This window comes from Canis lupus, chromosome 15 (genome assembly GCF_011100685.1).
Source record: "Canis lupus familiaris isolate Mischka breed German Shepherd chromosome 15, alternate assembly UU_Cfam_GSD_1.0, whole genome shotgun sequence".
Lineage (NCBI taxonomy): Eukaryota > Metazoa > Chordata > Mammalia > Carnivora > Canidae > Canis > Canis lupus.
In genome coordinates, this window is record NC_049236.1 from 61,388,417 (window position 1) to 61,532,595 (window position 144,179).

The 144,179-nt window shown below is 41.4% G+C and overlaps 3 protein-coding genes, 2 long non-coding RNA genes and 1 pseudogene across 7 annotated transcripts; 3 read left to right on the forward strand and 3 right to left on the reverse strand.

Moving 5' to 3' along the window:
- The first annotated feature begins 41,377 nt into the window (after positions 1-41,377).
- APELA (apelin receptor early endogenous ligand) lies at positions 41,378-63,287 on the forward strand. 2 transcript variants are annotated; one of them, XM_038559146.1, is made up of 3 exons: positions 41,378-41,529; positions 42,861-42,950; positions 62,961-63,287. In XM_038559146.1, exons 1-2 carry the CDS (start codon positions 41,454-41,456, stop codon positions 42,947-42,949), a joined length of 165 nt encoding a protein of 54 aa, XP_038415074.1. In that variant the 5' UTR covers positions 41,378-41,453; the 3' UTR covers position 42,950; positions 62,961-63,287. The 2 variants fall into 2 exon arrangements, with proteins under 2 accessions (XP_038415074.1, XP_038415075.1); XM_038559147.1 differs by lacking the exon at positions 62,961-63,287 and adding an exon at positions 44,568-45,563.
- A 1,662-nt stretch (positions 63,288-64,949) lies between these two features.
- LOC102152129 lies at positions 64,950-70,296 on the reverse strand. Its single transcript, XR_005370960.1, has 3 exons — positions 70,177-70,296; positions 69,564-69,783; positions 64,950-65,194 (listed from the first exon to the last, which is right to left on the reverse strand). It is a non-coding gene; the product is annotated as an uncharacterized LOC102152129 (long non-coding RNA).
- A 517-nt stretch (positions 70,297-70,813) lies between these two features.
- On the forward strand, positions 70,814-77,699 carry TRIM60 (tripartite motif containing 60). The gene is given in 10 exon segments (XM_038559144.1): positions 70,814-71,096; positions 72,989-73,191; positions 73,877-73,913; positions 75,620-76,031; positions 76,034-76,274; positions 76,276-76,632; positions 76,634-76,773; positions 76,776-77,068; positions 77,071-77,282; positions 77,284-77,699. Coding segments are annotated over 7 exon segments (1,377 nt in total). The 5' UTR covers positions 70,814-71,096; positions 72,989-73,191; positions 73,877-73,913; positions 75,620-75,982; the 3' UTR covers positions 77,369-77,699.
- Positions 77,700-89,424: 11,725 nt separating this feature from the next.
- Positions 89,425-90,443, reverse strand: LOC100686881 (annotated as a pseudogene).
- Positions 90,444-92,134: 1,691 nt separating this feature from the next.
- Positions 92,135-100,784, reverse strand: TRIM61 (tripartite motif containing 61). Its single transcript, XM_038559145.1, is given in 3 exon segments — positions 92,135-93,446; positions 93,448-96,387; positions 100,714-100,784. Coding segments are annotated over 2 exon segments (501 nt in total). The 5' UTR covers positions 93,534-96,387; positions 100,714-100,784; the 3' UTR covers positions 92,135-93,031.
- Positions 100,785-100,880: 96 nt separating this feature from the next.
- LOC111090129 lies at positions 100,881-109,897 on the forward strand. Of its 2 annotated transcripts, none has more exons than XR_005370963.1 (3): positions 100,881-101,007; positions 101,075-101,230; positions 109,838-109,897. It is a non-coding gene; the product is annotated as an uncharacterized LOC111090129 (long non-coding RNA). The 2 variants fall into 2 exon arrangements; XR_005370964.1 differs by lacking the exon at positions 109,838-109,897 and adding an exon at positions 101,399-103,244.
- Positions 109,898-144,179: the final 34,282 nt, after the last annotated feature.

The following is a 144,179-nucleotide window of genomic DNA, read 5'->3' on the forward strand; positions in this document are numbered from 1 at the left end:
ATACAGAGTATCTTATATTGCCTCACTGAAGAGTCACAACACCTTGATAAGGTAGATATATTATTACTATGACTTTATTTTTTTTAAAGATTTTATTTTTAAGTAATCTGTACAACCAAAGTGGGGCTCAAACTCATAACCCCGAGATCAAGAGTCACATGCTCCACCAACTCAGCCCACCGGGTGCCCCAATCATCACTTTAGGAACAAAGAAACAGCATCAGCTAGTGAGTGGCAGAGTCAGAATTTAGGACAATCAGACTTCAAAGCCCAAGCTCTTAGTAGTCTTCTCCCTGAATACAATCACAACAAAAAATCTGTAATATTTCACCAATTGTTTCCACAGGTGTGTGCAAAAGAGATTACAAATTTATGTTCTAAGTCAACATTTCTGTAATAAAAAAAACCATTTCTGTAATATTAGAACATTTATCGCATCTGTTATCTATTTTATAATCAGAAAAAAAAGTAAACCTTTGGGGCAACTGGCTGTTTCAGTAAGTAGAGCATACTACTCTCAATATCAGGGTTGTGAGTTCAAACCCCATGTTAGGTGTAGGGATTACTTAAAAAATAAAACTTAAGAGGCACCTGGGTGACTCAGTCCACTGAGCATCCAACTCTTGGTTTTGGCTCTGGTCATAATCAGGTCCTGGGATCAAGCTCCCTGTCGGGCTCCACACTCAGAGAGAAGTCTGCCAGAGATTCCCTTCCTCTCCCTCTCCCTCTACTTCTTTTCACTTGTTCTTTCTCACTCTCTAAAAGAAATTAATTAAAAAATAATAAATAAAACAATTTTTTAAAGTGAACTTTTAAAATTCAACTACATTTTTGCCTCTTGCCAAATTAAAAAAAAAACAAGACATTTACTTGCTAGTGAAAATAATGGGATTAAAAAACAGTACTTGGATCAACTACTAATAAACATTTTTGTAGCACACACAGACATACATATATGACAGCAACAAATATTCAGTACTGTTAAAGACAAAACAACAGGCCCAAAATGGAGTTACTTATTTTAAAACCCACACCACCAAGCTGAGACTTAATTATAGTTCCAACTCTCCCAGGAATGGACTCTTAAGCCAATCAGAAACTGTCTGATTAGTATGAGCTAGATAATTTGCCCAATAGACTCCTGCAATCCCCTATCAGGAAAGTAACCTTGCAATAACCAATCCACCTTTTTGCTTAGTATAATTTACATATTCCCACTCCTTTCTGTCTATAAAAATCTCTTGCTTTATATAACTCTTTGCAGTTCCTTTCTATCTGCTTGATTAGATGCTGCCCAACTTGTGAATAAAGCCAACAAGATCTTTAAAATTTACTTAGTTGAGGGGCAGCCCAGGTGGCTCAGCGGTTGAGCGCCACCTTTGGTCCAGGGTGTGATCCTGGAGACCTGGAATCAAGTCCCACGTCGGGCTCCCTGCATGGAGCCTGCTTCTCCCTCTGCCTGTGTCTCTGCCTCCCTCTCTCTGTGTCTCTCATGAATAAATAAATATAATCTTTTAAAAAAATAAAATAATATAAAATAAAATTTACTTAGTTGAATTTTCATTTTTAATACTATAGTTGTGAAAGAGTTCATATCAATTGGACAAGCCTTGTTTTCTGGTTTTGACGTTCCATATGAAAAGTTACAGGAGTAAAGGAGGGCCCCTCAGAATGGCAAGGGACAAAACATTCAAATTATGTCTTATAAAGATTCACTGGAGAAACTAGAGAAGCTAGGCTGAAGAAGACAAGGCTCAAGGAGAAACAAAGTTTTCCTCCAAATATTGAAATATATTTTTCATAAAACATAATTTTAAAAGAGGAACTGGATTTATTCTAGAATGCCACAAAATTCAGAACTAGAAGCAACGGCTAGATATTTTAGAAAGATCTAGTTCATTATGTTCTTAGAAAATAATTTTAGTAGAAACAAAATTTTTACTCCACAAAGTAAGTGAAGTATAGATCATTATTGACTTTGACATGAGCAGTTGGTGGGATGATGAGTCTGAAAGGCTGTTTAGAATATGTTCATATATCTATAATCAGCTTTGAAATAATCTGGCGAAAGCCAGAAGATGGGCGTATGGGCATTAATGTCATCATTTTCTTTATGTTTGTGTTTAATTTTATTCATAATAAAGGTAAATAAAGAGAGAAAAGGTAAGTTCAAGAGAAAATAAGAGGAGAGAGATTAGGGACAAATCATTTAAGAAAATACAGGCTGTTCTTTCAAAAAGTTTGTTTTAAAAGGAGAGAAATAAGGGGGATCCCTGGGTGGCTCAGTGGTTTAATGCCTGCCTTCAGCCCAGGGTGTGATCCTGGGGTCCTGGGATCGAGTCCCACGTCGGGCTCCCTGCATGGAGCCTGCTTCTCCCTCTGCCTGTGTCTCTGCCTCTCTCTCTCTTTTTCTCTCTCTCTCATGAATAAATAAATAAAATATTTTTTTTAAAAAGGAGAGAAATAAGATGGTAGCTGGAGGGTGTCTAAGATCCAGAGAGAATTTCTTTTAAGATGAAAGAAGATGCAATTGACTCTTGAACGATACGGGGTTGGAGTGCCAATCTTGCTGCCCTCCAGTCAAAAATCCACTTACAACCTTTTTTTTTTTTTAAAAGAAAACTCTACGCCTAATATGAGGCTCCAACTCACAGTCCCAAAATCAAGAGTTGCATACTGTACAGACTTAACCAATCAGGTGCGCCCCCACATATAACTTTTGACTCCCCAAAAACTTAAGTACTAGTAGCCTACTGTTGACAAAAAGCCTTACTGATAACGTAAACAGTTGACACATATTTTGTATGTCATATGTATTATATACTGTATCTTCACAATAATGTAAGCTACAGGAAAGAAAATGTTATTAAGAAAACATAAGAAAGAGAAAGTACATTTATAAACCGTACTGTGTTTATCAAACAAAAAATCTGTGTGTAAGTGGACTCACACGGTTCCCACCCGCATTGTTCAGGGGTGAACTGCACAGCATTTGTAAATGATTCAGGAAAGGACGGGGGAATAGTAACGCAGAAGGGATTTGGGGCCAGTTGCTATAAGGATGAGTTTAAGTGGTTTAGGGAGGGAGATTTATTTTGCACAAGTAGGTTGACAGGCAATAAGAGGAAGAAAGGCTAAGATGTCAGGGACTTTAATGCCTCTATGGAAACTGAATTTTACTTAGCTGATTATTGGGAACCTTCAAAGGATTTTTAAACAGGGAAGAGGCATGTTAGACTTGTACTTTAGGTAACAACCCTGTATCCAGGACGGGATTGAACTTAGAATGTGAATTGACCCCTTCTTTTCAATAGCCAGTACTTCATATAGATCACTAAAACCTGAAATGCTCCAGTGAATCCTTGTGGATGGCATTTTACACCTTTTTGGAAATCATCTGAGTGTCAACATATAAAGTTAGCCTCACAAAAGAATATCAACATTTACTCTGTGACTACCAAATGACCAATTTTAGCAAGTGCATTTTTTTCTTTGTAATTTCATATAGGAAAAATGGTATTTCATCAACTGTTTTAAGTTACATTTCTTTAACTTCTTATGAGGTAATGATTTCCATATGTGCCTTCACTGTGTGTATTTTTTTCATTCCATTGTTAGTAAACTTTATTGCAGTTAAAGATGCAGTTGTTGTACAGGTATTTTCATAATCCAAGAAGTCTCAAGTAAAACAAGAAATTGTTTGTATTATCAGCCCAGAATTTTCTTCTTAAAGAACCCTAAGCTTTTAAATTGCTATAAAATATTTAGTTTTAACTATTTAAACATAGAGTATAAGGAGCTGGACACACAATAATTAACCATAAAAGAACACATCCTCCCTTGCAAACAAATAGTCAGATCCTATGGGGAACTGGTCCTCCTTGTGCCATTACAAATGACCTCAATACAGACCTTCCGTTGATACAATTTTGATGCCTGCCAGATGTCAACATCATTTGTAAGCTTTAATTTCTTGAGGAAAGAAATACACAGACATTAACCACAGTGTTGAACAAGAAGAGAACGTAGGATAAAACCTGAGTCTATTTTGGCTTATTTGCAATTTAGGGGTAATGTTTTGGTACAATCCTTAAAGATACTGAAATAACTAGTTCCTATTAAATAGCTGTCTCAGTGTCTTACACATGTGGGGAATGGGAAGGACGTATAGTATGATGTTTGCTGCTGTAATGAAGGATAAGCAAACTTTTTCTATAAAAGGCCAGATAGCAAATATTTGAAGCGTTGCAGGCCATCCAGTTTCTGGTGCAGCTATCTGATTCTGTGATGCAGTGACAGTGCAGCCTTGGGGGCGCCTGGGTGGCTCAGGAGATTAAATGTCTCACTCTTGATTTCGGCTCAGGTCATGGTCCCAGGGTGGTGAGATTGAGCCCCACATTGGGCTCCATGATCAGCAGGGAGTATGCTTGAGATTCTCTCTCTGCCTCTTCCCTCCTCTCTGCTCCTGCACTCTCTCTCTCTCTCAAATAAATAAATGAATCTTTAAAAAAAAAAAAAAAAAAAAAGGAATGTAGCCTTAGGCCTTACTTAAACAAAAAAGCATGGTGGTGTTCTAATAAAACCATGTAAATGGACACTAAAATGTGAACATCATATCATTTTCACATATCACAAAACAGTATTCTTCTGTTGATTTTTTTTCAATTATTTTAAAATGTGAAAACCATTCTTTACTCATGGACTGTACAAAAAACAGGCATGTGGCCAGATTTGGCCCATGATAGGCAGTTTGCCTGCTTCTGCTGTAACAGATTGTTTCTTTTTGAAATGAGTAAGAATTTCTGAAGAATTCTGAAGAATTAGAAGAATCAGCCTTTCTAATTCCCCAAATGAATATATTGGTATAAATACTACATAAGTGACAAACTGCAAAGAGCAGATAATCATGTGTATGAAAGTTGAAGGTATTATCAAATTCAGTCATGCAAACAATTCACAATTCATAAGAATCCATTTATTTTTCTTAAAGAAGCTCATTGACACATTCAAATGCTTGTCTTTAATGACATTAATATATCTACTTGGCAGCAAGATTGATGGTAAAGGACAAAATCCTGGGAAGAGAGTTTAGAGTTATGATATGTACTAGCTGTGTGATTTAGAGCCAATCACTTACACTTTCATGATTTCCATCTGTAAAATAAGGCCACTAGACTAGATCATACCTAAGCTTTCTTCCAGCTATGAGTTTTTAATCAAGTACATTGAGTTACAGTATGAAGCATTTAATCTAGCTTATATTCTTGGAATTTATGAGCCCTGAATAGATAGAACATTTCTAAATCATTTTTGTCTTAGTTCACTATTGACTAAGTCCAGGATCTAGACAAGTACCTGAAACATAGTAGGAACTTAATAAATGTGTTGAACAAATAAGAAAAATATAATTCTCCCTTTATAAGACCATGTATAAAAAGTTAAAATAAGGTAATATATTGATTTAGCAAGTGTTTTCTTGTAATTTTTTTTAAGTAAACTCTATACCCTACATGGAGCTTGAACTAACAAACCAGAGATTAGGAATCACATGCTATACCCACTGAGCCAGCCAGGCATCCCGTTTAGTGAATACTTTTTAAACAACTATGTGTCAGGTATTGATACCAGGAGCAATAAGATGACATACCTGTTCAGGAAACATCAGGGAAGAGTGGGGTTGAGGCACAAGGTATGATGATTAAATTTATTTATACAATTATGACTTCCATGGTCTTTTCATAGTTATAATATAAGCACTTAGCAAAAAGTGAAATCAGAAATAAGAGACCATTTCTATTCCTCTGATCCTTGTCTTTAAAAATGAATAAATATCACTTGTCATCATTTGCTCTTTCCTTAGCAGAGTCTGTCTCTTTACAGACACATGTACATAGACAAACACAAACACTCAGATCTTTCAGTTCATGACCCTTTTTTTGTCACTGCTGAAAAATGTTGATTCACTCATCAATAAATAAGGATTATTACATAAATGAATATTCTAGGAATTGAAAAAGGCATAAGAGACAAATACAGAAAAATGTTAGTTCTAGGGGCATCTGGATGGCTCAGTCCATAGAGTATGTGAGTCTTGATCTCAGGTAGCGACTTCAAGCCACATGTTTGGCAAAGAGCTTACTTTAAAAAAAAAAAAAAAAAAGTGTTAGCTCCAGATTAGGAAGACCATCGTTATGGACATCAAGAGAGTAACCTGGCCCAAGAGGAGCAATGGTGCTGGAGGGTAGGGAAAGCAGAATATGCTGAACGTGGGTGAATAGGTATAATAGAAATTCTCTTCTGATTGCTGCTATTTTTATCAGTGAAAAAGTGAATAAGCAGAGTCAAAACAGAATGATTAGGAGGAAGAGAAAAAGGTGTTACAGTTTGAGGGGAAAGAAATAGTGAAATAATCACCTAGGACTTTTTTTTTTCCCTCAAATACCAAGTGAAATCATTTTTTTTTTAATTATGTTTTCACACATGTTTTACTTGACACTTAAAATTTTTCATTAGGAATTTTAAAAGTTGCCAAGGATGTAATGTCTGGTACATTGTAAGTATAGACATTTTATTTTATTATATTTTTAAGACTTTATTTATTTATTCATGAGAGACACAGAGAGGGGGGCGTGCAGAGACATAGGCAGAAGGAGAAGCAGGCTCCCTGCAGGGAGCCCAGTGTGGGACTCGATCTCAGGATCCCGGGACCATGCCCCAAGCAGAAAACAGATGCTCAACCGCTTAGCCATCCAGCTGTCCCAAGTATAGACATTTTAAATAAAACTTTTATATTGCTTTTTTTTAAATGTAGATACTGGAATCAAAGTATAATTTACAAAAATTAAAAACATTATTTGGGGATCCTTGGGTGGTTTAGCAGTTTAGCTAGCACCTGCCTTTGGCCCAGGGCGTGATCCCAGGCATCCGGGATCAAGTCCCATGTCAGGCTCCCTGCATGGAGCCTGCTTCTCCCTCTGCCTGTGTCTCTGCCTCTCTCTCTCTCTCTCTCTCTCTCTCTGTGTCTCTCATGAATAAATAAATAAAATCTTTAAAAAATAAAAAATAAGAAAAACATTATTCATAGAAATATGAAGTAAGCATACATAGATTTATTTAGGTCATTGATGAGGGAACCAGCCGGATGGTAAACAGGTTCAAAAACTTATAGAAAAGGGTGTTCATAGTCCCTGAAAAAAGTATAATGAAATAAGATTGCCAAATTAGATATAAAATTAGTTAATGTGCTATAGGGCAGTAAAAATGTAAATTTTAAGCTGTCTTTTCTATAGAAATCATCCATATCTCTACTAAACAAAATTCATTTGCAATTTTATTGAATAAAAATCTTTGCTTTGAGATGCTTAGCTGGCTCAGTTGGTAGAGCATGCATCTCTTGATTTTGGGGTCATAAGTTCAAACCCTATAATGGGCCTAGAACTTATGTTAAAATATATATATATATATTTGCTTTGCTATTAATTTTCTACTACTTAGCACCTACCCTTAAAGAATTATAAAATATTCTGATCAATAGTATATAGTGAGTCAAAAAAGGTACACATCTTGGGGTGCCTGGATTGCTCAGCTAGGATTCCAAGTCTTGATCTTGGCTCAGGTCATGATTTCAAGATCACAAGATGGGGCCTTGTGTTGAGCCTTAGGTCAGGCTCCACACTCAGCAGGGAATCTGCTTCTCTCTCTCCCTCCCCCTCTCTCTTTTTCTGCTCTTCGTCCACTCATTCTCTCTCTGTCTCTCCCTCTCTCTCTCTTTCAAATAAATAAATAAAATCTTGAAAAAAAGGTACACATTTTTAGAAAACTAGGTATTTCATATTTGAGCCTGTTAGACAATACTCCTATTAATATGACATTGAAAAGTCATATGATCATCCTTTTGCATATTTTTGTGTCTCAGATTCTATTTCTTATGAGAATAGCATAATAATCTGATATCCAGAATCATTTATTTTTTTAAGAAAGATTTTATTTATTCATGAGAGACAGTGAGAGAGGCAGAGACATAGGCTGAAGAACAAGCAGGCTCCCTGCAGTGAACCTGATGTGGGACTCAATCCCAGGACCCGGAGATCATAACCTGAGCCAAAGGCAGACACTCAACCACTGAGCCACCCAGGTGTCCCCAGAATCATTCATTTTATTTTATTTCATTTTATTTACTTATTTTTGGTGGGCAGCAAAGTTTATTGAGCAACAGTAAAGTTTATTGAAAGATAGAATACAAAAACTCTCCAAGAGGGAGAGAATGAAAGAGGGTTGCTCCAGAATCATTCATTTTAAAGAATACAAAATATTACCCCTCTTTGGGCTCTATGGCGTGGAGCCTATTTTTTAAAATAAATAAATAAATAAATAAATAAATAAATAAATAAATAAATAAATAAATAAATAAATAAAATAAAAATAAAGTACATATGATTCTTCTTTAACAGAATATTTACATTTTTCATTTTTCCTCCTTGAAATACTACTTTTATTTACCTTTTCATATAATTATTCTAATTTAATATACATTTAAATTCAATAGCCATTTTTTTTCTTTTTTTTAAGTAGGCTCCATATCCAATGTGGAGCCCAGTGTAGGGCTTGAACACATGATCCTGAGATCAAGACCTGAACTGAGATCAAGAGTTGGATGCTTAACCAACTGAGTCACCCAGATCCCCCCCGCAGCCATTCTTTTTTTAAATTTATTTTTTTAAGTAATCTCTACACCCAACATGGGACTCAAATTCAAGACCCTGTGGGGAGCCTGCTTCTTCCTACGCCTGTGTCTCTGCCTCTCTCTCTCTCTCTCTGCATCTCTCATGAATAAATTAAAAATCTTTTAAAAAAAAACTACTTTTTTCTTATTATACAGTTCATAAATGTCAAAAAATTATCATTCTGTATTTAGCTTATTAACCATTATTACCAACTAAAGATTCTGATCACCAGTTGCAACATATGGAGGAGTATTTTTCATCACACCAAGCAATTCTCCAATACCAGTTGGGTGTTCTACAGCTCAACTCAATTCTGAAGCTATCTACCCAGAGAGAGCTTCAGATTCCACAAGTTAAGGGCTCAGTCTCATAAGACTGTACCCCATCCTTCACACACCAGTTGCAAGCACAGGTTTTTCACCTACCAACCGTAGGAGTTTCAGCAACCCGATCCTTGGGTTCAAAACAAAACTTGTAGAAACATTTTACTTACTAGGTCACCAGTTTATTATAAAAAGTATACTCTGAAACAGCCAGATGGAAGAGATGCATAGGGCAAGGTGTGAGCACTGGGCATCCACGTCCTCTGGGAGGGCACTCTTCTCTCAGAATCTCCATGTGTTTACCAACCTGGAAGCTCCCCAACATCCCTCCTTTTGGATTTTTATCGAGGTTTCATTACATAGGCATGATTGATTAAATCATTGGCCACAGATGATTGATTCAATGTCCAGCCCCCTCTCCCCAACTCCTAAATCAAGGGGTGGGACTGAAAGATCCAATCCTGCATTCAAGGTTGGTTTTCCCAACAACCAGCCCCCATTCTAGGTGCTCTCCAAAACTCAACTCATTAATATAAATCCACTTGTGGTGGAAAAGGGCTTGTTATAAATAACAAGATATCCATTTGATATTTATGGCTCTGAAGTGACTCCTGGAACTAAAAACTACAGATGAAATATTGCTCTTATCTCTTATACCATTGCTCTTACCACTCAGGAAATTCCAAGGATTTTGGAGGCTGTAAACCAAAAATGGTGGATGAAGACCAATGATATATGAGAAAGATATTTTGGTCATCTGAATGATTAAATATATATTTCTTATAAACCACAATATCACACACATAAATATAATCTTAATTAAAATTATTCAAAGCTAAATAAATAAATAAATTATTCTAAGTAAAATGTAGACTTTATTGGAAAAGTATCTCTTTTTGTTAAGTTTATTCATCCTTTAAAATTTTTTTTATTTTTTTTTTAAGATTTTATTTATTCATGAGAAACACACAGAGGCAGAGACACAGGCAGAGGGAGAAGCAGGCTCCACGCAGGGAGCCCAATATGGAACTCGATCCCGGGACTCCAGGATCATGCCCTGAGCCGAAGGCAGATGCTCAACCACTGAGCCACCCAGGCATCCCTATTCATCTCTTTTAGTAATCTCTACACCCAACACGAGACTCAAACTCATAACCCCAAGATCAAGAGCTGCATCCTTTTCCATCTAAGCCAGTCAAGCACCCCACAAAATGTATCTCTTGACATTAAAGGATCTTCTCTAACACCACAATTTTAATTGTCCTTTTTGGGGCAATATATCAAAGTAAAATTTGGGGGAAGAAAGAAAAGAAAAAAAGAAAAGAAAAGAAAAGAAAAGAGAAGAGAAGAGAAGAGAAGAGAAGAGAAGAGAAGAGAAGAGAAGAGAAAAGAAAAGAAAAGAAAAAAGAAAAGAAAAAGGGATGACTTTGTTTTGTGAGTAGAAGAAAGATCATATGGAAAAAGGACTAGGGGGCATTTAGTTGGCTCAGTTGTCCTAGATCAAACCCCTCATTGGGCTCCCTGCTCAGCGAGGAGTCTGTTTCTCCCTCTGCCTTTCTCCCAGCTCGTGCTCTTCCTCTCTCTCAAATAAATAAATAAAACCTTAAAAAAAAAAAAGAATAGAGAAACTCTCATTCCTTTTGCACAGGAACATACTAAAGCAGATGAATTATAAATTTTAGGAAATAAATATATGGAAATTTAAGATATGGAGTTACTCCCTTTAAATTACTTGAACATCCAAGTCTTAGTGGACTGCAGTTCGAAACCACTGGTTTGCAAGGTGAGAGAATGAATGGACTGAGGCAATAATTCTCAGAGTGTGATCATCAACCAGACCAGCAGCATCAGTATCACCTGGAAACTTGGTAAAAATGCAAATTCTCAGGCCCCACCTTAGACTATTGTGGTCGCCAGCCTCCTAGATGGTCCTCAAAGATCTCTGCCTCCTGGGATTCACATCCTTGGGCAGTTCCCTCCCACATTCTACCAAGGTACAATTGTGTCCTTTGGTCTGTGACCAATGGATAAAACAGAGGCTTAAAAGACTATGGACTCTGTCCCATCCCCCTCATCTGTATCATCTGTCTTATCACTTTCTCTGTAAGAAAACGGCTACCATGGAGACGCCTACGTGGCAAGAACTATAGCCTTTCACCAACAGTCACATGTATGAGCTTGAAAGCGAATCCTCTAGCCCTTCAGATGACTGCAGCCCAGCCAACAACAGCTTGACTACAACTTTGCCAGAACCATCAAGTTAAGTTTCTCCCACGTTCCTGATCCTCAAAAATGGCATGAGACTTTTTAAAAGATTTTAAAAAGAAAGAAAGAGAGAAAGAAAAAAGGAAAAAAGTTTGCTATAAGGTACTAAGTCTGGAAGTAATTTGTTATACAGCTCTTATGCCTACTGAATCCGAAACTGAAGGCAGGGCCCAGCAACCTGGATAAGACACCAGTGATTCCGATGCAGGTTTTAGCTGGACAACCACTGAGTAGGGAATGTAGAAGCATTGCAGAGAAGCACAAAAAGCAAGTGGGATCATGCACAAGGTTGTGGGCTAGTTCCAAGGATATGCAGCCCCCTGGGGACAGAGTAGACAAGAGAGTAGGCTTTAACCAGAGTTAGTGTTTTACCAGGTTTTATGTCGAAGCACGAAGGCAAAGGACTGAGTGCCTGCTAAAGAGTGATTATAGACTAGGGAGTTAAAGCTTCATAAGAAGGGAAGTGAGATGATGGGGTAACAAACTGAAAACTGCTACAGACGCCGGTGAATTGAGAGCAAAACCACAGAGAAGTATTTTACTCACAACCCTAGAGAGAGTCTGGAAAATGAAAAAAATATATATTTTTTTGAATTTTATTTATTTACTGATGAGAGACACAGAGAGAGAGAGAGAGGCAGAGACACAGGCAGAGGGAGAAGCAGGCTCCCTGCAGGGAGCCTGATGGGGGACTCGATTCTGGGACCACAGGATCACGCCCTGAGCCTAAGGTAGATGCTCAATCACTGAGCCACCCAGGAGTCCCCCTCCCTTTTTTTTTTAAGGAAAGAAATAATTTGCAGAGGACTGAAATTCTTTCCTAATAGAAGAGGTCTCTGTATCACAATGAAGCAAGAGTTGCTGTCTATCCCAGTTCTTTCTCAACTTTATGAGAGACTCACACTGAGAAACACATTTCACATGGTTGCCTATTACAAACACATGTCTACAAGTGATACAAGTTTCACCAAACAATACTTGCCCTGACTAGATACACATGACACACTCTATATTCTAGATTATTCTATTCTAGTCCTTTCTGTTCCATTCTAATCCACCCTGTTTAAAAACTTTAAAATGATTTTTAAAAACTTCTGGTTATAGCTCATTAAATAGATTTTAGATTCTCTAATGGGTTCCAATCCACAGCTTAAAAAATCTCGGTCTATGCCAACACTGTCCAGTAGAAATAAAATGTGAGCCACATGTGCAATTTTAAATTCTCTAATAGCCACATTAAAAAAAAAAAGGTAGAAAGAAATAAGTGAAATTAATTTAAATAACGTGTTTTATGTAATGTAACATATTCTAAATATTATCACTTCAACATATCATCAATATGAACAAATATTAATTAGAATGGAGACTCTTTATGTATTCTCACTTATAATCTTTAAGATTTTATTTTTTTAAAGATTTTATGTATTTATTTGACAGAGAGAGAGAGTGCACACGCACCTGCAGAGGAGGGGCAGAGGGAGAGAGAGAGGCAGACTCCTGCTGAGCACAGAGCCCAACGTGGTATTGGATCCCAGGGCCCTGAGATCATGACCCCAAAGGCAGATGCTTAATCAGCTGAGCCACCCAGGCGCCCTTAAGATTTTATTTTTAAGTAATTTCTACACCCAACATGGGGTTCAAACATACAACCTGGAGTTCAAGAGTCACACGATCTATGTATGGACTGAGCCAGCTAGGCACTCCTCATACGCAATCTTTAAACTCCAGAGTGTATTTTACATTTATGGGACATCTTGACTTCAACTATTCACATTTCAAGTGCTCAATAGCTGTGTAACTAGTGGCTACTGTATAAGATGGCACAGATGTAGGGACGCCCAGGTGGCTCAGCGGTTGAGCATCTGCCTTTGGCCCAGGTCGTGATCCCCAAGTCCTGGGATCGAGTCCCACATCGGACTCCCGGCATGGAGCCTGCTTCTCCCTCTCCCTGTGCCTCTGCCTCCCTCTCTCTCTGTGTCTCTCATGAATAAATAAATAAAATCTTAAAAAAAAAAGATGGCACAAATGTCCACAATACTATATCATGATAGCAAAGATCAAAAGTCAGAGAGATCTGATTTCCAAACTCAGCTGTACCACTGATTTGACCTTGCTCAAGTCACGTCAACCTCCTGAGTCATTTTTTCAACTTTAAAATATGGATAAAACAAAATCTGTCCTTACAGAACCAAGAATTATCTGAGATTATGTTATAAAGTGTTTTCGGTAGTGTTCATGTATATATGCAGTAGTGTTAGCTCCGGTTCAAAGTAATCAAGTCTCTTCACTGAACAAAACTAAATTAAACTTGCAGTCTGGGGCATTCACTCCTCAGGTATTTATGAAACTTGTAAAACTAAAAGATTTTCCTCCTATAATGGAAACTTCAATCTTGCGAGATGAATTTTAAAGATACAAACTGCATTATAATTCAACTACAAGAAATTTAAAAACAAGAGTATTATACAACATCATAGAGCAACTGACATTTGAGCTAAAAATTAAACTTTGAGGCAGGGCTGAAGGAAAGAAATAAAAGGTCGTTAAGGCAATAGGCAAAGCTTGTGTTTAAGCACAAAGAAATGTGTGAAATCACAGCAACAGTGAACATATGTACTGTGATCTGTACCAGCCATTCACCGGAATTATTTTAGCGCATGATCCTTCAGGGAAGAGGAAAGCATTTTGTTTTTCCTTGACTCCCAAAGGCTTGTCCTGATGCCAGCCATGAGACGAGAGATGAGAAAGTTTACCATCCAAAGGGAAGTTCAAAAGTAAGAAAAATGTAGGGATTTTTCATAAAGCTACTTTGACTCAACTTTTTAAAATGTCCTTTACTTTCCAATTGTGGTTTTCCTAACTTTGTGGCATTATAATATCATTTCTTTTTTTTTACATGAATGTAACAACCATGTTGTTATAGATTTCTTTCTTTGTTTTTAATATCCTCACTTAGCTCTTTCTTTCAGCAAATACTCAGTGAGTGTCTTAGTTAGTTTGAGCTGCCATAACCAAAATGGCATAGGCTTGGGGTGCCTGGGTGGCTCAGACAGGTAAGCATCTGCCTTGGTCTCAGGCCATGAAAACAGGGTCTGGAGATGGAGCCCTGTATCAGGTACCCTGCTCAGCAGGGGTCTGCTTCTCCCTCTCCCTCTGCACCCCTTCCCACCTCCCTCCACCCCCTCAAATAAATAAATAAAATCTTTTTTTTTTTTTTTTTTTAATGCCATAGGGATGCCTGGGTCGCTCAGTTGGTTAAGCTTCTGCGTTCAGCTTGGGTCATGATCTGGGGCTCCTGGATTGAATCCTGCATTGGGCTCCCTACTCTGTGGGGAGCCTGCTTCTCCCTCTGTCCTGCCCCCTGCTTCTGCTCTCTTGCTCTGCCTGCTGCTCCCCCTGCTTGTGCACATACTCTCTCTCTGTCTCTGCCAAATAAATAAATAAAATCTTTTTTAAAAAAATGCGATAGGCCAAGTGGCTTAAACAACAAACATTTATTTTTCATAGTTCTGGAGGCTGGAAGTCCAAAATCAAGGTGTCAGCATGGGCAGGTTCTGATGACAGCCCTCTCTCTGGTTTGCAGATGGCTACCTCCTTGCTATTTCCTCACATCAGAAAGGGAGAGACATCCTTTCTTGTGTTTCATCTTATAAGGACACTAATCCGTTAGTGAGGATTCCACCCTCATGCCCTAATCACCTCCCAAAGCACCCCCCACTACCAAACACCATCACAAAGAATTAGGGCTTCAATATATGTATGGGAGGGGAGGGGGACATTCATTCGATAGCAGTGAGCTGCTGCTTTTTGCCAGATTCAGTAATAAGCTCTGGAGATATATCACCTAACAAGAATAAAAAAAAAAAAAAAAAAAAAAAAAAGAGGACCCTCTCCTCACAGAGCTACAGTCTAATGGAGGCAACATAATAAGTAAACTAAGAAACCAATATTCAAGATACTTAAGATACTTATAGAGAGATATGAATTAGTAAATTTACAGCATGGACGACATGACAATAATTGCTGCCTACTTTGGCTGATGGCATCAGGAAAAGCCTTTCTGAGGGAATAAAATTAAAACTAAGGAAGTACACTGGGGACAAAACAGAATACTATGCTCATTGGTTCCTCTTTTAGTTCTGACACCAATTCCAGTGGGGGGGGGGGGGGGGGGGGAGGCGGGAAGGAGGTAGTTTCCTTGCACTCAACGAGCCTTTCTCAACAACCAGCAGGGTGTCCAAGAATTCAACCCAATTCTGACACTATCTACACAAAGATAGCATCAGATTCCACAGGTTAAGGGTTCAGGCCCACAGCCTATCCTCCCCACCCCCCTTCAGATGCCAGTCGCAGGCCCAGGTTGCCAGATGCCAGTTGCTGCCCCGGCTTCTGACTGGCTATAAATCAGACAGTTCCATTACTGAGATCTCCTCATGTTCCATTACTTTGCTAGAGCGGCTCACAGAACTCAGAAACATTTTACTTACTAGACACAAGTTTACTATAAAAGGATGTAACCCAGAAATAACCAGAAGAAAGATGAGTGTAGGGCAAGGTATGTGGGAAGGGGTGTGGAGCTTCTGTGCCCTCACTGGGCATCTCCCAGACCTTACATGTTCACTAACCTTCAAGCTCTTTGAATCCTTTTGGGGTTTTATGGAGGCTTTTATTACCTAGTCATGATTAATTGAATCACTGACCAATAAGAATTGATTCTATTTCCAGGCTATCTTACCTCCCCAGAGGTCAGGGGGATGGGACTTAAAGTTCTAACTCTAATCACAGGTTGTTTGCTCTAGAGACCAGCCTCCATCCTTAGGTGATGTAAGGGACATTCCAAAAGTCGCCTCATTAACATAACAAAAGATACATTAATCACTCTAATCACTTAAGAAATTCCAAGGGTTTTAGGAGCTCTGCGCCAGAAAGGGGGATAAAGATTAAATACATATTTCTTATTATAAATCATAGTATTACAGTTTCCCACCATCTAGAGGCTCAACAATCAATTATATTGGGCTATAGATTCCGTATTCCAAAGCGCTAAACTATAGAGGTATGATTACATTTTGGCTTTAGAAATCTAGAAGATAGATTTATCAGCAGCAAAGAAGTTGCATCAAATGGAGTAGTTTAGCACAGAAACAAGTGAGGAAACTATTATAATAAACTAAGACTTGAATAAAGTCAAAGATTGTGGTGATGAGATATTTTGAGGCCAGAATTAAGGCAAAACCTTAATTACAAAGGCAAAGCCAACAGGATTTTCTAGCTTGGATATGGCAGGAGGTTATGTGAAGTATCACGAATAATTCAGAGATCTCTAGCTTTTGTAGGAAAGACAGTGATGTCATTAACCAGGGTAAAGCATCTGGGGATAACAGTACTATGATTTGTTGGCCACCCGTTGTATGTCAGGTTAAGTGCTTCATAAACATGAGAGATTGGATAAATTTAGAAATACACGGGATCCCTGGGTGGCGCAGCGGTTTGGCACCTGCCTTTGGCCCAGGGCACAATCCTGGAGACCCGGGATCGAATCCCACGTCAGGCTCCCGGTGCATGGAGCCTGCTTCTCCCTCTGCCTGTGTCTCTGCCTCTCTCTCTCTCTCTATCATAAATAAATAAAAATTTTAAAAAAAAATTTAGAAATACACAAATATTGGATTCACCCATGCGACTAGGAAGTAAAATGCACCTTACTGCCTGCTATAGGCTCAATGTTTATATCTTCCCAGAATTCATTTGTTGAAACCTAATTTCCAATGTGATGGTATTTGGAGGTGGGGGCTTTGGGGTGTGATTAGATAATGAGAGCAGAGCCCTCATGAATAGGATCAGTGTCCTTATAAAAGGGACCCCAGGGAGCTCCCTTACTCCTTCCACCATGTAAAGACACAGTGAGTAAGATGGCCTACTATGAATCAGGAATTGGCCCTCAATAGACACCCGATCTTTTTTTTTTTTAAGATTTATTTATTTGAGAGAGAGAGAGAGAGTTGGGGAAGGTGGGGAGGCAGAAAGAAACTTAAGTAGACTCCACACTGAGTCTAATGCAGGCTCAATCTCATGACCCTGAGATCAGGACCAGAGCTGAAACCAACAGTCGGTTGCTAAATCGACTGCACCACCCAGTCGCCCTGGATCTGCCAGTCTTGATCTCAGACTTCCAGCCTCCAGAACTAGGAGGATAATGTTTGTTGTTTAAGCCACCCAGTCTGTGGTATTTTTGTTGTAACAGCTGGAACCACTAAGACACTGCCTTTCTGACCATGAGCAATTATATTAAAAAGAATAATGTAAAATCACAACTACAAATTTCTAGGGCTCTCCCACAGTCTTGGAAAATACCTGAGCAAGTGAAGAAACCTAAAGTATGCTTCAATAGCCTGGTAAATCCACCTTTGAATGCCCATTAGATAATGAGTTTGAGGGGCACCTAGCTGGCTCAGTCAGAAAACCATGTGACTCTTGATCTCAAGGTCTTGAGTTTGAGCCCCACACCGGGCATAGAGATTACTTAAAAAAAAAAAAAAAAAAAAAAAAAGGATAATGAGTTTGAGTGGCCTTCAAGACAGCATAAGATGATTAATTGGAGAGTTGGAATTTTGGGTGTAAATTGAGAAAGATGGTCGTAGGAGTCATTGGTCATGGTTAAAACCTTGACAGATGGCAAAAGCTCCAAGTGAGAAAATGTACAACAAGGAGCAAAGAGGGTCATGTGTGGAGTTCTGATCTAATAAAAGGTTTAGGAAAGAATTTAAAAAGACACAGTACATTAGCTTCCTATTGCTGCTGTAACAAATTATTACAAGCTTAGTGGCTTAAAATAACACACATTTATTCCTTACAGTTCTGGAGGTCAGAAGTCCAAAATCAATTTTACAGGACTAAGGTCACCGTCATGGCAGAGCTAGTTTCTTGTGGACATTCTGAAGGGACAATCATTTCCTTGCCTTTCAGCATACAGTGCCTGCTTGTGGCCCCTTCTTCCTTTCAGCACATCACCCCAATGTCCACTGGCATCATCATATGGCCTTCTCCAGCTCTAACTCTGACTGCTGCTATATTCCTCCTTGTATGAGGACTACTGTGATGACATCTGGCCTATTGGTTAACCCAGGATAAACTCCTCATCTCAAGACCCTTAACTTTTTCTGTTTGTTTGTTAAGTAAGTTCTACATCCAACATGGATTTGAACTCATGACCCCGATATCAAGAATCACATGCTCTATCAACTGAGCCAGCCAGGTGTCCCTCAAGACCTTTAACTGAATCATATCTGCAAACTCTCTCTTCTCACAAGGGCAATATTCACAGGTTCTGGGGATTGGGACGTGGATATACTTGGAGGCCATTACTTGCTGACCACGCACAGTAACAAAGGAAACTAAAATACGTGGGTAATAAAAGAGAACAACAACAAAAAAAGGTAAATGCGAGGAAAGAGGATGCTCAATGAATCTGACTTAACCATGTCAGTTAACTGAGTCAAATAGAGGTACAAATGGAAAAGCACTAAGAGAAGGGCATTAGACTGATTAATAAAGAGCTTTGCCAAGTTGGTTTCAAGTGGAAACTATATCTCAGCAAATTGAAGAGTAAATGGGAGAGGAGGACATAAAACAAGCAAGGATTGACTCAGTTTTTTCAGGAAGAAAAGGTGAAAAATTTTTGAAGAAGACCACACAATCCAGAGAAGTGTTCTATTGGTTTCAAAGGGAGAAACGGCTTTGAACATGTTTATACCCTTACAAAGAAGCCAATAGAGAGGGATGCCTGGGTGGCTTCGGCTCAGGTCATGATCCCAGGGTCCTGGGTGGAGTCCTGCATCAGGATCCCTGCCCTCTGCCTGTGTCTCTGCCTCTCTCTCTCTCTCTCTCTCTCTCTCATGAATAAATAAGTAAAATCTTAAAAAAAAAAAAGCCATGAAGAAAAATGGGAGAAAAAGAGAGGCAAAAAGAGGGTGCAGAGCAATCAGTGGGGGACAGCTGCAACACACCTAGCTAGTCTCTGTCAGTATTCCTTTCTCATGAATGAGAAAACAGCAGTGAATGGCTGAGTTGAGGGAAAAATGTAACATGGAGTGTAATCACTCATACTGCAGTAAGTAACTTCTGGACTGCACAATCTTTAGTCTCCAGGTTTATCATTTTAGATACTTCTCTTAAAAAAATTCATTGTGAAGAGATATTTACATTCTCACGTGTGGAAACAGCCCGAATGTTCACTGCTACGTGAATAGAGAAAATATGGTATATGTATTCAAGGAAATATTCTGAGCCTTAAAAAAAGAAGGAAATTCTGCTATACGTGACAACATGGATCAACCTTGAAGGCTTTATGCTACGTGAAATAAGTCCATCACAGAATGAATGTCCTTTATCTATCTCTATATATTTTGCTGAGACATTTGAAAATATTTTTGCAGACATCATACCACTCCCACCCGCGTACTTTAGCATGCATCTCCAAGAATTGAGACATTCTCATTTTTATCCACAAACATTATCATCACTTCAAATATTGGATATGCCTAGTATAGAGAAGTTTTTAGTTGTCTCATAAGAATTCTGAGGATAAATAAATAAATAAGCAAGCCTATTAGTCTTCAAAATTGAAGCGCTTTCAGGGACTAAGTTCTTCATTCATGCAACATTTCTAGTTAGCCTATAATAATCTACAGAAATCACAAGTGAAAATCACCAGATTTGACTTTCGCCCACAGCAAACTTTGTACCCCAGCAGCTGAGAAGAATAGCAGAAGCAGAGAATTCTCCTGAAGCCATGAGAAGCCCAAATCACCCTTCATCACCCCACCCCCTCTCTTTTTTAAATATTCCTCATAAAGTAATTCAAATGAGCCCAAGAGCTAAACAGAAGACACCTGGGAACAACTGCTTGAAAGGCAGTTGTGGAAGTTGTTAGCCTCATATAAACATGAGCAAACAGACCAAATAACAGCTTGAAATATTTAGTTTAACCCTCCGTGAATCTACCGGATGTGCAACTCATTTGCCTGGTAATTACCTCCCATCTCCTAGGCACAAATTTATCTGCTTCAAACATTCCCCAGCAGAGCAGTCTTCCTTTATTCATCTCAGTGCAGTAAAAAAGGAAGGCATGATATTCCCAGAATTTCTGTGCAACCACATATGCAATAGAGACAGATTTGTGTTTTTTTCCATTCATTTCTCTTTACTCAATATTCCACCAGAAGGAAGGAATACTGTTATTGAAATCTAAACCAAATGATGCAAAATAGAGGTTATGAAATCTGTACTTGTTCTAACTCTCTCACTAATGTGACTTTTGAAAGTTAGGAGGAATTCAAATATTTTACTTTTAAATATGACTTAGCAGAGGCTGGAAGTCATTAAAGACTGCAGAGCTCAGCACCTGTTCAGTGACATTTAATGAAAAGCAGAAACATCTCCCTTTAGCCATGAATTCTAACAATTTTAAATTATTACCAGTAATGGGCCTGAAACCCATTATGGAAAGTGTGGGTTTTTTGTGCCCTGGAATTTATATCATCAGCAACTCCTTGGAAGCAGGAACTTGGGCTGCAACTTCAAGAGAGGAAGCAGTGTCCACAATACCTTGCAACCAACGAGGCATTCGTGAGAGCCCCCTCCAGTTGTCCCAGCAAGCTAAACACAAAGGGTACTTCCTCCTATCCTCAGCCACACTCCTTCCTTGCATTTAAGACTCAAATTCTATTCTCACATACAGTGGTTACTCCTCCACATCTTATTAATGCATCAGAACAAAAACAAAACAAAAAGCACACGATAATCAAAGTACCAGCTGATACCTATGATTATTCAGTTTGGGGACCCTTTGTATAAATTGTCTTAATACGTGACATGGAGGGGCGTCTAGATGGCTCAGTCAGTTAAGTGTCTGCCTTCAGCTGGGGTCAAGATCCCAGAGTGCAGGCTCCCTGCCCAGCAAGAGTGGGCTTCTCCCTCTGCCCCACCCCCCACCACTGTTCATGCACAGGCTCTCTTCCTCTCTGAAATAAATAAAATCTTTAACAATATATATATGACATGTAATAGACATGCACAGAGTTCTGTTAAATCAAATTTCTCAATTTTCAGCATTTCCAAATGATCCTTCAAGAGAATAAAGCTAAAAACAAAACAAACAAACAAAAAAGAATAAAGCTAAATAATATACCCATTTAACAGGTAACAAAAGTGGGGCTCAAAGAGATTTCATTACTTTCTCAAGTCCTGCAGGAGAATGATGCTAGGTCTGTCTCAGGAGGTAAGTGACAGAAGTGATACATCACCAAGATTTTCTGGTGGTCAATCTGGTCTTGTGCAGTGGTGCCTCCTAGATCAGTACTTTTAATTCTTTTCCAGCGAGGCAAGGCGCTGGGTATTTCGCCCCTGGGCACCATCTACCACTAGGGGGAGCCAGTTGGTGGGGGGCTGCCGGAAATGTAGGGACTGACATGCTACTTGCTGTGGTTGAGTCAAATCCCTGATAAATGAAAAATACAGACAACAACATCCATCACATGAGAAGGAGCAAGAGACTCTGGGTTTCAACTAGCAGGGGAAGGAAATGGAAACCACACTGCTGAGTTTCAAAGAGACATCTCTATACACCAATAGTGTGCATTTCTGGTAGAGAACTGAACTCAGAACTCTGGAACATAATTCTTAGACATTTGCAAAGTACCAAGGTAGTTAAGGATCCCAGAAATCATGAAAAGCTTAATGTTACTCAATTCAGCTTGTGATACCACGTCCCCCTAGCTCCTGCCACCAGATAAAAAAGACTGTTTTTTTTAAGATTTTATTTATTTATTAATGAGAGACACAGAGAGAGAGGCAGAGACATAGGCAGAGGGAGAAGGAGGCTCCTCGCAGGGAGCCTGATGCAAGACTCGATTCTGAATCCCGGGACCATGACCTGAGCCAAAGGCAGCCGCCCAACCACTGATCCACCCAGGCATCCCTAAAAGACTCTGTTTTGTTTCTTCTTCTTCCTGTCAGATCTGGCCAGCTCAGTCAGTAGAGCATGTGACTCTTGATCTTGGGGTAATAAATTTGAGCTCCCTGTTAGGTATTGAGATTACTTAGTAAAAAATTTTTTTCTAAATCTAGGGGTGCCTGGCTGGCTCAGGCGGTACAGCATGTGACTCTCAATCTCAGGGTTGTGAGTTCGAGCCCCACATTGGGTGTGGAGTTTACTTAAAATAAAAAATAAATTTTTTAAATTGAAAAAAATTAAAATTTTCTGTTCCTGGGGTACCTTGCTGGCTCACTCAGAAGAGCATGTGACTCTTGATCTTGGGGTCATGAGTTCAAGCCACATGTTGGGTGTAGAGATTAGTAAAAACAATTTAAAAAAAATCTACTTCTCACCACATACCTCCTACCCTAACAGATGGATTAGGGAGCAGGAAAAGGGATTAATGGGTCATGTTATCAAGAATGAAAGAACTAGACATTTTGCAAGATTGTGCTCATGCTGAATGTCATTTATAAGCCATTGTTGTCTCAACCTGAATGTAATGTAAAGTGTAGTAGAATTGCCATTAATAGTGAAATCCAGGGCTCCTGGCTGGCTCCGTCAGCAGAGCATGCAACTCTTGATCTTAGGGTAGTGAGTTCAAGCTCCAAGTTGGGTGTAGTGATTGCTTAAAAAGAAAAAAATAGTGATAAAAGCTGGCATTTTGTTTGCTACACCCTGTTCATTTGACCTGCATTCTCATTTATTCTTCACTCCTTTCTTACTAGGCCTTGTCTCTATTTACAGAAAAGAAATTGTTTTTTAAAAGATTTTGTTTGTTTATTTGAGAGAGAATAAAATACAGAGAGAGGCAGCACAAATGTGAGGAGGGGCAGAGGGAGAGGAAGAAGCAGACTTCCTGCTGAGCAGGGATCCTGATGTGGGGCTCATCCCAATCCGACCTGAACCAAAGGCAGGCGCTTAACCGCCTGAGTCACCCAGGTGCCCCCAGAGAAGTAATTGAAAACACACAATTAACATGAGCTAAAATTTGCACCTATTCTTTCTGATGGCAGATTATGGGGCTCTTAATATTATGTTATACTGTCTTTATTGAAATAAAATGGGATCTCTAAAAATTAAAATAAATGAAAAGAGAGGGAAATAGAAAAATACATGAGAAGATGTTACTCACCTTTTGAAAAGGCGCATTTCATTTTCATGTGAATGATATTTCCTGCCACATACACGGAATGTCACTATAAATGACTTCAATAATAAATGACATTTTCTACACTACGTGCATGCCCAGCCTCGCATCAGGGGATTGTAATGTCCACCTGGGATGGCCGCCACAGACGGCTTGAAGGGGGTGAAGACTCTTTAGTGTTCTCTCCTGACTTGATTTCCACTGGAAAATAAATATCTGCTTTCTCACTGCAAATGGCTTAATGTTCCTTGATTTAGTAACAAGAGTCAAAATAAGGAACACAGAGAAAGAATAAAAGACACACAGACATCAGCCTCTTGGGAGAAAATCATAATATATATTACTCTCCACATTCCAAAGTAATGCTTTTTAAGGAATATTTATGGGGCATCAAAGTCTTCTTGACAAGGGAAATTTGAGCTGATGGTGAAGGCAGTGAGATCTCACTGTCTGCAGAAGCAAAGGTGGTTCCATTTTTTATTCTTTAGTTTGACCACTACAGTTGGGATAATGAGGTATTTCTAGGTTGATAGTTAAAGCTGATTTAATCAAATGGAAAAGATTTGGAAATATAACCATGAGTGGCTAAATTTATTGGGATTATTCTAAGACATGAAATGCTGATGATGTATTTAAGAGGTGAGCTTCAAAAAAAAAAAAAAAAAAAAAAAGTTGAACTTCTTGAAAGTACCTGAGGCCAAAATAGTACAGGTGGCCTTAATATGCATTTCAGGTAGTTAAGAGAGGTACAAAGTTATTGGTTGCACCGTTTTTTGTTTGTTTGTTTGTTTAAAGATTTTATTTATTTATTCATAAGAGATACACAGAGAGAGGCAGAGACACAGGCAGAGGGAGAAGCAGGCCCCCTGCAGGGAGCCTGATGTGGGACTCAATCCTAGGACCCCAGGATCATGCCCTAAACTGAAGGTAGATGCTTAACTGCTCAGACACCCAGGTGTCCCAAGCTGCGCTGTTTTTAAGAGTTAATGTTCGTTGACCATTTTGTAACGATAGCCAAGTTTGTTGGCTTGATTACACTTACTAGAAGAGCCTTTTAAAAGAGAAATTATCCATCTGTATGTTTAAGTACAACCCATGAAAATACTGAAAAAGTAAAAAAAAAAAAAAAAAATACTGAAAAAGTAATAAGGACATCAATATTAACACTCTGGAAGCTAGATCTTTGCCTTATATGTAACTATAAATTCCCCTATCTGGGAAGATTTAAAAAAGAAAACATACATAAAGGTCTTGACTATACCTCCTCCCTGTCCCTTAAAATAATGGAAATAAGATCGACTCTTTCTCCTCTTGCACTTACAGATCTATCTATCATTTTAAAATTCTCTAAGTTTGTAGTGTGCCTGGCTGGCTCAATCGGTAGAGCATGCAACTCTTGATTTCGGCGGCGTTGTGAGTTCAAGCCCCCCATGGGGTGTAAAACTAAACTCTTTAGGGGCACCCTGGTGGCTCAGTCAATTAAGAATCAAACTCTTGATTTCAGGTCATGATCTCAAGGTTGTGAGATGGAGCACTGTATCTGACTCCATGCTGGGCATGGAGCCTGCTTAGGATTCTCTCTGCCTCTCTCCTTCTCCCCCTCTCAATCCCTTTCTAAAAAAAAAATAATAAAATAATAAAATCTTTAAATAGATAACATGTATTTTTTTAATTCTCTGAGTTTATATGAAAATTACTTTTCATATGTAAATTCATAGGAAAAAATGGCTGGGAAGAGTAACGGTCAGAAGAGGGCAGCAAGTCAGGTCTGAATTTGTCCCTCCCATGCCCGACCCACTGCACACACTAAGTACTCTTGACTTGTCCATCTCATTATATACCCAATATATTCTGATAAGATCTCTTTTAATGAGAATGAAACTAACACCAGCTACACAAAAAAACACATTTATCTTATGCCAGAACAAAGAAAAATAGCTTTGCAATTGAGTAATGTATGTGGAGTTAAAGTCTATATGGTGGTAAGTTCTCATTTCATGATTTAAGATTTAATTCAAAACTTTATTTTTTATACACAAATGGAAACTAGTGAGAGGTCGAATGCTGGTCTTCTATGAATCTGAGCACCAATTTTAATTAATTGGAGACCAATAACAGACCTTCCTTTATTCCTTTACTATATATAGTTTCTACTTAAAACCTGGATTCCTTCCAAAAGGAACCTCATTAATTGGGGGGAATCCTTCCTAAATTTTTATTTCCCTCTCTAGAAATAAATCACATATTACCCTGATTTGAAATAATGCAATTTCAAAGCAGAATATTTATTTTCTCTAGAAGTCATTTATTTATTTATAAATTATTCTGAGCTATCACTGAAAAAAAAAAAAGGCAAAACATCTAAAAACCTGGCACAATTTTTTTTAAGGATATTCATTACAGGGCAAAATTTAGCCAGAGTAGCTCTCTCATGCCATTCCTCTTAAATACAGAATGATAGAATAAGTCATTCACCAAGTGTGTAGAGTGACATTTTCATTAGAATACAGGGCAACATGAGAATGAGAAGACTAGGGGAAAATATTTTTTTAAAAAGGAAGGAATTTGGGATCCCTGGGTGGCGCAGCGGTTTGGCGCCTGCCTTTGGCCCACGGCGCGATCCTGGAGACTCGGGATCGAATCCCACATCGGGCTCCCGGTGCATGGAGCCTGCTTCTCCCTCTGCCTGTGTCTCTGCCTCTCTCTCTCTCTCTCTCTCTCTCTGTGATGACTATCATAAATAAATAAAATTTTTAAAAAATAAATAAATAAATAAAAAGAAAAAAAATAAAAAGGAAGGAATTTTAAAAAGGAAGAAATGCTCCAAAATATTAATAGCAACTGCCTCTAAGTGGTAAATTTATGAAAAATTTATGAATTTTTTCTCCCTCTTTGCACTCTTTCTACACTAAACCTTATTAAATTTGACGTGGGTGCAGAAAGATCAATGACTCAAAATTCAACATCATAAAGAAGGAGGTTTAGATGTCATAGATGGGGAGTCATGGTGCCAAGCTAGTAAGGTAAGTTCCCATCATACATCCCATATTTGACCTTTCTGTTAGTGCAGGCAGCTTTCACGGAGAATGAGACCAGCAGCTTTGCCAACATGATAAAATAATAATTAAATTAAAATACTTCCAAGATTTCAGAGGAAATACAAATAATATGAATATGAAAGGGCCTTTTCAATACCCTTTCTGTAGTTTATCATCGGAAAGCCTGAACATGATTTTTAAATCAAAGTAATTGATTTCTTCAGACCGAAGTGTTTTAGTTTCTCAGGGTTTACAAAAATCCTTGAAATGAGTACTGTTAATCTAATTTGCAAAGTACCTTGATTGAAGCTATATATATTTGCATAAATTAAATCTGCCAGTCATTACTCCAAAGGTGACCTTTGTCAGTTGGCGGTTCTCTTCTGATTCTCCCGACACAAAGGAGTAGTAGACAGTTTATGTGAATGGCTCTCTTTGTCTGGCTTTGGGTGATCCACCAGACAGGTCCTCAGCATACAATGAGTCAGCCCTAGGCTGTAGTCTCTCTTCTGTGGGGACAGTGACAGAGTATTCTTGTGGGATTTAACCCTTACCTTAGTCTGGAAGCCGTGCAAATGAGATGCTTTCACAGAGTAAGAAAAATAACTTGCCTACTACATTACAATATAAACATTTTCCCCTGAACTTAATGCAGCGGAGTTATAAAAATGGTTTGTAGCATGGGTGGTCAGAACATAAAAGCATATACAAGGAAGATGGAATTTATTCTGGAAAATCCCAAGTTGGTAAAGGCCTTCAAAAGGCAGTTTTTTTTTAAAGAAATATTAAATTACATTCTGTTTGTTCTTGATCTTTCAACCCTTTTTTGCCTTATGATTACTAAAAATAAATCAGTTCCCTTGCATATAGTGCAAATATAGTGCATAAATAAAGTACATGCATAACTTTTTTATATTTTGCTACTTGGAGTTAGGTTTTGGGGACTTATAAAGGTTAGTATTTATCACCACAGTTTATGGTATTATCATGCAGTATTAAAGCAAAAGTCAAGGGATTTCCTACTGTGACAACAAAGTCTTCAAATCCCCCTTCTTCGCAATAAAAATGCACTTTGGAGTTCTTGTGGTAAAGCTGGGGTGTTCAAGGCTGACAGGGTAAACACAGATCAGCAGGTGGCAGGGCTCCTGTAGAGAATGTCTTCGTATTCACCATCCATCAAGGATGTATGGAGTGCCTACTGTGTACCACACATGCCTCTGAACTCAATGGATAGAATGAGCACGGGAAGCAAGATCCCTACTTTCAAAGAGTTTATATTTGAGTGGGGAGAGATCATTGAATAAATAAATAAATTTAAGATTGCATTAAATATTCCAAAAATGAGAAAACGGACAACATGAGATCATATAAGCAGAGGGAATGGCAGAGAGCACGAGGAAAAGCTATTGGACAGGAAGAAAAAGTTTTCCTTGACCATCTTCATGCCCCTGGCTGGGTCTGAAAATTGAAGTGACAGTAACAGGAGAAAAGCATACAAATTTATTTAAGATAAATTTACATGACATAGGAGCCTTCTGAAAAAGAACCAAAGAAACAGGCACCTCTATGCTATGTTTGATGACGAGTGGCCAGTCACATAGATATGTGATAGGTCAGAGTGTGAGCTAAGTTTACTAGACTGGGGGAAATTTTAGGAAGGCCTGGTTGTTCAGATTTTTCTTGGGGTCCCTTTGACCTAAAAGATAAGGATGCTCCTCTCCTCTAGGTATAGGAAGGGCACCTGTCACATAAGCTCCTTTTTTTTTTTAAGATTTTATTTCTTTATTCATGAGAGACACACAGAGAGAAAGAGAGAGAAAGGCAGAGACACAGGCAGAGGGAGAAGCAGGCTCCATGCAGGGAAACAAGCACCTGTTTCATGAGATATCAGAAGAGGCAACATCACCTTCTGGCTTCCGTTATTTTCTCAAACTCCTTCAGCTTAAAATATTTGAAATGCTGCGTGCCATATTTTGGGATATCATGTCCTAAACCCCATCACTATCTATCCATGTGAAGATCTGAAGAAGAGAATTCCAAGAAAGGGGAACAGCAGGTGCAAAAACTCTGTGGGAAGAAAATATGTGGGTTTGATAAGCAATTAAATATACAGTGTGGGACATGTATGGAGCCTGCTTCTCCCTCTGCCTGTGTCTCTGCCTCTGTGTCTCTCATGAATAAATGAATAAAATCTTTAAAAATAAATAAATACATAAATAAACAGAGAGAAGGGGAAGAGTAGAAGGTAAGGATAGACAACAGGTCATACTATAAAGGACTTGGAAGGAATTGGTACCGTATTTGATTTTCTTCTGTGTGGAAAATCTATCCAAAATGCCTCTCACCATTTATGATTTTGCTAAAAAAGAGCAATGTAATCTTCTCTCAAGAGCATTTTTATATTTTAAGTAATCTCCACACCCACTGTGTAAAGAGTTGCATGCTCTGCTGACTGGGCCAGACAGGTGCCCCATGATGCATTTATCTTTACATTCTTAATGTTTATTCATTCTTTGTACATGTCAGCATAGGTAACCTGGGTTGTGTTGAGAGTATTGGTAAACCATCTATATTATTGGAAACTGCAGATTAACACAGTGGTTAGGAGTGCTGGCTCTGGGTTCTTTTTTTTTTTTTTAAAGATTTTATTTATCTATTCATAGAGACAGAGAGAGAGAGAGAGAGAGAGAGAGAGAGAGAGAGGCAGAGACACAGGCAGAGGGAGAAGCAGGCCCCATGCATGGAGCCTGACGTGGGACTGGATCCAGGGTCTCCAGGATCACGCCTTGGGCTGCAGGCGGCGCTAAACCGCTGCACCACCGGGGCTGCCCCTGGCTCTGGGTTCTAAGTCTGACCCTCCCACTTGGCCCTCAGAAGGCCAGCAAGTTACTAACCATTCTATGGCTCAATTTCACTACTAGTAAAATGGAGAAAGAAGAGCACCTTGCAGGCTCAGTCCATAGAGCATGTGACTCTTGATCCTCAGGTCATGAACGAGTTCAATTCCCATGTTGGATGTAGAGCTTACTTCAAAAAAAAAAAAAGGAAAAATGGAGAAAGAATAGTTTCTACTTCCTAGTGTTTTTGTGGAGATTATGTAGAACATATGAACTCATGGTGCTTTTCACATACCATGAGCTCAGCTCAGTAAAGGGTTGTTACTTTGATAATTGGAGCATTTATTATTGGTGTACTAAACTTTTCTGCCAAATGATAAAATACCAAGGATGCTGATTTAACTTCCCCCAAAGCTGCATGCAGCACTTGGGTAAGTTACTATCTCACAACTATGTAAGTCAGAAAGCATATTTTGGCTCAGTTGGTAGAGCATGAGACTCTTGATCTAGGGGTTGTAAGTTCGAGCCCCACTTTGGACATAGAGATTACCTAAAAATAAAATCTTTAGAAGGCATATTTGCTGTTGAGTCATTAGTTGAAGTTAGACCATGAAATCATGTTGGCATTCTTATTCATGAACTAGTGTATCCTGTCTAATATGAGATGTTCTGCCTAACAACGCCATTTAGTAATGCTATTTATGTTGAAAATATTAGGTCTCTGTGTGTAGTCCAGAGGGGCCGGCTAGAATCTGATCAACACTCACTCCCAGGTGGAGGAAGGAAAAACCATGTGGAGATAAAAAACATAGTACCTTTCACTAATCAACCATGGTGGGACTGTAAGAGCTAACACAGATCTTCATGACAATCTGAGACAATTTTGCAGACTACACCTAGCATTAGCATTATCTATCCTTCATTTTTAATCTGTAGGTAGCATTGAGAAATCATTAAAAGTAAATGGTCTCCAAAAGGATAGAGGAGAAAGCTAACTCTTTAGTAATTCCCCCTTGAGGTTTTCCTTCCTTCTCTATTTTGTTGAATTGAAATGAAATGGAAAAAAAAAGAGAGAGACTAAAATCTGAGAAACAGAGCAGAGATTCAGCAGAAAACAAAGAGGTTGATCACCTTTGTCAATTTTATTTTTAAAGTGAGATTTTAGGGCAGCCCCGGTGGTGCAGTGGTTTAGCGCCGCCTGCAGCCTGGGGTGTGATCCTGGAGATCTGGGATCGAGTCCCACGTCAGGTTCCCTGCGTGGAGCCTGCTTCTCCCTCTCCCTCTGCCTGTGTCCCAGCCATTCTCTAAATAAATAAATAAATAAATAAATAAATAAATAAATAAATAAATAAATAAAATCTTAAAAATTTAAAAAAAAATAAAAACACTCCATTGTCCTCTGCTACCATCAGGAGGAAACATTGATATGTTAAATATCCTCTCAGCCCGTCTTGCCGAGGTGTGATTAGAGGACTAGCAAAGTGTTTTCAAAATTTAAAGTTGTTTCCATGAGATTGTAATTCCAGGTCCAAAACATCCTTAAATACATTGAACTTGCTATGGCTTTTGTGTTATATTTTACCGAGAGCAATCATGTTGTATGGTAATTAAATTTGCAAAACACATTTTCCTAGAGGTAAACAAATACAGACGCCACCAAAATTCCTTCACAGTCAAGCTCTCTCCTTTGAGCCTCCTCTTTGTCCTGCTGCCTCAGCTCTTTCTCTCCTCTTACATCTCGTTTTTCCCTTTTACTTCACACTTTATTCTTTTCCTTTTCAAATGACTAGATTGCCATAAACATTCTTCCTTCACACACGCACACACACACAACTGCATCTGCTACTGATTGGCTTCTTCCAAAAAGGACAAAGGGTCAAGTTAGAGGAGCCATTCCTCAGTTTGCTTCTAGAGATTTGGCAGACTGGCTGAAATCAGTAGAAGTGACTGTCATTACAACTCTGCAGACAATTAGGTAATTGGATCCGTATGTGCTGGCTTACAGGATTTTAAAAAGAAGTAAACTTCACGGTGGAGTTTTGATCTAAGAAAAGGAGCAGAAGTAAAAGGACACACCTATAATTATTCTTCTAGTTTACTTCCTGCCAAGTTTGTATACCAGTCTTTTAAAGAGAATTTGTATTCATGCTATAACAGATTTTTGTGCTTGTGTGATAGAGGAATTGGATGTTTTAAAGTATTCATGAGAAAGCAGTAGCCTAACCTAAATAATTAAATTTCTTTAAGTACATCCCTACATATCTACATATTCTGTGACTGTCTAACAATTAAATTTCTGAAAAATAACATTTGACCAGTTCAGCAGAGTCAGAAATCCAATAAGGTTTGTTCACTGGAAGACAAGCACATGAATAAGACCTAAAATTCAAATAAAGCTTTATTAAAAATACAAAATTGGAGCACTCAGGTAGCTCAGTTGGCTAAATGCCTTTCTTTGGCCCAGGTCACGATCTCAGGGTGCTAGGATGAGCCCTGCATTGGGCTCCCTGCTTAGCAGGGGAGTCTGCTTCTCCCTCTCCCTCTGCCACTCTCCCTGCCTGTGCTTGTTCTCTCTCTCCCCATGCCCCTCTCACTCTGCATCAAATAAATAAAATCTTTAAAATAAGAAAATACAAAATTATTTCCACTGTAAATACTAAGGGAAACTCCACCAAGTTTAATATATGATAAGGATTGTTTTACTCCTGCATCCGTGGAGAGAGAGGTAGCGAGCAACCCATAACTGTAACTCTGGGCTTTCACTGTCGGGATTCAAAACCTAGATCTGTTGCTGACTCTCCGTGTAACCTTGGAAAACTATCTCATTTCTCTATATCTACGCTGCCCAATTTGCAAAACAAGCAGAAGAGGATTGTTGCGAAGATTAAATCCGTTAATTCTAGTAAAGTTACTACAATGCTTGGCATATAGCAGGTGAGACAGCAAGGATCATTCCCATTAAATATCTTTGTTTTTTTTTTAAGATTTTATTTATTTATTCATGAGAGAGAGAGAGGCAGAGACACAGGCAGGGAGAAACAGGCTCCATGCAGGGAGCCCAATGTGGGACTTGATCCCAGGTCTCCAGAATCACACCCCGGGCTGAAGGCAGCACTAAACCGCTGAGCCACCCAGGCTGCCCAAGATCCTTGCTTGAATTGTAGCGAGGGCACATTTGTTCTATTACTAACTTGCCTCAGCTTTCAGCAAGCCATTGATGCCAGTTTTCTCATTGATAGTATCAAAGCAGAATGGGCTTCATTTCTTTCTCTCTCTTTTTCTTTCTTTCTTTCTTTCTTTCTTTCTTTCTTTCTTTCTTTCTTTCTTTCTTCTCTTTCTCTTCCTTTCTTCTTTCTTTCTTTCTCTTCCTTCTTTCTTTCTTTCTTTCTTTCTTTCTTTCTTTCTTTCTTTCTTTCTTTCTTTTCTTTCTTTCTTTCGGATTTCATATCTAACATTCCTCCTAGATCTATTTCTAGGACTTTTATCAGACTTTAAAAGCACATAAACTGGTTTAAGTATCAGTGTGTGTGTGGGAAATGGGCTCAGCAAATCTAAAGCAGTCACAGTAACTGAGTAACTAACAGATCACAGACATTTCCAGTTCAGGTGCCAAGTTTGGGGAACGCAGAAGTCACAACATAATAATAAACAATAACATACCCATTCCAGCCGTGTCAAGAGGTCTGACAGAGAACTGTACCCAACATTCTTATCAAATAGCCCCTGGGGGCACTCCCTGTAGAAAGGAGAGAGTTGGAAATTATCCTGCACTAGTTATCGGGCAAACAGTCAGGCAAAGTGTGGCACGGCTAGACAACTGGGCTGAGTATCCTGGGATAATGTTAATTGGACTGATTCTCTGAGAAAGAGAAATGATATTTTGTGGTATGCTACTAGGGAGTGAAATAAGGGTCAGGTTGAAAGGATAAAACACTTGGAAATTGATCAACAAAATATTCTGGACTTTGTCAACCACACATCAATCAGCATGATACCACCCTACTGTTGTGAGTCACAGATGCTTTGGGCTTACATCTTCCTTTTTCATAAACTGCAGCAAAATCTCTGCATATATGAAGTAGTTCATTTCATATTTATTGAATAAATTTGTTAACCCTCTTAAATTTTCAGCCAAAGGAAATTAAAGTGGAGCCCAAAACTATGGTTTTGGAGAATTTAAGATTCTGTAAATTTATTTATTTTTTAAGATTTTATTTATTTATTCATGAGAGACACAGAGGAAGAGGAAGAGACACAGGCAGAGGGAGAAGCAGGTTCCAGGCAGGGAGCCCGACGTGGGACCCAATCCCGACACTCCAGGATCACGCCCTGGGCCAAAGGCAGGCGCTAAACGCTGAGCCACCCGGCATCCCAGATTCTGTAAATTTAAAGTCTAAATAGCTCACATTCTAAACGAAGGATCTGACAAAATAACTTGGCCAAAACCACATGACTTAGTGACAGGAACCAGGCTAAAAACTTCAATTTGCCTGACTCCCAAAGTCATGCTATTTCCACGACACCAAACTACCTTCACTTTCAGTGATGAACAAAATGATCACAAGCCAAGTTTCTAATCTGTTGGTTTAATGTTGCACTCTAGACCACTCAAGCTTTATGATTCAAAAAACTCAAAATTCTATAATTTCAAAGTCTTAATACATTCTTTTTTTTTTTAATTTTTTATTTATTTATGATAGTCACACACACACACACAGAAAGAGAGAGAGAGGCAGAGACACAGGCAGAGGGAGAAGCAGGCTCCATGCACTGGGAGCCCGACGTGGGATTCGATCCCGGGTCTCCAGGATCGCGCCCTGGGCCAAAGGCAGGCGCCAAACCGCTGCGCCACCCAGGGATCCCAAAGTCTTAATACATTCTTAAAGAATTCTAACACAAGGTTTACTAGCAGTTTTATATTATATATAATGCATCCAATAAACAGTAATCGTTGCTTAGGAGTTACTTGGATATGTTACGAGAATTCCTGAGATGTTTTTGATCAGAATGAGCATATAAGCAACGTTAAAAGTAGAGGTAGAGAAGGTAAACCCAAAATGTATCAGTTATTTTTTTTAAAGATTTTATTTATTTATTTGTGAGAGAGAGCAGGAGGAGGAAGGAACAGAAGGAGAGGGAGAAGTAGACTTCCCTCTGAGTGTGGAGCCTGATGACAGGCTCCATCCCAGGACCCCTGAGGTTCATGACCTGAGCCGAAGTCAGACAATCAACCCACTGAGCCACCCAGGAGCCCCTCACTTATTTTTTTTAAAAAAGAGAGAAATACTAAGTGGGACCTCTTCTATGTCAATTGAATAATTTTTACCTAATTTATTTTCATTAGAAAAATACGTAAAGATCACCAATATCCCTTTTAATGTGCCATGATAACAAAAGTCTTGATGTCAGTTGGTCAATCACTTTAACCCAATAAATAAGAATCACCATAATAATGCAGGGGGCTATCTGTATGTTCCAGATATATTGCCACCTCTATTACTTTTTTTGTGCATGATATAACTGAGAGTCTACTACATCCATGACCATATTACTTTTTTCTGGTTTGCCAGGCATATGAGGGTTAGGAAGATATCTATATTCTCAAAAGTGTGTGTGGTTTTTTGTTTTTGTGTTGGTTTTTTTTTTTTTTTTTGGATTTATGGTTTCTTGTGAAAATATGTATTTTGGCCCAGATACTAGCTTGATGCAGCATTTATGATCAGTAATGTTTTTTCAACCAGCACATATGCCCAAGAAGATCCTGGGAAAATGTTTGAGTGAGCATTGTACTGAATACATGTTTTACCACACTCAATATTCTAATTTTATACATTTGATATTTTCAACATGTCTAATTCACTATTTCCTCTAAGTAGGGAGAATGCCAATTTTGGTCACACAAATTTTTAAAAAGAAAAATTTTTTATTTACTATAATTTTGTTTTTCTACAGTTTTGGTTGTTAACTCCTCTTCACTGTTAATTTGGGGTCCAAGAATGGCAGTAAATAATTCAGGGAGGCCCAGGAAAACAAATGTAGGGAATGAAAACAAAAAGTGTGGTGGGATTGATCTAGACCCAGAAGTGATCAAAATGGAACCTAGGGCCAAAAGAAAAATGTATACCAAAACCAGAGGTCAATCTTGCTGGTCCAAAATCCAGCAAGAATCAGAAAGCATAGAGATGGAAAACCAGGATGAAAGAAGGCTGAGGGCAGATAGCTGAAATCTAGGCAAGGTATTAGGAGAAGGTAGTCAACACCATCTGAGCAAACAGGAATCCAATAGAAAACACTCTTGCGAAGACAGACTCTCAACAAAGCCGTAGTCTGTCTCCATCAGGATCAGTTTTAAATGTTTCCATCCATGGGCAGGAGTTAATCCCACCGCAAAGAGAGGCAGGTGCTTAACCAGGAATCAAGAGCCGATTCTGACACTATTAAGATCTGCTTGGGGCACCTCTGTGGCTCAGTCAGTTATGCATCTACCTTTAGTTCAGGTCATGATCTCAGGTCCTGGGATCTGGCCCCACATCAGGCTTCCTGCTCAGCAGGGAGTCTTCTCCCTCTGCCCCTTGGTTTTTTTTTCTCATGTTTTCTCTCTCTCTCTCTCTCAAATAAAGTCTTTAAAAAAAAAATCTGCCTTACTATATAGAGTGCAATTTTACTAATTCATTTATTTAACGATAAGTTTTATGGGGCATCTGGCTGGCTCACAGCAGAATATGCAACTCTTGATCCTTGGGTGGGAAGTTCAAACCCCATATTGGGTGTGGAGCCTACTTTAAAAAAGAAAGAACATAAACGAAAAAAAAATAAAGGAGAACAAGGGAAAAGAGGGAAATGAAAAAAGGAAAAGAAAGAAAAAAAAAAAAAAAAAGAAAAAAAAAGAGGAAAAGAAAAAAAATAGAAAAGGGGAAAGAAGAGGGAAGAAAAAGAAAAAAGCAAAAAAAAAATAAAAACAAAAAGGAAGGGAAGGGAAAAAAAGTAAGATGAAAAGAAAAAAAAGGGGGGGGAAGAAGAAGAAAATAGGGGGGGGCGGAAAAGAAGGAATACAAAAAAGAAAAAACAACAAAAGGGGATAAAAAAAAAAGAGGGAAAAAAAGGAAAGAACACAAAAAGAGAAAAAGAAAAAAGAAAAAAAAAGGGGGGGAAAAGAGACAAAAAAGGAAAAGGGGAGAAGAGGGGAAGAAGGAAAAATAAAGGAGAGCGAAAAAAGAAGGGGGAAGAAAAGAAAAAAAAAAAGAGAGGATAAAAGGAAGGGAAAGCGAAAAAAGAAGAGAAAAAAGAAAGAATGAAAAGGAAAAAAAGAAAAGAAAAGAAAAGAAAAGAAAAAAAGAAAAACAAAAAAGAAAAGAAAAAGAAGCAAAGAAAGAAACAGACGGAAGTCCGGAAGGAACCGGAAGGAAGGAAAGACGCCCGGAAAGAGAAAAAGAAAAGCAAAGACGAAAAAAAGAAAAGAAAAAGAAACACCCAAAACCAGTACGTTATATAATGAACATACAGCAATGAAGAAAAACGTAAAATTTCCTGCCATCATGGAGTTAACACTCTATAGATTAGGTCTATCACAGATCATAGAGCTTAGTTACAGAACACACCTTTTCAGACTTTAAAGACACCTTGTTCTATCTTTATCTGGATCAATCTCCATAAACTGCCATTCTAGTAATGCTCTAATTAATTCCTGAACTTGTTTCATTTCTTTTTCCTTTTTACCTTTTCCAGGTGTATATTTTTCACATTTCCAATTCTTTATTCCAATATTCACTCTGGAGCCATACTGGTTTTAAATTCTCAACCCTTTATTTTTTAATATCTCATGGCTTCTATATTCAATATTTCTAGGTTCTGGAGAAGACATCAAAAAGTAAAAGAACAAGTCTTTCCATTCAGGGAGTTTTTATTTCTGTAGGCATTCGTATGTCCTCAAGAAACTGTCAGACCAGGATGAATGTACTATGGCCCATAGGGAGACATTAAGTGCTGCAGTGGTGAAAAGGCTATGATAACTAAATGAAATTTTCCAGTCCCTCGAAGAGAACTGAAATCACTTTCAGTTGGCAGGAATCAGAAAATGCTTATAGAGGAGACTTAATTAATTTATTTTTAAAAGTTAAATTAGGGACGCCTGGGTGGCTCAGTGGTTGAGTGTCTGCCTTTAGCTCAGGGCGTGATCCTCGAGTCCCGCATCAGGTTCCTTGCATGGAGCTTGCTTCTCCTCCCTCTGCCTCTCTGCCTCTCTGTGTGTCTCTCATGAATAAATAAATAACATCTTTTTTAAAAAAAAAAAAAAAAAGTTAAATTATATTAGATAAAAGCTAATAAGCAGAATATGTTCTGTTCTATGCCTCTCCTAACTTTTGGTGGTTGCTGGCAATCCTTGGTGTTCCTAGGCTTATAGCAGCATACATCCAATCTCTGCCTCTGCTGCAACATGGCCTTGTCCCTGTGTGTCCTGTGTCTCTCCTTCTTTTCCTTTTTTCTTTTTAGATTTTATTTATTTGAGAAAGAGAGCGCATGAGCAGGGGCAGAGGGAGAAGCAGGCCCCACCGATGAGAGAGTACCATACAGGACTGGATCCCCGGGCCCTGGGATCATGACCTGAGCTCAAGGCAGACGCTTAATCGGCTGAGCCACCTAGGTGCCCTCTCTTCCTTTTTCTTATAAGGACATCAGTCTTTTGGATTTAGGGCCCAGCTACTCCAGTATGATCTCAATCTTAACTACTTACATGTGCAAAGACCCTCTTTCCAAACATGGTCACATTCTGAGGTTCTAGGCTGACATGAATTCGGGGAGGAAGGGCACTATTCAATCCAGTACAAGAAGTATGTTCCTAATTTATTTGTGATGTCTTCAGGAGGCCATTATCATAAGAACTAGGATTTGGGCCTTAGAGGGGAAGAAAGCAAAATGGTTGAGAGTTCAGTTCATGAAATTTGAATTCCATTTCTTCCTCTTCCCAGTGGCATAGCCTTGGAGACCACACCCTCTTTAGTTGATAATTTTCTCATCTAATAAACAGGGAGGAGTACTTCAGAGTGTTGGAAGGAGGATTAAGTGAAGTAATGTAAGCAATGCACTTAGCCTGGTACCTGGCCCAGAAGGGCAGGGCTTGGCTCACTCATAGGAACCTGACCTGTGCTATAGGGGGTGGTAAAGTGGGGGTTTCTGTTCACAGAAACAAAGATGATTCATCCTTTTCAACTAGGAGCTGGCTACAAGCACTGTTTGCAGGGCCACTTGCATTGTTTTCACTAATCATTTTGCTACTGAGATTTCTTCAGTCTGGTTGTTCAATATGAATGATTTACCACCACTGGTGACCCGCATTCCATAGAAATGCTGGATCCCACGTCATTATTCTTCAATGTCTAGCATTTCATTTTGCCCATCACCTTTATAACACTTTATTATTGCATTCCCCAAAACAACTGCTTAAATATAATAACTATTACCATCATCTTCTTCCTTAAGTTGTTTTGGAAAGAATACTATTTAAATATATAAATAAGCAATATCTTAAGTTTTATAAATGTTCTACATTATCTTATAACTCTTACAAGTGGAAAACCTAGTATTTTGTATCAATTTTTTGAAATGAGAAAATTGATCTTCAAAGTAGTTATACGACAGACTTTTTTTAAAAGTTATCTCTACACCCAACATGGGGCTTAACCTTAACAACCCTGAGATTAAGAGTCGCATGCTCTATGGGGTGAACCAGCCAGGTGCCCCAAAGTAGTTATATGACAAATACAACACTTCACTGTATCCTGATCAGTGGAGATGTCATATATCTTCCACAGTGCTTGGCTTTTATTGGCCATATTCTAGGAGTTCGTTGTTTATCATCTGGTAATGAAATATAAAAAACTTTAATTGATATATGCAGTCTGTGGTAGTCACTATTTTATCCTAAAGAAAACTATTATTCCTTTGAATATACTTAAAGTTGAAGGTTTTTTTCTTCCTTTTTAAAAAGATTTTATTTATTTATTCATGAGAGACACAGAGAGGGGGTGCAGAGACACAGGCAGAGGGAGAAGCAGGCTCCATGCAGGGAGCCCAAGGGGGACTTGATTCCAGGACCCCAGGATTATGACACGAGCCAAAGGCAGATGCTCAACTGCTGTGCCACCCAGGTGCCGTAAAGTTGAAGTTATATTGTCAAAATCTATATTGGTCTCCTGTTGTTTTGTTTAACACTCAATTTTGTTAGCTTGCTGTTTTCCAATATGCTCTACTGAGAATTTTGAAGGGGAAGTGACAACTTGAACAAACCCTTTGCTACTCATGATGCACTTTTATCTTTTACTACTTTTTTAAGTTTATTTTCAAGTAATCCCCAGTGGGGTGGCTTGAACTCATGACCCCAAGATCAAGAGTTGCAGCTCTTCCAACTGAGCCAGCCAGACTCCCTGATGCATTTTTATATGGTGAGTCCAAACTCTTGTATTTCACTGATTTTGCAAAGCGATGTACAAATGTAGCACAGGAATGCAGTACCCTTTAATGTTATGTTTCCAGTCATCAGATGGGCAAATAGTCTTTGGATTTTAAGTGACTTGAAGAATTTCTGTATGCTATTGCCTGTTATAAAGTGCATGATAATTAGGCAGGCAGGGAATTTTACAGAGTGACTTGACTTGTAGGACAAATCATGCATTAATTTCAAATCTCTGGAAGCCCAAGATTATGCATCTGGACCTAGAGAAGGAAAATGCACTAGAATGCCTGGCCACTGGGAACAAGTTGCCCAGGCTTTAGATTTGGTAGTTTGGCTGTACTTGCACCCCAGAGTGTATCTATACTATTCTTTCCGTTAGTGAGGACAGTGATTTCCATTTGCAACAGCTACCCCCTGGCAAGAAAATGCTTCAGAAGATCTCAGGGCATGTGTGCAGAGACAATACTAGACGGTTCCTGGGTCTTCTGAATTCAGCAGGAGGTGATCGGAGGACTTGTTTTCCCCATGTCTCGTTTCTGTGTCCGAGATGCGTTAGGCTGCTGTCCCACCACATATACATTTTCTAAACAGAACACAGATTTCATGAGTTTGTGGCTTCCCTAAACCTCCTTTTAAAAAACTCCTGGATGGTATTGCAGATGGAAGCGATCCCCGTTACTTTTTAAATCGCACTTTGCGAAGTCAAAAGATAAACATTTTTTTCAGATTTATTTCAGAACATTCTCAAACCTCAGGAATGCTGATTGATAGAAAGCCGCACACAGGAGGCAATTTAGCGACTGGGAGCGAAGAAGCACCCCTTGGCAGCGGGTCTGGGAGGGAGAAAGCCTTTCGGCCAGAGTTCCTTCGGAAAAGGACAAAAGAGAGACTTCCTGTCATTTCGATTGGTTTCCGCTCGTGGGATCAATATGGCAAAGCCCAGTTTCAGCAGATGCAAAGGGGGGGCGGGGGGAGCCTGCCTGGGTCCACACATCTCTCCGCGTCCAGGTGGAGTTGCGGGCTCCCTCCCCCAGGCTCAGCCCCCGCTTTCGCTCACCGGTATTTGCTTATGGAAATAAAGGGGGGGCGGGAGGCTCCGCCGCAGCCCAGTAGCCTCGGGGGAGGTGATCATTAACCTCCCCGGAGCCCGCGCGGACTGTGAGGCTGCGCCGCCCGCTGCACCGCCCGGCCCGCTGCCCCGGAGCTCGCCCCCGCGGGGACCTCCCGCTGCACCGCCCAGCCCGCTGCCCCGGAGCTCGATCCCGCGGGGACCTCCCGCTGCCCCGCCCAGCCCGCTGCCCCGGAGCTCGCTCCCGCGGGGACCTCCCGCTGCACCGCCCGGCCCGCTGCACCCCGAGCTCGCTCCCCCGGGGACCTCCCGCTGCACCGCCCGGCCCGCTGCCCCGGAGCTCGCTCCCGCGGGGACCTCCCGCTGCACCGCCCGGCCCGCTGCACCCCGAGCTCGTTCCCGCGGGGACCTCCCGCTGCACCGGCCCGCTGCCCCGGAGCTCGATCCCGCGGGGACCTCCCGCTGCCCCGCCCAGCCCGCTGCCCCGGGGCTCGCTCCCGCGGGGACGTCCCGCTGCACCGCCCGGCCCGCTGCCCCGGAGCTCGCTCCCGCGGGGACGCGGAATCATGAGACTGCGGCGACTCTTCCTTGCGGCTTGTGCTCTCATGCTGAGTCTCCTTGTTATCAACGGACAGAGACCAGGTAGGACTTTGATAGTCACTGTCCGTGCCCGTGTGAGCAGGGCGGACACGTACCTGTTGCAGGTCGCTTAGGGGTGCTTAGGGGTTTGGGTAAGAATGTAGGCTTTCCGAAGCATGCTATCCATCCTGTCGGGTCTGCTACTCGAATACCTTAAAAAGTAGGTGGATTTTAAAATGACGATGAGTATTTTACCACTGTTTTTCGAAATTCAAAGAAAAATTGATTCCCAAGTTACTTTAGGTATGTTGTCCTTGTAAGTAAAAAAAGAAATACAACTGTTGGGTCTATTGATTACAGAGATAAACAGACTTAATGGATTTTTAGGGAAAATGTAAAAGCCAAAGGGGTTGATTAGCAGAACATGTTGCTGGCTGGAGTAGGGGCAATGTTAACATTTTGAATTAACAACAGAAAGATCATGTGACAAAATACAGATGAAACCTTAAGTCAGATTATTATAGCTGTTATTTCTATAGTTACGTAATTATATATCTCACTTAAAAATGCAGCTTTTAGTATTATTGTGCTTACAGAGCCAAAAATGTCAAAAATATTTATGGTCAAGATAATAGCAATCGACTTGACACAATTTTCAAAGGTGGTATAGTTGTGTTGTTCTTACCAGCAAGAATTAGTAAACAGTTACTCTAATGTGCTTTTACTTCAAAATCAAATATCTAAGATTTCAAAGCCCTGGCAAGTTAAAAGAAAAGAAAGTGTTCTGACTCAGGGAAAAGCAAACCCAAATTTAAGGAGAAAGGTGGTAATATTTATTCCATGTCAGATTATTCAACTGGTAGCATACTTCTCCATTTAGAGCAGAAAAGGGCACATAACTGGTTAAAAATTCAGTCTCTCCCTTCTAGTTAATGAGAAGTTTGATCACTGAGGTTATTTCAAATGATGTCCCCGGGTTTGCCCTTTTGCATAAACAAGAAAAAAATGTACAAATCAGCAATTCAGAAAGCAGCTGGCCCCTGCTTACAGTTAATAGCAATTGCTAATCAAACTTCTGAACTCCAGAACACCTTGGACAATGTTCTTGTAAAGTATCTGTGATTAATTCATTACATTAGCTGAAAATCCAAGAGCATTTAGGAAGAAGTAATGTGGAAGGAGGAGGTTATTATAACTAGATCCTGCTGTTAACATGAGTTGTTAGGAATATTTTTCATATTTTTGCATCATGTTAATTTTTACATCACAATCACCTCCAAACAAGTACCAAATAATCACAATATAGTTTGGACCCAAAATATTCCCTTACATTCTCCAGATTAAACAATTCATTTTCTGAAATATGCTCTTAATATTTCCCTTTTTTTTCTCAGCTAATTTGGCAATGAGAAGAAAATTGCACAGACACAACTGCCTTCAGAGGAGATGTATGCCTCTCCATTCACGGGTGCCCTTCCCCTGAGGTATTTCTGATAGAAAATTGTTTTACTACATTTAGGCAATGTTCCAGATTAGATCTATCAAAGAAGGTTCATTTATATTTTGTAATATGTGATAATACCTTTAAGATGATATCAGTTCAAGGAATGCATCCTGACAAATGGGAATAGTGAATGACATGATATCTGAGAATTGTTCTAGTTGTTTAATGGGATAGATAAAGCAAATGTAGGAAAATCTTGATAATCATGGATTCTGAGTGATAGGGTGGGGATTACTCTTCTTGTGTTAAACAATTTCCTAATGAAAACTCAGGTACCCAGAGAATATAATTGTGATAGTATCTTTAAACAATCTGTTTTCAAAAACACTGAATAGCCCTGTAAGACACTAAGACCACTGAGTCCTTGAAAGCATTGGAACATATTTGCCCAATTACACCATATAGATGATGTACCATCCTCGATATTTTCATAGATTATTAAATAGTTTATTTTTCTTGACAATATTTGAGTGTATAAGATCAATTTAATATTAATACCATGGCAATTTTCCAGCCTTACACATAGAATTGGTCTTGATGGTTGTTGCATCTTTAAATTATGAAAAGAACTTTCCTCCTCCCCCCCCCTTTTTTTAATTCACTGAAAGACCAGTGATTTTTATACTACCACCACTATCAGTAATACTGCTTGAATCAATTAACTTCAAACACTGCCCAACTGTGTATTTCTTCATACTAAAAAATAAATGATGGGGCATTCCACTGTAATTATTTTAAGCTCTTTAATTCTTATAAAATATATCATCCTTTAAAAAAAATGCCATAGAAATATCTCTCAGCTGGTTAGCATACGCAGGCAATTGCTAAGTTAGCTTATTCAGTTGGTCTGTAGACTAGTGTTTATGGCACTATTCATTCAAGGAGAGAATGGTTGCCATGCCTCTTGTTTAATACATGCTTTTCAAACCTGGGGAATGTCCTCTAGTGGGACATTAAATGAAGGAGCAATTCAGTAATCATGTATCAAGAGGGCTAAGACAAAAAGCCAAGTTCTCTATACCTGTATCTGTAACAAATTACCCTTTGCTGTCAAAATAAGTTTGTTGGAAAAATCCAGAAAGATACAGTAAGAAATTCCTGAGAGGCCAACTAATAGGGGCTAAAACATTTTCTATCCTAAAGAATCCTTTGGCATGTGTCAATAATGCATTTCAATCTCAGATATAAACAGTGGTAAAATCTGTGCTTAGGAGAGAAGTTCAAGACTTTCCCAGCACTCCTCCACAAATAACAAAGAGGAGAGGAGGCAGTTCACAGTAGCAAGGGAATTCCTGCATATACTGAGAAAGATACCTTGCATAAGGCAAATAAAAGCCCTCAGTTGGCCACGGGTTGTATCAGCTTTCTCCACAAACCACCTGCCATAAAAACTAGGGTTGCAAGTAAACAAGACAGAGTAATGAAGTTTGAATTGTCAAAATTCAGGAAAATTTTGATCTATAAACCAAGTTTGTAAACCAAAGGGAAATCTAAATAGAACCTGTGTAAACCATGTAGTAAGAGAAGTCCTGTACAAAATTTGATTGTTGTAAAGAACTGCTCAGATTACAGCATCCATTTTCTTATTTCTGTTTAGACTACTTCTGCATTCCAGCTACAGTTCTTCGAAGAATGTACAGAACTCCTCTTTTGAAATCCAGTGATAGCATAAGAGCCAATGTGGGATGAATATTACGATCATTTTCCAAGGTCTTGCTCAACGAGGGCTATAATACCCAGTGCTGCCCTCAGATGTGAAACTACAATTGTCGTTCTAAATACTTGCACACTTTTTATAAGTCCTGCAACACAATGATTTGACTGCTGGCTAAATCACTGTAGACGTAGGTGTAGTGGAACTCTAAGGCGGAACCTCCCTTTCACTTATTCCCTCTGTTTTCTGAATGTTTTATTTGTCTGTTTATTAATTGTTTTTTCATGTAAGCCCTATGCCCAGCATTGGGCTTGAACTCAGGATCCCAAGATCAGGAGTGCTCGACTGATTGAGCCAGATAGCCACCCCTGTTTTCTGCATGTTTTAGATAAAAATCACACATGGTTATTTGATTCAGTTAGGGTCATGTAAGACTGGGAGAGGACAGGTGAGGTAAACAGTTGACTTTGGAAGTTGTCCAGATTAACCTTTGAAGGAGCTTAGCTTTTAGTTCCCTTAACAAGAATGCCCCATTATCTTTACTCTGTCAATTTTACCAACTCCTAGAGTCCTTCTCAGTGATCTTCAGTGACATTTCCTAACCCTTACAACTGAGTTAATTAAATAGAAAAATCTTGCTGTGTAAAATTCATTCTCTTCATAATTGTTTTTTCTTGCTGAAATATGTTGGTATCACATTCAGCCCTAAGTGAATTAGAGTGGAGGAAAACAAGAGAAAGGGTGTTGGGAAATTCAAGTTTATAGGCTAATGTGATAGTTTTAGAGTGGAAAATGAGGCAAAATCCTTAGATTCTCATGATTTTCCTCTTCTAGCCATGAAATCTCACTGTATCAAGGCTTTCACCTTTTTTTGAATATTTTATTTATTTGAGAGAGAGATCACAAGCAGGGGGAGTTGTAAAGGGAGAGGGAGAAAGAACCAGGCCACCTGCTAAATAGGGAGCCTGATGTGAGATTCGATCCCAGGACCCCCTGGATCATGACCTGAGCCAAAATCAGATGCTTAACCCACTGAGCCACCCAGGCATCCCATCAATACTTTTTTTTTTTTAAGATTTTATTTATTTATCATGAGAGACACAGAGAGGCAGAGGGAGAAGCAGGCTCCACACAGGGAGCCTGATGTGGGACTCGATCCCGGGTCTCCAGGACCACGTCCTGGGCTGAAGGCAGGCACTAAACCGCTGAGCCATCCAGGCGTCCCAATGCTTTTCTTTATAAATATGTACTCCAGGGGCGCCTGGGCAGCTCAACTTGTTAAGCACCTGCCTTTGGCTCAGGTCATGATCCCAGGGTCCTGGGATAGAGCCCCATGTGGCGCTCCCTGCTTCTCCCTCTCCCTCTGCCCCTCCCCTGGCTTGTGTTTCTCTCTCTCTCTCTCTCTTTCTCTCTCAAATAGATAAAATCTTTAAAATAAATTAAAAATACTCTAGATAACTATATAACCCAGTAATGAACACTCGATCTCACTTTTTTTAAAGTAATCTCTATACTTAACATGGGGCTTGAACTTACAACCCAGAGATCAAGAGTCGTATGTTCCACTGACTGAGCCAGCCAGGTGTCCCTATCTAGCTTTTTAATAATTGTGACATATGTTTATAGTATAAAATCTTTTCCTAACAGTATGAAAGAATGTAAAGTCAAAATTAAGTCTCTTTGGCCTTTTTCATTTCCCAGAGGCAGTGGCTATGAAAAGGTTTTGGTAAAGGTGGATTTAATTTTTTGTTTTGCAAAAAGATTTATTTGAGAGAGAAAGCTTGTAAGCAGGGGTGGGAGGGTGGGAGAGGAGGAGCAGAGGAGGGAGAGGGACAGAATCTCAAGCAGACTCTGCACTTAGCAGGGAGTCAGCGGAGTTGGGGGGCGGGGCGAGGGGAATGGGGTGGGGTGGCTACCCTGAGATCCCAACCTGAGCCAAAACCAAGACTCTGCGTAGCTTGGCTGAGCCACTCAGGTGCCCTGGTAAAAGTACATTTTAGTACATTATTTTAAATTGAGACCAGCTAGTACTCTCTTGTCACTCTTGATTACCATTCAAAATGTTAAGTACTTAGTATGTATTCTATTTTCTGCCTTATTCTTACCCCCTCAAAGTTATGGGCTTCTGACCTTTGACCAAACCTCTAGCCTCACCTGCCAATTCTTTCTGCAATTCTCCTATTTATTGTCTTGGCCCTTCTCACTCTCTTGCTGAACTGAAAGCCAACTTTCTAAAGCACAGAATCTCTACTCTTGTGGAGCATTTTATCTTCAACATTGGCAGGACTTTATGAGAACACCCCCCCCCCCTTTTTTTTGCCTTAAGTTTATTTATTCATTCATTCATTCATTTTTAGTAACCTCCACACTCAATGTGGGGCTCAAACTCATGACCCCAAGAGTCGCATGCTCTTCGGACTGAGCCAGGCAAGTGCCTCTGGGAAAAACTCTTTTACTTACCCTTAGGCACCTCTGATTCCCAGTCACCTACATTTAAATCTCTAATGATCTCTAGTTTCCTTGAACTTCTTAACCTTTTCCAGCTCACAGCTAGAGATAATTTCTCTTCCCAGAGAAGATGGAGATCATCAAGCTTTAAAATCAGACTCCACACTCCAGATACATTTACATCTGCTACACTTCTATTTTCACTTCATAGTCTTTTAAGAGATTCCTCTCCTGAGTGTGGGTAATCTCTACATCTCAAGAATCTTAAGCTGACATTTATTCCCTTTCTTCCTCAGATTGTTCAGTATGTCAAAACTGATTGGTTTCATCTTTTAAAACGAGGAAAATAGGTGCACTGCTGACCCCATGGTGCTCTCTAGTGACTAGCCCCTGTTCTTCACTGCATGGCCAAGTTTCTTGAAAAAGTGGCTGTTTCTTTTCTTACTGTTTCAATACACTGCTACCCACTGCATTCTGGGAAAGATCCCCAGTGACTTTCTTCTCAATCCAGTGAACACGTTTTTATTCTGTCCTCAGTTATCTTGCTACAGGTCAAATAGTGAGTAGTCTTCCTTGTTTCAATGATACGATGCTCCCTTTTGATTATTTAACTCTGAAACAAATCACTATTTCTTAGTACCTGTACCAGGTGTCCAGTCATCTACGTGGGATCACTTTAGCTGTTCTAAGTCACCTCAAGTTCATGTCTACAGTGCATTTGCAAATCGCAAGCATGGCTTCTGCATAGCTTATTCTTATAACTCGGTTCTCTGTTCCAAAATCATAGATGTCATCAGGAAGGACTTTCCTTTCTTTGAAAAAGCAATACCAGGGTGCAGAGTCAGCTAAGTGCCCGACTCTCAGGTCATGATCTCAGGGTCATGAGATCGAGCCCTATGTCCCGCTCTGCAATATGCAGGAGTCTGCTTAAGTTTCTCTCTCCTCTGTCCCTTTTACCCATGCGTGCTCCCTCTCTTTCCCTCTCTCTCTCAAATAAATAAATCCTTAAAAAACAAAAAAAGGGATATCAAACTTTATTTTTTTAAAGATTTATTTATTTATTTATGAGAGACACACACACACACACAGAGAGGCAGAGACACAGGCAGAGGGAGAAGCAGGCTCCATTGCAGGGAGCCCGACGTGAGACTCGATCCCGGGTCTCCAGGATCGGGCCCTGGGCTGAAGGCAGCGCCAAACTGCTCAGCCACCAGGGCTGCGCCAAAATAAACTTTTATATAAAAAAGCAGTACCTCATCCTACCCAAAATACTTTTTCCCTTTTCCTGTTTTGTTTTTCTCCATGTCACCTACTGCCACCTGACATCACATATATTTACCTTGTCATTGTGTAGTATCATCTGCCTCTCTTCCTTAGAATGTAAGTTCCGTAGGAGCAGGGACTTTGCCTTGATTACAGTTATATGCCCAGTGACTGTAGTAAGCTCCACAGAAATATTTGATGAATGAACGAATGAATGCACACTTAAACTCTTCAATTACTCCCGTGCAGGTATTTCTCTTGTGTTCGCAGAATTTGGAGAATAATTGTAGAGCTATTATATATCAGATGTTTACTCTGTATCAAGCTCTGTGCTATGAAATATACATTTTACTGTCTCTGTGTAGATTTTTGAGACTCTGGTGCTCTAATATTCAGTTCTAGCTGGTTTCCCAGGCCTGTCATTTCTACCCTGAGATGTTTTTAAAAATTTGCTCCCTCCTCTTCATCTCTGTTACTATCTTAGTACCTGTTATATCTCTCCAGCATGACTTCAACTCCTTAACTGATCATTCCAGCCTCTAGTTCCACTTCTGGAAAACCCTTTTTTTTTCCTTTTATTATTCGATCTTCCCAAGCTGTAAATCCAATTATGTCTCATCTTGATTAAAATTCTTAACTGTCCCGGTAGTCTTCAGGACATAACAAAGTCTTCTACCTCCCATAAGTTAAAAAACAAGACCTTACAAAATATGCCTCTCCAGCACCATCTGTCACCTGTTCTCCCCTTCCCTCTCCTAGAGGGGATAAGAAAGGATTAACACTGGCGGTTGTGGATTCGAGCTGAGCTCTGTGGTCATTTGAGTGACCACAAGCTCACTCACTGGTGGTCACTGGTAAGTCACTTGTCCTCTTTAAGACCCCCACCACCGGCGCCTGGGTGGCTCAGTCATGATCCCAGTGTCTGGGGTCGAGTCCCACATTGGGCTCCCTGCTCAGTGGGAAGTCGGCTTCTCCCTTTCCCTGTATCCCTCCCCACTTTCCTTGCTGTCTCACACACACTCTCTCTCAAATAAATAAATAAAATCTTAAAAAAAAAAAGACAGCCCCCCCCCCCCCCCCCCGCCACTTCCAGACCTGTAAGAGGGAGCTAGTAACGGTATCAACTTTGCCATTCCACACCTAGCACATGGTAACTGCTGAATCAGTAGCAGCTACAGTTATTATTAACATCACTTTAGTCTATTCTTTACCTCTTGCTATTCTTCAAAGTACACTTCTGTCTGCAGTGTCCTTACTTTATTCTGGGTGTTAGTTCATCCTTCAGGAAACTTCCTGAGTTTGATGCCCCTACAATGTGTATTGGAGGTCTACATTTTGCTCTCAACCTATTTGAATAATTCTGTCAAAGTACCTGACTCACTGCTTTGTGACACCTTGTTAGCTGGCAGGACTCCTCCCTTCCTTCCTCAGCAGGATGCCAGTTCCCTGTAGGCAGAGTGTGGCTGTTCTGCTTTGTTGAATTAACATTTGTTAAGTGGAGCATCTACTGCAGGACAATGAGCAGGGGAGCCTTAGTTCAAAAGCTGGCCAGGAGGTAAATTGCAATAGAGAAATGTATTCCTCGAAGGTCCTGTGGGAAGGTCATGGAATGCCTGGAGAGGCCCCACCATGGGAAGGTTAAGGGAGAAGCAGACCTAGAGACAGACAAGCCCTAGGGCAGATGCCTTAATTACCTACAGGGTGGGGTGCTTTGGGATTCTGGTGGAGTGTTTCCGGTTCTTGGGCTAGGGTCTGATGGGTCAATTCAAACCAAAAGAGCAGAGTTTTGCTCCACAAGGGTTCTTATCTAAGGGATACAAAAGGGGATCCCTGGGTGGCTCAGGGGTTTAGTACCTGCCTTTGGCCCCAGGGTGTGATCCTGGAGTCCCAGGATCCACGAGTCCCGGGATCGAGTCCCGCGTCAGGCTCCCAGCATGGAGCCTGTGTCTCTATGATGAATGAATAAAATCTTTTAAAAAAAAATAAGGGATACATAAGATATACAGGGCCTGAGGACATGGGAGACTGGATCATAGGGCTATTGGAGAAGTGATATCGGGAGCTTACATTTCTTTGCCTGTGACTTTGCTGCTGGGCACAGAAGCTTGCTGGAGGGGCTAGTGTTGGTGCCAGACCTGTGCAGGCTGCTAGGCCACACAAAATGGACCCAGAGGGAGTAGTACCAAGATGTGGCTTAGCCAACTTCTTAATAGTGGGTTGTACTGATCTTTGCCTCATTAGCCAATGAAAGTGTCCCGCATACAGCAGGCACTCCATAAATGTTGCTAAAAGACATGAAATGAACCTTTTAGTTATTTTAGCATTTAAGACACCTGGGTGGCTCAGTGGTTGAGCGTCTGCCTTGGGCTCAGGGTGTGATCCTGGGGTCCTGGGATCGAGTCCCACATAGGGCTCCTTGCAAGGAGCCTGCTTCTTCCTCTGCCTCTGTCTCTGCCTGTCTGTGATTCTCAGGAATAAATAAAACCTTTAAAAAAAAATAGATTTACTACAGTGAGACCTGAAGGCACATTTTCACTTTACTTTCTTTCTTTCTTTTTTTAATTTTATTTATTTATTCATGATAGTCACACAGAGAAAGACAGAGAGGCAGAGACACAGGCAGAGGGAGAAGCAGGCTCCATGCACCGGGAGCCTGACGTGGGACTTGATTCCGGGTCTCCAGGATCGCGCCCTGGGCCAAAGGCAGGCGCCAAACTGCTGCGCCACCCAGGGATCCCTTCACTTTACTTTCTAACAGTAACTGACAAACTGAATTCTGATTTTCTATCTCTGTGCTCAGTGTTTCCTTGTAGGAACTGCTTCCCTCATCTCAAATTTAACCCTTTCCCTCCCTCAGAGCTCTTCTAAATTCCATTGCCTTTATGAGGTCCACTTGCATCCACTCAGGTTAAAATAATCTTCCACTCTGTCAACAATCACAGCATTTTTATCAGTGTCATTTTTAAAGGCATTTATTATGTTCTACTGTGTTTGGTCCAGATTTTATCAGTATTGGAATGTCCATTCCTTGATTGCAAGATTGGGCCCCTGAAGCTTGGAGCATAAATGTTTAAAACGTGTCAGTGTCCTGAAGGTGGTCCTAAATACAGGGGATTCCTGTGTGCACTATAATATCCATAGGGCCTCTTAAAAGGGAATGAAAGAGAGAAAAGTACTGTTTTCTCAATTAACCACGCTCAGGGAAAATCCTTCATGTTGCTAACTTACTGATGAAATAAAATTTTTCTATAAAAATCATGCCTTAATGATATTAAAAATATATTATATATTAAACATATGAAATGTAGGTAGAGGTTATAGGTGATATATTATTATAACAAATGTCTATTCCTGGGATCCCTGGGTGGCGCAGCGGTTTGGCGCCTGCCTTTGGCCCAGGGCGCGATCCTGGAGACCTGGGATCGAATCCCACGTCGGGCTCCCGGTGCATGGAGCCTGCTTCTCCCTCTGCCTGTGTCTCTGCGCCTCTCTCTCTCTCTGTGACTATCATAAATAAATAAATAAATAAACAAAAAAAAACAAATGTCTGTTCCCCTACCAAAATGTGTGTATGATGGACTAAAGCCTAATTTCAAAGTTTTCTTCAGTTTGCAAGTTTTTGTTACAAAATGTCTTATAAGTTTTTCTGAGGATGTTTTCTTAAAGTGGCTGCTCTCTTTAAATTCTTTTTTTTTTATTTTAAAATTTAAAAATTAAAATTAAATTTTAAAATAAAAAAAAGTGGCTGTTCTCTATCATACTCAGGTATCTACAATTTCTTTGTAGCATCAATCTTTTGTCTTAGTTTGTTCTCAGTTACGTATTCAGGTAATGATCTACTGATATCTAGTTAATTTTATTATTACATAACAGTAACATATTTGAAAAATATTCCTAGATAATAGCAAGTGAATATTTATTGGTCTTTAGGGGATGAGAAAAATAAGATTGCTTATTGTTAACTATTTCAACACATTTCACTCTTGGATGTATTTTTTTTTAATAGTGATGCATGGTATTACTGAATGCCACAATTCTTTCAATACTATCTGTAATATAGGGGATCCCTGGGTGGCTCAGCGGTTTCGCGCCTGCCTTTGGCCCAGGGTGCGATCCTGGAGACCCGGGATTGACTCCCGCATCGGGCTCCCGGCATAGAGCCTGCTTCTCCCTCTGCCTCTCTCTCTCTTCTATGTCTATCATAAATAAATAAATCTCTAAAAAAATATATCTTCAATACCATCCGTAATATCAAAATGTAAAGATGAATTCTGAAGTTCCTGATCTTAATAAAATTATGAACAATTGTCACTAGAAACAAATTCTTGTCAGTGTGTCCCTCAGAATATTGCTAATTTTTTTTTTGAAGGTTTTATTTTTTATTTGACAGAGAGACTGTGAGCACACAAGAAAGGGAGTGGGAGAGGAGCCCACTGTGGGGCTTGATCCCAGGACTCTGGGATCATGACCTGAGTGTGGAACCAACTGAGTCACCCAGGAGGCCCTATTTTATTTTATTTTTTTAAGATTTTATTTGTTTGAGAGAAAGAGAGAGCACAAGTGGGGGGAGAGAAGAGAGGCAGAGAGAGAAGCAGACTCCCCTCTGAGCAGGGAGCCCAACGTGGGGTGCCCCAGTATATTGCTCATTCATAATTAAAATCCTTGATAGTTTATACCTGTTATCACTCAGAATATCTATACCGATTTATAAATAAAATAATGTAAACCTTTATCCTGCTTTGTTAAAAATCTTTTTAAAAGATTTTATTTAAGTGAATAAGAGTGGGCGAGAGAGAGCACAGAGGGAGAAGCAGACTCCCCTCTGAGCAGGGAGCCCGACGTGGGGCTCTAGCCCAGGACCCCAAGCTCACAATCTGAGCCGAAAGCAGACGCTTAACCGACTGAGCCACCAGGTGCCTCTGTTAAAATTTTATTAGAAAAAAAAAAAAATAGGCAAAATATAGAGGCTTTCCCAAGAACTCTTCCTCCACTGGAGTCTCACCCATGCATACGCAGTCATACCAGGAGCTTGGTCAGCCACAGCCGCCACTCCAACCTCCTCAGGCCTTCCAGAGTACCCGCCATCCTTCTCCAGACACACTGGTCCTCATGAGTCTTTCCTTCCTCCAGCTAAGACTCTATAATAGAGTCAAGACTCTATAATTCATTATTTCCATGAGCGTTGCCAATATCACAAGTCGCCCTGCTGCTCTGTTTTCATCACATTGTTCTGGATGAATCCTGAGGTCTTCATCAGGCATGTTAACTGCTGCTGAAGAGGACACAAGAAGCCAGAGAGGAACCACTTTTATATCCATCATCTCCACTCACCACCCAGCAAGCCTGCTGCATTTCTGTCATCAGCTTGCTGCCTCATGCTCCGCCATCACTGGTTCTTACTTTTTCTACTCACCTCTGGTTTCAGATCTTTCTCTTTTGCATTTTCAGCAGGTGGCCTTGCCTCTTACATTACAGAAAAGAGAAGTCATCAGATGGTGTATCCCTCAACATCCCAGCACCAAACTAGAGTCCTATCTAATCCACGTCCCACCCTGCTCACCCTCATCCTCCTCTTCCCTCCTGCAGCCATGGAAAGCACGGCCATTCCTTCATCTGTGTTGTGGGTCCCGGCCGTCCCTTCTTACTTTCTCAGGAACCTGAAACTGCCACTTAAGCATTTTCTTCATTCTCCTTGCTCTCTGGATTACTTATCACCAAGGATGGAGGTTTAAATGCTGATAAGACTACATACTAAAACAAACACCACACACCCGTGCATTTCTCAGTGAATGCTCTCAAACCAGTCTTTTGTGGTCCGCATTTCTGATCCATTATTTTCTTTTTTAATATTTTTAATTGTTTTATTTATTTAAAGTAAACCCTATACCCAACAGGGTGCTTGACCCAATATCAAGAGTTGCATGCTCCATCAACTGAACCAGCCAGGCACCCTATCTGATCCATTATTTTCCATTCACATTTCAATCCACTCTAATCTATTTTATACCTTCTTTAAAATAGCCATCTGGGTGCCTGTGTGGTTCTGTCCGTTAAGCATATGACTCTTGATTTCAGCTCAGGTCATGATCTCCGGGTCTTGGGATCAAGCTCTGCCTCAGGCTCTGTCCTCATTACAGAGTCTTGCTGGAGATTCTCTTTCTCCTTCTCTCCCAAATAAATAAATCTTTAAGAAAATAAAATAAAATAAAATAAAATAGCCATCAATCACCTTCAGCTTTCTAAATTAAGGTTTTTTTATTCTTCCTTTTTTTTTTTTTTTCCCTCAGGAGAATTTAACAACTGACTACTTGGGCTACAAAAATCTCTTCCTTTAAATTTCTGACAGCATACTTCTACTTTTCCACTAAGTTTGCAGCTAACCCTCTGACTCCTAGGCAGGCTTAATCATACTTAAAAGGCTTGCAAGCTCTAGTTTTTCTCTGCCCTCTTCTACTGTTTTAAGCATTCCTTTTTTTTTTTTTTTTAAGGTTTCAGCATTTACTTTTTTTTTTTTTTTAATTTTTATTTATTTATGATAGTCAGAGAGAGAGAGAGAGAGAGAGAGAGAGGCAGAGACACAGGCAGAGGGAGAAGCAGGCCCCATGCACCGGGAGCCCGACGTGGGACTCGATCCCGGGTCTCCAGGATCACACCCCGGGCCAAAGGCAGGCGCTAAACCGCTGCGCCCCCCAGGGATCCCTTTTTTTTTCATTCAAGTGTTGTTGAAACAGTGTTTCAACCATTCATTTGGCCTCAATCACCTCTTTACATTGACTGATAATATTCTAGGGGGCGGGGTGGGGGGGAGACCATCCAAATGAGAACAAGTAAAGCCTATTTATTCAGAGTTTGCTTGAGCAAGGAGTCAGCCACTGTCATTCATATTTGGCAGAGGACCAAGAATAGGCAAGGGAGTTAGAAAGTTTTATGGTGAAAAAAGCCTTCCGGCTTTGAGGTATGGGGAAGTTGGAGTCAGGCTACCTAGAAGTAGGGCTTCCTATGTGATTGGTTTGGGGTGCATATATGGCTTTCTTTGTTTAGTCCAGAATTCTAATCAGAGGAAAGATGGGGCAAAATTAGGGAACCTGGTAGTTATGGAACAAATCTTGACCATTTGAGGCCAGTTGCTCCATAGATTATGGTTTGGCTTCCTGGACTGGTTGCTATAGAGTTGTGGGTCAGGGTTCTGTTTTAACATATGGTCAGGCCATTGTCCATTTGTCTGTTCAGTCTCTCCATTCCAGATTTATTTCATCTCTAGTTCACAACTCGAAGGCCTCTCTACTGTCTGCCTTGCACCATCCTCCTCATATCTACTTTTGCTTCTCTTCTATCCATTCTTCATATTACAGCTTCATACCACTCAAGACCCTTAAGGTTTTTCTCATTACTGTTACATTTAAAATAAAACTTTATTTTTTTAAGACTATATTTTTAAGTAATCTCTACACCCAGCATGGGGCTTGAACTTACAAACCCAAGCACGTGCTCCACCAACAGAGCCAGCCTGGTGCCCCAAAATAAAATTCTTTTTTTTCTTCCCAAAGTAAAATTATTATTTTTTTAAAGATTTTATTTATTTATTCATGAGAGACACAGAGAGAGCAACAGAGACATAGGCAGAGGGAGAAGTAGAATCCCTCCAGCAGGGAGCCCGATGTGGGACTCGATCCCAGGACTCCAGGATGCCAGGATCACGACCTGAGCCAAAGGCAGACACTCAAACCCTGAGCCACCCAGGCGTCCCTCAAAATAAAATTCTTAATGTAGCCCATAAAACTGTGCATGATCGAGCATCTCTCCAACCCTATCCAACGTGACTCACTGACTGTATCTGTGAGTTTATCAAGTATGTCCTGTTTTCTTTTCACTTCAGAGCTTTCACATATTATTTCTCTGGATCTAGGATCTAGGTTGTTCTAGCCCTTCTCTTCACCTAGTTTATTCCTACTCAATCAAGAAGACTTTGATCGAATGTCACTTCACTTGTGTGTGCACATACGTGTGCGTGTGTGCGCACATGCACATGTACCATTTATAACATCTCTCATTACAATAGCCCGAGGAACTATGGAGTTCTTTAGGTTTCATGTTTCATTATATAGTGTAATTGTAGGGGCTCTTGGCTGGCTTAATGGGTAGAGCATGCGACTTGATCTCAGAGTTGTGAGCCCCACATTGTGTGCAGAGATTCCTTAAAAATAAAATCTTTTTTTAAAAAAGGAAGGAAATTGTATTAGAGCTTTCAACTTTATGTGTACTCATTTTTTTCTCTAATAGTAACATTTTTATATATATAAATTATATATATGTAAACACAGGTAATTTAAACACACGTGTAATGCATTTATCATCTTGCCTCTTGAGGTTGCTAAACTTAGATGCATTTATTTGTGGATCTAGAGATAGTCCTTTTTTTTTAAGATTTTTTTTTTTTAAAGTAATTTCTACACCCAGCATGTGGCTCAGACTTAAAATCCCAAGATCAGGAGTCACAAGACCTATAGACTAAGTGAACCAGGCACCCTAGAAGACAGCCTTTTTGAATGACTTCAGTTTCATTGTCTGGGCAGCCTTCATTTATTTAACTTGGTTTTTGGTGGATGTTTATTTATTTATGCTATTTTGAATAGTGCAATGAACATGTATGCACTCATCTTGCACGCTTGTACATTTACTTACAAAACATTTCTAAAAGAATCACTGGGACATGCATGTTTTTTAATGTTTTGGATATTCACATAGTATAAAATTTACCCATTTAAGTTGTACAGTTTAATGGTTTTACTATATTTAAGTAATTGTGCAACATCATGGTAATTATTTATAAAAAGCATTTTCATCACCCCATAAAGAAATACTCATACCGATTAGCAGGCACTCCCCTTTTCTCCCCAGCTCTCTAATCCTAGACAACCACTAAACTACTAATACTACAGATTTGCCTATTCTGGACATTTTATATAAATATTCTTATATTTTTTTTCTCTTACAATCAGCTTGTTTCACTTAGCTTAATGTTTTCAAGATCTATCCATATAGTAGCAGATATCGGTACTCATTACTTTTAACTGACTAAATAAAATCCTATTGTATAGAAAAATCACATTTTGTTTATCCAGTCATTATTATTTTCACTATTTGGTTATTAGGAATAATTCTACTCTGAACATTCATTTATAATATTTTTAAGTTTATTTATTTATAATCTCTACACCCAACATGGGGCTTGAACTCATGACCCCAAGATCAAGAGTTGCATGTTCTACTGACTGAGCCAGCCAGGCGCCCCTAGTTCATAAAATTTTTGTTTGAACAGATGTTTTCATTTCTCTTGGGTATTTACCTAAGAGTGAAATTACTGGGTTATATGATTATTCTATGTTTAACTTATTGAGGAACTATTTTCCATAGTGGTTGAAGCATTTTACATTCCTACCCTATAAAGGTTCCAATTTCTCCACATCCTCACCAACACTTTTTATTATAACCATCCTAGAGGTTGGTAGAGTAGTCCAACCTCCCCGCCCCCGCCCCAATTTATCCATGATCTTGTTGTTCATGGTTTCAGGTACCTGCAGTGAATTTTGGTTCAGAAGATGATTCTCCTTCTGACCTGTCTTAGAAGGTCAATAGTTGCACAATACATTACAATGCCATTCCCCTCACTTCATCTCAATATGTAGACTTTTTTTTTTTTTAAGATTTTACTTATTTATTCATGAGAGACATAGAGAGAGAGGCAGAGACACAGGCAGAGGGAGAAGCAGGCTCCATGCAGAGAGCCCGACGCAGGACTCGATCCTGGGTCTCCAGGGTCAGGCCCAGGCTGAAGGCGGCACTAAACCACTGAGCCACCCGGGCTGCCCTCATTATATAGACATTTTACCATCTCACATTACAACAAGAAAGGATGGGTATAGTGTAGTATCTTGAGAGAAAGACCACATTCACATAACTTTTATTACACTTTGTTATAATTACCATATTTTGTTATTAGTTATTGTTAATCTCTTACTGTGCCTAATTTATAAATTAAATTTTATCATAGATATGTATGAATAGGAAAAAAACAGTATATATAAGGTTTGGCCCTATCCATGGTTTCAAATATTCACTGGGGCCTTGGAACACATCGTTGAGATAAGAGCGACTACTATTATCTCATTGTGATTTCGATTTGCATGTTCCTAATAACTAATGATGTTGAACAGCTTTTCATGTACTTCGGCCATTTGTCTACCTTCTTTGGAGAAATGTCTTCAAAATCTTTGCCCATGTTTCAATTGGGTTACTTGTCTTTGTTTTGAGTTATAAGAATTCTATTTTGAATACAAGGCCTTATCAGAGATATCATTTGTAGTTATTATTTTTTCAAACATTTTATTTATTTGTTTGAGAGAGAGTGCACAGCAGGGGAGCAGCAGGCAGAAGGAGAGGAGAAGCAGGCTCCCCAGTGAGCAGGAGCCCGATGCAGGGCTCGATGCAGGGCTCAATGCAGGGCTCAATGCAGGGCTCTATCCCAGGATCCTGAATCATGACCTGAATGCAAAGGCAGATACTTAACTGGTAGAGCCACCCAGGCACCCCTATGATTTGCAATTATTTTTTTTCCCATTCTTTGGGTTGTCTTTTCACTTTAGTAGGGTCTATCCTTGAGCATAAAAACTGTTAGTTTTGGGCAGCCCGGATGGCTTAGCAGTTTAGCACCGACTTCAGCCCAGGGCGTGATCCTGGGGACCCAGGATCGAGTCTCATGTCAGGCTCCTTGTATGGAGCCTGCTTCTCCCTCTGCCTGTGTCTCTGCCTCTCTCTGTATCTCTCATGAATAAATAAATAAATAAAATATTTTTAAAAAATTGTTAGTTTTGTTAGAGTCAGATTTGTCTGTTTTTCCTTTCGGCTTCTTGTGCTCTAGGCCTCATGTTTTTTTTAAAGAACAGGCAGAGGGAGAAGCAGACTCCGTGCAGGGAGCCTGACGTGGGACTCGATCCCAGGACTCCACTGAGCCACCTGGGCTGCCCTAGGCTTCATGTTTTAAAATCACTGACTAGGGGATCCATGGGTGGCTCAGCGGTTTAGCGCCTGCCTTGGGCCCAGGGCGTGATCCTGGGGTCCCGAGATGAGTTCCGCATTGGGCTCCTTGCGTGGAGTCTGCTTCTCCCTCTGCTTCTGTGTCTCTCATGAGTAAATGAATAAAATCTTTAAAAAAAAAAAAAATCCACTGACTACTCCAAGGTTACAAATATAACTTACACCCATATTTTCTTCTAAGAGTTTTGTAGTTTTATCACATTATGGCTGAGTTATGAATTGTTCATCACTAATGTATAGAAATACAATATGATTTTTGTTTATTGATCCTAAATCTTGTGAACTTAGTGAAATTGATTCATTCTCATAGTTTTTAGTAGGTTCCTTAGGATCTGCTGTGTATGAACTCATGTCATCAGCAAATAGATACTTTTTTTTTTTTAAGGTTTTGTTTTTAAATAATCGCTACCCCCAATTTGGGACTTGAACTCAAAACTCCAAGATCAAGAGTCACATCCTCTATAGAGTAAGCCAGCCAGGCGCCCCTACTTCCTTTCTAATCTGGATGTCTTTTATTTCCCTTCCTTGCCTAATTGCCCTAATTAGAATCTCTTGTACAATGCTGTATAGAAGTGGTGAGAACAGTCATCTTTGTCTTAATTTGATTTTAGATGGAAAGCATTCAGTCTCTCACCATTAAGTATGTTAACTGTGGGTCTTTTTAAATGTGCTTTATCAGGTTGAAAAAGTTCCCTTTTATTCCCAGTTTGTTGAAAGTTTTTATTGTGAAAGAGGAGTACTGAATTTTAACTTTTTTTTCCTCTGTAACTATGGAGATTATCTGCATTTTTGTCTTTTATTCTATTGAAATTGTATGTGACATTAAATTATTAAATGTTTGGGGGAAAAACTGAACATTTGGTAAAACTCACCAGTGAAGTTATCTGGACTAAGGCTTTTTTTTCTTTTTTAAAATCTTTTATTTAAGTTCAATTTAATTAACACATTCTGTATTATTAGTTTCAGAGGAAGAATCCAGTGATTCATCAGTTGCATACAACACCCAGCGCTCATCACATCAAGTACCCTTCTTTCTGCCCATCATCCATCCAGTTACCCATTCCCCCACCCATTTCTCTTCCAGCAACCCTGTTTCCCATAGCAAAGAGTCTCTTATGGTTGCCTGCCTCTGTTTTTGCCTTTTTAAAATTTTTCCTTCCCTTCCTCTATGTTCATCTGCTTTGTTTCTTAAATTCCACATATGAGTGAAATCATACCTAGAGCTTTTCTTTGTGGGAAGTTTTTTAAATTGTTAGTATGATCATTTTTACTTGTTTGTAAAACAAGTAAAAATGCTTACTCAGATTTTTTATTTCTGAGGCACCTGGCTGGCTCAATCAGTAGAGCATGTGACTCATGATCTTGGGGTTGTGAGTTTGCCCCACGTTACACATACAATTTTGTTAAAATTATTACTTTCTACAATTTTAGGTCCTTTAAGTCTGAGAGAAGGAAGAAGAAATACATATAGAGTTGTTGCATTAGCCTTCTTATTTACCACTTCCAGTTCTTGTCATTAGGTATTTCTGGTGTCTCTGTCTGTTCAGGGTGCTCTAACAAAGTATACCACAGACTAGGTAGCTTATGAACAGAAATTTATTTCTCCCAGTTGGGGAGGCTGGTTCATAGATGTCTATCTTTTCACATGGTGGAAGGGACTAAGGAACTCTTTGGATTCTACTCTATAAGGGCACTAATCCCAGTCGTGAAGGCTCTACCCTTGTGGCTTACTCACCTCCCAAAGGTCCCACCTCCAAATACTATCACATCGCCAATCAGGTTTCAATATGTGAATTTGGGGAGCACACAAACATTCCATTTACAGCACTTAAATCAGTGTTTCACCATTTGCTCTATTCTCTCAATTTCCATATTCTCTCAATTTCCAAAGACTTTAAAAGCCTTTTTTTTTTTAAAGTAGGTTCCATTCCCAACATGGAGCCAATGTTGCGCTTGAACTCTCCACCTGAGATTAGAACCTGAGCTGAGATCAAGAGTCCAACATTGACCAACTGACTCATCCAGGAACCTTTTAAAATACATTTTTAAAGAAAACTTTAGTGGCACCTGGCAGGCTCAGTTGGAAGTGTAACTCCTGATCTCAACATTGTGAGTTTGAACCCCATGTTGAGTGTACAGATTACTAATAAATAAATAAACTTAAAAAAAAAAGGTTTTTCATCAGCTAAGGTTGTTTCACTGGGAAGAAGGGTCACAGAGCTTCTTATAACATTTAAGAACCCTCCAGGTTATACATTTTTTTTTAAGTGAATTCTGTGGCCACCATGGGCTTGAAGTTACAACCCCCAAGGGATCAGGAGTTGCTCACACTACTTCCTGAGCTGGATAGGTGCTCTCGATTATGCATATTTTAAACATGCATACCTAGTAATATATTGCTCTGTAGAAAAGCTACACCACCTTATATTTCCAATAGCAAGTTATGAGAAAGTGTATTCCCCTCGCTTTTGCCAACACTGCATGTTAACAATGTTTTTAACCTTTGCAATCTGATGAGCAAAAAGACCATCTTGTTTTTATGTTCTAAATTTAGGCAGCCTGAGGTGATTACTAGAAGAGGCATACTTGCATTGTTTTTTACTGCTAAATTTGTTATGTTGACACCTCACCATGAGTGTCAGGAAAGTGAAATGTTAAGGAGGTGGAAGCTTCCAAAAATGCCTTCACGTCTTCTGGAGGGGGCCAAAACAAATTGCCTAGGGAAACCTTGTTACCAAGAATTGTCTTCCTGTAAAAGAACCATTTTTCTCTTTAAAAAGGAGTTTTACGAGGGTGGGGATGAATGGGTGACAGGCACTGAGGGGGGCACTTGACGGGATGAGCACTGGGTGTTATTCTGTATGTTGGTAAATTGAACACCAATAAAAAATAAATTTATTATTAAAAAATAAAAATAAAAAATAAAAAGTAGTTTTATGTTGCCCTACCGTTTATTTAAAACATCGCTAAGCACTAATTATTAAGTAGTTTCTTAACGTCAGAAGTTTCCCATGGACCGTTTTACCTGTTAAAATACCTCAAATTAAGATAATTGCTTCTGGAGGTGCCTGGTTGTCAGTAGAGCATGTGACTCTTGGTCTCGGGGTTGTGAGTTCAAGCCCCAGGTTCGGCATGAAGCCTACTTGAGAAAAAGATACTGGTTCTGGTATGTTTTCGTTGGCCTCCTCCAAATAAATTGTCTTACCTGGTACAAATATCGGGAATCAAATCCAAAATATTAAGAAAAAAATAGCTGAGACTGCTACTGTGGATCACTGAGCAAAGGGTGAAAAATAATTTAATGAAAAAAAATATCTTTAACAAATTCAGACTTTTGAAGGAAAATAGGTGTTTCTATATTGAAAGGTAAGAAAATATAAAATTGCTTTCAGTGCACTGAAAAACCTTGGCAAATTTTCATAACGTGTTATCTGTTAAAAAGAAATTAAGAAAAAAATAAAAAGAAATTAAGCATGGGTAAATTGGTTCTTATTATAATATATTTCTTTCTCCTTTGCCTTCCCAATGTAGATCTTCTCTAGGTAACCACACCTGGTCTGCCATAAGAGGAGTGAAGGAAAGATACCCACCCACACCATAGTGTGATTGCTTAGAAGTTCCTGTACAAAAAGGAATCATTTGAAAGCATCTGGGATGGTTTACTGGTTTTACAGGATTCTCCCTCATTTCCCTTCAGAGGGGAAAATAACAAATTCAAAAGCAATTCTTGTCTGAAGCACAATTATTTGGTTGCATAACAAAAATCTTTTTCTGCACATTACTATTCAGAGGATAAAAAGAAAAATACTTTTTAATGTCTTAGAACTCTCCGGTAATAAAAAGTATAAGAATTTAAAACTTTTCTTTCATCGTCTTATAATTCTCCAAAAGTATTAAAATAAATATTTGTATGTTTAAGTGTTCTTTTTCCAAAAATGCTAAAGCTGAAATCAAATGCTTTTGACCATTTGGCTTTACAGAATAGGGAAACATTAATTGGTTATAATTGATTATTTATATGGAGAGACTAAGAAAGAAGCTATTGAGGGATGCCTGATGGTTCCGTGGTTGAGCGTCTGCCTTTGGTCAGGGCATGATCCAGGGTCTGGGGATCAAGTCCCACGTCCAACTCCCTGTCAGGAGCCTGCTTCTCCCTCTGCCTATGTCTCTGCCTCTGTGTCTCTCATGAATAAATAAATAAAATCTAAAAAAAAAAAAAAAAAAGCTATTGATTACTACCAATTTTATATTGTGGGCTTTAATGTTTGTGAAAGTATTTTTTTTATTTTGAATAATATCCATAAAGTTGTAAAAAAAAGGTTTGAAATACTAATGAAAATGTCCATTTCTGATATCTCTCATCATGTAATTATAAGAAGCCAATGTCTGATTTCCTTTGAAGTTCTTTTAGGTCTTCTTAAGTTGTTAATTTGTATTTATTAAAAGACAGCTCAGTAGCATAAAGTTTTTATTTTGCTGTAAGTTAATTCCAGGTGTGAAAATTACAAATTCTTTTCTTGATTAGAAAATTTGCACTGTAAACATTATAGAGTAGAAGAAACCATAAACCATTAACCCTTATTTTGATAAAATAAAAAATTGGGATTTGTAAACTATAAAGAATTTGAGATAGAAATTCTGAAATCACAGAATTTGTCTCCTTTCATAGTTTATTAATGTCTTTTGGGATGGAAAGTTTCTATAAAAGCACTGTAATTAACTTTAAGCACAAAAGATGCTTTATGAAATGTTTTACCTCATTTAAATTGGATACTTTGGGGAAATTCTAAGTAATTTTCTGGATAAATTGTAATTCTTTTATATAAGTGCATTTCAGTAGAAATATAAGCTATTACCATTTACATTTATGTTTAAAACATGTATGTTTATATATTTTGTACAACAAACAAAGAAAAGCAATACTTTATATAGTTCAGATACAGCTCATTGAATAGAAGCCAAGTTTTTCAAGTACAGACTCACATTCACAAAGTTAAAAACCAGCCATACCATTGCAAGGTAATTAAATGGTTGTAGATTTCTGCTCATACAACAGCAATAAGTTTTCAATAGACATTTGACTGTCTAGCTGTCCTTTTGTACAGGAAATGTTCAAAGTGTTGAACACAGCCTAGTAGAAATGCTTCTGATACTTGTCTTTATTTCCAATTTTTTGTTCATTTTAATTGAGGCATTTAAGACTCTGCATCCTTGATACATACCCTACCACTGGAGATTTTTTACTTAATTCAGGATTAGGGGAATAAGGGCAAAGATTCTCTTAAAATTATAAAAATTCTGCTATCAGTGGCATGTATGCTGAAAGTGGCATACCAGAACAAATTCATGACAATGGACCCAAATTTATTCACTGATAGTTGGAGGGGGAGACCAGAGGAGTGTCAATATGTATACTTTAAACTTAACTTTCACTATGATTTGGTGTTTTGTTGTTTTTCTTTAAAAATTTCTATTAAAAGTTCTTTGTAAATTCCAACATATTCAGAATACAAAGGAAAATAGATTTTACATAGTTTAATCAAGATGGTTAAGGGGAACAGAAGTAATGGTGCTGCCCCAGTTTGGGGCCATGAGGTGAGTCAGTGAAGTGGAGCAGATGGCAAGTGGTAGACCAAATAAGAATTGTAATGTTGATCTTTCTCTCTTGGCTCACTTCCTTTCAAACTCTGAATTCAATCAGTGGTCTTTGGTTCCATTCTGGCACTATTTTTATTCCTTCACAGGGCCGGCCAGGACTAGAATATCTGGACAAAAAATTTAAGGGTGTGCTCAAAACCTCACTAAACGAGATAAATAATATTTTAACACCATTAAAAAAAATTAACACCAAAAAATGTATGATGAACAATAGCAAATTTTAAAATAAAGACAGGATCAATTGACCCATGTTAGAGCCTGAGGCAAAAAGAAAAAATTAGTAATTTTAATCCAGTAAGAAAAACGTTATTTTAGCATATTGCTGAGTTCCAGGCTTTGTTTCTTCCCTTTGTTCTCACTTCCATAAATGACCTCACCCCCTAAACTCTAGATCTGTATCCCATTTTCCATTCCTGGCTTCCACCCAGCCAGAATGTTCATGGAAAGAACACTGGATTCTAGCCCTGGCTTCTTTTTACATCTAAATTCTCATCCTACTATAAAATCATAATTGAATTCCAAGGAGTCTTGGTAAGTGGTAGTGAGGTTGATGATTTGAGGCTCTGGTCCCTGTCAACTGCTCGACAGAAAAGTCCTCACCCTCCTCTGGAAGTTATTTGATTGCACACTTAAGAATCCACAAGAACTACCTATGCTGTCTCCTTACTACATATTTAGGGAGTATTACAAAACTCAGGTTTTACAAGTTCTCATAGTACTTTATATCAACTGTTTTGTGTCATTTGCTATGTAGTTGGTGGTTATAGAATATTCTCAAAAGTTTTTAATTTGGTAATGGGTAAAGAATATTTTGCTATGTATCCATTTCTCAACTTTTCCATTCTTAATGTAACATTTCCTTGAAGCATGTGTTAATATGTTAGTTTCCATGCTATTATTTCTTCCAGTGACGTGTTAAAATTTTTGTTTCATAACTCAAATAGTTATGCTTAACTAAATATGAGCTGAGCCATATATATCATGGAAGGTTCAAACTGAGCCTTAAGTATCATGGAAGGTTCAAATATAAGTAAACCAAAACAAAAATATTTTATGATTCAGGGGATCCCTGGATGGCTCAGCGGTTAAGCATCTGCCTTCAGACCAGGGCGTGGCCCTGGAGTCCCAGGATCAAGTCCCACATCAGGCTTCCCTGCATGGAGCCTGCTTCTCCCTCTGCCTATGTCTCTGCCTCTCTCTCTCTCTCTCTCTGTGTGTGTCTCTCATGAATAAATAAAATCTTTAAAAAAATATTTATGATTCTTTAGCATTCAAGAACTTTTAATATTATCTTTGAAAAATAAAAAAAGTCCCAAACTTGTAATATGATGAAAAAAAAAGTGTTTTCTATTAAAATACTCTTCCCTCTAATGAGATTGTGGATGATTGCTCTTGTCCATATTGTGATTTTTGGAGTTCTGCTTTTAGAGTACCTGAGCCGCGTTTTAAAAATTATTTAGATTGGGGCGGGGGACCTGGATGGCTCAGTCAGTTAAGCATCTGACTCTTGATTTCGGCTCTGGTCACCATCTCAGGGTCATGAGATCAAGCTCCACCCTGGGCCTGAAGTCGGCTTAAGATGCCCTCTCTCCCTACCTCCACCCACCTCCCACCTAAAAATAAAATAATAAAATAAAATAAAATAATAAAATAGAGGGAAAAAAACTTATCAGGTTTACTGTTTAATTTAAAAAGTGCACTTGAGGGATGTCTAGGTGGCTCAGTTAAACATTCAACTCTTGATTTCAGCTCAAGTCATGAATAGGATTGTAGGATCAAGCGTCAGGCTCCCTGCTTAGAGGGTGGGGGGAGGGAAGTCTGCTGCTTGAGATTCTGTCACTCTTCCTCTGCCCCCCACCCCACCTCTCTCTCTCAAAATAAATAAATAAATCTTTTAAAAAATTTTAAATAAAAAGTGCACTTGTTAAAAGAAAGGGATGGGGGGCGGGGAGAAGAGGGTCAGCCTTTTGCAAAGTAATTTCCTTTGAGGTAGTGGCTATGGTGGCCATGGTTCAGTCATGGGACACGCAGCTCTTTGTCCGCACCCAGGAGTGGCATGCCCTGGAGGTGACTGGCCAGGAGATGGTGGCCCAGATCAAGGCTCAGGGAGCCTCGTTGGAGGTTATCATTCCAGAGGATCAAGTTCCTGGCAGGCCCGCCCTAAAGGCTGAGGCTATCCTAGGTCACTGTTGAGTGGAGGCTCTGACTATCCTGGAAGTAGCTGGCCGCACGGCTGGAGGTCAAATCCATGGTTCCCTGGCCTGTGCTGGGAAAGCAAGCAGACAGACTGCCACAGTGGCTGAGCAGGAGAAAAAGACAGCTGAGCCAAACCCCAGATGCCAAACTGGCACTTTGTCAATGTTGTACCCACCTCTGGCAAGAAGGGCCCCGACACCAACTCTTAAGTCTGCTGTAACCCAGGCTTTCTCCAAAAAAGCCACTTAGTTCAGTGGGGGGGGGGGGGGGGGGGGGCTTTACAAATGAGAGAAAATGGTGGGTTTTTTGTTTTGTTAGTTTTTCTCATACCTGCTGTTTCTAAATCTCATTTCTGCTCTTAGGGAAACAGAAATAGGCATTTTTGGATGAATTTATAGTGAGTGTGTGTGTGTGTGTGTGTGTGTGTTTTGATACTGTATTTGCCATGTCAGACACTAGTGCTTTAACTCATTAAAAAAAAACTCCTTTAGAGCTCCAAGAAGTCAGGTTGTACCACTTCATGAGCAGCTATGAAGGCGCTCACAGGAGTTGTGTCTTTCCACAGTAGCAGCTTTATTCGGTCAAAACAAGGTTAACATAATTATAAAGCAGGTTCAGGATCCCAGACTCGATGACATTTCACCATGTGATTAAGTTGTCGACTTAGGCTATGCACAGAGCAGAACACAAGTCCCACAACAAACGAGGTAACACAGAGGGTAGGAAGTTAACGAACCAAACGGGAAGTGAGTCTGGGTGCGCAGTTGAGGTAAGACCTGGGTCTGGTCCAGGTCAGCTCCCAGCACTCCGGGCCTACTATGTTTGAGCAGCGAAGGCTCTCTATTCTGTCGGGAGATCAGTCGGGCAGAGCCTGTGGCGGCAGCTGCCTTTTCTTAAGGGGTCAGACACAGAGGAGTCGATGTCTGAAGACTCTGACAGTTTGCTGCCAAAATCCTCCCTTTTTAAAGGGACTTAATTAGTCTTGGGCCCCTGCACAACTCCTTTGCTTCCACTTATCAGTTCTGGGGTGTCCTCAGCAGCTGCTGGTCTGAGAGATATCCGGTAGCTGCAGTGCCCCTACTTGACATGAGTGACTCCATCTTACACTCTACATACTGTCACCCCCCAACCCCATTTTTTTTTAGTAGATGAGAAACAGGTACAAAAAGATAATCTGCCAAGGGTTACACAAAGCAGTGCTTGCTTTTGAATTCTGGGAAGCCTGCTTGCAAAGCCAGAGCGTAACCACTCTCCTCTCTACATGCCGAAGCACACAAATACACGCATGTGCACCTGCACATACACACATATACATGGGTCATGCTACATATTAAGACTTTGCTGTGTGCCTGCGCCCTTGCAGACCTTTACGGTCATGCATGAAGGCAGGGAGAGGAAGAGCAGCTTGCTGAAACAAGATGGCGCAGCCAGAGACCGGGATTACAAGGCATCTCAGAGGGTAACAGGCATGGAAACTAATCCTCTGCTGAGAAACTAGGCCACTGATAACTAGGAAGAGTTTCAGTTCTTACACAGGACGACTGAGGCGGAGGCCAGATCGCTTCCGAGTAGGAAGTTAAATGATAATTCTTAAAAGCCCAGAGTTCAGAAGAATCCAATACATAACCATCAAGTCCTTAGTTAGCACACAGCAGGTAGGCTGGCCCCACCTGCCCCACCCGCCCCACCCGAGGAGACTACCACCACCAGACCACGTGCAGCCCGCCATTCAGGCTTCAGTGTCCTGTCAGCAGTGATCATGTCCTGATAGGACTGAACCGTGATAGGAAAGGACTCAAATTTTGTATCTCACAGTATCTCTTTATTTTGAAAGGTCTTATTTATTTGACAGAGAGAAAGCCTAAGCTGGGGGTGGGAGTGGGGAGGCAGAGGCCGACTCCTTGCCAAGCGGGGAGCTCAACGCGGGGCTCCATCCAGGAACCCTGTGATCACCACCTGAGCGGAGGGCAGAAACGTAACCACCGAACCACCCAGCCACCCAGGCACCCAACTCACAGCATTTAGGTTTTTTTTAAAGACTTATTTATTTATTTATTTATTCATGAGACACGGGGGGGGGGGCAGAGACACCGGCAGAGGGAGAAGCAGGCTCCCACACCCTGAGCCGAGGGCAGACGCCACCCATTGAGGCACCCAGGCGTCCCGAACTCACAGTATTTAAATCAAAACCACATACTCCCCCCACAACACAAGGACAAAGGCAAAGCAGGGAAGCAGTGGCCACCAGCAGTTCAAAAGCCTTGGGGATCCTAACAGTACCTGGGGAGGATCCTCTCGTCAGTCACACCTGCGTGTCCCTTCCCACCGCTCACCGCTCGCTGGATCGAAGTCGTAGCCAATCATCCTTCCAGAATTCAGGCTGCACCGGAGCACGTGACGGGCCTCCGACGGCGGCGAGGGCGCCCGGGGTCGGCCGCAGAGCAGGCCACGCCGCCTCCCGGGGTCAGGAGTTCAGGCCCCACGGGGCGGGCAGGGATTGCTTTAAAAAGAAAAAAAAGGGCGGGGGGGGGGGCTTACTGCCTTTTCTCCGCACCACGCAAACCACAGTGGTTCTATCAAAATGAAAATCCCCCATTTTGCCCGAAAGGCGTCGGGGCTGCTATCGTGGGCGAGCTCGTCGGTTCCCAAAAGCCGTTCTCCGACTTCCCGCTCGGGACCCCGAGGCGCCCCCGACGCCTCCCCTACCGAGCTCTTCCCTCCGGGGAGCGCCCCGGGTCAGCCGGGGTCGCGGTGGGCGGGCAGACGCGGCCTGTCACGGCCGAGGCGCCACGCGGTCCCTCAGGGCGGCCGCTCCGGCTCCTGCCGGCCTGCGCGGCGGAGACCAACCTGCCCCTCACCGGACCACACTGCTCCTAGGGACACACACACTCACGTGCAAACAGCCGCCAGCGGGAGCCACGGTCGACGGCGGCAACCGCGGGCCGCTGAAGGAAAGGCCCTCTGCCGCGCGCGCCCGGCCCCGCCCCCTCGGCCCCTCGGCCCCTCGGAATCACGGAGCATGCGCAGGCGCTGACCACGCACTTCCGGAAGGCCGGCCAATCAGCGCCAGGGCCACGGGCGCGCTTCCGGCAGGAGCCCGCCGACGCGGATGGCCTGGGCTCTGGGGACGCGCGTCGTCTGCGCCAGGTAGGCCGAGGGGCGGCGGAGGCGCGGGTGTGCTCAGCGGCTCCCGGGCGCCGCGCCTCGGGGTCGCCTCAGGCTGCGGGAGGGTCTTGTGGGAACTTGCGGGTTGCGGACCCGTGGACGCGGCATGGCCGGGCTGGGCCCGCGTTCGTTAGATGTTCCAGAAGATTCTGAGCCGAGCGAGAATCGGGGAAGCCGCCGGGGCGTCTGCAAAGAATGACTTGTCCGTGCGCGGTGGGAGGGAGGACATGGAGGGTGGGGAGGGCAGAGCAGGGGCGGTAGCCGCCCTCGGACAACCCGCCGCGCTCCATCGCCCGCACGCGCTGGCCGGTGGGGACGCCTCACGGCTCGCAGGCCTTGCAGTCGGCAGTTGCCGCCACCGCCGTGCAGACTCTTCCGGTTCCGGCCCCGGCGGGCCCAGGTCCAGTGCGAGGTGGTCGTGCTGACCCGCTGGGTGCTTGTCGAGCGCCCTTCGCCCGCGTGGCCACAGCAGCAACCCGGAGATCCGTCCCCCTCGAGAGCGGACCTGTGACGTAGGAGTCCACGGGGAGCCAGGCCCGGCGGCCGGCACGTGACCCGCGAGCGGAGGCCCCGAGCCCGGCAGCGTCCCCTGCGAACTTGGACGCGGAGCCAGAGACTGGGACTGTGGGCCCGGAGTCTTCCACCGAGGTGCGGCGGGACCGACACGCAGTCCAAGGCCTGAGAAGCTACTTCCTCAAGGGCAAGGTCTCCTGGAAGGTCTTAGGTGGAAGATAAAAGGGTCATTCCCAACATAGCAGTGGGAAGGACCACCTTAGGGCGGCCCGGGTGGCTCAGCGGGTGAGCGCCTGCCTCTGGCCCAGGGTGTGACCCCGGGGTCCCCGCTTGGAGCCTGCTTCTCCCTCTGCCTGTGTCTTGTGAATAAACAAAATCTTAAAAAAAAAAAAAAAAACCTCTTTACCTACAGTTAGGGGATCGACTGGAAGCACCGTCATGTTTCAGAGTAGAAAACTGGCTACAGTGGGGAGAGAAATGGGCAGTTTAAGGAGGGTGGTGTTAACTTGATTGTCAATGGCTTTATTCTGAAACATGGAGAAGACTGACCTGTGTGTATGCATTTGGGGAAAGAGGGGGCACAACGATAGCTGGAGGTCGTTCCTATTATGTTCCTTGCACCTCGCTGAGTCCTTTTTATGTACATACCTTTTTTTTTTTTTTTTTTTTCTTATGATAGTCACAGAGAGAGAGAGAGAGAGAGGCAGAGACACAGGCAGAGGGAGAAGCAGGCTCCATGCACCGGGAGCCCGACGTGGGATTCGATCCCAGGTCTCCAGGATCGTGCCCTGGGCCAAAGGCAGGCACCAAACCGCTGCGCCACCCAGGGATCCCATGTACATACCTTTTAAAAAGTTTTATTTTTCTGAAGATTTTATTTATTCATGAGAGACACAGAGGCAGAGACACAGGCAGAGGGAGAAGCAGGCTCCATGCAGGGAGCCCGATGCGGGACTCGATCCTGGGTCTCCAGAATCACGCCCTGGGCCGAAGGTGGCACTAAACTGCTGAGCCACCCAGGCTGCCAAAAAGTTTTATGTTTTTTTCTTGATTTCTGTTTTCCCATCATGCTTCACTGTTGAATGTCACATTGGGTAAGAGTCTGTAAAAAGCACCCATTTTGAACATATTAAGCAAGAATTAGAAGTCATGGAAACCTTAGTAGCTATAACACTTAGTTTGGGCAAGTAGGAAGAGTCACCTGGAAGAGCCTGTATGCTGTATTTTGTGTAGTTCTGTGTTATTGGCATTTACTACAAGTTGAGTATATTTTAACATTAAAGGTGTATTTTAAAATTCTGAAACTTCTCTCCTGCACTTCCAAAATTAGTGTAAGAAAATTTCCTACATCACGTTATTATAACGAGCCTGGTGGAAGTTAATGCCTTTACCAGTCATGAAAGACTTAGCAACTGTTCAAGACTAGCAACTTTCAGGTTTAATATCATTACTTTTTATATGTAGGTGTGTGTATACACACACAGCTCAGAGATACTGTGAGATCGGTTCCAGATCACTGCCATAAAGTAAGTCAAACAAATTTTGTTCCCCAGTATGTTTACTGGTATTATTAACTGTGCAATAGCCTTATGTCTTAAAAAAAAAAAATTCTCAGTGTACATACTTTAATTAAAAACAATCTGTTGCTAAAATGCTATCATTTGAGCTTTTAGTGAGTTGTAATCCTTTTGCTGGTGGAGGAACTTCTATGCTGATGGCTGCTGACTGATCAGGGTGGTGGTTGCTGAAGGCTGGGGTGGCTCTGGCAATTTCTTAAAATGAGACAGTGAAGATTGCCGCTTTCTTTTCATGAAGGATTACTCTGTTGGATGTGATGCTGTTTGATAGCATTTTAGCCATAGTAGAAATCCTTTCAAAATTGGGAGTCTGTTCTCAATCCTTGCCGCTGCTTTATCAACTGAGTTTATGGCATCTTCTAAATCCTTGTCATTCCAGCAGTCTTCACAGCATCTTAACCGGAAGTAGATTCCATCTCAAACCATTTTTTTCTTTTCGTCCATAAACAGCATCTGACTCTTCATCTCTTCAAGTTTGATCATGAGATTGCAACAATTCAGTCATATCTTCAGGCCCCACTTCTAACTCTGGGTCTTGCTGTTTCCCTCACATCTGTAGTTAATTCTTTCACTGAAGTCTTGAGCCCACAGTTTGCTAATAAACCCAATATCTGCAAAGTGGCAGTCCTGTGAAGCATGATCAAACAAACAAGGTATGCCTTAATTTTATTTTCTTTTAAATAATTACAGAATGAGATAGTATTATTTTTCACTTTGTGAAAAGAAAACTGAAGCTCAGAGAAATTAATTTGACCAAGGACATACTGCTAGTTAAGTGGCAGAGCTGATGAAGACCCAGTTCTATCAGGTATTGCTGCCTCTCAATTTGTGTTATGTTTTTTGCTGGTACAGTGCTACAATCAATAAATCCCAGTCTTTCCTCTTAAAAATGTTTGAAATATGTTATCAAATGTGAAGAACTGTGAATATAGCAAATATGAAAAATATGAGATGCTCTGAAATAGATGTAGAGGGAGCCATAGGGTGCTGTGGGAATATGAAGAAGGGACACTACAGCTTAGTGATTATCATGACAATTAATGCAATGTTGTTTGAGCATACTCATTGTTGAGTACATTATTGTAGACTCATTTTTTACAGCTCTAATTGAGGATAACAGCTCCTAATTTATAGGGTTGCTTGGAGAGGTTAATTGAATCAGCAACTACATTAAAGATCCTTAGCTTATAGAGAACATTTGTCTTGGTCTGAGTCTCCCAAAGGAGCAGAACTTAGTCTTAAGGAAAGACGGGAGGAGAAGGTAATCTAAGCAGTGAGGGGTTTGTGGGGGAAGGAAAACCTAACATCTCTGTTTTGTTGTTTTGTTTTTTTAAAAAGACCAAAGCCAGATGAAGATGAACTTAAAGATAATAAGGTATGAAGGGCTCTGATTGGTAAGCTAAGGGTGAAGCACTTTGTCCTGACTTTTGGTGAGTTATGGACAGGTTTAACTAAGAGGAAACATTTAATCGGTTTAAAAAGTCAAGGTTTGAGAGATAAGTTAAATTATATATCAAGCAGTAGGTTAAGTGTAGAGCTTAGGATAGTCCACCAGGACTCTACAACAGTAGAGGCAGAAGACACTACTCTAGATTGAAAGGTAGTTAAGGATGCTAATAACTAAATATAACATGTGGGCTGTAGTTGGATCCAGGTTAAAATAAATGTAAAATAGAAAGCTGGGGCACTGGCTGGCTCAGGCTGATGCAGCATGTGACTTAATCTTGAGGTTGTAGGCTCTAGCCCCACGTTGTGGGTAGAGATTACTTTTTAAAAAAATCTTTAATAAAAAATAGAAAGCTTATTGGCCAAGAACAGTGGACACGTTGGCTGCCATTTATGTGGTATCATAATTTTTAAAAAGAGGGGGTTATAATCCTCATTGTATAGGTCAAAGAAATGGGATTCAAAAAAGTTACATGGATTTTCCTCAAGTATACACTAAGTATCTAAACCAGGATTCAAACCTAAAGGACTTAATTGTAGTCCTTATATTGTGAAACACTGCCTTCTACAGCATGTTGCTATGTTAGCTTTTGCTTCTGCTGGCTCATGGCACTAAGTCAATCCTTGAGTTTGGGAATGACTTGGAAACGGAGGCTTTCTAGAATTATTGTTTTTCCTATTCTACTTGTAGGAAGAGTAAGTCTGTGTGGTAAAAGAACTTGCTAGGTCACCAAGACAAAGCCAATTTCAGATGTCAGAACCACACCCATATTTCTGTTCTGTCTTTGGATTATGAGGGAGAGGAGACAAAGAACAAAAGTTGAGAAAGTATCTTAATGTGGGAAGAAAGAGAATGCTAATGGTAAAATGACTCACAAGCTTGGAGGAATTTGATTTGCTTAAAATTGGGTGTGGTGCATATCTCAAAAAGAAGCTGGGAAATTTTCTCTGTAACGTTTTATTTTGAACATTTCAAACATATAGAAAAATTGAAAGGCTGTGCAACAACAAAGATAAGCCTTTTGCTTGGATGCACCAGTTTCATTAACCTTTTGTTTAACATCTTAAAATTATTGAACCTTCTGAAAGTAGCCATCAAGATGACCCCCCTACTCCCCAAAGTATATATTGTCTAAGAACAAGGATGTTTTACTTACCTATGATACACACCATTTAATACTGATAGACTATGATATGTGGTCCATACCAAAATTCTCCCATTTGTCCCAGAAATGTTCTTTTAGTTGCTTATCTCTTAAGATCCCTATTTCAGTCAGGAACCACCCATTATATTTGTTTGTAATATTTCTGAAACTTTTTTATGTTGTTTTTCGTGACATTTTGAAGAACACCTACCAATTATTATATAGAGTGCCCCACAATTTAAGTTAGACTACGTGTTTTCTCATGATTGGATTGAGATGGATAACTTTTTTGGAAGGCTATCTTATATAGGCTTTGTTGTTTTGGAATTGTGTGAGAGGAATGAATTTCTATAAACACTATGAATTCCTGTTTTTCCAAGAACAACTACACAAGGAGTTTAGCATTTATTGAAGAGTGTTGTGTGAATGTTTTAATACATTAGTGATTGTGGTATCATATTTTTAACTTACTGTCTTTTCTCACCCATAGGAAAGATTCCTAGTTTTGGACCTAAAAGTACTTTCTTGAATAGGAAAGTCATTAAGCCTGACTTTACATCATTGAGTGAGAAGAACAGCATCCCAGCTAAAACGTTCTAGCGTGCAACAGACTGCAGCCTGTGGAGTATTCTGGGCAGCAAGCTCTAGAGCTAAGGGCTGGAGGATAAACAGGTTTGTGAAGGCTATCGACAACACACCAATCCAGTGAAACGGAAAGCTGGTCGGGTTTCAAGGTCTGTGGGAAGATAGCCACTGCTTGCTGGGTGTTGTGTGCTAGAGAACCAGGCATTGCTAAAGGACATATATTACCTTACCCGTCACCTTTGTACCCGTCACCTTTGTCCACAGCCCAATGGAGTTCATAACAGCCCTGGCTGACCTCCATACGGGGGCTAGCTGTCCCATTGTCTAGACTACTTCAAAGAGCCAGTGACCACTAACTGTAGGCATAACTTCTGTCTCTCCTGCATCAGTATGTCCTGGAAAGATCTAAGTGATACTTTCCCCTGCCCCTTTTGCCGTCACAGCTCTCCAGAAAGGAAATTCACCAATAATCCCCAACTGGGCAATTTGATTTAAATTGCTAAGCTACTACAGATAAGAAGCAAGAGGAAGAGGAAGGAAGAGAAGCTTGTATGTGAAAAACAATCAAGTTTTGACCTTTTGCTGTCAGAAGGACCTAGAAGTTTTATGTCCACAGTGTAGTTTCTCCACTCATCACCGGAATCACTATATTTGGCCCATAGAGAAGGCTGCTCCCCATCATAGGAAAAGATTGCAGAACTGCATTGAACCATGGAAGGAGAGAATAGAACAAGTCGAAAAAGTGATAATCACGCAAAGCAGAAAATCATTGGAACTGAAGAAGGTACAATGTAGGAGAGAAGAAATAAAGTCTGAATTTGAGCGACTTTTGTTTCTCAAAAATGAGCGAGAGATTGTTCTTCGGCAATTACAAGATGGAGAAATGGATATTTTAGCCAAACTAAATGAAAACAACATTTTCAAATTATCTTTCTACATTAAAATATCTCTCAAAGGAAATAGAGGGCAAATATCTGAAGTCAGAGCTGGAATTACTGACAGATATTAAAAGTATCTACTGTAGATATGGAACCTTAAAGTCCCCTGAACCTTTTTTATTCCAATAAAGGAATATGGTTACCATCTTCCTCCACAATATTTTGGCCTAAAGAAAATTAAGAGTTTTCAGGTGGATCTAATTCTAGATTGTGAAACAGCACATCGTAAGCTCGTTATCTCAGAAGATAGAAAAACTGTGTGATATGGAACTAAAGCACATAACTTACCTCGTAACCCAAGGAGGTTTTATCTCTCCCCAGCTGTTCTGAGTTCTATAGGTTATAATTCTGGCAAGCAGTATTGGGAGGTAGAAGTGAAAGACAAGCCTGAATGGATCATGGGTGTCTGTAAAGACTCTCCAGAAGGAGAAAGAATCAGAATCAACCAGTTTTAGTGCAGGACAGATTATGGGGTGTTGGACGATGTAGTCTGAGTAATTATATTGCATTGGGTCCTAGAAAAATTAATCTTCTGCCAAAAGTAATACCTACAAAGACTGGTATTTTTTTAGACTGTGACTTGGGTGAGGTTTCCTTTACAATTTGAGTGATAAATCTCTATATTTTTAACTATTAAAGAAACAGTCTGGCCTTATTTCTATACTGGAACTGACTCAAAACATCTTAAAATCTGTGCAGTAACAGATTCTGAATGATGAACTATTGTAAAACTCTTTTAATTGTTCTTTTCTTTTCAGGTAGTGGACAAAACTAAGCCAGTGACTCTAGTCTCAACAATTCTGTTGAGTTTCTTGTTGGATTTTTGTTTCATTTTTTCAGTTTTAAACAACCAGAATGATTTTACCTCAGCAGCTTCTAAAATATTTGTTTAAAGGGTACCTGGCTGGTCCCATCAGTACTGCATGCAACTCTTGATCTCACATTGTGAGTTTGAGCCCCAGGTTGAGGGTACAGTTTACATTTTTAAAAATGTGGTTATAGGGCAGCCCCAGTGGCTCAGCAGTTTAGTGCCACCTTCAGCCCGGGTCATGATCCTGGAGTCCGGGATTGAGTCCCACGTCAGGTCCCTGCATGGAGCCTGTGTCCCTGCCTCTCTCTCCTTCTGGGTCTCTCATGAATGAATAAATAAATAATCTTTAAAAAAATATATGGTTATAATGCCTCCTTTACAGATATATTATGGGATCAATTGGAGAATGTCAATAAAAGTCCAATAATTTTTCTATGTTGTGTACATATTTTTTGCCTTAAAAAATATGTAAGCCTTTATTAGAGGCATATATGACCATTCCAGGACTATGTGCCCTATAAAGGTAGCCACTTTCCACTTTGTGGAATTTAATAGTTCTCTAATGTGTTTTCTTTTTATTTTGTGTGTGTGTCTGTTAGTCTTGACTTAGTACTATGAAAAATTGAGTAATAGTGCCACCATATACATATAGCATATACTTACCACATTATATACACACAATCATCTTCCCTCTGTTCCTATTTGGACACTACCCTGTAGCGCTCTTCAGATACCATTGTTCACTTCATTTTGGGAACTGACCTCTTCTCAGAATCCCCGTTGATTTAGTTCTAGGTTTCCTTCCTTCCTTCCGCCTATTTGAGAGAGCACGAGCTGGGGAAGGGGCAGAGGGAGAGGGACAAGCAGACTCCCGGCTTAGCATGAAGTTGACAACACAGCTGGATCCCAGGACCCTGGGATCATGACTTGAGCCAAAGTCATATGCTTAAATGAGTCACCCAGGCATCCCGTAGGTTTTCTTTCTTAGACTTTATCTATTCGGGAAATCACATCTTTTTAGTAGATAACAGCTATGTAAAAGTTAGAACTTGTATCAGCAAAAAAAAAAAAAAAAACCACCAAAAACACTACTGAGGCTTTGACTGGGACTGTGTTAAATCTAGATCAGTTTGCATAAAATTCATTTCTTCACAATATTGAGGCTTCTAATCCGTATATCCATTTATTTGACTCTGACTTCTCTCTGTATTGTCTGTAGTTTTCAGTATATATGACTTGACAACATCTTGTCAGATTTATCCCCAAGTATAATGACATTTTGATTGTTTCCTTGAGAGTCTAGGTCCTTTTTTTTCTTGCCTGATTGCACTGACTAGGACTTGTAGCACAATGCTAATTCTTGACATTTTATGATTGGTTTTAGCTATCATTTTATTGCTCATATTACCTCACTTGATTTTTATATATTTTTATTTAATTTAAATTTAATTAATGTATAGTGTATTACTAGTTTCAAAGGTAGTTAAGTGATTCATCAGTTGTGTATAACAGCCAGTGATCATTACATCATGTGCCCTCCTTAAGGCACCCTTTACCCCATCATTCCACCCCCACCCCTATTTTTTTACTATCTGACTTTGTGCCTCCTAGTCTTTACATAAAATCATTTGTTTAATACTGAAATTCAGTATCCTCTGATCATTTCCCCACTGACATGCTTATTTGGTTATCTTTTGCAAGTAATGTACAATTTATACATATTTATACTTTTAACAAAATAAGACTCTAGAACATAATGGAAAAATAGAACATGTATCTATGACCCTAACATTAATAGAACATTTGCATCACCTTTCAAGGTTTCCTTTGTGCCCCTTCTTGACCATAATCTCTTCACTTCCTGGTCCTATATAGATACCTCCACTGTTTTTAGTTTATAGTCCATTGTTTTCCTGACCTTTTACAGTGTATGTTTGTATCCCTAAACAATGTTTAGTTTTGCATATTTTTAAAAATAACATGGTTAGTTATAACATGTATAGTTAGTTGACAGTGTTACATTAATTTCAGATCTACAATATAGTGGTGATTCAGCAATTCCATACATTATACATAGGTCATCATAAGTGTACGCTGGTTCCACATGTTTTTGACTTACATAAAGTTGATTAATCCAGTCTTGAACTTTTTCATTCAACATGTTCATGAGATTGATTCATTATGTTTTTGCTTAAAGTTATTTATTTTCATTCTACCCTGGTGGATATTCAGTTTGAAACTTTAACAAACAGCTACTATGGAAATTATGCATCTGGTTTCTTTGGGAAGTGAACCACTAAACCTTTTTGGATGATGGCAAATTATTTTCCTAAGTGTAGTGTCAATTTATATACTCCCACCCACAGTGTATAAATGTTTTCATTGTTCTACCTCAACAGTACTTGATTTCAATTATATATATACACATATATATTTTTTACTAATTGTGAGGTGTTAAATGTTCTCTCCAGTTTTAATTATTCCCATGATCTGTAATAGAATATATTTTTATAATTTAATAATCATTTGTTTTTCTTCTGTAAAATAACTGTTAATGCCCCACCCTGCTTTTCTATTTGTCTTTTTGGTTTATAAGAGCTCTTTATATTTTCTGGATTTTAGTCCTGTAGCAAGTATATTCACTTGCCAGGTATCTTCTCCAGAGTTTATCTCACTTTTATGGTGTTTTGGACAGAAGTTAAGTTTGATATATTTCATTTTATCAGTCTTTCCTTTTGAGGTTCGGATCCTTTAAAAAATCCTCCCCTACTCTACTCTAGAGCCATTAAATATTCTATATGTACTTCTAATCATCTACTTGGAAGTTGATTCTGTGTTTGTGAATGGGATGGAGCCTGCTTATAAACTTAAGTATACATAATATAAGAATGACTAATGGTCACACCATCTATTGAGAGGTCCATCCAGCTTATTTGCAGTGCAACTTGTGTCTTGACATCTCATATGCTCTGTTGGTCGATTGGTTATCCTTGGGCTAATACCATACTCAAATCTTGCAGCTTTCTCATTCTTGATATCTGGTGACAATTTTCATCTCTTCAAGGATGCCTTGACAACTCCTGGCCTCTTCAATATATATTTTAGAGTCAGCTTGCCAAATTAAACATCATTAAACATCAAATTAAACTTGGATAAATAAATTTAAAAAAAAGAAAAAAATTTTAAAAAAAATAAAATAAACTTGGAGATTTTATTTGAAATTGTATTGAAGCTATAAATCAGGTTGAATAAAACTGACGCCTTTATTGAATTGCCCAATCATCTATATCTGTACGTCTATTTAAGTCTTCTTTAAAACTTCTACAACACCCACCAATGGGATGCCTTATGTAAAGCTAAACATTCTAGGGGATCCCTGGGTGGCTCAGCGGTTTAGCGCCTGCCTTTGGCCCAGGGCGCGATCCAGGAGTCCCGGGATCGAGTCCCGCATCGGGCTTCCGGCATGGAGCCTGCTTCTCCCTCTGCCTGTGTCTCTGCCTCTCTCTCTCTCTCTCTCTCTCTCTCATGAATGAATAAATAAAATTAAAAAAAAAAAACAAAAACACCAGAGCTATCTTAAAAAAAAAAAAAAAAGCTAAACATTCTAACTCACATGACTTCCACAGGGCATGCTTGACATCAAGATTACGCAGAAGAATATTGAATATTAAGCAGGTTTACATTTGGTAGCTTGATTTCCATGGAAATCTTTCTAGTCCACATAGCTGCCCAAGAGCACTTTTGGGTTCCCTGTGAGATGGTTCAGGTAGGAGTGAGTCAATGAGACATTGAACAAATGAGGGACGTCCACTATTTTAAAAGCTTCATGTCCCAAGAGGACACTAAGTTTTGGGATTTAACCGACAAGTGAGTGGAATTCATGGACTGGAAGAGACCTTCTGAAATTGCACTGAAGAGTTAAGTGGTCTCTGGAGGGAGCACATATACTAGATAAACCAAAAGGATTTTGAAGTTGTTTGAACTTGAAGAGTTTTGGAACCAGTTTCCTTTTTTTTTTTTAATTTTTTATTTATTTATGATAGTCATAGAGAGAGAGGCAGAGACACAGGCAGAGGGAGAAGCAGGCTCCATGCACCGGGAGCCCGACGTGGGATTCGATCCCGGGTCTCCAGGATCGCGCCCTGGGCCAAAGGCAGGCGCCAAACCATTGCGCCACCCAGGGATCCCCAGAACCAGTTTCCTTTAAAACTGAAAAATAATCTACCTTACAGGGTTGATCAAAGACAATGCTCCCACCTGCCACCCTCCATACCGAAACTACAGACTTAGTCTCCCCTTCCTCCTGTCAATTGAACTCAGTGCAGCTAATCATTTTGTACTTTAAAAATAGCTCATCTGGGGTGCCTAGGTGGCTCAGTCGGTTTAGTGTCTGCCTTCGGCTCAGGTCATGATTTCAGGGTCCTGGATCAAGCCCTTCATTGGGCTCCCTGCTTAGTGGAGAGCCTGCTTCTCCTGCGCCCTCTGCCTGCCACTCCCCCTGCTTGTGCTCTCTCTCAAATAAATAAAATATTTAAAAATAAAATGTCATGTGATTTCCTTTAGGGAAGGGGGGGTTTCACTAATTTTTTCAAGTCTGAAGGTATCTTTATCCTGATAATTATTTTTTAAATCTGGTTTTAGGGGCGGCCCGGGTGGCTCAGCTGTTTAGCACCAGCTTCAGCCCAGGGTGTGATCCTGGAGACCCGGGATTGAGTCGCGCGTCAGGCTCCCTGCATGGAGCCTGCTTCTCCCTCTGCCTGTGTCTCTGTCTCTCTCTGTCTCTCATAAATAAAATATTTTTTAAAAAATCTGGTTTTAATGTTTCACTTTTTCATATTCATTGTTTACAAGATTGCGTTACAACCAATACTGCCAGCTTCTCAGAAGCAACCACTTTTCAACTCTTGTTCTTAGGGTATATGTCACTAAATAAGCTTACAGTAATAACTTCTATTTTTCAAGTTTTTGGTATTATCATTTAATGTCCTACTTTGGAAGATGAGAATTTAGAGCAGTTTTCACTCTGGTCCTCTCCTAATAGAACTCTTCATTTTTGTATAGAATATTTTCTGATGATTACAGTAGTTTGGCTATGTCAACACCATCTCTGAGCCATGTTTTATGCAATGATTGCATTTTGTTTTTCCACAACTTTGTTTTCAATGTCCTTATCCTTAGTTCATCCCCAAACTGTGCAGTTGTCTAAGTTTTTTCAATTTAAACATGTTTAGCTTTATACTGCTTTGATTTTGCCAACTGTTCTCAAGGGCCGTGTAACTTCCAATGCAAGCAGGTTGTTCATGAAGCCAGATGCTCATACAGCATCTTGGGAATGCCGTTGGCATCATTGGAGTTGCTTTTTCTGTTTCCATTTAGTTTTTCATTGGCAAGGTCCTTCAGTAGCTTCCTAATAGTGGTGCATGGAATTTTGAGACTTTATAAAAAGTGTTTTTATTTTTAAGTAATCTCTATACCTCACATAGGGCTTGAACTCACAACCTCAAGATCAAAAGTTGCATGTTTCACTGATTGAGCGAGCCAGGCACCTCTTTCTTGAGAGTTTCAAGTCTGAAAGTACTTTAGTCTATCCTGATATTTAACTAAAACTTTCCCAGTTTCTAGTTTTGAAATAATTTACAATTAAATACTTTTAGCACTTTTTTGTTGTGAAATATATTATGATGTCTAAAATGTGTTTTAAAATACATCAGCAAAAACAAAACAAAACAAAACAAAAAAATACATCAGCAGAGGGGATCCCTGGGTGGCTTGGCGGCTAAAGCACCTGCCTTCAGCTCAGGGCATGATCCTGGAGTCCTGGGATCGAGTCCCACATCGGGCTCCCTGCATTGGAGCCTGCTTCTCCCTCTGCCTATGTCTCTGCCTCTCTCTGTGTGTCTCTCATGAATAAATAAAATCTTAAAAAAATAAATAAATAAAATATATCAGCAGAAAAAATGTGCTAAAGCATGACTTTTAATCAATACCATATACAGAGTTAGTTTCCCTAATCAGCAACTCCCTTCCAGAGGTGGTCAGGTGGCAACCTAATGGGAAACTGAAACTCCAAGTGCTACGATGTTGCTTCAGTTATCTAACCTCTCATAAATTCTGAGGCCATGGTTAAACTAATGGATTATAATGGATATAAAAAGTGGGATGAATTTGGTGAAATTAGTAGTATTGGGCATATATGAATTGACTGAGATATTGCAGCCACTCCACACTCTTCCAAGCATAAGACAATAATGTCTAGGGAACCCTGAAGCCTATTCCTGATCAAACCTGAGTCTGGAATTCCACAACTGTCTGGCCGTTCCTTTTGAGGACACTGGTGGCCTCCCAGTAAGTACACTGTTGGACGAATCTTGCCTTTATGGAACAGTGTTTGCTTCCAGTGAAACTTTGGTGCAAGATCAGAGCATCTAAGCAGACAGAATGCTGGGAACATGGAGTTCAGCAACAGGCTATATGAATGCGCAGAGTTGGCCTGCTAAGTAAATGGCTCTGTCAGACATGTTCTACAGGTGCAGCAAGATTTTGATTGAGATTTGCTTTTACTATTATCTGGTAGTGAGTAGTTGGCCTTTCTACACCTATTGATAGTTATGTTATCTATTGAGAAGAAGAATAATTGTGCAAAACCTAATTGGCTTAGCTCCTTTCATTGCATGCGTGGTGCATAACAAATCTGTGTGATTGTGTATATATATATATGTATATATGTATATATATATATATATATATATATATATATTCCTTTACATGTTTAAAGGAAATGAGTAATATACTCAAATATCTACCATTCAACTGAAGAAATATACCTGTAAATTAAAAGTCCCTCTTCAACTGCATTCTATCTCCTCCCTGGAACCAAGACTAATCACTAGTGTGAATTTTATATTGAATCACATATTTGCTATTCTTTATAATTTTTATCATATATATCCTTAATATATCATTTAGTTTTGCCTGGTTTGGGGCTTTATACAAATAGAACCAGGAAATAGAGATTTCTCTGTGACTTGCTATTTTCTCTGAACATTCTTAAGATTCATCTATCTATATACTGGGGCACCTGATTGTCAGTAGAGATTATGTCTTTTTTATTTTTTTTTAAGATTTTATTTATTCATGAGAGACACATGCAGAAAAAGAAAGAGAAAGAAGCAGAGACACAGGCAGAGGGAGAAGCAGGCTCCATGCAGGGAGCCAGACGTGGGACTCGATCCTGGGTCTCCAGGATCATGCCCTGGGCTGAAGGCAGTGTTAAACCATCGAGCCACCTGGGCTGCCCATAGATTGTGACTTTTTTAATTAAAGATTTTATTTATTGGTGAGAGACACAGAGACATAGGCAGAGGGAGAAGCAGGCTTCCCTCAGGGATCCTGATGCAGGACTCGATCCCAGTACCCTAGGATCATGCACTGAGCTGAAGGCAGATGCTCAGTCACTGAGCCAGCCACCCAGGGATCCTGAGAGTGTGACTCTTGATCTCAGGGTTGTAAGTTTGAGCCCCAGGTTGAGTATAGAGATAGCTTAAAAAAAAAATTCATCTATACCGATACATGTAACTTTGTCTTTTTTTTTCCCATCGCTGCATGCTGTTGTATGATCATAACAATTTGTCCATTCTGTAATTTCTGCAGTTAATAAGTGGGTTTATATGACATTTTCCTTTGCCATACAGGAACATCTTTCTCCAATTCTCAACCACAACCAAGGTGATTAGCAAGCAACTTTTTAATTGAAAAACAAAAAAAAAAAAAAAAGGAGATAATTGCTGTAAAAGAAGACAAAGCCAGGTACTGTGACAGACGGTGTTGAGGTGGGGACAACAATTTCTTTATTATTATTATTTTTTAAGATTTTATTTATTTATTCATGAGAGACACACAGGCAGAGGGAGAAGCAGGCTCCCTGTGGGGAGCCGGACTTGGAGCTTGATCTAAAGACCCTGGGATCATGATCCAAGGGAAGGCAGATGCCTAACTGAGTCACCCAGGTACACCTTATCTCTACTTTCTTAAGTCAAAGCTTGGGTTATTGATTTTAGGCCTTTTGTTTCCCTGGTGTGTGTGTGTGTGTGTGTGTGTGTGTGTGTGTGTATATAAATTTATTGATTGATTTTAGAGGGAAAATAAGTCCCAAGCGGATTCTACACAGAGTGTGGAGCCTGACACGGGGCTTGATCTCAAGATCCTGAGAGAATGACCTCAGCCAAAGCCGAGTCGGACACTTTACTGACTGTGCCACCCAGGCACCTAAAATATATATTTAATGCTGTGAATATTCCTGAAAATTTGCCTCATCTGCATCCCACATTAATATATTACATTTTCATTTTTATTTCATTTTCAAGTTTTTTTTTAAGATTTTATTTATTTATTAATGAGAGACACAGAGAGAGAGAGAGAGGCAGAGACACAGGCAGAGGGAGAAGCAGACTCCTCTCAGGGAGCCCAACGTAGGACTCGATCCCGGGTTTCCAGATCAGGCCTTGGGCTGAAGGCGGTGGTAAACTGCTGAGCCACCAGGGCTGCCCACGAATATTAAGTCTTTAAAAACGGGGATCCCCGGGTGGCTCAGTGGTTTAGCGCCTGCCTTCAACCCAGGATGTGACCCCAGGATCCCAGGATCGAGTCCCACATCAGGCTCCCTGCATGGGGCCTGCTTCTCCCTCTGCCTGTGTCTCTGAATCTCTCTCTCTGTATCTCTCATTAATAAATAAATAAAATCTTTAAAATAAATAAATGAATCAATCAATCTTTTAAAAAAATTAAGATCCTTTAACTAGACCCTAAATCCTAACTGATTAGTTCATTTCCTTGAGCATTTTGAGAGAATAACCCAAATTTCCAGGCTCCCGGTGGTGGGAGGGCAGCAGACTTTAGTTGGAGCCACCCATCCTCGGAGACATAATTAACTGTTCAACTTTGATTCAGGAATAAACGCTTTCAGTTATAGTATCAACTCTATGATCAAGCTTTCGCTTCCATCATCAATCTCACAGATCAGCAATATCAGATAGGGCTGCTCTGTGACCCTGGATCAAGACAAAAGCAAGACGACTCTTACTGGATCTGAATACAGACAAAGCATGATGAACACACATGACCACAAATGACCCAACACCCACGGCTCCTCACATGAGTGACTACTGACACTTCACCCATTACAGCTTCAGCCCAATCATAGAATTACTCCTCTTCCTGACAACATCCTATCGGAGCAATGTCCTGATCCCTTAAGTCTCCCAAACCCCGAACACAACCCAAATCCTACAATAAATCCTTTCTAACACCACCTTCCTGGAACACTCTAGGGTTCTCTGGGATGTGTGTTCTTCCTCCCCAAGGGTCTGAGGCCCAACCACTCAAATGCCAAGTGTGTTCCTGGTCCCTTTGGCTTGAATGTGTGGACAGGGCTTGGTTTGTTCAAATCACCATCCAAAGTTCCAGGTTTCCACATTTAGGAATTTTCAGTTCCATCGTCGCTTCTTGGCCTTTTGGCTAAGATCAAGTATAGAAATTTTCAGTTCCAACTGGTTTCCTTTTATTCGCTTTTGTTTTTGGATATTGTTTATTTATTGGAGTGACTAGGTCATTCTTCTGGATAATTTCCACATAATTATGTTGTTTCCTCACAGTGTCATTTAGCTTATCCCCCCTCTACTCCATATATTTGTTATCAACTGAAAGGTAATTACAAAGGTTTGTTGAATTCAGGTTCAAATTTTGCAGCAAGAACAACTCATAGGTGATGCAATGTTATTCAAAAACATAAAATAAGTGTGCACATGTCTAGTTGCTCTGCTTTAGTGATATTATTGGTCAGTGGGTTAGGGTGGTGACAGCCTGACAGCTCAATTATACAAGATAGAGCCAGCTCAGTAAGGTGATGCTGAAAAAGTCTTAAGCACCAAAAGGAGACAAAGGTAATATCTGCAAAAACAGGTAAACCTTTTAGAAAACTCACAAGAATCCACAGATAGTCTTGAGGGATATTTTCAGCAAGATCATTTTTACAAAATGTGTATTATGTATATTGGTATGTGAGCAACAAACAAACAAACAAAAATACAATGTTTAAAAGGTGAAACTTTTACCTATTTATTGAAGCCAAGATAGGGAAGCAATCCAATCCATTAACAGATAAAGATGTGGTATATATATTACACACACACACACACACACACACACACACGAAATTTTACTCTGCTGTAAAACAACAAGAGTATGAGATCTTGCCATTTGCAACAACATAGATGGACCTAGAGGGTATTACGCCAAGTGAAACAAGTCAAAGAAAAATACTGTATGATTTCACTTCTATGTGGAATCCAAAAAAGTAGAACAAATTAAAAATTAACCAAAAAAAGCAGAAATAGACTCATAAATACAGAGAACTGATGGCTGCCAGAGGGGAGGGGGTTAAGGGCATGGGCAAAAAGGGTGAAGGGGAGTGGGAGATACAGGCTTCCAGTTATGGGCTGAAAAAGTCACAGGGATAAAATGTACAGCAGAGAATACAGTCAGTTGTATTGTAGTAGTGTTGTATGGTGACAGATGGTAGCTACACTTGTGATGAGCACAGCGGAAAGTATAAACCTGTCTAATCACTATATTGTACACCTGAAATAACCTAACATGTATATCAACAGTTGTATATTCATCATTGGATATTCATCAGCAACACTGTGCATTCAAAAAAGTAGGAGTTTTACAATCGCATCAAAAATATTAAATAGCTAGGAATTAATCTAAAAGGAATATGTGAGTATTGTGGAGAAAATCATATTTAGGGAAAGATATTAAGGAATACCTTTACAAATGCAAAAGGACACCATTGCCATGCATGAGAACACTCAATATAGCAAAGGAGCCAATTAAAATTATGGCTTCAGTGTAATTCCAACAAAATACCCAAAGATATTATTTTAATAGAATTAAACTGAAGAATACCAAGAAGAATCAAGGCACTTCTGAAGAAGAGGAACAAAACTGAGACATTTTACCAGACATCAAAATAGTATTAAATAATTACATCTTAGTAAATATGAAAGTGTTGTATTGTGCAGGGATAGGCCAATAGACTAATGGAACAGAAAAGACGTAGACACAGAATCACAAATATATGGAAACTGGCTGTATGATAAGGCTCCCACGCAGCGTAGTGAGAAATGAATTGTTCAATAAATGGTTCTGGGACAACTGGTTATCCAGATGGACACTGGACTCCATTTCCTGGTACATGCAAAAGTCAGTTCATTTAATTTAAATATAGAAAATTAAATTATAAACCATTTCAAAGCCAACACAGGAGACTCTAGTAACCACTTGTGTATGTGGGAATGACTCATATAAGGCTCCAAGTCTCATAAAACAAATAGTATAAAGGAAAATAAAGACACAGAGATCTTAAAATCACAATACTATGCACACAATATAAGTTTTTTTAAAAGAAGAAAATAAAGCATTTGTATGTAACAGGAAAAAATTGGAAGACCATTCATACAAACTGTCAACCATGGGTCAACAAGATATAAAGGAGTTTTTACGTTGTTAAATATACAGTCTTTCAGTAGAAAGCATACATTATAGAAATGTTAAACATCAGAAAAGTTTGATAAAAATGTTGGGAATATTTTAAATAAACTTGGAGATTAAAGCATGGATGTATGGTCAGAAAGCAACTAAAAACAGGTGGCAAGTCAGTATAAATATGAAAGACTTCTTTATAGCAAAAGCACCATGAAAAAGGTTAAAAGCCATTTCAACAATGGAAAATATTAACAACATAGTTTCACTGCCAAATATACGTATGATGTATACATGCATTATGTGAGTACACTGGTGCATTTATATATATTCATACATGTAGTACGTACATATAAGTTAGGTGAGTATACAGATTATACACAATAGTAAACAGTACTTGACATAAATACAAGAGATATCAATATCAATAAAGAAATAGTTAAGGAAACAAAATAAACTTGAAGCTATTCATACACACATGTATTTTTTTTTGTTTGCTTACTTGAAGGCATTAGGTTTATTTTGAGGGAAAGTAGTGTTTGGGGCTCTTAAAACACACCTCTGAGGCATGCAAATAAGAGCAGCCATGAGACGAGCAGTAGATGATGCAACATGGAACCCTCTCCACTATTCCCCAGGGCCAGAGAGGAACCTTTATCAGACGGAGAAACTAGAGTCCTAGTGTTGCACGATGGAAGAAGAGAAGCAAATGGTCTGGTTTTTAATTGTAACAGTTTTGCTCCCCCAGCCCTCCTTAAGGTGTGGCATTCATGGCTGGAGGCACAGGGCCCAACCACTTCTCCAGCAGATGTGTCAGCATCTGCTCAGAGCCCACACCACATGGGTTCGGCCATCCCAATGGGTCATGGTGATGGGCAGCCCCAAGGCCCTATATATGCAGGCTGCCTTGGAGGTCTCCTTTGCACTCATTCTTCACCTGTGTTGCTGAGATCTTTTCTAGAAGTCCCTGGGCTTGCTCTGTAAGATACACCAGCTTCTCTGCAGCAGCCAGGATGCTCTGGGACTCCAAGATGTCTTTGTCCTCTGACCAGATACTCATCCATAGTTCCCTGGACACTTTCTCCAGCACCTTTGGGTGCTCCAGGTTGACAGTGATAAGGAATCACAGGGCCAATAAATTTCTTTTTTTAAGGATCACCGAGAAGAAACCCTTGGGGGAACTGGACAGGAAACTGGACATACTGTCCCAGGAGCCTAACATCATTTCTCAGGTATTAGGCTCTGCAGGGAGGCAGAACTGGCCATTTGCTTCCACTGTCTCACGTTCAGTGCAATGATGTTTGAGTGCAACTGCAGGTTGATGTTCCAGATGCTTTCATATGAGCACAGAACTCGAAACACAGCTAGGAGTAGGGGGAGAGCACATCGTGGAAGAGCTCCAGGGTGTGCAGGGGTCCCGTGTCACAGTAGTACCCACACACATGATTTTAAAAAATGCAATACTACCATGAACTATACTGTATCAGATGGATAAAGGTAACACTCACATAGCATTTCTGGAATATCATGGTAATTCTTCTGAGGGTCAGGGCTGGGCAACTAGAAATACACATCAAAATGTTCAATTAGGGATGACTGGAGGGCTCAGCAGTTGAGCGTCTGCCTTTGGCTCAGGGCTTGATCCCGGGGTCCCAGGATCGAGAGTCCCACATTGGGCTCCTTGCATGGAGCCTGCTTCTCCCTCTGCCTGTGTCTCTGCCTCTCATGAATAAAAAAAGTCTTTAAAAAAAAAAAAAGGCTCAATGTATATAGCTGTAAACCAAACAAGTATTCTTTCAATGTGTGCTACTCGAATTCTTAAATATACAAGTACATGCAATTTTCAATGGGATTTCTAGTATTTCACCCTTAATTATGAATAAACATTTATCCATCTAACATTTAAAGTCTGACATAAAAGACAGAGACCAAATAACCAGCAGGAAGGAGGTCGGAGGTGTAAATATAGGAAGCAAAATACAACTTCAAAATACTAAATAAAAAATTCTTGAACAAGAATACCAAGAAAGGTTACATACAGCACGTACCGTGTTCCAGAAAGAGCAAGTAGGCCAGTGTCGATAGAGGGGAGAGATTCTTTAACAGGAAAGTCTGATAAAGTTACTCTGTCCCACAAGAGCTTCTTAAGGGCTCCCATTTATTTCAGACTAAAATACCTAAAATGGCCTACTTGACCCAAAGGCTGATTCTTCTCCGCTCCCTACTACAACTCATCTCCAACCTCACTACTCTCCCTGCACTCACTCCACACCCAGGCTTTCCTGCTGTCCCTGGGATGCCAATTCCTTCCCCTCAACATTGCTCTAGCCACTCTCTGCAATGTCCCACCACTGAGATTCCCTCATTCTAAATTCTGTTCCAATTCCATGTTCTCTAAAATGCCTACCACCCAACTTCAGTTAGCTAACCCTTCCTCACCCACAGTACTCTTATGCCCTGGACATTGATTTACTTTACCCTGTACCCATAGCACTTTATTAGCTTCTCTAAGTTGCTATATCAATTATTTATACTTCTCTGATTATTTTTTTCCATTCTAGTTAAGTATGTTACTCAAGGACAGGAAATCTTAGTTTTTCTCACCTAGTACCATTTCAGGTTGAAGGTAAATGTGGTAGTTGATTTTGTATGTCACTTTGCTGGGCCTCTGTGCCAAATATGTGGTCAAACATTATTCTGGATATTCCTCTGAGGGAGTTTTTGGACAAGACTAACATTTAAATTAGTAGACCTCAAGTACATAGCCCTCTAATGCAGAGAGCCTCATCTACTGAAAGCATTACTAGAACAAAAGTCTGACCCACCATGACCCAAGAGGGAGTTTCCCAGATGACCTTCAGACTTGAGCTGCAGCATGCAATCTTCCCTGGGTCTCTAGGTTGTTGGTTTTCAAATCTACCATGCCAGTCTTCATAGATTTCCCAGTCTCCACTATCATTTGAGCCAATTCCTTAAAATAAATCTTTCTCTAAAAACACACATCTTGGGGCAGCCCCGGTGGCTCAGTGGTTTAGCGCCGCCTTTGGCCCAGGATGTGATCCTGGAGACCTGGAATTGAGTCCCACATCAGGCTCCCTGCATGGAGCCTGCTTCTCCCTCTGCCTGTGTCTCTGCCTCTCTCTCTCTCTCTCTCTCTCTCTGCATCTCTATGAATAAATAAAATCTTTAAAAAAAGAATAAACCCACGTTAAAAAAAATAATCATTACAAGTATAGAGAAGAGATCTATCATTCATATTGTAAAAGGAAATCTCCCCTAACTCACAGTCCACAAAAATGCCAACCTTACTTGGGTTTACTACAGGCAGAAACTAGGTTCTCTTAGGACCCAGCATAATATAAATGCTCTCAACGTATCTCCCAATCGCCCCGAATCCACCCTCAACTACTGGCCGATTCCACCAATTCTGAAGGAAACAGTCTCAAGACACCCCCAAGGTCCATTTAGGCTTGTTTTCCACTTCTACTTCCCAGTAATGCCGGCCAGAACTAAATCTCCTAGAACCCAGGACAGGAGGGCAGAGATAAAATCTCCTTGGGTTATAACAGAGATGCTTTTTTTCTCTTTCTGTATCACAGTTTTTCTATCCTAGGAGACAACAAGCCGAGGGAGTGCTGTTTCAAGATCTAGAATCACGTCTACCTGAAAGGGCTTGAGGATTCTGTCCAAGCCAGAATACTGTGGAGGAAGGCTAAATCCATATTTCTTTAATTGGAATAAGAAGAGCTCCAGATATTCCAGGTTTCATACCTGTGGTGGATACCCTTAACGTGTGTCAGAAAGTCCAGGTCTGACTGCATATGCTTGGACTCCACCTCCTTCAGCAGACGTCTTAATGTGGACACATGACCTGAAAATGTTGTACAGTGTTCGGCTAGTTTTGTTAAAATGTCCCTTTCTTCATCTTCCATCTGCTTAAGAAGAGCCTCCTGCTGATTCTGTAGAAACAGTCTAATTTGCTCAAATTTGGAAAGGATTTCTTCTCTCCTAAACTCTTTTTCTTCCACTAATTGCTGGCTTGAAGCATTATCACTTTTTCTACTCATTCCATATTGTCTTTCAAGGGGTCAATACTATATTCTAGAATCTTCCTGTGAAAAGATGCAGCTTTCTTGATGGGACAAATGTAGTGTTTCCGGTGTTGCAGGGAGAAACTGCACTGTGTACATAAAACCTCCAGGTCCTTCCCGCAAAACAGGGTCAGAAACTGATTGTGCTTCTCACACACAGAGTACTCTTCCTGCCTTTTCCTCTTGCTCCTTCTGACCTGCAGTAGTTCAGCAATTTCGGTCAAATTGCAGAGCTGGCGATTGCTCCTGAAGCTTTTGTTATGAAAGCAAAATCAGCAGACGGGACAAGGGAAGGTCTCATCCATGTCCTTCCACATCATGTTGATGCAGGAGCGATAGAAGTTGTGCCCAGTTTGTAGTCACCGCGTCTTTCAGGTAGTCCAGACAGATGGGGCAGCTGGACTCCTGGAGGTGTGTCAGGCCCGTCACAAACTCCATCGGCCGAGAACAAAAGTGGCGGGTGAGATGCTCCCTTGGAAAGGCTCGCCTTAAGCTCCAGACCCGCTCCCAGACCTCCCAGCTCCAGGTTTCACTGGGCTTGCATGCTGATGGCCTCCAAGGTCCTGCTCCTTAGCCTGAGGGTGAGAAGGATCCAGTGTTTGCAGCTCTATCACAGGAGGGCGCCTAAATTTAAGATTAATGACTTTCTTCTTTAAGAAAGTAGTCACAGGTCCAAGTAGGCAATCACTGCTGTGTGTGAGAAAAGTTTTTAATTTTCAAAATCTCCTAGACTTGCTATCACAATACAATAATTAGTTTAGGCAAGAATCATTGATAGCTGCACAAATTACTCAGCGACGTTTCCTGGGTGATATATTCACAAAAATCTCAGAATAATCACTCTTAACAATTATATTTTATTTAGAGAGAGGAAAGACCAGTGCCTTTACAATGTGAAGATCTGAAGAATACCTCCTGGCCAATGAAAGGACAAACTGATGGCCTACAATGAGAAAAGCACACTTACAGAGTTTTTCCGCCCAAGAAAAAAGAGAAAAAAAGAAATTTGCCTAAATTTAATCATGGGGAAACAATCACTAAAATCTAAATCATGGCAACATTCAAGTCAATGGTCTTCAAGTCTGTACAATGTCTCTGAAAAAAAAAGGAGCACTCTTCTATGCTAAAAGACTACAGAAACAATTGGGAAAAACTTGTGGTCTTTAGCTTTCTAGAGTCTAGATAGGCAGATAAACTGCTCTAAAGTAGACAGTACAGAATAATGGCAAAAATTTGAATATGCCCTATTTATTAGATAACAGTAACATCAAAATTAAACTTTCTGGATTCAAATGACTGCATCATAGCTGAAGAAAACATCCTGCTCTTAGGAAATATATGCTGAAGTATTTACAGAGGAAGGGGTCATGATCTTTGAATGTTACTCTGAAATATTGCTTAAAAAAAGAAGTGAGGGCAACACTCTCGGGTCCCCTCCCTCCCTGGGAGCTTTGTACTATCACTTTACTATTGCTAAATAACTTTGCTGAGAAAAAAAAAAAGAAAGAAAGAAAGAAAGAAGTGGGTATCATGGTTTGGGTATGATGCAGGAGATGGATGTGTTTGTAAGAAGGCAGCATGAAAGACACTCGGTGACAGATTGATCAGTCACTTGATGTTGGTGTGCACTGTGTGAATCTACATGTGATAAGTGCAGAAAACTATACATACTCGTCTAACCAGTACCAAATTCCTAGTTTGATATAGTATCATTAAGAAACCTGGGAACCTGGGTGACAGACACCTGAGACTTCCCTGTACTGTCTTATCAAATTCCGGGAATCTATTATTATTCCAAAGGATTAAAGTTGGGATGCCCAGGTGGCTCAGTGGTTGAGCGTCTGCCTTCAGCTCAGGGTGTGATCCTGGGTACTGGGATCAAGTCCCACATCAGGCTCCCCTCTGCCTGTGTCTCTGCATCTCTGTGTGTCTCTTATGGATAAATCAATAAAATCTTAAAACAAATAAACAAAACAAAGGATTAAAGTTTTGGAAAAATCACCTTCAGCCTCATCCAAATGTTTAAATCAAAGGTGGTGTGGTTCACTTTGTAGAGCACTGGGATACACCAGGAATCACTGGGTGCCTTGCTTTCTCTACTCATGGACTGTACTGCATAGTATTTGGGCAGTCGGCCACCTTGTAAGCTGTATGGACCTAGGATAGCAGTGTAACCTCGCTGCGCTGCAATCCGTTCTCAGGAGGATTATGGTACCACCCCGTCAACATGCTTCTATTCTTGCTCTCTTGCACCCATTTGCCATTCAAGTAATAGTAAAACTTTCCTTGAATATGCAACTCATAACATCTCTTTCTAGAGATTAAAATCCTCCAGTTTCTGAACATGCTTTGAATCTTCAACGCCTCAACATGGTGCACAGAGCCCTGCGCCACTTCCCTTCCAGTCCTCTTGACTCTTGTCAATCTTCCTTGCTTCATCACAGTAACCGCCGTTTTGGTTCAATGTGCTGAGGTGACTGCTTGACCATTCTACCCAAAAATCCTTGTACATCTCTGCCTTTTCCTTCTGAACCTCCTTCTCAAATGTTTTCTCCTCAGGGAAATGGTTTCTACCCACTTCGTCTAACACATACCTTGAATCCAAATAACTTCCCAGATGTTCCGGCCACTGTCATCCACACACATGTAGGGACAGCGGGGCTAGTGTCCTGTGTGGTTGACAGCAACAGGTTGGTAGAAGGCTGGTTTTCCAACATAGATGGACCCACAGTTCGTATCTCCATCTCCTCTGACCTGGCAGGGCTCAGTATTTTTTAGATCCTCTTGCCAATCTCCCATCTATATAGACAGTATTCCCTCTGACTAGTGACCCTTCCCTCAAATTTTCACTGGGTTCAATTCTAAGGCTTTTTGGAGCTCAAAAGTATCTCGTGCGTCAAACACTGCGGTAAGTGTCTTCCATGCAGTCGCCGACTCTCCTCAGTTAAGCCCTCACAACTGTCAATTAACGCTGGGAGAGGCAATCTCACATAGGCCCCGGGTGACACTGCCTGGTATGCCAAGATGCCGGGTCCTGATTGCTCTTCACTCAGGCCATTTCTCAGGGCTGTATTTCCTGCAAGCATCCCTGAAAGAGGTGGTCTCCTTGGGGGGCCAAGAACAGGCTTGCTATAAAAGCGGATCTGCCAAACACAGAGTTCTTTGGCTGTGTCACAAACCCACGGTGTACACAGCATCCAGCTTGTATGGAACGGACACCAACCTGATGCTCGTGCTGTTGGCTGTGCCAGGAGTAACTGAGTCCTGTCTCTGAGCCAGTTGTTTGTGTTGGCTGGCGGCAACCATGAAACAACAACAGGTAATGTGTTAGCTTCAAGTAGGGTAAAATCTTAAGCATTGATAGTTGGGAGTTAAAATCTTTCATTATAGCTGTGATGTTTAAATTTATGAGAACTGTATAGACTTATCCAAAGTCATACAACATTAACTGCTATTAACTACTAGCATACTAAACCATTAAGCACACTACCGTTTTCTTGGTACTCCTGTGGCATAAAAAATACATGTTTGGTCTTTGGCCCAGGATCCTGACTTAGGGCTCTTAGCACCCTTGGGCTCGCCCTATGGTGATGAGTGCATTTTGCATTCTAATGAGATAAGTGATGGCTGAGGACCCCTATGTAACTTCAGAATGGAGGCAGGTAACCAGATAGGCCAAGAGGGTTTGGACTATCAGCCCCAACTATATCTTCCTGGGAAGAGGCCCTGGAGGTAGAGGTAATCATCAATGGTCAATGATTTAACAAACTGTGTAAACATAAATGAGCCTGGATAAAAACCCCTAAATGCTGAGGTTTAGAGAATTTCTGGGTTGGTGAATACATCCCAGTGCATTGGGGACGGCATGCAGCGCCTGACTAGAACAAATGCTCCAGAAATGCCTGTTTGCGGACATCTGGGTGGCCCAGTGGTAGAGCATCTACCTACCTTTGGCTCAGGAGATCCCGGAATTGAGTCTCACATCAGGATCCCACAGGAAGCCTGCTTCTCCCTCTGCCTATGTCTCTGCCTCTCTCTGTGTCTTTCATGAATAAATAATTAAAAGTAAAAAAGTGCCTGCTTGCAAGGTTGGCCCTTGGCTCCTCCTGTGTCAGAACCTGGATTTTGGAAGGATTCCCTCCATTCCCTGATAACACTGGCTCGCCAAGCCTAAAATGTTGGTACAGCTAATGTGGTTGATGCTAACTACCAGCATTCCTTCCAATAATCTGGAAATCTGATACATCTAAGCAGGGGCTGACCTCATGAGCCGTTTCCAAAGAAAAGAAGCCTTGGACAATGAGCTTCGAAGAACGACCCTGGTGGACACTTCACACGTTATCATAACTTGTTGCTAAAGGAATTAAAGGGGTCCTACGTGATTTAACTGGGAAAGAACTGAAAGGTTGCCATGGCTTCCTCCAGACTTCAACTCATGCATCTTTTCCTTTTGTGGATTTTGCTTTGTGTCCATTCACTATAACCAATTTATGTGAGCCCTGAGTCCCTGTAACAATGTCTGAACGTAAGGTCATCTTGAAAACCCACAGACACAAGTATTATTAGAAAATCAAATAAAGCTTTTAGAAATCTAGCCCAACTGCCTCAATATTATATCATGTAATATATATTACACCATTGTTTCAGTCTAAAAACCACTATATACCTTATTGCTTACGCTTTCGTGAGTAAAAAAGATGTTAACTACTCATGGTAGTTTGCCAGAGAAAGTTTGTATAAAAATCTAATTTTGAGGAAGCAGTAAGATATTATTACATCAAAGTTTTTTAATTATAGCATGATATGATTGGAGGGTAGCATGATATGTCATCCCAAAATATGCCTCTTTGGCATAAAGATGATTTTGAGCCAATTATTTTGAGAAATAGCAAACACAGAAGCTCTGAAAACAGACTAGAAGCTACCCTTTTGTAAGAGCAATTTACAATAGAAAGGAGGCCTGTCCCAGGAAGAGAACTCACAACTTTTTCACCTGGGAGACTAAATCCTTGGCAGGGCAAATCTTGTTTACCGTATATTTTCTCTTTTCACTATCCTGTGAATTGCCTTCCTCCATTTCCCTGTGTCTTTCCTGAGTTCAGGATGAAACTGCCTGGCTGCCTTCATGAATCTCCTATCTCTGTGAGTCTCCCTTACATAAAAATGTGAGTACGTAATTTCTTTTTTCCTGTTAATCTGTCTTTTACTACAAATGGAGTCTCAGCCAAGAACCTAGAGGGGTAGAGGGAAAACTATTTTTTCGCTCCCATCCAATAAAAAGAAACATAATGATAATGTGTCTTCTAATTCTTCAGATTTTCCAATCTAACTTTTCATGAGTAACTGTCACAGAGTCCCTAATCTTTAGAAGTCCTCATTTTGGGGCACCTAGCTGGCTCAGTCGAAGAGCGAGGAATACTTCGTCTCAGGGCTGTGAGTTCAAGTCCCTTGTTGGTAGAGATTACATACATACAAAAGCTTAAAAAAATAAAATTCCATATTTTATGGATGCTTCGGGGCTGGGTAAATACGAAGAGGAAGTTTTAAGAATATTGTATAAGGGGGACGCCTGGGTGGTTCAGCGGTTGAGTGGCTGCCTTCGGCTCAGGGCGTGATCCTGCAGGGAGCCTGTTTCTCCCTCTGCCTGTCTCTGCCTCTCTCTCTCTCTGTATCTCATGAATAAATAAATAAAATTTAAAAAATATATATTTTACAAGGTTTACAGCTGGTACATTAAAAAGATTCCCCACTGAGCTCAGAGCCCAACTTGGGCTTGATCCCAGGACCCCCTTCCTATGACCTTGTGGAAACCAAGTCAGCCACTCAACTGACTGTGCCACCCAAACGCTCCTAAAAAGAATATTTCATTTAAAAAAAAAAGGAGGGCAGCCCCGGTGGCTTAGTGGTTTAGCCCTGCCTTCAGCCCCGGGTGTGATCCTGGAGACCTGGGATGGAGTCCCATGTCTCCCATGTCGGGCTCCCTGCATGGAGCCTGCTTCTCCCTCTGTCTGTGTTTCTGCCTCTCTCTCCTTCTGTGTCTCTCATGAATAAACAAATAAAATCTTAACAAAAAATAAAATAAAATAAATAATAAATAAAATAAAATAATAAAACAATAAAACAAATAAAATAAATAAATAAAATAATAAAATAAATTAATTAAATTAAATTAATTAAATAAAATAAATTAAATAAAATAATAAATAAAATAAATAAATAAAATAAATAAAATAAAATAAAATAAAATAAGTGGGTGGAGTTCCTGCACAGATCCAGGTTCCCACTGGGTCTTCTTCTTCTCACATACCTACGTCCTCTAACTCCCCTTCAGGACTCCAGCCATGAACACTTTCCCAAGCTACAGACAGACTATACTGTGGCTACGGCCTCCTCCACCAGTCCTCCGCCTAGTTCTGTAACTCCACAGCAATACTAATTCATGTACTAAGTTTTGAGGACATCAACATCTGGTCCCAACTGTCACTTCCTGACTCCACAGATTTTTCTATCATAGTACAGATCATACTCAGTTTTACATTCATTTCTGTCAACTTTTGGTGAATGACATGGGAGTGCATGGTTTGTGGTCTGAATTCTTGTTTTTCCTGAAAGCTGTATTACCTACTTTTATTCTTGTGGCTGCTTAAAAGTATCGGCTAATATAAACTCAATAAATAAATATTAGGCTGGGACGCCTGGGGGGCTCAGCGCTTGGACATCTGTTTTTTGGTCCAGGTCGTGACCCCGGGGGCCCCGGGATGGAGTCCCACGTCGGGTTCTCTGCGAGCAGCCTGCTTCTCCCTCTGCCTGTGTCTCTGCCTCTCTCTGTGTGTCTCTCAGGAATAAATAAATACAATCTTTAAAAAATAAATGAATAAATAAATTCTGGCAACTTAAAAAAAAAAAAAGATAATAAATAAGTATTAGGCTAACAAACCAAACTTGTAGTAGAGTCTGGGCTCTCCAGCTTCAACACCTGCGACTTAAAATGCTGTTGAACGTAGCAGAGCCTCACCTTATGGTGGGAAAAAAAAAAAAAAAAAAAAAAAACAGAAAGGCGAATCCGCCACCGACAAGGCCCACGAAGGAGGCCCTCCCTGACGACAGCCGGAAGTGCCCACCTGGGCGGAGGGCCCTGCCTTCACACCTTCACAGCCCACAGCCCCTCCGACGTCACGGCGCCGCTTCGCAAACCTTCACTGTGGCAAGAACGTCCCACTGTGGGGCGCCCGGGTCACTCCGCCGGTTGAGCGTCTGACTCGAGGCATCGGCTCCGGTCAGGAGCTTGCCGCCCTGGGGTCGAGCCCTGCGCCAGATCGGCCTCCGCGCGGATCTGCTCCACGCTCTCTCTCCCACTTTCCCAAATATCTTAAAAAAAAAAAAAAAAAAAAGACCCTCACTTGGCGCGGCCACGCCACCTCCATTAGGGCTCAAGGTCTGAGCGGAGGCCCAGGATCCTGTACTTCTTCTTTTCTTGAAAAAAAAAAGCACTTTTTTGAGGGGGTGTGGGGTGTGCAGAGAAGCCTGCACCCCGCAGTCGGGAGCCCAGAGGATGCCCGGGCAGGCCCTGCGCAGCTAAGCTCCCCACGAAGCACCCCGCTCGGCCGCCCCCCCTCACCTGGAGCGCGGCTCCGCGGCGCAGCCGACGCACCTCGCGGGGCTCCTCAGGGGAGCAGGTTAGTGACCCCGACACGCCCCTCTGCGCACGCGCTCCCGCCTCACGGGCGCGCATGTTCCGCTCTCTGATTGGCGGTCCCCGCCGGAAGTGGCCGCTGCGGGCCGGCGCGTGCGCAGAGGCCTTGCTCGGGGGCCGCGCTCCCGGCCGTAGGGGAGGCTCCGGGGCCGAGGCCGCGCGTGTCGGTGGAACTTGGGGCGCTACTGTTTTATTCCCGTGACAAACTTAAGAACCAAGGTAAGGCCACGCCCCCCTGCGGGCTGCCTTTTTTTTTTAAATCTCCGACACCCAGTCCCCCTTGCAGACCGAGTCGGCGGGACTTCTGCGCGGCGAGCGTCACCTGCGGTCGTCTTCGGATCGATTGCATGTCACTGAGAGCTTGGGTGGGTCTGTCCCACCGTGTAGAGTCAGCCCCGCCAGCCCTGGCTCCCCCAGGTCTCTCCTTGAAGTGTCCTTGAAGGTGAGTCGGTCGGACAGCTGGAGGAGAGGTCGTCAGGGCCGAGGGGTCGATCACCAAGACGCGTCCTAACGACCCTAACTGGCACCTGTGAGACTGGAGGAGGCTAAGATTGCCCAAGAGGTCATAAAATCAATGAATCTCCTTCTTCTTTTTTTTTTTTTTTTTAAGATTTTGTTTATTCGTGAGAGACCCAGAGAGAGAAGCAGGCTCCCTGCGTGGAGCCCGACGTGGGACCCGATCCGGGTCTCCAGGATCACGCCTGGACCGAAGGAAGATGCTAAACCGCTGAGCCACCCAGGGATCCCCAATGAATCTCCTTTTGATTGAGATCGTAGGGCCGGATTCTCAGAAGGATAAGCTGCTGTTATGTGGTCATGCTTCAGTTGGCCCAAATCTATTTTCCCATATATATTTGGTCTTTGTCCATGGTCTCTGGCTCACAGGCCCCAGAACCCTTGTGGCTTCGTGGATGATGAGTCAGGGGAGCATCTCCTGTTGTAATATCCAGTTTCCCCCAGGTGCAAAGGTGGAATGGGCGTTTTTGTTATTCAGGACAAGCCCCTTTCAACCACAACTGCCAATGAGGTGACTCTTAGAAGTTCCCCAGAGATCCTGGGGGCTCTGGTTGCCAGGAGAAATGACCAAAAATGGGAGGTTGGAACCTTTAGTGCCACCCTGATGGGTCTCCCTGGAGAGGAGAGAGAGGCTGGAGGGTAAACCGATGACCAGTGATTTAATTGGTCATGTCTAAGTAAGGAAGCTGCCTTACAAACCTGGGAGGAGAGTGCCTGACGGCTCAGCTGGTTAAGCATCTGCCTTCCGCTCAAGGCATGATCCCAGATTCTGATTTGGAGCCCCAAGTTGGGCTCCCTGCTCAGTGGGGAGTCCGCTGCTCCCTGTGCCTCTAGGTGCCCACCCCCACTCCCACGCTCACCCTATACCCACCACTCTCACTCATCACATGTACACTCTATCTCAAATAAATAAATAATTTTTAAAAAGATTTTATTTATGTATTCATGAGAGAGGCAGAGACACAGGTAGAAGGAAAAGCAGGCTCCATGAGGGGTGCCCGATGTGGGACTTGACCACCGGGCCCCGGGATCATGAGCTGGGAGGAAGGCAGATGCTCAACCACTGAGCCACCCAGGCTTCCCAATAAATAAAAATCTTAAAAAAAAAAAAAGGAGGGGGAGGTTGGAGAGCGTCCGGGTGGTGAGCCAGAGAGTTTGTATGTGCCACCATGCTGGGGCCCAGACAACACAAAGACAGAAGCTCTTTTGGAATCTTGCCCTTTGTATGGCTACATTTGGCTGTTGGTTTGTATCTTTCAGTATCCTTTGGATATCATCCAGTGAGTAAATGGAAGGTATTTTTAGCTAACAAACTGAAGAAAAGATAACGGGGAAATAATAATGGAGAGGAGAACCTATACATTTTTCAAAAAAACATTCATTACGTTTAAAATATTTCCCATTTAGACATTTACCCAAGTTTGCAACACTTTTTAAAATAGAGTGAATGGGGGCATCCCTGGTGGCTCAGCGGTTTAGTGCCGCCTTCGGCCCAGGGTGTGATCCTGGAGACCCGGGATCGAGTCCCACGTCGGGCTCCCTGCATGGAGCCTGCATCTCCCTCTGCCTGTGTCTCTGCTTCTCTCTCCTCTCTGTATATTCTCATGAATAAATAAAATAAAATAGAGTGAATGGTATGTGAGGACATGGACAATCTCCTAGATATAAATTCAAAGAAAAATTTACAGAATACACAGGATGCTCCCATTTCTTGATTACATATACACACTCATACAACAGACTCCTACCCTATATGCATAGGTTATTTGGAAGGTATGCACAAGAAGCTGCTCCAGGGAATGTCTAGGTTCCAGGGGTCTGACTAAAGCACACAAAGTCACCGCATAAACCTCGTCACTCATTAATTGTTCTCATGACATTCAAAAGACCATTTTAATTTTTTTTACGATTTATTTATTTGAGAGACAGAGAAAGAGGGTGGAGGGGTGGGAGGGAGAGGGAGACTCTGAAGCAGACTCCCTGCCAAGTGCAGAGCCAATGTGGGGCTCAATCTCACGATCCTGAGACCATGATCTGAGCCAAAACCAAGAGAAGGATGCTCAACCGACTGCACCACCTAGGCACCCCCCTTCTGTCTTATTTTTATTTTATTTTATTTATTCATGAGAGACACAGAGAGAAGCAGAGACACAGGCAGAGGGAGAACCAGCCCCCTCTCCACACCTTTTTGGAGTTTTCCAGGTCTGTTGTTTTTTGTTTTTTGTTTGTATTAGAGAGAGAGAGAGCACAAGAAGAGGGAGCAACAGAGGGAGAGGGAGAAGCAGGCCCCATTTCCCCCTAGCTGAGCAGGGAGCCTGACGTGGGGCTCCATCCCAGGACCCCAGGATCATGACCTGAGCTGAAGGCAGACACTTAACTGACTGAGCCACCCAGGTGCCTGTTATCCAGCTTTATTGAGAAATAACTCACATACGTCACTGTGTAAGTTTAAGGCAGACCACACGACGGATGGTTTGATTCGCATATATTAATCAGTCCTTTCTTAAGACAGACCTCAGAAAGAAATCCTTTCTACACAGTGGTCTATAAAGCCAGTCTGGCCCAGCTCCAAGCCGAAGCCAGCTGCCCCATCTACCTGGATTACCTGAGAGATCCAATGACCCTTGACCGCAGGCACAACTTTGTGGCTTCTGCTTCCCCCGTGCTGGAAAAACCGAGAAGACATTTCCCCCTGTTCCAAATGCCTCCACCACAGCCCTGACAGGGACTTAGGAACATCCAGTTTTGTCTCATGAATATCCTAAGCAGCTTCCCATCATGAGGAACAGAGGGATCACAGGAAGAGAAACTGTAAACAGAAAGAGTTAGGGGTCCCCAGACAAAGAGGAGGCCTAGCTTTTGTGACGTAAGACATTTTAGGCCTCCAGCCATTTTATGATCTATGCCTGACTTGCCCTAGCACACTTCTTGCAGAACTTCCTAGGAGGTGTTGGAATTACAGAGAAATGCAAAAACGTCCATAGTTAAGGATTTTGAGGGAACAAAGAAAATGCAAAACCCAACAGTGTCACAGGCCAGGAAATAGCCTACCCATATCAGACTCAATAAAGCAATGGTAAAACTTCCAGAGCAGTTTCAAAAGTAAAGGTTTACCTAACATATATTATTGAGTCATTTTTGCAGGATTTAAACCCCTCTGAGCACTCAAATGCCAGACTAGCTGGAGCAGAGAATTAATGACACTGACCCTTGCTGGCCCTTGTGACTTCAATCAACGAGGACCTGGACTCTGTCAATTTAGGATGACTTTTGCCCCAATTCTGTGCTGAACCCCCCTTTGTCCAGTCCCTTCATAAAGGACCTCTAGCTTAAAACTTCCCTAATTTTGTTGTTTGGGGAGACACTACTTTGGGAAACATCCCTGGTGTTCTCTTGTCAGTAAAACCCTTTCTTTTCCTGTCCTTTAGCTGGGTTGTGTCTTTTGTCTCAGTACCCACCAAGAGGCAAACCCAGTTTCCATTAACAAAACCCCTGTGTGAGAACATGGATTCTGGTCCTGTTCTGTGTGAAGGACCTTGAGCTATTGTGTCCCTAGCATAGGGTCTCCTCAGACCTCTAGGGCCACCCCCTGACGCCCACTGAGCAAGCTGCAGCTGGTCATAGGAGGAGGTTCAGAGGCTACAGGAAGCCTCGGAAAAAGTAGGTTGAAAATGCCGAGGGTCTAGAAATCTAAGTCTCAAAATTACTTGAATTAAGGGGAAAGGTAGAAAAGCAGAGGGGGGCGCATTACAGTCTGAACAAGGAGAACTTCAACATTTACTGGAAGAGGAACAGAATACCCTTTTCTAAGATTTATTTCTGATGGAAAAGAAGGATGTTGAAGAAAAACTAATTGAAAACAAAGACCATATTTCGGATTATATTTCCATCCTAAAAAAAAAAGCTATGTGAAATAGCAAAGAAGTGTGTACAGGCAAACTTAGATTTACTGATAGGTATTGAATATGCAGAACAGTTATAAAACCCAGGAGTCTTTTTTTTTTTTATCAATTAAAGAAAGAGTTATTATCTCTTTCACATTTTTGTCCTGCAAAAAATTATCAGCACATTAGGGTGGATTTGACTCTAGATCCTAAAACTGCCCACCCCAAATTTGTTACATCAGAAGACAAAACAAGTATAAAATATGGAAATATACAATCCCAAGACATTTTACATTTTACTCCACTGTCCTGAGTTTTGGAGGGATTGATGCTGGCAGACAGAAAGAGGCACTGGTAAATCTTCCATAGTTTTGTGCTGACTATTCACCCCAGAAATGCTTTATGCCACCAACACCAAAGGGTTACTGCATTTTCTGAATGAGTGGGGAGAGATTTCATTTTAGAATATGAGTAATAGATCTTATATTTACATCTTCACTGGCACTTTCACAGAAAAACTTTGGCTTTCTCTACTGGACCTACTTCAAACTCTTACTCTGTAAAATCACAGATGGGTTGTGAACTCCTTGGAACCCTGTATATTGTTATATTTTCTTTCTATAATATGAAGTGTCCTTAAGATAATGTATAATCTCTGTTAAGTTTTGGATAACATGATTTCAAGAGTTACAATGTTGTATGTTTTCAATAGAAAGAGAGTCCCTTTTTGTCCTATAACAATAATTTGTGATAATACAGAATTTGTATTGTTTCATGGAAATGATGTGGGAATCAATTAGAAATTGCAATTTGCAGTTCTAAAAGTAAAGACTTAAAATAAATAAATAAATAAATAAATAAATAAATAAATAAATAAATAAATAAATAAATGTAAAGACTTCAAATTGAGTGTGTTTTATTTACCGTTCCTGTTTTATCAACACCAGTAAACATATTTTATGACTTTACCTAATGCACTTAATGCTATATCTACCTGTGTCCTATAAATTCACCAGTTTTTAAAGTGTCTTAAAAGTCCATGTTTGACAATGGAAGAAATATACTTAGAAGTCTTCAGCCTTCTGTGTTGTTGCAGAAATGGGAATCAGAAGGAGTTGAATACTCGGAAGTGTTTGGACCATTATTTAAAAACTCATCTTTGGTATGCCTAGGTGGCTCAGTAAGTTAAGCATCTGCCTTTGGCTCAGGTCATGATCCCAAGGTTCTCGGACTGAGCCCCACATCGGGCTCCCTGCTCAGTGGGGCGCCAGCTTCTCCCTCTGCCCCCCTCCAAACCACACGTGTGCGCCACACACTCTCCCTCTCAAAAATAGATAAAATCTTCAAACAAACAAACAAAACTCGCCTTTTACAGAAGACCTTCAGAAAGAGATGACGAAGGTGTAGTTCATGGAATGGAAATTGCATCAGTAGTATGGTAGTGATGGCTGGGATCCTCTGAAAAAGGCTGACAAAATAATTCTCTTCACACAATTAACCAAGACAGAACTGAGCAGCTAAGCTTAATAACTAGGACTTTACAGACCTGAATGACTAATCTTCCCAACCAATTCATAGGTATCAGGCTTACACCCTAGCAAAATTTATAAAATTTGAGTAAAAGAAAAATTATAAAGCTGTTTTTCTCCTGAAACTTACTCTTTTTTAAATGGCATACATTTTAAAATTCAGTCTACTTGTCTTTTTTTTTTTTTAAGATTTTATTTATTCATGAAAGACAGAGGGAGAGGCAGAGGGAGAAGCAGGCTCCACATGGGCACTTGATGAGGGACTCGATCCCAGGACCCCGGGGTCACTCCCTGAGCCGAGGCAGACACTCAACCACCGGGCCACCCAGGCGTGCCCCTACTTGTCTCATATTTTATACACACACATTCAGTGATTAATGTATTACATTGTATTGCACCCTCATCATTTTAATCATATCTTAAATTATGGAATAGATGTGTGTATTGTTTTGCTATTCATAACTGTTGTTTTAGGAAAGCATAAGTTAAAACATGTTGTGAGAACTCTATTTTTTGAGAACTCATTTTATTAAATGCAGTTAAATTCTCTAGTAGTCATTATATTGATCATGTTTTTCCCCAGTTTTTGAGATTTAATTTAATTATGAGTTTAAGATATACAGCATAGTGTGACTTGGCTTACATATACTGTGAACTGATTACCACAGTAGGTTTAGTTAATAACTATTATCACATATAAATGTTAAGGAAAGGGTTAAGGTATAGGCAGGCAGGGAGAGGTAGGGGGGCCCTGAGTGGGCTCTGAAACTTCCTGGCAGGCAAAGGCACTGAGCCAGAGTGTACCAGACCACCTGGCCCCGGATGTTAGGAGGCATTTTTTCTTTGGCGGCCACAGTGTAATCACAGAAAATGACCAGACCTTGGAGAAGTACGTCATTAAGGGTGTTATCAACAGCCCTTGCTCCAACTAAGACGGCACAAGAATCCCAAGGCCACAAGCTACCTGGTCAAGTTTTCAATAAAAGACTGGCCTTAAAAACCTCAGTGGCAACCCATCGGGACCCCTCTCTGTGTAGAGAGCTTTGTCTTTCCTTTCTGTTCTCACCTTCACTTAATAAGCTTTCACCTCACCCTTTTGTGTCTGCGAGATTCATAATTCGACTCTGTGAGACAAGAACCCTGCAATCCTGCAACATAAACACACCAAAAAAGAATATGGGCAGCCAGGGCGGCGGTTTAGTGCCGCCTTCAGCCCAGGGCGTGATCCTGGGGTCCCAGGATCGACTCCCACATCGGGCTCCCGGCATGGAGCCTGCTTCTCCCTCTGCCTGTGTCTCTGTCTCTGATGAATAAATAAAATCTTAAAAAAAAAAAAAAAAAAAAGAATAAAAAAAAAATATTTTTTTTCTTGTGATGAGAACTCATAGAATCAACTTTCTTAACTCTCAAGTACATCATACGGCAGGGTAACTATGGTCATCATGATGCCATTTCATCTCCAGGACTTATGTATCTTATAAGTCAGAGTTTGCGCCTTTTGACCACCTTCTTCCACCTTCCTCCACCTTCCTCCCCCACCCCCCAGCCTCTGCCTCTGGTAACCACAAATCTGATCTCTTTTTCTAAAAGTTTGGATTTTTTAAGATTTCATGTACAAATGAGATTATACAGTATTTGTCTTTGTGTCTGATTTATTTCAGACATAGTGTAATGCCCTCAAGTTTCATCCATGTTTTCACAAATGACAAGATTTCATTCTTTTTTTAATGACTGAATAATATTCCATTATAATGTGTGTATGTAAACCCAGGAAGGGACTGCCTGTCCTTTGGTTAGCTAAGCCCCAGAGAAAGCAAACAACTTGCCTGTGACTGTGGCTTTGATATGTAAACCAACCACTTCTGAGACCATTCCAGCATCAGCCCCCTTTTATCAGGGCTCTTGAAGTTCAGAACACTGTCCCCTAAAGCACCCCTATCAGAACCCACTAATCCTAAATTTGTTCAGCTGTCTCAACCATTCATTCCCTTGAAAACCCCAATAAAGGCTTATGCCCCTGCTTTTCTCTTGCCCCCTGACTAACCCTGGTAATTCCCACATGACTCTGCACGATGTGGCATGCCCTCTGTTCTTGGGAATCATAAATGAAAAACTATCTTTCCGACAAAAATCAGATGATATCAGCAGTACATATGATTAAAGATTCACTTCTAGAACATAGAAAAACTCCCTATTAGCCTATAGGAATTAGTCTATAAGAAAAAGAAAATCTATTCTGGACTGAAGATTTCTCCCCAAAATTCATATGTTGAGCCCTTACTTGGGATATGATGGTACTTGGGTGGTGGGGCCTTTGGAAGGTAATTAGGTTTAGATGAGGTCATGAGGGTGAAGCCCTCACAATGGGATTAGATTAGTCCTATAAGAGAGAAATCTCCCTTTCTTCAGGATCTTGCACCTGGAAAGGCCGTCTGCACAGAGTGAGGAAAGTGGCCATCCTCAAGCCAAGAAGAGGGCCCTCACTAAAACTGGAACATGTTAGCACCCTGATCTCAGATTCCTAGCCTCCAGAACTGTGAGAAACAAATGTTTAAGCCACCTGGTGTACAGTATTTTGTTACAGCAGCCAGAGCTGAGACAAAACCTGATAGAAAAAACTGGGTATATTATAGAAGCTACCTCACAGTAGAGAATTCATAAATGGCCCATAAATATATAAAAAGATGATGAAGTTTATCAGTAATCAGGAGATTTGTAATTTAAAATTGTAGTGTGACACCATTACACACCGTTCAGCTAAGCAGTATTCAAAAGAGTGACAATTCCTGTATTGAGCACCAAGGGCTGCCAAACAAAATACCATACAGTGAGCCACTTAAACAACAGACATTTATTTTCTCACAGTTCTGGAGGCTGGAAGTCCCAGTCAAGGTGTTGCTGGTTTGGTTCCTTCCGAGGCTTCTCTCTTTGGCTTGCAGATGGCCTGCTTTTCACTCTGTCTTCACGTGGCTTCTTCTCTATAGGCCTGTGTCCACAATGTCTCTTCCTGTTCTTGTAAGAACACATCATTTTGGACTTTGCATAAGTGACCCGTTGCAAGCTCATTTCTTTTATTTATTAATTTATCTATTTATTTATCTATTTGTTTGTTTGTTTAAGACACAGAAAGAGACATAGGCAGAGGGAGAAGCAGAGTTCCTGCAGGGAGCCAGATGAGGGCCTCGATTCCAGGACCCCAGGATCATGACCTGAGCCAAAGGCAAGTTTCTTCTTCTTTTTTTTTTTTTAAGATGTTATTTATTCATGAGAGACACACGCCGGGGTGGGGGGGGGGGGCGCAGAGACACAGGCAGAGGGAGAAGCAGGTTCCATGGGGGCGGGGGGGGGACCTGGGACTCCAGGATTACGCCTTGGGCCAAAGGCAGGCGCGCTAAACTGCTGAGCCACCTGGGGATCCCCTGCAAGCTCATTTCTTAATTCTGTATATTGAAGATAATAATCACTGCATCCGGAGCTGGCTAGAGAGCTTCAGTTAGATACTTAAACACCTGTAACAGTGCATCTAACATGGTTACTAATTCAGTAAAGTATGACTATGTCACCAAGTCCAAGCTCAATTCTGCTCACACTGCATGGCAGGCCAGTAAGCAGAGAGGCAAGATGCCGGGGCAAGGAAAGTGCCTTTATTTGAAAACCCAGCAAATCCAGGAGCTAGTGGACTACTGTCCCAAAGAACCATCTCCTCCACTCCTCCCCCCTCGCCGCCCGCACTCCCCCTACCCCCCAATGAAAGGGGAGGGAATGGGAATCAAAAGATGACTGACTTTGCAGATTTCTGAGGAAAGTGTGCAAATTCTTTGTCTGTGTTCACTTGATGTTCTGCAGGAATCTGGTCACATCATTTCTGTAAATCTGAAACACAGAGTCATTTCTTGATACACTTCCTTATCTCCTCAGGTGAGGTGGATTTCAAGGGAAAAGCAGAGTTTGCAAATCCTAGCTGTAACATGCCCACGTGCAGGGCCAAGCAGAAGGTAAGTGACGGGTCACAGCAGCAGGGAAATAGAAGCAATGTGGAGTCAGACATGCTAAGTTTCTCCCTGTTACAACTCCCCAGTGTCAGTGTTCCATAATCTTGTGGGACCAGGGCAAGGGGGGGAACATCATCTCTCATCTGACTAGTTCCTGATGGAAAGGGTCAAAGGGGGAGACGCCTGGGGGGCTCAGCAGTTGAGCCTTTGGCTCAGGGAGTGACCCCGGGGTCCTGGGATCAAGTTCTGCATCAGGCTCTGCGCAGGGAGCCTGCATCTCCCTCTGCCTGTGTCTCTGCTTCCCTCTCTGTGTCTCTCATGAATAAATAAATAAAATCTTAAAAAAAAAAAAAGGGAAAGGGTCAAAGGGGGCAACTGTGGACTAGAACAATTAATTTGACTAGACTTAGAAAGCATTCTTCTTAAGTGCCTCTTTTTGCCATTAGGGTCTTAGAAGTAACCATAGGTGGTTAATGCAGTTTTGCACTAGTTCTGGAAATTCTTAGTTTAGTTCCATGATCTTAAAGATATTAGAATCCTGTATTTGTCAAAACTTTTCATGGGCCACCTGGGTGGCCCAGTAGGTTGAGTGTCTGCCTTCGGCTCGGCTCAGGTCATCATCTCAGTTCCTGGGATCAAACCCTGCATCAGGCTCCCTGATCAGCGAAGAGTCCACTTTTCCCTCTCCCCGGCCTGCCTCTCTGCCTCCTTGTGCTCTGTCTCTGTGTCAAATAAATAAATAAAATCTTAGGAAAAAAAAAAGGTTATTTTCATGAATCTTCTTGAAGCTGAAACACATTAGTAAGAGTATCAGCATGAAATAATAACTGTAAATGGCAAAAGCCTCAAAAATGGCCATGGTTAAAAATCTGATGGGAGTTCATTATACTGTAGTTGATAAAGAAATTTCATTATTTTTGTGACACACAACATTTTAATAATTAGGATTATATGTGATGACCTTATACCAGGACATATTAAAACTAGGAATTTTATATAAATTTTGGAATAGTCACAGTATTTACCCACACAGTATAAACTAAGATTTATCATCATTTCTTTGATATCGCTTCCCATATAACTTAACATACAAAATAAATAGGCCTAATTAGTCAAAAAGACTTTGTTTAGAATTCCAATTTCTGGTAAGTTTGTTAAAAATATCAGAAAGTTAAAACAATCAGAAAGTTTAAAACAGGGCAGCCCTGGTGGCTCAGTGGTGTAGTGCCACCTTCAGCCCAGGGCATGATCCTGGAGACCCAGGATCGAGTCCCACGTCAGGCTCCTTGCATGGAGCCTGCTTCTCCCTCTGCCTGTGTCTCTGCCTCTCTCTCACTCTCTCTCTCATAGATAAATAAATAGAATCTTAAAAAAGAAAGAAGAAAGAAAGAAAGAAAGAAAGAAAGAAAGAAAGAAAGAAAGAAAGAAAGAAAGATTAAAACACATGCCTAAATAAGATTACAGATTATTTTAAAATTTACTGTTTAGGGATCCCTGGGTGGCGCAGCGGTTTGGCGCCTGCCTTTGGCTCAGGGCACGATCCTGGAGACCCGGGATCGAATCCCACGTCGGGCTCCCGGTGCATGGAGCCTGCTTCTCCCTCTGCCTGTGTCTCTGCCTCTCTCTCTTTCTCTCTCTGTGACTATCATATATAAATAAAAATTTAAAAAAAAAATAAATAAAATAAAATAAAATAAAATAAAATAAAATAAAATTTACTGTTTAATTATCTGTTTAGCCAAGGTGGCAATAAGAGATTCTACAGAAGGTTCTCTAGTCATTAGCAAAACTTAGGTCCTTTAATATTGAGAAGATTCAGTTTTCTTAAGTAATCAAAGACCTGATGAAAACAAAACATAGAAACTTTGTTTTGGGGGGCAGATTTAAAAAAAAAAAAACCCTTTGTTCATATTTCTTATAAAAGCAGACCAACAGTCCAAGAAAAACTTTGTCATTTTAACAGAGAGAAGAAACAAATTCTAATCTCTTACAAGCGTACTTTTTTTTTTTGGAAAGAGGGAGAGAGAGAATCCTAAGCAGCCTCTCCACACCCAGCGTGAACCCGTGAGCCCAAAGTGGGGCCTAATCTCACAACCCTGAGATCATGACAGAGTGAAAATCAAGAGTCAGATGCTTAACTGACTGAGCCACCCAGGTGCCCCACAGGTTTCTTTTTCATTTAGATTTTGTCCTAAGCTTTCTCTCTCTAAACAATCAGTCTCATTTTAGGACGTAATTACTCCCCCCACCCACAAAAATGTATTCTCATTCTTACTGCTTTCTTACAAGCTTCCTACTTTGTCTACATAGAGTTGCTTCCCTTAGCATCTCTAGCAGTGTAAGTTACATTTAGTAGAATTTTAACTTTTAAAACACTAGTCTCCAATGAAAACTTAAGTAGTAACCAATTGTGAACCATTACACCAGAATTCTAAGGAATTCTGGTAAATTTAGAATTGGCAAATATATGGATATATTTCACAATTTCTAGAAACGTGTGTTTTCATGGTATAACTTTCAATAAAGTCTGGGCTGAACGTACCAAAAGCCACAGCACCCAACCAACCCAATGCAAAATGAGCCGGTTCACAAAGAAACGGGGGCCAGCTTCTAACCATCCCCGTCCCAGGGGCGCCCTGGACAAGTACAAAGTGGCTTCTCCTCTCGGAAAAGCCCGAACGGAGCCGGAGGGGTTCCCGGTCGTGCAGGCGGGAATGACGGGCCCTGCTTTGGGGCCCGTGGCCTCACAGGTTGGTGGAAGCTCGGCCGCGGGCACCGGGTGCCGCCCTTGCTACGGCCCTCCCGGGAGGGGCCCCGAGGCCGCCGCCCGCCGAGCCTCCCTGACCTCCCGGTCCACGGCCGCTCCCCAGGGGCCGGACGCCAGGCCGGGCCAGGCGCGCCAGTGTTTGCGGAGCAGTCCCCGGCTCGTGCCCGCGCCCGTCTGCGCCCGAGCAGGCGCCGCTCCAGGGGGCGCTCGTGGCCGCAGCGTTGCCCTCCGAGCCTCTCCCTTCACGATGTCGACAGTTTAGAATGAAGTGTGTGGGGCTCCCGGGTTGGCTCCGTCGGAAAAGCAGGCAACTTTCTTCCTCTGATAAAAGATTTTATTTATTTATCCACAAAAGGCACAGAGCGAGGCGGAGACACAGGCAGAGGGAGAAGCAGGCTCCATGCACCGGGAGCCCGACGTGGGATTCGATCCCGGGTCTCCAGGATCGCGCCCTGGGCCAAAGGCAGGCGCCAAACTGCTGTGCCACCCAGGGATCCCTGAAGAGCCGTTATTGCCACTTAGGATGATTAGTAGTAGGGGTTTCATTAAGTAGATATCCACCTTGCCAAATTTAATTATATTTTTATCCTGTATTTTTAAATTGTAAATAAATTATATCAATAAGTTGTAGATGGTTGATATGTCTTTTAAGTCGGCTATAATCCTTTAGGTTTCCCTAGAAGATAGAGACTGAAGGGATCTGGACTTTGGGATGGAGAGAGTAAGGGTTGTGACTCAAGGAAGAGAGAAGCTGGCTTGGCTAGCAGGGCAGTAGCACCCTGAACATAATGGTTAGCCTTTTTTTTTTTTTTTTTCCAATAGTTAGTCTTTTAAAAAATGTTTTTATTTTTTAAGTTTGAGAAGTCTTTTTTTTTTTTTTTTTTTTTTTTTTTTTTACTCATGTGAGAGAGGCAGAGATGCAGGCAGAGGGAGAAGCAGGCTCCCTGCAGGGAGCCCGATGTGGGACTCGATCCTGGGCCTCCAGGATCACGCTGTGGGCTGCAGGCAGTGCTAAACTGCTGCTCCACCAGAGCTGCCCTAAAAAATGTTTTTATGTAGAACATATTAAGCTTATAAAATAGAAAAATAGGGGATCCCTGGGTGGCGCAGCAGTTTGGCGCCTGCCTTTGGCCCAGGGCGCGATCCTGGAGACCCGGGATCCAATCCCACGTCGGGCTCCCGGTGCATGGAGCCTGCTTCTCCCTCTGCCTGTGTCTCTGCCTCTCTCTCTCTCTCTCTCTCTCTGTAACTATCATAAATAAATAAATTAAAAAAAAATAAAATAGAAAAATAGTATAATAAACCCAGTGTATTCGTTTTCTGGGGCTGCCACAACCAAATACCACCCACCAGCTAACTTAAACCAAAATGAGTTTTGTCACCATTCTGGAGGCTGGAAGTTGAAGATCAAAGTGTCAGCATGTTTCATGTCTAAGGCCTCCTTGCTTTTCGGATGACCTCCTACTCACATGGCCTCTCCTGTAGGCCTGTGCGTACCTGGATCTCTTCCACCTGGAGGAGGAGTCCTATTGCATCAGGCCTCACCTGAACAGCCCCAGGTTAACTTATTCATCCCTTTATAGACCTTACAAGATAGTCGTAGGGGTGCCTAGCTGACTAAGAGCAACGTGTGACTCTTGATCTCAAGGGGAGTCATTAGTTCAAGCTCCACATTGGTTCTAGAGATTACTTAAAAATAAATAAATAAGCTGTTTTAGAAAGATTATGTAATTTTTTTAAAGATAGGGTCACAGTCTGAGCTTTTGGGAGTTGGGACTTAAACATGAATTTTGGGGGGGGACACAATTCAGCCAAAAACATCTCATGTATGTATCCAGTAAATTATGCCCCCATTCTTCCTACCCCTCACTCTTGTGAAGCAAATCCTAGATATCATAGGGTTTATATGTAAATTTTATCCTATGTGTCTTCCAACTAGTCTTTTCATTAACAAAATCCTACCCTTTTTAAAAAATCATCAGATATCCACTAACCCATATAACTACAATTACCATTTTTAAATGTATTTGAATACAGTAAGTAAACCAAAATAATGTCAATGATTTATATGCTTTTTTATCTTTTTATTTTTTTTTATTTTTTTAAATTTTTATTTATTTATGATAGTCACAGAGAGAGAGAGAGAGGCAGAGACATAGGCAGAGGGAGAAGCAGGCTCCATGCACCGGGAGCCTGATGTGGGATTCGATCCCGGGTCTCCAGGATCGCGCCCTGGGCCAAAGGCAGGCGCCAAACCACTGCGCCACCCAGGGATCCCCTCTTTTATCTTTTTAATATGTCAGAATCACAATAAGTATAGTCAAAGATAAATCCTGAGCCACACTGGAAACCATCCTGTGCGTTCCATTTTCTTCCCATTTTCTTAAGAGAAAGTGCTTGTAATAAAGAGTCTAACTAAATTTTTGATGTTTGAAGCTGATGTCTTTTTTTTAATATTTATTTATTTAAAAAATATTTATTTATTTAGAAAGAGAAAGTGAGAGGGGGGAGGGGCAGAGGGCAAGAGAATATCCCCAAGTCAACTCCCCGATGAGCACAGAGCCCTATGGGGGGCTACATTCCATGACCCTGGGATCATGATCTAAACCGGAACTGAGCCCTGCAGGTGCCCCTGAAGCTGATGTCTTTTAACCCTCACCCCTCTGGCTTCACCCTGTGCCCCACACCTGCATAAGCTATCAGGACAGACTAGGTGTTCCTTCTCTGGACTCGGTGGGGTGGTTCTAATCAAGCAAGACCCTGCTGCAGAGGAACTGTTAGCCTCAGTGACCCCGTAAACCACCAAGAGACCCCCAGCTGGTTGTCTTTCTCCCTCCTTTCGGGCCCTTTTTGGATTGGTAGCCATCCGGCTGTCCACCTAAGGCCTCTTAGTGAGCAATAAACTATCTGATACTCTCTCACTGTGTTTGTGGTGTAGGAACCATGGCAAGCCAACCTCCCAAATGCCAAATGACATGTGGATTATCTCAAAGCTGCTTAAAAATACAGCCTATGCAAAAAGGACACTCAGACTTTCCTGTTCCCCTGAAAATAAGGAATTAATCTCCTGTGGGAGATACTGTCCCTGTACCGGGAGCTAGACATCCTTATCACCAGAGATGGGAAATTAGAACCAAGAAAGCTGTAAAAGTAACCCTTGTTACTTTTCACTAATTTTACTACCTTAGCCTCAATTCTGTTTAGCATTCCTTACCTAATTGAAACTCCCAAACATAAGTTTTCTTTGTCCTGTCAACTCCTCACAAATTTATTGTTTCTTTGTCTAAAGGTTAAAAAGTGCCTGCTTTGATCATTTCTTTGGGTTTTTATTTTAATGTTGGGCCTCTGTGCACAAGTAATGAGACTTTGGGGTTCCCCCCCGCCCCCCGTTCATCTGTCTTGTGTAAGATTAATTCTTAGTCCAGCTGGAAGACCTTGAGGGTAGAGAATAATTTTTCCTCCCCGGTAGTTCCGTCAGCAGTCCTGATAACAAAGGCAAATCTTGAGGGATGAGGTGAGGTTCTCCCTATGTGCTGTGACTGTACAGTATTTAGAATTTTATCTAATCCCAGGTAAATTCTTGGGAGACTCTGATCCCAGGAAGCATGGTATATTTGTTTCTGTTTTCCAACTACTGTAAAACATCCCTTTATTATTTTTTTTAATTTTTATTTATTTATGATAGTCACACAGAGAGAGAGAGAGAGAGAGGCAGAGACACAGGCAGAGGGAGAAGCAGGCTCCATGCACCGGGAGCCCGACGTGGGATTCGATCCCGGGTCTCCAGGATCGCGCCCTGGGCCAAAGGCAGGCGCTAAACCGCTGCGCCACCCAGGGATCCCAAGACATCCCTTTAAAATATATATCTATATCTATATCTATCTCTATCTATCTACCTATCTATATTTGTGATTCCTCATTTCTCCGGGGAAAGGTATGGGAACGTATTATAATTGTTTTTGCATCTCTGATATTTACAAATAAAAATCTTACACTACTGGTTCTTCCATTAAAAAAAAAAAATCTACCCGAGATATATCTCATTTATTTTTACATTGAGGAGGCAGTGAATATTTTTAAATGATAGAAAATAGATCTACATACACAAATACCAAAAATATTTCTAGATATGCTCAAGTGTAAAAAAAAAAAAAGCAAAGCACATTTGTATTGTAATATAAATGAAAAAAAAATCCTATGCTTATATATTCGTATATTAATAGTATGTCCCCAGAAAGATACAGAAAAAAACTTAGGAGTCAGTGCATGGTGTTGTGCCCAAGATTGTGAATCCGAGAAACCACCAAGGAGCCGACACCGATGCAAGTGCACGAGGGTTTATTACCAGCTCGAGCTTGGGTCCAAGTGTACCCGACACAGCGGGGCAGGGACCTGGACCCCGAAGTGGGTTACAGCTGGGTTTTTTATAGGCTGGTCTAGGGGACCTCCAGAAGGGGTGGAGGAATTTCTCAGGTTCTGTTAACATTCTGATATGGGGCTTTCAAGGGCATTGAGCTCTGTTCCCATTCTAATATGGGCCTTTCTACCACGGGGGTGGGCTCTGTTGTCTTTCTGATATGGGATTCCCTGCGAGGACATTGAGGACATTCTGCAGTTTTTCCCGTAAAGCTCAGCTCTTATTCACAGGGGCCTAAGATGGCTGTACTTGTGCTAATGCTAAACTTGAGGTGGGTGGCCTTGATTTTTCTCGGGCCTCCGAGCGTGTGGGCCTGATGACCCGCGCCGAGCAGCCTTCCTTGCCTGGGCCGCCGACCGCTGAGGCAGGCCGTGCAGCGCGTGGTGTCTGCTCCTCGGGTCTCTGGGCCGTGGCTTCTCTGGGGGTGGGGACTCCAGAGGGCATCCCTGCACTCGGGTTTGGTGTGTGCCTCACGACGTGCAGTGAGCTCATAAAGTCATAACTGGGTGCTAGCTAGGATTTAGGAGATCCGGAGGCCAGGGCACAGGGAGAGCAACGGGTGGAACCCGTCGGGTTGCCTGGGGGGCCCGGCTCAAAGGGCTGCTGCTGGGCCCACTGGAAATTCTGGATCTGCTTCCGTCCCCAGGAACATCCTGGAACACCGTGCCCTGTGCCCCAGCAGGAGCTCCTGCGGCCTGGGAGCTTGGGGACAAGGAACCAAGAGCGTCAAGGAAAGAAAGCTGGCAACCACCCACTTCTGAGTAGCCTTAGACTGGAAAGGTGCATCCTGAGGCCAGGCAGCAAGATCAAGTTCTTGAGAGATCAAAAAGACACCTGGGGCACCTGGGTGGCTGTCACCTAAGCGGCTGCCTGGGGCACAGGTCATGATCGCAGAGCCCTGGGGTCCAGCCCCGCATCAGGCCCCCCTCAGCCGGCAGCCTGCTTCTCCTTCTCCTCCCTGCTCCTGCTCTCTCTTGCCATCTCTGTCACTCTCTCCCTTTCTCTCTCTCAAATAAATAAAACAAAATCTTAAGAAAAAAAAGTCCAGACAAACGATTTCAATGTTGGACACCAGACTACTGAAAACATTTGAAAATAGTCTCAGGGCAGTGGAAGAGGTAGTGACAAATGGCTTCTTGTTGAGAAAGGAGGAGACCCCTCCCAAAAAAAAAATTGGGTATCTTGGTCCAGAAGATATATTTGAGATGGGAATAATAAGTTTTTTGAAGACAGTGTCACGAATAGTAAATCCAGGTTTCTGCATTTCAAGATAAAACCATGGCATTTAGTTTCTCCAGCATATCGTAGATGAAAGATTTTATCACTTTCCAAGCGCCATGTGTTCTTTCCAAGCGCCAGGCAGGGCTTTAGGCACCGGCTTATATTGACTCACTTAATTGTCACTGCATTAATAGCATAGCCGCCCTACCGCCAGCCCTGAATTCCACCAGCTTGTGCGGGGTCGATCCAACTCCCAACCGTCTGCTTAAAGAGCTTAGGTCTTTTTCCACCAAGTTACTTGGCTTCTTGATTTTGCCTCCCTTAGGAGTGACCCAGAGACAGCGCCTGTGCTTGTGAGAGGCTGTGAGTAGGTCGGTGTATTGATACCATTTTGGGAAGGAACGAGAATAGATTCACGTTTGATGCGTTCGTTTATTTTTCTGCTTAAGGGATAGGAAAACAAGACCCTTTGGCAATTGAGTAGTGTCCAAATATTTAAAAGGACCACGTGCCTTTCCCTTTTCCCTTGTCAACATCCTTTTGGGATGTCATGTACTCTAATGGCTTTATTTTGCATGAGATTCCTACTCATTACCTCTAGCTGAGACCTGTCCCACAAATGTCAGGATTTCCGACTGCATAAGGAACCTCTCTGCTTGCATTTCTCAATGAAATCCAATGTAATAGCCCAATGTGACCAATATTTAACTTCAATTTCTCCCCAAACCTGCTCTTCCGTAGTGTTCCCTACCTGGGATGGTAGCTCAAATCACCCAAATGTCCATATCATGAACTCGGAGGCTCTTGTACCCCCTCACTCTCCACAGGCAACCAGTCATGGTGCGTGTATATCCACTTTGTAATCCACTGACGTCCGTCAGGTCAGGTCTACAGCATTTTCCATGTGCACTACCAACACAACTAGCCTCCCTCTGGCCTTCCAACACCCTCGTTTCACCACACCCTTAGGACAAATGCCAACAGAAATGTTAAGGAGACAATATCCTAGGTTTGGGATAGAAATCCTCTGATCTTTGCTTGCGTCCTCGGACACCAACCTTCACAACATTCACACCAACGGGAAGCCACAGTTGTTTGTGAGGTATTCATGTTCACCATTGGAGACACACATATGGCTTTTCTTAGTCCAGTTTCCTTTGGGGCGTCTTTGGTATTCTTCCTCTTCCAGTGCTTGCATTTTCTTCACCCTGGGATCGGGGAACTTAACAAATAAACAAACTTAACAAAGCTCTTTTTTTTTTTTGATTTTTAATTAAAAACATATTTTAAGTAATCTCTATACTCAGTGCGGGGCTTGAACTCACAACTCTGAGATCAAGAGTCACATGTTCTACTGACTGAACCAGTCAGGTGCCCCCACAAAACTCTTCTTTCTCTAGGAGGCATCCTCCCTATAAATGAACCCACATATCTGATGGTCCCCCGAGAGATCCGTGTGCGTGGTATGTTCTACATGTGCTTGAAACTACTTCAAACACTCTGACATTTACTTCCTTCATTCTAACAATGAAAACGAATATGCCCTACCTGAAATGCGATCAGACAAAAAGGGAGAGATTCATGGCCAGGTCAACTCTCTTCAGTTGGCTTCAGAAGAGCTAGGAAATTAAATGTGTGAAGTGATTTGGGTGCTGGAGAGAGAGGGTATGGCAAGAACAGTCGTGCGTTGAGCACCTCCTGTGTGCCAAGGTCATCATCACACGGCTAGTAAGTGTTCTAATAGTGTATCAGGAGGGCATTTTCTGGGCAGCCCCGGTGGCCCAGCAGTTTGGCGCTGCCTTCAGCCCGGGGTGTGATCCTGGAGACCCAGAATCGAGTCCCACATCAGGCTCCCTGCACGGAGCCTGCTTCTCCCTCTGCCTGTGTCTCTGCCTCTTTCTCTCTCTCTCTGTTTCTCTCATGAATAAATAAAAATAAAATCTTAAAAAAAAGGAGTGTATTTTCTCTTATTTTTTTACATTGTTTATGAGGGATTCATAAAATGGCATAAAGTACTATAAGATAACTTAAGATCCAGTTGTTGAAACTGGCTCCAGGAATTCTGGTGGAGTTTTTAATGTTATCACTTAAAAATCAGAAATTGAGCTCTGTCTTATATAAAAGAATGTTAATAATGCTTAACATACAAAGATGTTATGAGGATTACATAGAAATTTTAAAAACTCTTAGACTACAGAATTATTTTTCTTACCAATCTTTTTTTCTCCTTTTCGGAGATGTGTTTGTATATATTTATCAGTGTCAAATTAAAGTAGGTTTATTGATAATTAGGAACCCGGTTCTGATAAAGGTCAATTTTGCCTATCTAGAGAATATGTCCTATGGGTCAAGCACAGATTGTAACCTCAGCTGTAGTCTCTGCACATCTATAAGCACTGGGACAGGAGTAAGTAGAGAAAGTGTAATTTTGCAGGTACTTTGAAAATATATGCCATAAAGTAAATTTTCACCAGAGGACACACCTCAGTGGAATTCCCCCCTTCAGTTTTCTTGGAGATGCTTTCATCTATATCATTTTAGTTTTTCTGAATTTACCTCTTTCCTAAAGTGTACAGTCATTTGTCCATGCAGGCTTTGAGGAGGACACAGATGACTTAATAATATAAAAGTATTACATTTATATTTTAAGGATGAGAATACAAGAATCAGCTACAAGAGAATAATACCTGCAATGATTAACTACTTTTATTCAGAATACTCTAGTTGTCTATTATCACATTTAGTAAACCTAAATTATCACATTTAGGACTCCGGGGTCACACCCTGAGCCGAAGGCAGATGCTCAACTGCTGAGCCACCTAGGTGTCCCTAAAAATAAATTTTTGAAAAAAAATAATTCAAATCTTGTGAAGAACCTAAAATATGACCAGGCAATTTCTGCTTAAGTTGCAGTAGGCACCCCTTACCTGTAGGAGATATCATCCCAGATCCCCACTAGACTCCTAAAACCAGAGATAGTACTGGATCCTGTACAATGTTTTTTTCTTATACAAATGTATCTATGATAAACCTTAATAAATTAGGCACAGTAAGAGCTCAACCATAACTAATAATAAAATAGAATCATTAGACAATATACTGTAATAAAAGTTATGTGAATATCATCCTTCTCTCTCAAAATATCTTATTGTGCTGTAGTCACCTGTCTTCTTGTGAAGATATAAGATAATAAAATGCCTACATGATGAGATGAAGTGAGGTGAATAACGTAGGTGTGGTGACATCGCATTAGGCTGTCATTGACACTGATGATAGGTCAGGAGGAGGATCACCTGCTTCCAGAGTGCAGTTGACTGTGGGTAACTGAAACTGCTGAGAGCAAATCTGCAGGTAAGGTAGTAGATTTACTGTGTTTTTGATAGCACTGGATTTATATCAAAGTTTACTTGTCTTTCATGTAAGCTTCTCAACTGCAAGATTATATCAAACCGTGTAAATAAAGTGGATGGGATTTGGTCTAGAATAGATTTGCCCTGAAAACCCTGAAAGTTGGAAAACCTGTGATTTTCACATGATACACAGAATAAACTTGGGAATCATGATTTCAAAGCAAAATAAAACGGAGAAACACACACACACACACACACACAAAACGCATTTCTCTGAAGTCATCATTGAGCTGCCAGCTATGCAGATTTGCAGGAATGGATCCTAGAAGAGGAAGTTTTCCTTTAGAAGTAGTTACTGATCCAAATAGAGGCTGAGAGGCTTAGAAAGAGAGTAGAGCTTTCAGCTGACTCTCAGGATTGAGGGAATAACCTTGGACTTCAGGGTATCCCACAGAAGATGCTTCCTGATAAGCATCCCAAACTTTAATTTGGAGCAGGGGATGGCTAGCCACTCACAGTGAGATAATAGAAAGCGGGCTGCTCCTCGACAAGTCTCACTTAATCATCTCAAACCCTTATGATAAGGTTTCAGACAATATCTGATTGCCAGACCACAAAGCACATTTCAAGACTCCAGAATATAAAATCTTGGTGATATGTGGTGCCACTGGAATGTACAGACACACCTGGTGAGACTGCAAGTTGGTGCAACCACTTCAGAAAACTATTTTGCATTATCAGCTAACTCAGAACATGCACATACTGTGAGACCCAGTTATTCTATTTCAAGTTATGCAACCCTCAGAAGTATGAACAAAAGGGCATCAAAATGTGAGCACTAGAAGATGTACAAGAAAGTTCATGGCAACATTTTTCACAACATGTACAACCTGTTAATAAACCTAATGTTGTATATTAGGAGCCATAATTAAATTGTGGTATATTCACATAGGGAAGCATTAACCAGTAATGATAAAACAATACTTTTCTGTTTTAAGAGTTACTTATTTATTTGAGAAAGAGAGCACATGCCCAGGTGCAAACAGGAGGAGAGACAGAGGGCAGAGGGAGACGGAGAATCTCGAGAGGACTCCCCAATGAGTGGGGAGCCCACATCGAGGCTTGATCTCAGGACCCTGAGACCATGACTGGAGCCAAAATCAAGAGTCATACACTTAACCGAGCCACCCTGATGCCCCAAGACAATAATACTCTTTATCCATCAATTTGGATGAATCTCACAAATGTAAGGTATGAGATAAAGCCAGGCACAAAATAATACATACCGTGTATACGGGAAAAAACGATTGTATGGCATTAGACATAGCATAATGCTTATATTTGGTGAGGTGGGACAGATCAGTGACTGATGAGAAAGGCTTCCAGGGCTGCTGGTAACATCTATTTCATAATCTGAGTGGTAGAAGTAGGATTACAGGCTTGTGCAAGTATGTAAATTGAATAAAAGTAAAAATATTAACAAAATCATAAACTATTAAGACCAAATTATGGAAGAATATTTTCAATCTGTTGGCAAATATTTCACTTTTTTCCCCCAGTTTTATTTCTCTTTTGGGAATTGTTGATTCATGGTTGTTAGTCCTCCATCTCTTTTTTGAGAGAGGACACAATTTGTGTGGACCCTTTAGAACTGCAAAATAATAACATATTGTCATGTCTGTGGGAAGTACAATTCCTTAGATTTTTCTTTTTCTTGTGAGTTTTATTGTAGAGGGTTTAACTTCTGAGACAAGATTTTTCTTAATCTTTTTTTTTTTTTTTTTTTGTAAACTCTACACCCAACGTGGGGCTCAAACTCTGAGATCAAGAGAGGCATGCTCCAGCACCTGAGCCAGTGAGGCACCCTCCCTGAGATAAGACTTTTGATCATTTCCTTTGTGAATTTTTTTCTCTCCAGAGATGATCAGGAGATGGCATCGTAAGCCACCTCCAGGCCTCAAGCCTCTGCCCGCAGGAGGAGCAGGAGCGTCCTCTCCCTCTCTGCTATCATTTCCACCCTTTTCAATGAGAGAATGGCCAGATGTGAGCTCCGTCTCCTCACAGTCTCCAAATCTAGGTTTCTAAGAGTCTCCTGAAGGCAACTTCCCTCATGAGGGCAGAGCCCCAGATGGGGAACAGCTTCTTGGCTGCGCTGGAAGGTGCCTTTGGGAGAGAAGCCAATCATTGGAGACGAAAGTGTTTCCCCACGAAGCACATAGGGTGGAAACAGCAAATAAAGTGTTGGAGTGATTACATGGGTGTCACTTTTAGGACTGGTTTCTTCTTGGTGGATTGATAACCTGCCTTTCCCGGAGTTATAATTCGAAACCCTGAACCTCCATCCACATCCCCCATCACTGGGCTTCGGGGCTGCCTTCCCTCTTCATTTCAGTGCCATTGACCCAGCAACTGTGGCTCGTTTGATTTCTCATAAGCAATTAACAGAGAAACAGTACTTGCCCTGTGTGTCTGACCTTTATTTTTAGTACAGATACACATAACGATAAGGCCTTCCATTTCTATACTAGGCCCAGACTGTGTGATTTCTAGTTTCTAAGAAGCAACCACTTAACACTCTCCTGGTCTCTCCTTTCATTCCAATGAATGTGCATGAGATGACAGACACTGACAAGCGAGCCTGAAGCCTTCGCCCAGCCGGAAATTCCTTCCTTCCTTCCTTCCTTCCTTCCTCCCTCTTCCCTCCTTCCTTCCTTCTTCCTTCTTACTTCCTTCCTTCCCTCCTTCCCTCCTTCCTTCCCTCCTTCCTTCCCTCCTTCCCTCCGTCCTTCCGTTTGGAATCCAAATATGCTAATAGTGATACCTATGCATATTTGAGTTTGATGGCATTATCTTTTTAACATCCTACTTGGAAAAATGAGGGTTTAGGGCAATCCCTTTTCAGTCTCTGGCCCTTCCTATAGTAGTTATTTCCTTAAAAAACTAATTTTTCTATCTTTCTATTACTTTATATTTTGTATTAGTTTGCTAGGGCTGACATAACAAAAACCACAACATGGGTGGCTTAAAAATAAGTTTATTTTCTCATTCTTACAAGGCTCAAATTCCAAGATCAAGGTATACAACAGGGTTGATTTCTCCGGAGAAATTTCTCGTTGTTTATAGATAGGAACTCTCACCATGCCCACATTTGGCCTTTTCTTTTATGTGTATAGTCATCTCTAGTGTCTTCTCCTCTTAAAAAGACAGAAGTCATACCTGATTAAAGTTGCGTTTTTATGACCCTGTTTTATCTGAATTACCTCTTTCAAGACCCACTTTCTAATACGTAGTCACATTCTTTTTTTTTTTTTTTTTTAAGATTTTATTTATTCATGAGAGAGAAAGAGGCAGAGACACAGGCAGAGGGAGAAGCAGGCTCCATGCAGGGAGCCCAATGGAGGACTCGATCCCAGACTGTGGGATCATGCCCTGAGCAGAAGGCAGAGAGGCTCAACCACCAAGCCACCTGGGTATCCCATATAGTCACATTCTAAGGTACTAGCGGTTATAGCTTGAATAAAAGAATTGGGGAGGAGCACATAATTCAGTCTATAACATATTTCAAGACTATTCAAATCTGAGTCATGTAAGATCTACTGATTGTTCTGTGCACACATTATTTTCCCATAGTTAATCATTGTCTCATGTATTTATTTTGTTTCTTCTCCACTTCCTTGTGCTTGTTTTATTCCCAAACTATATCCAAAATTGTCTAAACACCCCCTGAATTCATTCAAATACACCTGGCCTTCCAGCACTTCGATCTTGCAGGACCCTCTTGGGGAGCCTCTGACTTGCTCTGATCCAGAGCAGCTGCTCTGTGGGCTGCTGCCCAGTTGTCATCCTGAGGATTCCTTTGGTGTCTCCTTTGACATGATTTCCTTTTTTTTTTTTTTAAGTTAGGACATTTTTTTTTAAAGATTTTATTTATTTATTCATGAGAGACAGAGAGAGAGAGAGAGGCAGAGACACAGGCAGAGGGAGAAGCAGGCTCCATGCAGGGAGCTTGACGTGGGACTTGATCCCTGGTCTCCAGGATCATGCCCTGGGCTGAAGGCAGCACTAAACCACTGAGCCACCCAGGCTTCCCGACATGATTTCCTTTGAGGTCAGTCCCTTGTCCTGGTAGATTATATTTTCAGCAGCTTCCAGAGGAAGGAGGCATGGGAGAGAAATGTTTGGAGTTCTTGCATGAATGAAAGTCTTTTATCCCTATGTTTAATGAAAACTCTGTCAAGATTAATTTAGAAGAATAACAGCAATTTTTACAGTGGAGAATCTCTGGCAGGCACCACCTTAGCCAAAATGACCTCAGTTTTTTATTTCCAATGGTGATGGTAACCAACAGCATGTGCCTTTTGATGTGATTCACTGAGTATTTAGCATCACTTCTCTGCCAATCCTAATAGAATAAATAAACTGTGATGCATCCAGAAAAAGGAGTATTATGCAGTGTTAAACCTATTTGAAGGATAATCTACAAAATAACTACCCTGTACTCTTCAAGGATATCAGTGTTATGAAATAGAAAGACTCTTCGATATCAGAAGAGACTAAGGAGACATGAACTACACTACTCCTCTGGCTTCTCTCCAGCGTTACAGTGAAGTCCCTTCAGTATCCCCACGCCAATGTCTGTATGTATGTAAATATACAAACAAAGGAACACGTTTTAGTTGAAATTTACACCAACAGGAGCAAGATTGTGCTGCCTTCTGCGTATTGTTTACTTCACTGGAATATACCTGGAGTTTCTTCATATCCATCTATGTAGATCAATTTCATCTATTTTTTTAAGCTTTTACTGCATCTTCCATGAAAATCCTGAATGAGATTTATATTTATGGTAGATTCTTTTGTGTTCTTTTTTTTTTGAAGTCTGAGTAATTATTTTAGAATCGCAGAAGAATCATACCTTACTTATGAAATAGGCATGGCAAATACCACATTACAGGTAATTTTCTAGAAATACAGTGACAATGTTGACTTGTGGTAGTTGGGGTAAAAAAATAACAAAACCTTGATGGAGCATAATCCTATAGGGTGGAGCAGACCTACCCATTCACCTAATGAGATATGAACTGATGAAAGAGGTGATTGCTCCTTTCATTTCGAGGTTAACCATACCACCTTCTAACCCCCACCACCTACTTCATTCAGTAATCCCAACCTAGGTGAGGTTACAGTACAGAACTCTGCACTCCCTCACCTTTTGGGAGAAGAAGTGATGTTAAAGCTTTTAAAACCAGGGTCCAGGGCGGCCCGGGTGGCTCAGCAGTTTAGCACCACCTTTAGCCCAGGGTGTGATCCCCGGGGTCCTGGGATCAAGTCCCACATCAGGCTCCCTGCATTGAGCCTGTTCCTCCTTCTGCCTGAGTCTCTGCCCCTCTCTGTCTCTCAAGAATAAATAAATAAGGGGATCCCTGGGTGGCGCAGCGGTTTGGCACCTGCCTTTGGCCCAGGGCGCGATCCTGGAGACCCGGGATCGAATCCCACGTCGGGCTCCCGGTGCATGGAGCCTGCTTCTCCCTCTGCCAATGTCTCTGCCTCTCTCTCTTTCTCTCTCTGTGAATATCATAAATAAATAAAAATTAAAAAAAAAGAATAAATAAATAAAATCTTTAAAATAAATAAATAAATAAATAAATAAATAAATAAATAAATAAATAAATAAAACAAGCCAGTGTCCAGGCAGTATAGCTTGGCCAAAGACGTAAGAATAAGAATGGGTAATACAGTTTTGAGAGAAAACAAGGCAAAATTCAGATCATGGGCGATATACTCCAGTGTCGTGTCATTAACCAAACGTTGACAAAAATAAATGTAAAATCTCAACTAAGCTACGTGGTATGAGAGATATGTGGAGCCAAAAAATGGGAGTTCCCTTAAGATGTTGGTGTCATCTAAGCATTATTGTTTGACTAGTGAAAAGCTATTCCAATGCTTGAAATGGAACAAGTGTTATATTTGAGTTTGAAAAACTTAGAATTAAGGAATTGATAGAGGGGATGGAGTCAAAGGGAGAGTAATAGTAGTAGGTACATGTAGGTACATGTTTGTAGCTTCAAGTGGGAAAATGACTCTCAAAACAGTTTTCAGCCTCAGTCTTTGAAGGTGAGTTAGGGAGGACAATTATGTGGGTGGAGAGGAGGACCCATAGGAACTTGGATTTGTATGGGAACAGCACTCATCATTGCCTTTTATTTTAAATGAAATATTCTTTTAAAAGCAATATAATTGGGGGTTCCTGGGTGGCTCAGTTGGTTAAAAGCTTATGACTCTTGGTTTTGGTGTGATCTCATAGGCCTTGGGGTGGAGTCCAGAGTCCCAGTCAGCTCCACACTCCGCAGGGAGTGTCTGCTTGAAGATTCCTTCCCTCTGCCCTCCCCCTGCATGCAAGTACTCTTTCTCTAAATAAATAAATGAACTTGCAAACAACTAAGATATTCTTCAGTAGGTGAGTAGATAAATCAACTGTGATGCATCCAGAAAAAGGAATATTATGCAGTATTAAAAGGAAATACATTATCAAACTGTTAGAGCACTTCTTTTCCTTTAGTGTCCAAGGTTCTTGGTCCGGGGGGTTCAAAGAATGAAGAGGTAGATGAGATGAAGGGTAGGGGCAGCAAAGGAAGTTTACTGAGCACTAGCAAAGATTATTGAGTGATAGTACAAAGCTCCCAAGGAAGGAGGGGACCGGAGAGGGTTGAGAATTTGGTGATTAGATCCAGGGGTTTTTATGGGCATGTTGGTGGGCTGTTTTAATCTGGTTAACTTCCCTGCATCTGTCGCCCAATCAGGTTTTTGTCACCCACTTCTCACGTGGGAAAGGGTGGAGGTTCCAGGGTGGTGTAAAATCCTTTTAAGGGTGGTTTCCTCTTAGGGTGGTAGGGGGGGAGGGGGCTTGGCCTTGCAGACCATTCTTCCGACTATCCTTCATTAAAGCCAAGAAAAGACATGAAGGAACCTAAAATTTCCATTACTGAGTGAACGAAGCCAATCCGAAAAGGCTTCATGCTGTATGTTTCCAACTATATAACACTCTGGAAAAGGCAAAACCATGGAGACAGGAACATTTGCCAGGGTTGGGGTTGGGGTGGGAAGAATAGGGCACAGAGAGTTTTTAGGGCAGTGGAATGCTCTGGATGCTCTGATGCTGGTACATACATATGAGTATACATTTGTCCAAATGCATACAATGTACACCACCAAGAGTGGACTCTAACGTAAACTATGGACCTTGGGGGATTATGGTTAAGTCAACATAGGTTCATCAGTTGTCACAAATGTACCACCGTGGTGGAAGATATTGATAATAGGGGAGGCTGTGTACATGTGGGGGCAGTGAAAATATGGGAAATAACTGTACCTTCCTCTCAGTTTTCTGTGAAACTAAAGCCGCTCTAAAATATAAAGTCTAGGGTGGCTCAGCAGATGAGCATCTGCCTTTGGCTCAGGGTGTGATCCTGAGTCCTGGGATCAAATCCCACATCGGGCTCCCTGTAGGGAGACTGCTTCTCCCTCTGCCTATGTCTCTGCCTCTCTCTGTGTCTCTCACAAATAAATGAATAAAATCTTTAAAAAATAAAATAAGATATAAAGTGTAAGTATAAAAACAAACCACAAAAAAAAAAAAAAAAAACAAACCCCAAAACCCAGGTATATGCATACATACATACACACACGGATATAAAGAAAATATGACAAATAACTGTTGAATTCTTTTTTTTTAACCGTTGAATTCTTTTTTTTTTTTAACTGTTGAATTCTTAAATCTATGTGGAAGGGTGCTCATTATTTATCCTTTCAACTTTTCTCCATGCTTCAAAATTTTCAGAACAAAAAATTTGGAAGAGAAATTTAATATTTGCATCCGCAAGCCCTTGGCTTGGTTACTGGCTCACAGTAGACTCCCAGTAAATCTTTGCCAATAAATAAATCCGGGCTCCGCTTTATCCCCGGGTGCCTGGGGAATGCTCCTTCCTCTCCCTGAGCCTTAACCCACTCCTCAGGAAACACCCAAATGGAGGCAGGGACAGGAAGTTGCAAAGGCCCTTTACCCAGCTGTGAACCTGTACACTAGCAGTAGGCATGCGCAGAATGTCAGGTCTCCCCACCCTTCCCAGCCTCTCTTGGGATCCTGCTCCTCCCCCAGTCTTCTTCTCACTCGATGGAAACTCCTTTCTCTTCACAGCTAGAGCAAAATTCTGGTGGCACCTCTGCTTCTCTCCTTCCTAACTCCCCCGGCCTGTTTGTCAGCACATCCTGCTGTCCTGCTGCTGCACTCCGTGCTTGGATTCTGGTGCACCCTCCTGGGGACACCGGGGAACCCCTTTTCTGGCTTGTCTGGCTCTGGCCCGACATCCCTAGCCTAAAAGACTCCAAGCATCTGACCTTCAGTTGGCCCCCTGCCGCGCCTAAGCCATTTCCCCCGTGCCCAGCCCTCCTAGCGGTGCTGCACACAGACTAGCCTTCTTGCCCTTCCAGCCACCCCATGTTCCTTTCTGCACAGAGACTCCCTTAAGTGCTTCACTTGGCCTGGAGTAGACTGTCCTGTCTTCTTTGCCCAGATAATCGCTGCTGAGACTGGACTCCACCTGACCTTAGTCACCTCCCCAGGGAGACCTTCGATGGCACCTGCATGCTGGGGGGGAGGGGGGAGAGTTGGTAAGCCTGTCACCGCGGCCTAGTCTACTGTTCTATGGCATCTGACACTCAACATCCCCGGTGAAAGGTGAAACGGCTCAGCTAGTGCCTATCCTGGGACTAGATTACAAACCCCTCCGCGGACTAGAAACTCCGCTAAAGCAGGGACTCGGTTTGCCCAGAGCCCTAGCATAGCACCTTGCGCAGTAATTGTTGGGAGAGGGAACCCATGAAATGAGGCCACAAGAAGGAACCCAGAAAATAATTACCTTTTAGAGGGAAGACCTTTGACCCCTGGGAGGGAAAAATGCAGACTCAACAGGTAGAGGGAATCTGAAGATGTCCTCAGGCAACTAAAGTGTGAACTTACTCTGACAAGCTCCCCAGCCCAGCCCACGCTGCTTTATTTCTTTGGGCAAGAAGACATTCTAGGCTCCTGCCTCACTCTCTTTATCTAATTAGCTGCACTTTTATCCTTCCTACGCTGTGGCCACGTATCCCTCCAGTCTCCGTTCTCTCTTTCCTCCCCACACCCTGGGCACCCGAAATCACTGGACTTAGGCCGACTGGGGTTGTAGAAAAAGCAACCGTTTGGATTCAAATAGATGTCGCACAGATCGGAGTCCATTCTTACCCCTTTCTTCAAGCTGTGTGAGCTGGTTGGGGTAAATGGTTTAGCTCTTCTGACTGACAAGGATTCAGGGACATTGCATAAAACTCTTGTCTGGAAGCCAAAAGAAGAATGTAGAAAGATCTATTTTTTAAAAAGCATCTATATATCGATACAAAGAAAATACAACCAAATATTCTAAAGTAACCCTTGGGTTGGGGAGGATTTTGACAGCCTTGAACTTTTTTGGACAGACACTCAAAGGGGGGTTGGGCCATCTCTAGTACAGGATCAGAAGCTGCTAGAAGTCAAGTCAAAGTTTGGCCAAGTCTCTGAGTGCAGTTATTGGAACGGAGTATCCATGCCAGTAATTTCTCTTTCTTTCTCTTTCTTTCTTTCTTTCTTTCTTTCTTTCTTTCTTTCTTTCTTTCTTTCTTTCTTTCTTTCTTTCTTTTCTTTCTTTCTTTCTTTCTTTCTTTCTTTCTTTCTTTCTTTCTTTCTTTCTTTCTTTCTTTTCTTTCTTTCTTCTGACTTTATTTATTCACGAGAGACGCAGAGAGAGAAGCAGAGACACAGGCAGAGGGAGAAGCAGGCTCCCTGCAGGGAGCTGGATGTGGGACTCATCCCAGGACCCCAGGATCACAACCTGAGCCAACGGCAGACGATGAACCACTGAGCCATCCAGGTACCCGGTGCCGATAGTTTCTGTATTTCTAATCATACAGAAAAAAAAAATGTCTGGATATACATATTTCAGAACATGATTATTTCTGGATAATGGAATTATTGTTTCATTCTGTATGTCTGTGTTTAGGTATTTTAAACCATTGTAGCAATAATAATGTTCCAAATAATTTCTTTTATTTATGAAGCTCCTTACATACATCATTATTTTTCCCATGCTTGCTTAATTTTTTAATTATAAGAAATATCAAATATATACATAAGCAAAGAAAATGGGATAATAAAATCCCATAAATCCCTCATTCTCAATAGTCACCCACATGTGGCCAATCTTATTTTATCTGCCGACTCTGGTCCCACCTCTCCCCTCTTCACTTAGATTATTTTAAAATAATATATCATTTGAAGACATGATATCACTTCATCTGAATGAACTTTAATATCTATCTCTAAAAGATGATGAGTCCTGGGGTGCCTGGCTGGCTCAGTCAATGGACAGTACAACTCTTATCTCAGGACTGTAGTTTTGACCCTCACGTAGGTGTAGAGATTACTATAAAAATTTTTTTAAGAAGAGGATTTGTTTTGAAGATTTTATTTATTTATTCATGAGAAACACAGAGAGAGGCAGAGACACAGGCAGAGGGAGAAGCAGGCTAGGGAGCCCGATGTGGGACTCCATCCCAGAACCCCGGGATCAAGCCCTGAGCTGAAGATAGACGCTCAACCACTGAGCCACCCAGGCATCCGGAGGAATATTTTTAAAAATAATAATGCCACATTCACTCTTTAAAAAGTTTATTTATTTATTTTTAAAGTAATTTCTATGCCCAAGATGGGGCTTAAACTCATGACCCAAAAATCAAGAGTCACATGCTCTATGGGCTGAGCCAGCCAGGCACCTCCACTCTTAAAAAATTAACTGTAATTCTAAGATCAGCAAATATCCCTCTATGTTCAGATTTCCCATGGTGTCTCATAGGCTTTAATTTTTACAGTTGGTTTGTTCAATACAGGGTCCAAACAAGATCTATTCATTGATGTGTTCTTTACTTAATACTCATAAGTAATTCTAGAGAGAACTGTGATCAAATATAGATGCATATTTTCATAAGACAGATAAGAAGAACAAGATTGAAGGAGGTTGTAAGAAACTTTTCCATAGTTTATGTGTTAATATTTCACAAGACATGATTGGAATCATATAGAATCAGAAAAAATTAGCTACCTGTAATGAAACACAGTTTAGGGGATGTTGAACCCAGAGGACTGTACGTCCCTGGAGGGGGTAGGACTGTGACCTCAAAAGATGACCAAATAGACTCTATATTCTTCTATGCTCATCACTTGCCATTTTTCTCCACTTATTTGTTTCTCCTCCAGAAAAAATTTTTTTAAACATTTTTAAAATTTATTTATGATAGTCACACACACAGAGAGAGAGAAAGAGGCAGAGACACAGGCAGAGGGAGAAGCAGGCTCCATGCACCGGGAGCCTGACGTGGGACTCGATTCCAGGTCTCCAGGATCGCGCCCTGGGCCAAAGGCAGGCGGCAAACCGCTGCACCACCCAGGGATCCCCTCCTCCAGAAAATATTAAATATTGAATATATCATACTTTATTAGAATCCCCACATTTATTATATTGTATCTTTATTAGAGTTTATAGAATTGAAGACATTCAGGTTGTTTCTTAAAATCGGAAGCCTCGCCTTATCTCTGATCATTTTCCTCTATCTACAGGTTGGGCCATAAAACTAAATGGAATTAGCCAACAGGTCAGGGATGGGGCAGTATTGGGATACAATTACCTTCCATCAGAGGTGCCAATTAATCCCACAAATCTACTTTTTTTTAAAGATTTTATTTATTGATTGATTCGACAGAGAGAGAGAGCACAAGCAGGGGGAGCAGCAGAGGGAGAGGGAGAAGCAGGCTCCCCACTGAGTGGGGAGCCCGATGACATGGGGCTCGATCCCAGGACCTCAGGATCATGACCTGAGCCAAAGGCAGATGTTTAACCAACTGAGCCACTCAGGTGCCCCCGCCAAAATCTATCTTTACATTTTGTTTTTCTGCTCTAGGCTAATTATCATTCAGGATTATAATCCACATTTCTCTTTTACATATCTCTGGGTTCCCCCTTCCCCTCTTCTACTGAAATTGCTCCCACCAATCCATGAGTGACCTGGCTTCCCAGTCCACTGAATACTTTCTCAGGGCCTTTAGTGTCTTGATCCCCCAGACACAGGACAGTGCTGACTGTTTCTCTATCTGCTTGGCAAACAGCTCTTCCTCTGCCAGCCTTTAGAACTTGTTTCCTAAGGTTCTGCTCCTGGCTGGTGGTCTCCACTTTTTTTTCCTTCACGGGACCCACAGAAAGCCAAAATCCCCAAAGTCACATACCCTGTGACCACACTGCAGTTCTGAAGAATGTGGGGATATAAGGTAACAGTCAGGTCGGGGCAGGAGCACCCTGGTGTTCCCCAAGGGCATGTACAAAATTTAGAGATATATTCCCAAGGGAGGACAACAGGAATTGCTGATGGGTTGGTAAAGGAACGGGAGAAATCAGATGCCTGCTAGGTGTCTGCCTCTGCTATTAGAAGAACAGAAGTTCCCTAGATTTGAGATGGAGAGTCCTGGTGGGGGCAGGTTCTGGGCAGTGATGGTTGGAGAGAAATCAAGGATTCTATTTTGAACCCATGAATCTGGAGATGCAAGTAAGAAATCCAAGTGAATGATTCCATTGGACAGTTGCATTCAGAAGACTCTGGTCTAGAAAGATGCCAGCTGGAGGAAAATTTTGAGCCCTTAGCATAAAGGAGTCTTAGATAATGCTAAGAAAAATGAAAGAGAAAGAAGATCCTCCAGAGAATTTCTAAAAGTAATACAAATTAACAAATTCTCTCTTTTTTTAAGGATTTATTTATTTAAGAGGGAGAGAGAGAGCAGAGTGGAGGGACAGAGGGAAACAACCTCAAGCAAACTACCCATTGAGCATGGAGCTTGATCTCAGGGTCATGAGATCTGAGCCAAAATCAAGAGTTGGCCACTTCATCAATTCAGCTACCCAGGGGCCCCAAATTAACAAATTCTCAAATTCACTAGTAATCAGAGAAAAGAGCATTAAATTGAGATATATTTTCCCCATTAGATTAACAAAAGTTAAAATGACCCTTAATAACCAGTTGACAAGGATAGTGAGGGGAATGATGTACTATTGGTGTCACAGATACGTCTGTTAATAGATACAGACTTTGTCTTTACACTTTAAAAACAACTGAGGCATAGTAAGAGGATGAAATAAACTTGCTTTTTTATTTATTTATAAAGATTTTATTTATTTATTCATGAGAGACACACAGAGAGAGAGGCAGAGACCCAGACAGAGGGAGAAGCAGGCTCCATGTAGGGAGCCCGACATGGGACTCGATCCCAGGTCTCCAGTATCACGCCCTGGGCTGAAGGCAGCACTAAACCGCTGAGCCACCCAGGCTGCCCCTAAACTTGCTTTTTTAAAATGGCATATTTCAATTTTATAAGTAAGAGTTGTTCAAATATATCATTTTGTGTGCATATAGTGTTGCTACAGAGAGAATTCATTTTTTTCTCTTTTTTTTAGAAACTGGATTTATTAATATTTTTAAATCTTTTATTTATTTATTTGAGAGAGAACGCCCATGCATGGGGTGGGGGCACAAGCGCAGGTGCAGGTGGAGGGCAGAGGGAGAAGCGCACTCCCGCTCTGAGGGAGTCCCAGGTGGGAGAAACTGTCCTCAGTCAGACCGTATGATCATCATTTTATGCAAGACCACACAGTTTGTCTTTTTAAAATATCCCCTCTCATTGATCCCCACTCCTGTTCTCTCTTCCTCCATTGAGCACCTACTTGAAGGTGATTCATTTGTCTTTAAGACTGGACGTATTCTTGTAAGATATAAAGTATTGCTTTGTGTGCCTAAGTCCGTATAATTTAGCCTTAATTTACTGCTATGTTCATTTGATCTGTACACACTGTATAGGAACTCATTTAAATCATGTTCGGCTTTGCTTTTTAGTTCTGGTATTCACTTAAAAACAGCATTGGTATTTGCTTTTACAGTGCCACTCATGAATGGTATTAATACTGTATTCTTGCCTGCAATCTTTCACTGTTCACCAATAATAATAGTTTTCTTAACTGATTTATTTTTTATTAGGTTAGCTGAAGAATATCATATACGTACAGTATTATTTCCTACAGGGTTCCATTATACATTATACCAGATTCATATGAATACAAAAAATGTTTTCAGCTGTAAAACCTTTTTTTCCTTAGTAAAATATTTTTAAAATATTGCTATAAAAATTTGAAACTATACAAAGAGAATAGGAAACGAACCTCCATGCAACCATCCCCAAAGTTATTATCTTTTTTTTTTTTTAAACTTTTATTTATTTATGATAGTCATACAGAGAGAGAGAGAGAGAGAGAGAGAGAGGCAGAGACACAGGCAGAGGGAGAAGCAGGCTCCATGCACCGGGAGCCCGACGTGGGACTCGATTCCGGGTCTCCAGGACCGCGCCCTGGGCCAAAGGCAGGCGCCAAACCGCTGAGCCACCCAGGGATCCCATTATCTTTTTTTTTTTTAAAGATTTTATTTATTTATTCATGAGAGACACAGAGAGAGGCAGAGACACAGGCAGAGGGAGAAGCAGGCTCTATGCGGGGATCCCAATACGGGACTCGGTCCCGGGTCTCCAAGATCAGGCCCTGGGGTGAAAGCAGCACTAAACCGCTGAGCCACCTGGGCTGCCCCCAAAGTTATTATCAATGTTATAATATAAGAATCATGTCAGAATCATGTTTATTTATTTAATTATATATAAATATGTAAAAATATATAGTTATATATTAAATAAAATAAGTAATTTAATTATTTTGTATCTTGTCTATATATTTATGTTATATATATATATATATATATATATATATATATATATATATATACCAGATAAAAAGGACTTAGATTATTTCTCAGTAATTTTATCATAAAATCAGTTTGTGTGGGCAGCCTGGGTGGCTCAGCGGTTTAGCACCGCTGCCTTCAGCCCGGGGTGTGATCCTGGAGACCAGGGATCAAGCCCCGGGCTCCCCGCATGGAGCCTGCCTCTCCCTCTGCCTGGGTCTCTGCCTCTCTGTGTGTGTGTCTCTCATGAATAAATAAATAAAATATTTAAAAAAATCAGTATGTGCCTGTGAACTAGTGCTTGTTTCATATTGGCACCCTTAATGATTGTTGTTTTGTTTGTTTGTTTTTAAGATTTTATTTATTTACTCATGAGAGACACACAGAGACAGGCAGAGGCAGAGGCAGAGGGAGAAGCAGGCTCCCCTCAGGACCCCGGGATCACACCCTGAGCTACGCAGGTGCCCTCAGTGTTAATCTTCTGTAAGGAGGATCCTTTTCGATGGGTAACCCAACTGGCAGGCTCTGGGTTGAAATCTCTTTTATTCTTTCTCAACCTCTCCTGGTTTGCTCAACTAAAAAATGCAAATAATAGAACCTGCCCTGGGTGCCTGGCTCATGACTCATGACTCTTGATCTTGGGGTTGAGTTCAAGCCCCACATTGGGGGAAGACCTTTTTAAAAAATTTATTTAAATTCAATTAATTATCATATAGCGAATGATTCATTTCAGAGGTAGAGTTCAGTGATTTATCAGTTGTACATAACACCCAGTGCTCACTACATCATGTGCCCTCCCTAATGCCCATCACCCAGTTACCCCATCTCCCCACCCACCTCCTCTCCAGCAACCCTCAGTTTTCCTATAATTAAGAGTCTCTTAGGATTTGCCTTCCTCTCTGATTTTGTCTTATTTACTTTTCTCTTCCTTCCCTTATGATCCTGTGTTTTGTTTCTTAAATTCCACATATGAATGAGATCATATAATTGACTTTCTCTGGTTGACTTATTTTGCCTAGCATAATACCTTCTAGTTCCATTCACGTCATTGCAAATGGCAAGATTTCATTTTCTGATGGCTGATTAGTATTCCATTATACATACGTGTGTACACGTGTGTGTATGTACATATGTATACATAGACACACACCACATCTTCTTTATCCGTTCATCTGACCCCGCACATCTGGGCTCTCTCCATGGTTTGGCTATTGTGGACATTGCTGCTATAGACATTGGGGGGCAAGTGCCCCTTCAAATCACGATGTTTGTATCCTTTGAGGTAAATACCTAGTAGTGCAATAGCTGGGTCGTAGGGCAGGTCTATTTTTAACTCTTTGAGGAACCTCCACACTGTTTTCCCAAGTGGCTGTACCAGTTCACATTCCCACCAATGGTGTAAGAAGGCTCCCTTTCCTCTATATCCTCATCAATATTTGTTTTTTCCTGACTGGTGTGAGGTGGTATTTTAGCCCTTCTGATTGGTGTGAGGTGGTATCTCATTGTGGTTTTGATTTGTATTTTCCTGATGCCAGTGATGTTGAGCATTTTTCATGTGTGTGTTGGTTATTTATATGAAGACCTTACTTTTAAAAATGAATGAATAGAGGGGGCACCTGGGTGGCTAGTCAGTTAAGGGTCTGCCTTTGGCTCAGGTCACGATCCTGGAGTCGCTGGATGGAACTCCTCATTGAGCTCCCTGCTCAGCAGGGAGTCTGCTTTTCCCTCTGCCCCACTCCCTCCTGTTCTCTCTCTCTTCTTCACTGTCTTAGAAATAAATAAATAAATAAATAAATAAATAAATAAATAAATAAATAAATAAATAAAATGAGTGGGGTGCTTGGGTGGTTCATTTAAGCCTGGGACTCTGCTCAGGTCATGATCTCAGGGTTCTGCAATGGAGCCCTGTGACTCTCTGGTTCCAGCAGGAGTAGGGAGTCTGCATGAGAGATTCCCTCTCCCTCTGCCCCTCCCCTCCCCTCTCTAAATAAATACATACAGACAGACAGACATAAATACATAAAAATGAATGAATGAACAAATGAATGAAACTGCCCCACATGGTTATTATGAGGAAGACTCTATGGCTCTTAGGCCAAAGACAGTTGAGTGCTCACTATAATTACAGGACTCCCCCCCCACCCTTCCCTTCCACCCTTCCCTGGCCCATGCCCCTCCCACTATAGGAGGGACCCTGTGTGCTGGGTGGGGGCCTGTCAGCTGTTCCCTCCTCTATCTGTGCGTGGCTCTCTGCGCTGCTAAAGGAGCCCTAGCAGAGGCCGCTCTTCAGGTAAGCCCCGGGATGGGAGATGGGGGGTGCGGATTCGGGAGGCTGGGGTGGTGAGGCCCGTGGCCCCCTGAGTTCAGTACTCAGGGTCCTGGAGAAAGCCCGCCTCATCAGGAGCTACAAGCTGGGCTTTGGCTTATTTCACAACACGTGTCTCACGTCATGGTTCCCTGGCCCTCAAACAACCTTGCTCACGGTCACCTGAAATGTTTGCTACAGATACCTAGGTCCCACCGGCCCCTAAAGCGGAATTAATATCTGCGTGATGAAGCCCCCAGAGGGTGGGTCTGACATTGACGTGGAATCTCCTCAGAGGATGTCTCAGTGAGAAGTGGTTTGTGGTGAGGAGAGCGGAGGGCAGAGAGCCAGGGGCCCCTGTACCCCTGACCGTCGGGCCCTGCATGGCCTTGGGCTTCCTTAATTTAACCGGTCAGCTTTCTTACAGAGGGCAGATTAAGTCTCAGAGAGGTTAAGTAGTTTACCCAAGGTCCCAGAGCTTGTAAGGGAGCACCGGGGACCTAATCCAACAAATATTTAATGAGTTCCTGACCTGGTTGCTTAAGGATCAATTAGGAAAATAAGGATACTGTCTTGATGGTTAGTGTGGAAAACAGCTTGATCTCAAAGAAAACCACAACAGTGATTCAGGTTCACGGAGGGGAACCTTGAACTAGGATACTGAGGCCAGAGGGGATGTGTGAGATCAGAGGGAAGAAGAGGAACTAAGGAAGGAGACTGATGGGTGGGCCAGAGCCAGAGCTTGCCCGACTCCAGGTGGGCAGTATGCCAACGTGCTGGGGCCAAAGTTCGTCATCCTGGAGCACGTGAAGGAAGAACTGGGACTGAGGCCAGCTTGGGGGAGGTGGGGGCGGTAGATAAAGGGTCAGACCTCGAGGGGTCCTGTGGGCCCAGTGAAGGATTTGGGGCAACTGAGCACTTTGCAAATCCTGCATCTGTGTAAACAGAGGCAGGAATGGCCGGCCCTGGTCGACTCAGGCTCCAGGTCATGTGGTCATCCTGAAGCGCCCATGGGTCTGAACTCAAACAGCTGTAAAACAAGTTTGTGATAAATTTGGTGCAAAAGGTATTTGGCAAAACTTCACCGGGCAGGAAGTTGTTTTAAAATCCGTAAAGGATAATCCATAAAGGATAGCTTTAATTATCTTACTTGGTTTGAAAACCTAGGCATTCTCCATAAACATCACTGTGTTTGATGAGGAAGTGTTTTCTCTGACTCTTCTGGGGATGTTGACCCAGTACGTCATGTATGTACCATATTCTTTTTCTAGAATACAAAATTCTGAGTATACTAGTCCAGTGGCCGGGGGCGGAGGGGAGTGAATTCCTGGGACTAGAGTGGTGAGAGTGAGAAGTCAACCTTTTTCATTCTACAATGTATTGTTTGCATCTTTCTTGTCCCTACGTTGAGTACTGATGAGCACATCTTTTTAAAGAAAGTACATCTTTCTTTAAAATCTGCTTGTTATTCTCTTATAAAGAATGTGCATAACGCATATGTGACATCGTCCATTCAACCCGTACTGACGAGATTTCTAATGTTTCTACTTGAAGTTCAAACCAATGCTGAAGAGAATAGCTTTGTATATATTTGAATATTTGTTCAAATTATGTGTGTGGGGCAGCCCCAGTGGCCTCAGCGGTTTAGTGCCGCCTTTGGCCCAGGGTGTGATCCTGGAGTTCCGGGATCAAGTCCCACGTCGTGCTCCCGCGTGGAGCCCGCTTCTCCCTCTTCCTGTCTCTCTGTGTGTCTCTAATAAATAAATAAATAATCTAAAAAAAATTATGTGTGTTTTAAGAAAGACTCAAATGAGTAAATTTTATTTTAAAATTTATTATTTATTATTTATTTATTTATTTATTATTTATGAAACACCACAAGCCAGGGCAAGGGGCAGAGGAGGGGGGAGGGATCTCAAGCGACTGTGCTGCGCGCAGGGCCCGATGAGGCACCCTGAGATCATGACCTGAGCCAAAACCAAGAGTCAGATGCTCAACAGACTGAGCCTCCCAGGTGCCCCTCAGATGAATACATTTTAAAGACCTACTCCAGTCTAACGGAAAAGAGCTCTCAGGCGCTGTACAAAGTGAAAGGGTTATAGGCAGAAGGGAGCGTGGAACCAGGAAATTCTACCGGCAACAAGTGGGTTGGTCATCACAAGCTTACTTTCCTTTAGGGGGTAGCGAGGGACCCTCAGGTAGATTAACTGGGTGATTCCTGATGGGACAGACTCCATCCTGAAGCCAGAACTAGTTAAGTCTTGGTGACTGGGCCTTACACCATTTGGAGCCTATTTTCTCATTTTTATTTTTTTATTTTTTATTTTATTTTTTTTTTATTTTCTCATTTTTAACATGTGACTTTGGAATTAGGATAGGTGGCATTAATAAGGGCAAAGTTTAAAAAATGTTGATATTTCAGCATTGCTAAAATAAAGTATTTCTACTTCACTTGTCTACAGTATTGGAATCTCTACCTCCTAAAGCCAAAATGGTATTTTTAAAAATCTTACCAATACAATAAGCACTTAAAGGGGGGAGAACTTATTTTTCAATTTATAATTCTTTAAATGATTACGTTTCTGTGTTTCCCATAACTGCCATTTTTATGCTTCTTTTTCTCCACTGGGAGTTCAGGTTTTTTTTACTTATTTTGTAGGTAGTCTTTGTTTAGAGGTAGCATATTGAAAATATTTTTCTGCGTTTGTTGTTTAAATTGCATGTCCTGATGTACTGACGGGATCCCACTACTCGACAGGGGGATCCCACTACTCGACAGGCTATTTCAGTACGTGGGGCGGTGGAAGAGGAGCCATCCATTGGGAATTTGCCATCCCAAAATAAGCTCTTCCGCAGCCTAAGGATTATTTCAAGCTAATGATTTGTGAAAGGCAGCAAATGCAGGAGAATCTTTGATAATAGAAATGGAAGTTGTCCTTTTGTGAGGGAAATTTACAGTCCTCAGAGAAATATGCATTTGTTAGGGTTTCTTGCTGTCTGTACCGGAAGAAGGGCATGGCTAAATTTCTAGAAACCCTGATCTTTGAAGAAGGCCGGGACACAAATCTGCACAACAACCCAGCCTTTGTCTCCTGCGCTTTCCCTGCTAAACCTCCTCACCACTGCCCCACCCCACCCCCACCATCTTTCTTTTGTCTTCAGCTGCTGGAGATGGTATTTAAGGTGGTGGTTTGCGCCCGAGCCCGAGGGGGAGTCCCGCAGTTTTCCTGAGTCCTATCTCCTTGTATCCAGATGTACACATACTGTAAAACATATTTGTTTTTCTCTGTTAATGCTTTTTATTATAGGGGAGTCTCAGCCAAGAACTAGGAGGACGGAGGGAAAATTGTATTTCCTCCCCTCTCTATACCTTAGGACCAAGGATGAAAAAAGCAGAACCAAATTGGGTGTGTGTGAACTCTGGGCCATCAGGAACACGATGTTTCAAGCTTCAAAATTGAGGTTTCCTTACGTTCTGTGGTAGACAAAGGTCTACGTGGATGTTATAGTCCTTATTTACCTGATGCTAAGAATTTGGGATTGTAGGGGAGGAAAAATGTTCCTTCTGTCCTTTTAGGCCCAGTGACTAGTCTAAGAATTAAATTGAGGTGGAATAACAGGGAAAAGATCTGGTTCCATATTTGTGCCCCGGAGTGTCACAGAGATAGCCTCAAGGGCCACCAGCCGACTGCGACGACGTCCACAGCATCCCCACCTCAAAAGAGCAGGAGCCCGGGGCTTCCCGCTGGGAGAGGCAGGTCCTGGGAAGGGGAGTGGGAAAACCTGGCCAACAAGGTCGCCGTGTTGGGCGGAGAAGCTTGTCAGGGGGGCCACGTTCCCTCTGCTGGTGGCTCTCCGGGCCCCACTATGCTGTGAGCGCGACGGGGCTCGTGGAGGCCCTTAGGACGGGGGACGCCTAAAGTCGGGCTTTTCCTGACTCTGCCGAGGCTCGACTGCCTTCATCTCACAGTAAGTCACGTACCAGTGGCATATTTTGGGGTGGCATGTGGCTTTTTTTTTTTTTTTTTTAAGATTCTATTCTTTCCTGACAGACACAGGCCGAGGGGAAGAAGCGCAGCGCGGGCCTCGATCCCGGGACCAGGGGTCACGCCCTGAGCCCCACAGCGTCCCTCCCCCGGGGGCAGGCTCTGAGTCCCTCCGAGTCGCGGGGCTGGTGACCGGGCCGTGGCCCCGCGGGGTGTGCCGGCGGCGCCGTGGGTGGGCGGCAGGGGCGCGGCTGCGGGGGGGCTCTGCGCTGGGGGGTGGCGCTGGAGGCCGTGGTCGCCCCGGACGGAGCTTGGCCCGACGCACGCTCGGCTCCCACGGGCTGGAGCCGGTCCCGCGCTGCCGACCGGCGTCGGCTCACGGAGGCGGGTCCCTGGCAGCTGCCGTCAGGCCTGGGCTGGGGGACTGCACGCCTGCGGGTCCGGGAGGCCCGAGGCTCCGTCAGGCCCGAGGCTCCGTCAGGCCCGCGCGCCTCCGTGAGGCTGAGGAGGCACCGTGAGGCCTGAGGAGGCA

Bases quoted from the DNA above. Each gene is read 5' to 3' on its own strand.
- APELA (XM_038559146.1), top strand. From the start codon at position 41,454: ATGAGACTGCGGCGACTCTTCCTTGCGGCTTGTGCTCTCATGCTGAGT. The intron at 41,530-42,860 runs GTAGGACTTTGA...TTTTTTTCTCAG, and splicing joins TATCAACGGACAGAGACCAG to CTAATTTGGCAATGAGAAGA.